Genomic DNA, 144,179 nt, shown 5'->3' on the forward strand with positions numbered 1-144,179 from the left:
TTTGAAGAGGGTTTGGTCCAAGTAAGTCAATTCAGTTGGAAAGCTGTTTGGATTATTTGTTTTCAATAAAAATGTTTCTTATCTGTCTCAAGACTTTCCACATAAAAGCAAGTCAAAAGATTTAAATAAACAAATGGGGATGAAAACCCCAGAGACCACTTTGTCCCCCAGTCATGTCCCAAAGAAAATCTTGAATTGGCCATTGTATTTTACTTCCTGGTTTTCAAAAACCAAAGGACTATCTTCAAAGTGAAGCTGTGGGGAGCCATGTGGGTGTTTTTGGAAAAGTCACATATTGTTAAACACTGAGCAGGAGGACTGTCTTCTGTTTGACCCATTGTCAACAATGTGGGCTATGAGATTTGCTAGATGAAAATGTGTTTGCTGCTTCCCCCTATTGATGCTCTACAGTCATTTCTGCATGAAGCTCGACTCAGATTTTTAGCTCTCTTAATACACAATCTTTCAATGATTCAGTGTTAGTTATCTCTTTTCATATACATGTATTTTTTTCTGTCTTTGATGAAATGGTATTTTCATACACATGTATCTGCCCTGAGTTTATCTTCTAAAAAAAATTAAGCTGATCAGTTTTTTTCATTTTCTTGTTAATCTCTGCCCACTTTCCTGAGTAATTGTCTATTTGCTTTTCAAATAGCTTTCATCTATTTGCTGTGCCGTTACTTGTGGCACTTTAGCACTCCAAATTTTATCATTTTTTAGTGAACGCTAGCCTTTGAAGACCTGGTGCTTCCTCTATGGCAGACCAGAGCCCTCGCAGCTCTGTATGGGTTACACAGCGTCAGCAGCTCTGGTGGATGGCATTCAGGGTGGTCAAGAGGAGCTGTTTAAAGACTTCAGGAAAGCCTTGCAATACCAACTGAAAGGCCAATGAAAGGTGGATAAAATTCAGTGAGGATAACTACAAATCTATGCACTTGGGAGAAAGCAAACCTATGCTTGTATAAATAGCGATGGGGTTCCTGCTGGCTATGCCTACCCTGCTAACATCTTGCAGTTAAACTGGATAGTTCTGCTGAAATAAAATCGCAGTAAAAAGCCCCGGACGTTACGAATTCACAAGAAAGAACTGGGAGTAGGGAAGAAAATGGCGCCCTGCTACCGCCGGCGGCGGCCCGCTCCCTCACGGGCCTCCGCTCTCCGCGCCAGCCCTGCAGGTGCCAAAAGCCGGGCTGGGGGCCTTGGAGGGGCCTTGAAAGGACCTTGAACGTGCCGTCCCGCCATGATGGGCCCCAGCCGCCCGCCGCCGCCCGCCCCGCCGCGGGGCGCAGGCGCCGTTGGCCGTTGCCATGGCAGGCGGCCCGACGCGCGGGGCCGGCGGCGGCGGAGGATGAGGCTGAGGCGGCTGCTGCTGCGCTACTACCCGCCGGGTGCGGAGCGGGGCGGGGGGGGGCGAGCCGGTGCCCTGCCCAGGGCCTTGGCAGCGGTGGGGCCGGGCCGGGCCTGGGGCTGCCGCTGGGCGCCCCTGAGAGGGATGCGCGGCGGGGGCGCTCCGGTGGCGGCGGTTCCCCGCGCCCCTGCCGTGGCTAGGGTGGGGGAAGGCGGGCAGGCCGCGCACCGGCCGCTGGGGTGGCTGGAGGTGCGGGTGTTTCGGCGCTGCGGTTGGTTGAGAGACTCGCAGCTCATCGCCGATCGGGCTGTAATTAACGAGTTATCATTGCAAAATCAGGGCGGTCTGGTTTGCATGACAGTAAGGAGTTCGAAAGCGATGGTAGTTGGTACCAAAAAACATGTATGTGTTATGAAAAGGCCTGTTAGCAAAAAGTTGGCACGTTTCTTATTTTTTCTTTCTCTGTTTTGTGAGTTTTCTGAGCAGAACCGTGGTTTGAAAAGCTCTGCTGCTGAGCTGTCTTCATCATGAACTCGGGAGACTTTAATGCGTTTTCAGAAGTGAAACAAGATGGAGATGGCCAGCTCAGGGAGTGTAGTGTGATAACAGATCTTTCTTTCAAATGGAAAACTTTTCCTATGGACTTGGTAAAATGCAAAATGACATAAAAATTCATCTAAGTTGCCCTTTGCCACAGAAAACCAATGAGCAGCAGGACTCTTAACAACTGCTTCAAAACAGGAAGCAATGCGGTTAAACATTTTAATACTTCGGCTCAGCAGAAGGCACAAAAGTGCCAGAGCATACCTAGAAATGGGAAGTCTCTTACAATTTTATGTACATTAGTGCACACAGGCCTTTGAGAACACTGAAATAAATGTAACAGGTTTTGTAAAACATGTTTTCCAGGCTTCTTGGAACACCAAACTACAGCAGGTATCTTCAGGACAGCTTCTTTGAAAACAGACCTGATGAAATCATGCAAAAAGTTTTTTTGGGGAAAAAAGAACTTGTTCATTTCCAGAACAGAAAATGGCTCATAAAGAATAACACTTAATGCATTTTATCATATAAACACATTCAGAGTTATTTGTCACCCTGCTAACTCTTAGCAAGAACAGCTAACATCCTTCTAGTTCCAAGAACTGGAAGTAGGTCTGCTGAAGTTAGTAGAGTGATAAAAGTGGAAGTATTCCTGCCTACAGTGCATGTTATGAAATCCTGGACATTTAATTAAGACTCTTATTAAATTTTTCTTTTTTAAAGGAATTATTTTGGAATATGTACAAGACAGTGAGCCAAAGACCAGATCTATAGATCTACTTGATCTTAGACCTGAGTAAGTATGGTAATATTTCAGTTAACGGCACTCTGCTGTTTTATAGCACGCTCATGGGCAACTGTATTTGACTGTTTTAAACATAATTGAGGTCAGCTATGTCTTTGTTCAATAAAACACACACACAGAGAAAAGCAAATAACGTAGTCAAGTCATTTTCCTACTATTTTAAATACAGAATTTTGGATTCCAGCTGGTCATTACCATCGTGCTTCTCTGTTTAGAGTTGAAGCCTCTTTTTGCTTATGGAGTTAGGATTATCAAGATGCCTCTACAAAGCCAGCCGAAATACACAGTGCTTAATGTAATGCTGTGATGAATGACAGTTAGTTCTTAGGTCCTGTAATAGTATTTCTGGTCTTCAGAATGCTTTCAAAAAGTGGGTCTAACTCAATCTCCAGTTACATTGGTTTAAATCCCTGGAAATAACAACTAGTCATCAGTTCATGTCTCTTGTTAATTAATTAATCCTCATAACAACCATAAGCAAGGTGGTGTAAAGTAAGCAAGTAAGTGATTTCCTCTCATATGTTTGTGTGGAAAACCTAAGTATCTGCCTTTGTTGCAAGTAATGGAAATTTTCTGCTTTCTTCTGCTTCAAACTTAATTGCAGTTGGCTTTTTTGAAAGAACAAGTATGAGTGCATAACCTGATTGTCTAGTCTCCTGCAGATGATGAAAGAAATTGCAGGAGCTTGGTATACCTAAAAATCCGGGATTGGCCTAACTGAAGAATTAAAGCTACAATGTATTTCAAAGTCAAGTTTAGATTTAAGTTTGATAGGATATCTTTAAGTGAGATAGAAGGCAGAGGTCACTTCATGAGGAAGCAAATGAGACTTGCTACGTGTAGGACTATACTCAGTCACATCTGCCTCTAGCTTTCAGACAGTTAGAAGGCACCAGTCTGAAACTCGTGTGTGTATTCCTTGTGAGGAATAGGCCAAATTTGTTCTGATGAGAATGTCGATGTAACAAGTTGCTATGCGGAATTAGCTTTAATGCTGCTATGTATAATTTATTCACCAGTGCTTGAAAGGTTATTTGACTGGCTATTTTGTGCATTCAGTGACAGATACAATGGCATGTCACAGAGTCAGAGAATTGTTTAGGTTGGAAGGGACTTCTTGAGACCACCTAAAGCAGGGTCAACTAGAGCAGGTTGACCAGGACTGCGTGTAGTTGGGTTCTGAATATCTTCTGGATGGAGACTCCACAACCTCTCTGTGAAACCTATTCTAGTGTTTGACCACCCTCACAGCAAAAAAGTATATTTTTGTGTTCAGATTGAATTTCCTAGTTGTTTTTGTTGTTTTTATTTGTACTCATTGGCTTTTGTCCTCTCAGTGAGTAGTACTGAGAAAAGTGTGGTACCCTCTACTTCATTCCCTCCCATTAGCTATTTGTACACATAAAAAGTATGGAACACTTCACAAATTTGAATTTCACATCTAGTGGATTTATTCACAGAACTTTTTGTCTGGCATCAAACACCATGGAAGGATTATCAAGTTTTATTCAGCTCTCAAACTGTTTCTTCAGTTTTCCTCCAGCTAATGTCTCCCTTTAAACACCCAAAAGAAAAAACAAAGAGAAATCTGAGAGCCTTAATATGATTCTGATCATAGTAGTCAGCCTATGAGCTCTACTCTGCCAGCTCTGGCAGGAAAAGCTTCAGAAATATAAAAAAAATTCCATTAAATAAAGTTGCCAAAATCCATGGAATTCATTAGGCAGAAGGGCATGAAGTAATATGATTGTCTTAATACCAACATTGATATGGAAGAGATCTTGCATGTGGCACAAAAGTAGCAGACAATGTAGGCTGCACATACAAGGAAAAATCCAAATTTAAAAATTATTTGTTTTTGTCTACCTGGAACTTCCCAGCTTAGTCGTCTGGGTAAAACCTAAGAAGTCACTTTGTGAAAACCCTAAGTTTTCTGGCGTTACTGAACAGCAATATAAACATTGAGAATACTAATTTATGGGATTGTTAGTGGCTCCCATTTAGAGGACTGATACAGAAAATCCCTTTTAGACTGCAATCATTTACATACTAACAGAAATGTTAGGTTTTCTTGCCAAGACTCATTTTAAGTGTATGTTGGTGCTTTGACTGCCAGGTACTGTCAACCCTGTTTCTCATGGATGGCTAGGAATCAGCAGTTTATCTGATGGCTAGGATGATGGATATCTGATGGAAAGATGATCCAATTCAAAGATGAGCTGTGAACTACTTCCTGGGGGCTTCATGGACATCAGCAGACTGCAGACCACATTTTAGAAGTTATTACCACAACTAAGAGTTACAGGAACAAGCATAGATGTGTGAAGCCACAGACAGAGATAATTTTAACACTTTTCATACATAATTTAACTTGTTGCTTCTTCAGGGGCAATTCATTTGGAATTTATGAAATTCCACTTTAATTTAGATATTCATTCCAAAACTATCAGTTTTGGATACACATCTCCCATGTCTGACCCTCTGTGGAAACCCTTGTGAAAGGTAAATTTGTTATCAGGCAAATTAAATCTTACTGAACAACTTTAGTAAGAGAAGGAAGTACACAAACCAAGGAAGATTTATCCATATTTCTTTAAGCCTTTAGAGAATGAGGACATAAATGCATATCATTTAATTGTGTACTTCAGTTTCTCTGCAAGTAAATAATATTCTTAGTTTTGTATTTGTAATTATTGCCAGAGGATGAAATCTAGTGGGTTTGAGTTTTCAGGTTTTTAATTTTTTTTTCCTTCATAATTAGCACAGATGCCATAGCCTTAGTAGATGAAATTCAAAAAGGAGAACCTCTCATCACTTCGTGCAAGGAGCAGGTCATACATTTAGTACGAAGATTGCAAGAGAAGCTAGGGGAAAAAGAGGATCACAAGTTCTATCTGTCTAAGGTCAGAGGCGTCTTTAAGATAATTTTGGGTGTTTTGCGGGGGTTTCAGTTGTGGTGTTGTATGTTTTTACTTCTGCATATTGTGCCTGAGAGCAGAATTTGGTCTTTTATAACCAATTTCTTGGCTCTTTTCAATCATCTCTGCACTGTTTAGAGTGACTGAGTCTTGCTGGGTTATGTCTGGCAGGAATTCCCCAAAAGGCTGGGAGGTGTAACTCTTCCTAGACACTGTTTGCACAGGTTTATGTACAAAGGTATGTTGCAGATGGAGAGAAATAATACTCTTATTTGTCAAATAAGACTCTATGGACCAGCAACATCCATAGTTACGTTAAAACAAAACCTGTAAATAGACCCCAAGTAAATTAGCTGTTGGGAAAGGCCTAAAATATTTTCATACCCTTGTCTACTTGTTCATCATTTTGTGAAAATTCTGGGGGGTTTATATATTCTGCTACATACAGTACTACGAGTTGTAATTACTTTCTGCTATTGCTATCATGTTTGAATATTGATAGTTTGATCTTCAGCTTACAGACAGCACTTTAAAAATTTATTTTAAATGAGTCAGCTTTTTAAGAACAATGATTAAAGAGACCTTTCAGAGCTTCAAATCAAGGATTCAGGCTGTCAGAAGAGAATAGGTTTAATTGTATTTAATCGTGGAAATAAGAATACAATTACTTCCAGAGATTTCATGTTGCGATAGGAAATAATTAAGTGTTATGTCTTTATTGTGTCAGCAGATGGCAACGTGTAGCTGTTAAAAATTGCTGGTCAGTGCTCTGTTACTGTTACCTGAATTTTAGAGAGAAAAGGGAGAAGTTTTGTGTTGGTTTGTTTGGCTAAAAAAAAGCCCTTGCATGGTGATAGATATACCTTGGATTCTTTTGACCAATAGTACACATCTGGGTGAATTCTGCAGAGATTTGTGTATTTAACCTTGAAAACAGAGCTATGTAATAAGGCATCTTAAATTTGAAAACTTCCTGTTATCTTTTAAGGTGTGCTCTCAACTGAGATAATGCCTTGCTTTTCACAAGTTTTTAAAATTGTTTGTTCATCACAGAGACTGACAAATCATCAAATGCTTATTCAAATTTCAGTGTAACCAATGCATTTGTTCTTTATTGGGTATAGTGCCACATTTGATCTGTATTTGGAAATACTAGAAGCAGGCAAATCCCATCAGTGCTGGCTTATATCCTTCAATGAAGGGTAGTTAGAAATACGTGAAAAGAATTTGTCTTATATTTCAGTTCCATTTAAGGCTTGTAAATAAAACATGAGTATTAGGTTCTTCTGAGATACTAATAAAGTACAAGAGGTGGATAGGAATGAGAATTCCTGCCCCCCCCCCCCAAATGTTCCATGTGTTTGTGGGGTTTGTAAATGAATATTTTTTCCTTTTGCACTGGAGCATAATCTTAAATGACTGTATAAACCCATTTTTTTGTTATTTCCAGTAATTGTGGTGATGGTGGTGTGTTAGGCACCCTGCAGAGAAACAAGCTTTGTAATAGTTTCTCAGGTTTTGAACCATTACGTAGTAACGGTATGGTGTAGCAATTTGTAGATTTTTGTCTTAGGGACTGCTTTAGCAGATTTTGCAGAACTGGAGTACATTATTTTAATATTGCATTAGGGTTTTATTATTGCATCATTTGCACAAGCAATTCTTGCTGGCTTGGAGTTCTGTGGATGAAGCAACAGCAGCACTGGGCTTTGGAAGAACAGAATTAGTCCCGTGATCTGACACTGAACATAAACCCATCTCATTTTCCTCCCTTTTTTTTTATAATTGTTAAGTAGGTTTGTTGTTCAGAGCTGCCTGCATGGAGCCCTAAAAATGTCATGGATCGAATTTCCATAAATTTCCATAATTATCCATTCTCATATGCAGATATTTGTATACTGTGGCTGTTTTAAAAAAAAACAAAGTATTTTTTTTTCATTTCCACATCTTGATTGCCCATTCTCACTGCTGTAGCTGAAAGTACAACTCATCTTACCTTCTCTAGAGAACAGAATTTTCTGTTTCTTTAATATAAAATGTTTTCTGTTTCTCTCCCTCCCTCTCAGTCCTTCACTTGACCATTGCTGTTTCCATTGTGATCAGTCCCTACTCTTCTGAGCAGATCTTTGACCCACTTTTGTTATCTTTTTAGAGACAGGTGGCTGAGAGAGCTACAGATAAGAACAAAAAGTTGAAACTCTGGTAATACATCAGTTATTAAATGACATTGCTCATAAAGCATTTCTTCTTCATTCTTACACTACAGAGAAGACCTAGTGGAACACTGCTGTATTTTTATCATCTGTTTACTTCACTGTCAGCAATTGCTGTGGTTTCCCAGGTTATGATTTTGTTATGCTTCAGACTTGAGCAGAAGCCAGCTTCTAATAGGTGAAAGCTGTTCAAATACGAACCCTCTTATGCAGTAGCCAGTTTATTCAAACATGAACCAGATTGTGTTTTTTTGGTCATTTTCAAAGTCTCATGGCATGCTGAACTGTATTGGCAGTATCTGAAACCATTTTCACCTATATTTAATAAACCTTAATGTATGTATTATTATAGCTACAAGATTATCTACATGAAATGTATATACTGTCTGATTAAAGGACCTTAGAAGCAATGTTTGAAAAACAATGACCTCCACAACCTGCACTATACAGGCAGATACCAAATTTGACATTCTTTCTTTGAATTTTGTTTTGATAAATATCTTTGTGATGGGTCTGCATGCCGTTTTTTGTCATGGCCTCATAGGATGTAGATGTAGCTTATTTCTGTTCTTTCTGTTTTTTAAAACAAAATCATATACTAGTTGAAAGCATCCCGTAACCTAAAGGACTCAAAATACTCAATTAAGCTGGATCTCTTGATTCACCATATAAGGCTTAATGTTAGTTGGAATTTCTTTCTTCAGTGATCTCACCAGGCATGGTCTCCTCACTCATTTGTTTTTGCCCTTTCAGCTCTGGTCTAGGGTCACTTTGCTGGTCTCAGAGGAGGTAGAGAAAAAGGAATCATAGGGAAAAGACAGTTCATTCAAGTAAAACCTAAATTTGAAATAAATGCTATATAGTATCTGCAGCGATAACCTGCTAAAGCATGGGGGATTTTGTAATTGCTAATTTGACAGGAGGAGGAGAAAATATTAACCTATTGAGAATTTTGAGTAATTGTTTTGGGTTTTTTTATCTGTATCAAATGTTATTTTCTTCTTTCTCTCCCTGCTTCTGTTTCAGGTACTTAGAGCACATATATTGCCACTGACCAACGTAGCATTTAACAAATCTGGTTCCCGGTAAGTTGTTTTCAAAGTCAAAATAGGTAATCACTAATTTTATATTTGTAAATTACATTGTAAGGGAATCTCAGTGCTCTTACCTTGCTGCAAAATGAATTCAGCTGTGCTGCCTATAAGCAGCTTCAAGCATGACTGGGGGTTAGATTTCAGGTCTCCATGGGAGAACCAATAGGAGATGCAAAAATGTAGCGGGTGAGATTCAATTTATGTAATTTTTTTCTTCCAAGGTGATAGTTTGTTGGCAATTACTGTACTTTAGAAGGAAGCACCTTTATGGCAATAAAGTGAATATTACTAAAAGCTAAATGAGTCTTTCACATGAATTCATTTAGGAGTTTCATGTAGTGGAATTACATGTTAATTGATTTCACTGTAGGCATGTGTCTGATCATTTTTTCCTTCATGTCTTGAAAGCAGCAGCTTGCTTCCTAGTTGAAATACATTAAAGATTAGAAACAAGTGTTTTTAATGAGTAATCTTAAAAAAAAAAAGAGGAAGTTCTATGGTAATTTACATTTTTGAAAAAAATAAGAGATTCAGGGTCTGAGACAGTGCTAACTGAAATCTGTGGAAACAACTCATTAGACTATGTTCCAGGACCAGTAAGGTATTTACTGTATTCAGAAATGAATTTCTTGTTGCTTTAGCTTTATCACTGGAAGCTATGATAGAACATGCAAAGTATGGGATACTGCATCAGGAGAAGAGCTACGTACACTGGAGGGACATGGAAACGTTGTCTATGCAATAGCATTCAATAATCCCTATGGGTAAATATATTTTCTCTGAGATGCTTCTTAATTGTTAATCATGTTATTTTGCAAATACAGAACTGTCACTTTAACATAAAACAGGCTATTTCAAATTGAAAGAATTCAAATTCTGAATTTGTAAAGTTCAACTGCAACTAATCACCATGGGATGACACTGTATATTATTTGCATAAGAGGTACATTCAAACATGTTTTCTGCTATAATTTTTAAAAATTAATTTTAGAAATTCAAAGCATAAATTTCATTAGATATTCAGTGTCTTGAAAAATATGTATATGAGTCAGTTTAATATATTTAAACACAGATTTCTTTCAATAATATCTGCATGATCAGATTTTGTTCTGAACATTAATCATTCTTTTCTGCCTCCATGTAATTAATTGTATATGATGTGAAATATAAATACTTAGGACAGATTGTGTTGCTTCAGTTAAGGAGAAAGAACATTTCTGTCATAATGAAAGTGGATTTGCCCATTTGGTGTTACTCACTTGTTATTGTTTAGAACGATTTACAAGTGTCACTGTCATTGAGTAATTTTTACAAGATCCACAGGGTGCTGCTGTATGAATGTCAAATATGAACTTACGCATCTGTTTTCTGCAATACCTGCTCTAGGTTAGAATTGCTACCTGTTAGGTGAAGGGAATTACATGTTAGCTATTGAAGTTTCACTGTTAGTTTCTTCCTGAGAAAGCTGTTGTGAGTAAACCATTTTGCTTCTCTGGAAAATAAGAGAAATTAATTCCTGTTTTCATACTGAATCACATCACTTCTTTCACTGTCAGATGTCCTGTTTATCAATTAAGTGATACATAGTTAACATCAGGAAATAAATATTAAAGACTTTTTCTTATGCTATTTGGAGCATCATCATTTCCTTCTAAATGAAAAGACTTTATCCAACCTAGAACCCACTCTGACAATATCTGATAGTATTCTTTACTTTTTAAAAGCACTTAATCAAATTCTTTTATATACGTTGAAGAAATTAATGTATGGCAAAAACCTGTGCAAAGATCAATAGAGTGTAACATGAAAGCAGAGAAGCAATATATAGCAAATAAAAACCTTGTGAGAACCTTGAGCTACTTCTACCGTAAAAGTTCAGTAAAAAAAGAACTTTTTTGGTTAATCTTTAAGTTTTGATACAGTGTCCTTTGCTGCATTTTCTGGGTACCTCACTTCAGTCTTGCTTTAACTGCAGTTGGTCACAACTCTTCCACTGACTTCAGTGGGAGTGGAATTTGACCTCTGAAATTTGGGTAAGCTGCTTTTGGAAAGAGTTTATTTATCAAACAGATGCTATCTGATGAAATGACATAACTTTTAAATACAACTGGAAGTACAACAGATAACCTCATCCCTTATGTAGGTTAGTCATCAGTTATGAACACTTCTGTGCACGGTGCTGCCTTCAGAAACTAATTATTTGTGCTAATTTTTTCCCCTTAACATAACTTCTGTTTGTGAAATCCTGCTCCAGGATCTTGTAGTGTGGCAGAATGCACCAAAATGCATGCCAGCTTTGACAACTGGGTATCATTTCTGTGAGTTCTGCTATCTTGGAAGTCAGTTTCTTTTTAAATAAAAATGACAGGATTTTTTTCTCTTTAGTGACAAGATAGCCACTGGATCTTTTGATAAAACCTGCAAACTGTGGAGTACAGAAACAGGAAAATGTTATCATACTTTCAGAGGACATAGTGCAGAAATAGTGAGTACTGATGGATGTTTCTTATTCCTTTGTGTTTCCTCACACCACCATTGATGGCCGTGGGTGCCAAGTCCCCGTGACAATGGAAGGGGCAGCTATTCTGCTGCATCTATTCACACATTCAGATATTGTGAACATTTCTGCAGTGCAAGAAAGATGTTCTGACAGTTCTTAAGAAATGGAATAAACCATTGTATACAGTTTGAAATGGTATTTTTATTTTTCACTTGTTCCGATTTCCCTTGTGTACTAAATGTTAAAACATCTTTGAAAAATACCATAGCAGTTGGAATTTTCAATTTGTAGCACATATTTATTCCTTGATTTATTTACATATCTCATTTTTTCCTAGATAACTTGCATTGCCTCTCATATTTGTAGAACTAAATGCACAAGAACATCATTACTTGTATTGCTGTCTTTTACACTAAGGCCTGTACTTCACATACAGGACCAATTGGAGCTATAGCAGAAATCATAAGTCATGAACAATTCTGTGCTAATAGATAGGCACAGTGGCTCAGAGGAATTTCTGAAATTTTAAGTGTGTTAACTAGGTATATGTGGGATGCTGAAATGTCAAAGGTAATATGAAACGAAACCAGTGTAAGCTTAAAAATGGTTGGTTTCCTTTCCAATGCACTAGGACCCCTATTAGCAATAGCAAATATCTTGATGCACCATGTCACCTGATTTAAAAGATCAGGGCAAATCTAAATGCAGAATGTATTTTTAAACAAAAATAGCTATATAGTCATTATGCAATAAAGCATTTCTGGAAATTGTTTCTGGAAACAATTGGAATTTAATCTGTAGATTGTGAGGCCTATAACTAGTGTGAGAAAATGGTGATTTAGCTTGGTAGTAGGTGAGGTTGGTTTCAGTGAGTTTTTGATTCTCTGGACACTTTGAAACTGTTATCCCTTACAATGGAGAACATGTTTGCTTATTGAGACAGGTTGCAGTGATTTTGCTTCCACAAATCAGATAGGTAAGTACTGGAAGGCCTCTCAATTTCTGCTGACTTCTGTAGGGGTTAGATTAGACCCAAAGTGTTATGAGTTGTGCTAACGAATAATTAGTAGAAGATAATAGCCAGCAGAAAATAATTTGTTAACTGTGCCAGTTAACTATGTGCTGTTAGTGAATCAACGTACTGCTTCTGCTTTGATTTTCATGAAAACTTTATGAACTACTTGTGACAGAAATGAAGCACCTAAATAGTGAATTTTAATTCAGACTTCAGAAAACAATGTGGGAAACCTTCCAGTAAGTCTTTTTAATGTATTGCTACTGCAGAGCCGCCAACTAGTCTGTTTGATTTGAGTAGTCATCCAGAGCTATGGGATAAGGGTTTATTGCTCTTTTAGTGAGCTGTTGGAAGAACTCTGCAATTTCTCTGTATGCCATAAAATATTAAGTCAGGCTTTTGTCTTGTTTAAAAATATTAATCCTGACTTGGGTTTTTTTTGAGAAAATGTGTATCATTACTCTCCAAACTTTTTCCATCCAACGTTTCTTGCTACAGGTATGTTTATCGTTTAATCTTCAGAGCACATTGGTGGCAACTGGGAGCTTGGATACCACTGCCAAATTATGGGATGTAGAGAAGGGAGAAGAAATAGTCACTTTAAGCGTATGTTTGCTTGCCTCATGTTTTTAAAGGTGTTGGCTGCTTTCTTAGTTTTCTAACTGAGATAAAAGTATTTCCTAAATAGTTTCCAAACTTGTAGAGTTTCTTTTACCAGGGGGTCCCACAGTGACTGCAGTTAAAAAGCAGATGAAGAGAACTTGAAGGGAATGACAAAGCTATGGTGTTCTGTAAGAAGTCCTATTTATCAAGACAGATTTTCTCATTTCAGTGGCATTATTGCTATAGGTTAGAATGCCTTCCATTGCTCATTAAAACATGTTGTTATACTGTCAATTATGACCTTGTCTGCATTAACATAAAGTAACTCTGAGAACATTAATGTCAGATGCTACATCTGTATGAATCTTTTTTCCTGTGGACATCAGCAGAGGACAGCCACCCAGTTACCTCTAGGTTGTGATGTCTCTTTGGTCTACATGGCTTGCTGGGATTCCACAGGTTCAGATTGGTCTCTGCTGTTTCAATTCATTTCTCTTACATAAATTGTAAATAACAGGTAGTGCATAGCCTTGCTTTGGTGTGTGTGGCCTACAGAGTGAGTGAGGCATTTTCTCTTCCTTGACTTTCCCTTCCTTAGAGCCCTGATCAGAGCAAAGAGCAATGGAATGTGTCAACCTTTAGCTTATAAGTATGCTTTCATTTATTTTTCCAACTCTCTCCACCACCATCAATGACAAACTGTACTATAGTTTACTGTAAATAAATTATCTTATTTCAGTATGTATTGTTGAAAAAATGTGATTCTGTTTAAATCAAGTATGGAAAATACGTACTGATGATATCACTGGACAGTTGCTCACTGCTTAAGTGATGTGCCTGACTCTTTGCAGTTGTTGGAATATTGACTATTCCACAGTCCAGTAGATCTTTCTGTCAAAATTTTGATATACTGGACAACAAAGTAAATAATATATTGAAGGGCTATAGAAGGATTGTGCTGCTGAAAAAAAGCTACATGTTAAACTACATTATTAGAAAAGTCATAATTTGCATCCTCGTACCTCTTTTTTAAAATTCTCTCAGGGGCATTCAGCAGAAATCATCGCATTGTCTTTCAACACCACTGGAGACAGGATTATCACGGGCTCCTTTGACCATACAGTAGCAGTGTGGGATGTTGGCACTCGCAGGTACTAAAGTACTAATAAATATAATTTTGCATTACATGTTTTAGTGACAAATGAAAGACTCAACATTGAGGTACAAATTACAGACCCTGTATTTTTGCTTCATTTAGAGTATGCATTCCTTCATTTTATCATTTGTTCCTCCCGTTCCCTATGTTCTGCTGAAAAGGAATGCTGCTTCTTAAATGCTTTTGTATATGTTTTTTGTTCTAAATTTCCATCTGATGAGGCAGACAATGGACAGATCTTGTGTTTGTTACTGATGAATTCTCCAAACAGGAAAATAATTCATCAACATAGCAACTAATGGTTTGGAAGGTGTTTAGAGTTTCTAGATGGATCAGACTCTTTAGGTAGAAAGAAAGTGTATTTTATGTTGTAGTAAATTAGTCTGGCCACATTGTGTTTAAAAACTATACAAGGACTATTTTCCTTGTCACAATCCTTTATATCAGGATAAATTTATAAAAAGGAGAAAATTTGGCCACTGACTGCAAAGAACAAAATGTCTTGATTATGATGCCAGCAAATAATAACGTAGTAGCTAAATATGAACTTGTTGTATTATCCTGACAAATCCACCTGTTTTTTCAACTGGAAACTCAGTATAAGTAGAATAATGAAATGATTGCCCTGATTACTGGCAAAGTAATTTGTGAAGATAATGATTCTAATATGTTTTCTGAGGTCATGCCTTTTTTCTTCTTGTGAGAGCAAGGGGAATATCTCTAAAATTTATATATAAAAGGAAAGTGTGTGTACAGTGATATCTTGGGATAATAAACAATGTGTATCACCTAAAAATGAAAGTGATTATGTGATTTAAAAAATAATGTACACATAGTGCATCATTTAAGGCTTGCTCCAAAGCTTTGAGCTTATTCAACACTGGCAGTTTAATGTGTGGCAGGTAAATATTTAGGAGGTACTCAACGAATTGGACCTTTGTATTCAACTTCACTCAGCCTGCAAATATTTTTGTTTGAAAACACCTGCTGCTTCCAGCTTCTTGTGTGAGACTGCAGTGAAGTCAAAGCCTTGGGATATTCATGTTGCATTCTCTTCTCCTAAGAAATGAATGTGGACTTCACCTCGGGGTCTGTAGCAGGAAGTGGAATATGAAGGAGAAAATTCTTGTTTAAACACTGGCAGCTCTGGTGATGAGCTAGTGGGCAATATAATGGTGCCAGGCTAGCATTAAGGCTTTTAGATGGCAGTTGGACATGTATACATTTAGTAATAATGAAAAGTTGAGGTCGGAAAGACTGTGAGCAAATCATACTTTGCTGTATACAGATTCAGATAGATTTGTAAAGATCTTGTAGGTGAGGTTGTATGTGCCTGTCTTTCACCATATGCAATACATCAGAAACACTGCTTTCCAAATCTGAGTTTGAACTTGACGTTTGTTTTAGTGTTGCTGGCTGACTCTGAGTGTCTCTTCCTCAGTTGTATTCTGGGTGGGTATCCAGAATTGTTCTGAGGGAAGTTTATGTAGGGACAAGAAATCTCAAGGAGGTTCAAGATTTTCTTCATAAAATTAAAAAAATCAAACAAACAAAAAAGTGTATTACATCCCTTGTAATACAGGTCTGTATTTCATCAGTATTTTCTCCATGGCAGATACAGTCATCTATAGTTCAGCTGGAGGTGTCTTCAGGGCTTCATTTACAAATTAACAGCCTGTAAAACTGAGGTCAGGAGTGGTAGACACCCGAATGCTGAGAGACAGACGGTTTCTTCTTATTTGCAATTATGGTGCAAATATTAGAGCATCCATATATTCAATTTCACTGAAAACTGAAGGCTAAAGAAGTATTATCATGACTGAAGCTGATTTTTTGGGTGATTTTTTTTTCTTTAATAATTTTAATGGAAAATTTTGATGGCATTTGACAAGCCTGTTTTCTGGGTTCTTTCTAATTGTGTGTCTGATAGATGGTGGTTTCTGTGATATGTTCCATATGTTGCTATTTATTCTGCTTATTGACTGGATATTTACATTGAAGCTTGAAACCTGAACTGCCTTTTTGAAATTTGGAAATGAAAACTTTTACATTTTAAATTAACAATATTTTCATTATTAGGTATTCTGGGTATTAGGTATTACAATAACAGCAGTCTTGTTGGCCAGATACTATGTTCACAAAATTAAGAAGTTTTCCGCTGTTGTTTTCTGCTTGTTGATTTTTGGTTTTATTGTAAAAAGGTCTGGACAATTACAGCAGTGCAATTGTTAGAAAGTAAAAGGAGTAATTCTGTAAAATGACATGAGTATTTTCAAATCTCATTTGAGATGTTTCAAAAACCCCCAAAATATCAAGTTTTTGTTGTCATAAACAGAAAATTTAGGTGCTCAGAAGATTTGCTTTGCTGTTCATTTAGCATATATATTAATACAACTACCGTTATATATCTTATGCAATGAATAAAAACATTTCAGTCAAACTCATTTTTTTCTAGTTGTTAGTTTATCCATTAGTTAAAGCAGTTTTTTTATTAATGGTACAGTGATATTAATTAGCATTGTGATAATAACTGGGTTTACTAATCCTTTTATATGTATATAAAATTAATCTTCTTTAGGGTTCATTTCTTTATAGGCCATTAATTCACAGGAAGCAATAATGGCTAATTGTACCCTCTGTATTCTGCTAAAGCTGAAGAATTTAATGGAACTAGTGTTTCCAGTCTTGTGCTGCAAGAAGTTTAGGATTAATGCAGATTAGAAATCATATTTCAGTTTGGCCATTATTTGCCTATTACTTGGGAACACGTACATATTAAGTATCCGATCAAGTTCCATTTAATCTTTGGTGGATTTTATAAAAGGTTTAGATTATATGGAGTTTTAAAGATCTACTGTTTACTGTTCGCTGAAGTAGGATAATGGGAGAGTAATGTGGAAAAACTTGCTGTATGTGCCTTGCATGTAGATGAATAAAAGGAGTCTGTCTCTGGCACTGGAAGGTCAACACATTTCACTGGAAATACATTCACTAAAATATTTTTGAAAGAGAAGAGAGGGCTTTTCCATTTTATTCCTTACTGCCTGTCTGTGTCAAAGATAAAAAAAGGAATTGATGTAGTACCAGAATCCTAAATGACCTGTACCACTCCATTTAATTGCTTTAATGGATAAAATGTGAAGACTTGACACCTCAGAGATACCATTTTTTAAATTTCCTTATAATTTATATTCATGTATAAAAATCCGCACTAAAAATTTGATTTTTTTTTTTTTTTGGTAGGGTGTTACATACTTTAATAGGTCACCGAGGAGAGATTAGTAGTGCACAGTTCAGCTGGGACTGTTCTCTCATAGTCACTGGATCAATGGACAAAACATGCAAGGTAAGAAAGTTGAATATGTAGTGAATACAGCTACTTGATATATCCATATATATATTTTGTAAATGGAAGAACATTATTTTAAACTAGTATTCACTGAAGAATTTACAAGTAAATACAAAACCTATAAGCTTAATAATTTCAGTGAAGTCCAGTTAAATAACAATATATATTTTAAGGCTTGTTCAATCAATACACTGGAGAAAAAAATAGGACTTCATTAAAGTGACTAAACAGTGACTTTTTACTGATTTATATCCAGTTTTCATGTTAATGCATTGTCAGACATCAGAAAGAGCCTATATACGTTGCTTTATGGATCAACTAGATACCTACCAAGTAAACTAGTCAAAATAAGCAAAAAAAATTTACTTTTATTTATCTATGCAGCTGTGGAATGCTATGACTGGGACACATATAGCAACTTTAACAGGTCACAGTGATGAAGTACTGGATGTCTGCTTTGATTATGCTGGCCAGCGTATTGCAACTGCTTCTGCTGATGGTAAGTTAAGTGACTGGGACTGCTATAAGAATTGCAATAGTAGCGTAAAACACCTTTGTCCTTTTCCTTTGGTTTTGCTTTGAATGTAGCTTGATGCAAGAGGAGTATCATGACCCAAAACTATAGATCAAGCAATGTTTGTTGCAGTACAGAAAGTTTGGCATTAAATTTCAGAAGTTTTCCCCAGTGAAAATTTTCTTGTTTTTCACACTTTAAACAACTCAACACGTCTTTCCCCTTTAGCTTCAAAATTGCAGGGTAATATCTCACTTGTGGCTGAAAAGGCTTAAATGTTTAGGTAAATAGTTTTTGAATGAATTTGAATGAGTTTTATTTGGGTGGCTCAAATTTAGGCTTAAATGAAAAAGGTAGTTGGAATTTTAATGGTGCATTTGCTACTAGGCTTTCCATATGTACAGCAAGAGAATACACAATAAAGAGGTAGTGAAAGAAGCAATTTTGCTTTGTTATTGGTGTACAGCAGTTTTGTATGCTTATTATTTCTTTAGGAATTGCATAATAATAAATAAATAGGTTTTTGTATTTGTCTGTACAGTGTTATATTATAGTGCATACTGACGATACCATATTATTTTTACATACTTAAGTGTTTTGATTTCCATTTTCAGAGACAGGATACTAGACTGGATGAGGGCACTCTGTATCTGATTTGTTGTAGCTGCTAAATTACAACATAAGACAGTGTAAAATTTTTCCTGAAATCAATAGCTTATTAAATATAATTAATAGCTTATTAAATAGAATGAATAGCTGAACTGTAATGAAAGCTTTCAGAATATATTGTACATACATCCTAAATTTACAGACTTCAGTAATCCATCTGTATGTGGACATTTGCATTCACATGTTAATTTTCTAGCAGAAACCATTAAGAATTCAACCTTTTCCAACCAAATTACAGATCCTTTTTGACATACTTTGTCCTTGGGGGAAACTGTGTTAAGATTGTTTTTCTATTTCAAAATCAAACCTGAGGATGAGGTCATACCAACCTTATCAAAATGTTCTTACTGAAATGCATGCTTAAGGATAACAATCACAAAAGGCTCCTAATCTACAACAGGATCAGCAAGAGTCTATGATGCAAGAACAAAAAAGTGCATTGCAAAGCTGGAGGGGCATGGAGGTGAAATTTCAAAGGTAAGTTTGTTTGTGGTTTGCACCTTTTCTTATTTGATTAGTGACATTCAATCCATCAGTTATTCCATGACACGGGAATACTGTTAAAGAATGTGGTGGTAAAATCATTAATATTTAAGACTGAGAGGTCTGGCTAAGAAGTTGTCTTTACTAAAGGAACATTCATTTCAAGTAAAAGCTATTTGTAAATGTTATTTATACAAAATACACATACAAAATACAAATACAAAAATGTATTTTTAAAAGCTTAGCGCCCTACTTCTGAGCTAAGATAGTATTGTGTGTGCTAGTCCTATAGGCTTCAAGAGTCATCTTTCCATATTGTCATGTCATTTACTATTTGATTCTTTAGAACTGAATTCAGTTGCGGTCAGCAAGCTACTTAAGAAGTCCATCCCTCCCAGGGATCAGTACCTGGCTTTGTTAACATTGAAATGACTGTGTTTCCTTACCCCTGTCCTTTTTCTGAAACAGTATATAGGCTGGCTCTCCACTACTGCTTGGCAGAGAACAAGGGGAGCAGAGAGAGAGATGCTGTCCAAATATTTGCCCGCTATGATCATAGTTAATAGAGCTTCTGTCTGACCTGTCCTAAATTGCATTTGTGTTATGCCCTTGGGGCCCCAGATTCTCTGAAAGAATAAGCATGAGTTTTTTTAGTCTTTTGATGGCATCTTAAAGCTATTGCATCTGAGGCTTTTACTATCACCCTTATTCCTTGCTTCTACAAGATCTGCTCCTCTTTGCTTTTTTTCATTTCTCTGCACACCCAATTTATGGAACGGAACAGAAAAAACATATTTCTGTGGCAAAATACACGGAGAGTCTTATTTTCAGAAGTGTGTAAGGGACTTGCAAGTATAAAGCCTGTTTCAAAAATCACTTTGTCATGAGGAGTGTGCTCGTGTACTTGGCTGGAAGACTTGTCTGGCTCAATTTTGCATGCCGAAGTTCAGTTCCAAATGCATTTAGTTACTTCCCAAACTGTACATATTTTTAAAACTTTGATATTTGACTGTTGCAACTTTTCATTATTCTTTCAACTGGATAGTTTTCACTTTACTTAGGTTAGTATGCTAAGTCTGTGCTGCTTTTGTTTGATGTATTTTGTAATTGAAATGTTAATATTTTGAAACTGGAGTGGTTCTTAGTGAACAAAACTCACATGCTTTGATTGGATTGATTTGGCAATTATAATCACTCCACTGAGAGCATATTAATTTCAGAAGGGCTAGTCTTTCCTTGCTTAATATAGTTACTGCAATATTTCACGCTCAGTGTCGATGCACTGAGGAATGCAGTCTGAACACGTGCTGACACGTGGGTGGGTTAGGGACAGCTTCCAGCAGGGTCCATAGTGCTGGCATGATTTCTTTGCTGGAAGTGAGAATCTGCTCATCTGGGAACATGTTGAAAAGTCAGTCTATTTCTGCAGATGTTCTGTGTAGCTGTGATCCTTTGGGAAGATTATTACTTGGAAATTGGATTTCTGAGGAACAGGCATTTTGCCCTTAGTAATTAAGCAACTTTGCATTATATAATAAACCTGGATTGTCCAGTTAGTGCTAGGAAAATATACATGATTATCTGGAAATACATGCAATTTTGACAATGAATGTTAACAAATATGAAGACAAAATGAGTTGCCTTCAGTGGAAGTTTTTCTATTACAGAGACGTATGTTATTTCATGTAGAACTCTATAAAATATGTATAAATTTGGAATTATTGGAATAATAGTAATAACATTTCAATAAAGTTGACTCTAGGGGAGTGCTACCCCTAATTTTAGCTGAAAAGCTGAATGCAACAGTTGCTGGCTTCTGTTCTCATGTTTTAATCACTAGATATGCTTCCTTTTCTAGGCATATTGGCTTGCTAATTAATATAACTCTTTTCTATATTTTTTTAAAGGTATGTTTCAACCCTAAAGGCAATCGTATACTAACAGCCAGCTCTGATAAAACAGCTCGACTCTGGGATGCTGCTACCGGACAGTGCCTTCAGATATTAGAGGGTCATACTGATGAGATATTCTCCTGTGCTTTCAATTACAAAGGCAATATAATCATTACAGGTAACTAATATATTCAGGTTTTTTCTCCTTTTATTTTTGAGACACACTTGAAATCTTGTTATGGTAAAAAAAAATAAGAGTTGGAAAAGTTTCCTGGGACCATGTCTGAAATGCAAGTACCAGCAGTGACTTAAAATACAGTCAAAAAAAGCTAAAACCTCACTTTTGTGAATATGACCATGAACAAATTTGTGTAAAGGCATGGGAATACCCTAACATCTCTATATGGGCATATACTGGCACCAGACCAGTGACTAAGCCATTTTTTCACAATGCATTGAAGTGAGGGAGGTCTGGATGAGCAAAAGGCAGGAGCACACCTTGTGTGTATTTGGCACTGAACTCTGTTTAGGTTCCCTTCATTTCAGGCAAAAAGTTGTGGGAGTGGGAAAAGACGCGAACAGAGTATTTTTGATCGCCTCGATCTTTTGACTGAATTACCAAAATATGGGAGGCAGGATGCTCTCAGCTAAAACTGTTGCTCTAGGTCCTACAGACTGTTGCTAGTCATGGACAGAAAAATAGTTGTCTGGCTTCTCAGCATTCTGGGTAGATTGTTAATGTAGGTGTTAACAAAAATGGCTAAATTGTGTGATACGGCTAAATTATTCCTTCACAATGTGTGTTTATTACTAGGAAGCAAGGATAACTCCTGTAGAATATGGCACTGACTGAAGAGAAGGAAAGATCCAGTTTGGTATATGCCTACTTGGCACTGACTGAAGAGAAGGAAAGATGCGGTTTGGTATTTGCCTACTTTGTGAATTTCATAGTCAATAAACTCAGTCTTTCAAACCTGTTTTCTCTCACCCTCTTTGTTCGCCTTCAGCTTTACTGAAGTAGAAAAGTTACCTAGATTTTGATAGATTTGACTTTGCTGATGTCTGGTAGATATGGAATCACAAATCAGTAAATGTTGGGAAGGACCTCCTGGAGATCATCTAGTACAACACCCCTGCCCAAAGCACTGTCAGCCAAGCAGGCTGCCCAGGACCGGCATGGCTTTGAGTATCTCCGAGGACAGAGACTCCAGAGTTTCTCTGGGAAACATGCTTAGTGTCTGATCAGTGTCACAGTAAAAAAGTTGCATTTTTCCCCTTGTGTTTAAATGGAATGTTTTCTTCTCTTTCAATTTATGCATGTTGCCTCTTCACTGGGTACAACCAAGAAGACTCTGGCTCTGTTATCTTAGTCACCTGGGAGAAATCATGATTAGTGTGAATGAATCCAGTAGGATGGCTCCATTTTGTTGTGTGTAATTTTTAACTTGTAACCCTTGTAATAAAATACCCACAGCGTTATAATACTCTCAGGTGTGAAAGGGGTGTTGTTATGCACTTGTTCTGGGAACTTTTATTGTAATTTTTTTGTTGTGTGATAAAGTATCAAGTTAAAATGCCAGTTTCACTAATTGTAATACAATGTTCCACTTGGTATTTCTAGAGAAAACCAGCAGCCATTTGTGAACTGCACTGCTATTAACTATTGCATGCATGCTGTAGTTAAACTCCCACTCGCCCCCTTTTTGTATTTGCCCCCATTTTTCCATTCATTCCTTTCCTTTCTGCTGAGCCCTCATTCTCCTATTTTCACCTGAGGTAAAAAATTATGGTGGTGACTCCAATTCTGAATCCCGGTCCAGATATTGTGGCCAGCATGAAGAAACTCAATGCACCAAAGATTTGGAGCCAAGGATCATGACATAAACTGAGAAGTGGATGAGGAACTCCTGCAAGTTATTTACCACTCTACAATGAGCTCTTGCCCAGGTTTACCTCTCACCAGCAATCGCTAACAGGTTTCAGCATTGTTCATAAGAAGCTCTCCCTGCTTCTTAGCAGAGTACCTGAAGCTGCAGTTGCTCTTTGCAGGGGAGCAGTGGAAGAGTGGAGCCGACTAGTCTTTTCCAGCAGCCTTGGAAGAAGGATGAAGCAGTGAAGCGGGTAGGATTGAAGTATGTGTGTTGACTGAGAGAAAAAAAAGGAAGAAAGGAAATGTGCAGCAGAGAATGAACTTGGAGGTATGTTGCTTATGTTTACATCTCTGGGTGGTTATGGACTTCTAAATGTTGTTAAATCTAGTAGGAAGTTACTAATGCTGATGTGTTCTGACTGTCTCTGAGTGTTTGCCAGCATTCTTGTGTGTAAATGAAGAAAAAAAAGTGCCTGTGATTACTTGGCGAATATCCTCATTGTTTCAAGTAGTATAATTTTGTGGGAAAACTAAGAAATGTGATGCAGATCGCTTAAAATTAAACCTTTACCAGTAGGTAAAGTGGCTGCTATGAATATTACTGTAATGCTTATGGTGTTCCCTTTTCTCTTGTGCAAAGAGTTACGATATCAAAAATGTATCTCAGTAATCTGGAATTGAAAGGGGCAGGAAGGGCAATGTAGTTCTGTGTTACTTCAAAATAGCCTGGTGTCCTCAGGTCGGATTGCACTGCAGCTGTACTCACAGGTGTGTATTTCCAGCTGACAAAAATGGAGGAAAATTGGTGTGATGAAATGTGTACGGATACTGCTACGTACTTAAAACCTGAAATGTTATTTTCTGTGTAACCACCACAAAGGAAAAAAATCATTTGGACTGTGGTTAGGTAGTAGATTTTTTTTTTTCCTTAATCTTTCAGGTTGGGTTACTTTTTGTTGCCTTTTCCATTATGACTTTTATATTATACTAGTGATTCAATGAATCAAACATCTGTAGTAGCTTTTGGCTTTGAGCTGTTATCCTATTTTTTGTAAAATTGTGAGTTGAGGTTTCATAGACTAAGCATTGGACTGGGAGGCCATCTGGGCTCTATTTCTGACTCCCTAGATCCACTCAGTAAGTAGAATTGCTTTTCAAGCTAAGTTAGCCAGGTTTCCTGCTCAAATGTGAAATACTTTCACATCTGGTGTGACTCAGGACTGCTGAAAAGTGTGCTGAATTGGCGCATTGTAAGAACTTCTGTAGTACGTAAGGTACCATCATACGAATGCTTTGATATTAGGTTCTCTGCACCTTGGTTTCCCCATATGTAGATTTAATAAATTATACAGATATATGTTAAGAGTGCATTGAATAGACGTATCCTCCTGAAACCATTCTGTGTCCCTGGTAGCAGCTTGATCCCTTTCTCTAATGCCACTTCAGACCCTGCAACCAAAATCAGCGCGTGCGTGCGTGTGCTCTAGCTCTGTTGTCTGGTGCCTCTTTAATCTTATTAAAAAAACATTGGCTGCTACATACCTTGCACTCTCCAAGCTGCTATTTTAATCACTGGGTGGCTGGAGTGGGATGCGGCTTTCAACATTAGCCTGAAATGCTGGCAACCAGGAGTCCCTGTGCCCAGACTGACCAGGATTACTTCGGGAGATGCCCAAGGTGTGCCTTAGCAAGGGCTGTCACAGTGGAAATCATATTTGCTGTATTGTTTCTGTCCTCTAGACCACTGAATCCTTCCATATATAACTCTGTAAATGTACAAGTTTGTTTTTCAAGGAAAATAGCCCTTAGCCTGTATCATGTGACTTCCCCAGGACAGAACACAAATTTTACAAGAGAAAGATGAGGAAGGATTTCCATGTAAACACAGAATTTGTACTTGAGACTCTTGATGTATGCTGTTTCTATCTCCTGAGATTCAAATTGTTTTCTGAATAGGAATGCTCATACCCACTCATGTTTTAAAAGTGGCATTTTGTGAGAATTTCTTTTTCGGCTCCTTCCATGTGATCACTTGCATTTTCTGGGTAGTTTGTGAAAAGATTTGAAACATATCCTGCTTGATAGTATTTTCTAGTTTGCTCCACTTTATTGTCTAATTTTCAGCTGAAGCTGGGAGGGGGGCACAGTATCCACAGTATCAGCCAGACCTGCCTTTACTTCAAATTGTTTTAATTAGTTTGATAGCCCAGCTGATTCGGTTTAACTGTCTGTCCTGCTAAATGCTGTACAGCCGCAAGTTGCTTTCTGAAGGCCTGTTCCTTGTAATGACTGGCTTTACACAAGGTTTGAAAAATTGAAGTAGTGGCATTATAAGCTTATATTTAGTGCAGGCTTAGGAATGGTTCTGCCTTGAATTAAAATTCTTAAATTTGCTAGTATGGACTTGCTTTCCTTCTCAGCTGGAATTTGTTTTATTAAGTAGCTCACGTGGCTTCTCTATTTCAATGGAGTGGTGGGTATTTTTCCTGTCATTTTGGAAGTCGGAGTGCAGGATTCATGGTGGCATTCCTACGCTTGCCTGTCATGCAGTTCTGCATGAAACTGGACAAGAGAAACAGCAAAATCGGCCTCTCCGGAAAAGTTACCTGCTGAATTTAACAAGATAACTGTAAACAGGTGACCACTTTTATCACAGACCACAATAAAATGGTTAATTTACTTGAAGATACTGAAAATCTCCAGTGTTATGACAAAATTGAGGTATAGTTTTTCAGCTGCTGCTTATCCTAACATTTAAAGTGCCCTAAACAAATCCAAACTAAAAATGAAGTTTTAAAATACTTATTTTTCGATAGGTAATTCTCCTGTTTGAATTAATATATCTATAGGCCTCATTCTGCTTGTCATTAGGTGGGTGGTAGAGTCAACAACCGGATAGCGGGCACCTTCCCCCAAAGGCTTCTCGCAGAGTTGAAGGTGGGCGGGGCTGCCCTGACTGGGACCAGTGACACCCTGACTGGGACCAGTGCTGCAGCAGGTGCCAAGGTAAACGTGCCTGCTGCTCCCATGGGTGGCCTCTGGTGGCCAGGGCATCTCCTGAGGCTCACGGGGTTTGTCTGTGGTGCATCTCGTTCAAGCACTTAACCAGCTCCCACTTGAACCTGTGTACAAGTTTTGCATCCTCTCCTTTGATAACATGTTGTCGCTTTTTGCTTGCTTTGAATCCGGCTCCTGTGAGTTTCATTTGTTGAGTCCTGGTTTGTATTGGGAAAGATAGTGAGCAGCCGTCCCCAACATGCCCTCATGGTATTAACAACCTCCATCATGCTTGTGTATACAGAGGGGCCGAACTGCTTATCGTTTACTCTGATTTTCACCTGAAATTGTGTATAGTATGAAGTTCTCATTTATGTGTATTTAAGATTGACTTTCTTTCAGCCTTTTTTAATGGTGTACAAGTCCTGTTCTGATTTACTCAGCGAAGTGTTGGTTTCCTTTTCTGTTTAGCAGTAGAAAGACCTTTATACTTAGGCAGTAGGGCAGTAAATATGTGTGCAAAATTACACAAGCAGAAGAAACTCCAGAGCTTCTGTCTCCCCACCCCCTGCACGCTTTTGCAAGTACTGAAAGCAGCTACAGAGAACACTTACAAGAGATTTGGTGTGTTGAGGGTTTTTCTGGCAATGAATATGTAATTTATTTTACTGTGATACTAAGAATGTTATGATTAGCCTTGTATCACTTGAATGAATCATGGAACCTGAGTAAAGCCGTAGCTTTGGAAATGAGGTAAGACCTGGAGCTTGCTCTGACTTGTTCTGGTCAGGGCCATGAGTCAGGCTTTTTATCCAGAAGCAGAGCTTTGAGAAGCTGCAGGGATGGCAGGCAAGTATTATTTAATAGGTTAAAAAACCCACAGCACATTCATGAACTTCTGAAGACGGCAAAGAGGACACACATTATAACATAAATTTATTTCTGAATAAATTGCAACATTAAGAACTACTGTACAGAGAAACTGCATCACACTGTTACAACTCCGTCATGGTATTTGTGCTTTGTAGGATAAGTAAACGTTTATTCTATCACAGCAAAAAATTTATACGGACAACTAACTGTATTTGGTTTAAAAATAAATACACTTTCCCATTTATGAACTTAAACAAAGCACTTTAAGTCTGTAGTACTTGGTGCTTGTTATTAACTTCCAGCCTCAGAAACGCTGAGCATTCAGAATTGCCGCTCATGTTAGCGGGAGCTATGGATGTTCAGCAATTCTTAGCAGCAGGCCCAGTGACTGCACAGTTATGTTCAGTGTACGCAATAAATTGACCCTTACCTTGACAGTAAAGTCACCTTCACTGTTTCGTATGTTCTGCACAGTAGATGGAGAATTACTCGTGTTAATGTTCCACGTTAGATTTTGATTCGCTAACAATTTGCATTTCATAACAAATGAGTGATGCAATCATGCAAGTTTAGGAATGGTTTTAAAGATAAAATTGAGAATATGGCTCTTTTTCATAAATTATTTAAAACTACTTCAAAATTTTCAAAAATATTTAGTGCAAAAGGATAGGTTTTTTTTTTTTTCCCAAGAAATATTACAGAAGCATATATTGTTATATGGAAAATAAAACATCTCTTGAATATTGGAAAAAGCAGGCAGATTTTCTATTATGCTATTTGGGTAGGGAGAGATGAAAAATAAGTATTTTCAAAGAAACAAACTGCAGAAGAGCTGTGATGTGATAAGTTGTATTTACCTTTAAGTTCAAAACCAATCTCTTTGGCAGAGTCAAGAGAATGTATCATTAAGTACATGATACTAACAGATCATCTCAACAAGACAATACCATAGTATATCTTATCAAACAGTTATATAAATGTTATAGTAACGTGAGCTATCGCATACAGTCCAAACACTTATATCCAAAATGAACAAGTATGCCGAAATTTTAACAATCATTCTGCTTTCTTGTAAGCTATAAAAATTAACATTAAGATTTTGATGATAAGATGGTTCTTATTTCAGATATGCATTTCTTCGCCTTATTAGTGATTTGATTAAAATGAAAACAGTATTTTTTTTTTTCCCCACTGCTTTTAACTGATATGTAGCATGTTACATAGGGCTTGAAATAGAAGCACTTTACGTAACAATTGTACTATCATTACTCCCTCTTACCAGGTAGGGACACTGAGGCACGGAGGTGAAATGACTTGCCTATCGTGGCAGGTCTGTGATGCGACAGGGCTCAGGACCCGCGGCCCTGACTGGCAGAGCTGTGTTCAGGGCTGTGCCAGGTGTAGCTATACTGAACTGCGCTGCCTCCAAGTGAAAAGGAATAATTTATTTTTTTTTATTTTTTTGTTTTAAGGGGAGTAACTGAGAGTCTAGATTTTACTTCCTTGAGAGCACAACAGGAATCGGGAACTGCTATGGAAGAAAAATTATCACGTGGAAAGAAACTGTGTTTTCAGCAGCTTCTCGCTGTGTTGTCTAACTGCAAAGGTGCTAAGCGTTCAGAAGTTTTTAACCCTTAGCAGACTATGGGGAGTTAAAAACAATTTGTTATAGGGACATGGGTGTGTCTAGGCATCCTGGAACATACGCTGGTTCTAATAGTTAAACTGTACAAATATTGGTGTTTTAAAACTGAACGTTGGTGTACTATCCCATTTTAGCTGATTGATTTAATTGAACTGATGAAGATGGAACACATTAGATAATTAAGCCTTTACTGTGTAGTCCATTAATTCAGAAGGCTAAAAATCCATCCCCTCCTAGTACAGTACATCCTATGGCACAATATGTCAAGAGTCTCTTGTGATACAGAAAGATACGATACACCTTGGTTTCACTGCTCCTGGTTCAGTTGTGGAACGCACGTGTGCTGATTCTGTAGAGTTTGTATACTGTTGCTCGTTTTATTCGGTGTTGTTTGGAAATCACAGCATTACACAAGCCACTGTTTATTTAAACTGGAATAAAACAAAAATTCTGAACAGGTGAACTTTCTTAACCCAGTTCGAGCAGCCAGTCGAACAGGCTCGGTGTCATCTCTCTGCCTTCCTCGCTGAGCTTGCAGTACTGCACCACGGCATGAAAAATATCCCCCACTTTCCAGCACTTCCGTTGAACTAATTGCACAACATCCAAAAACTAAACAAAAAACCAAAACAGAACATGCTTAGGATTTGGTTAACGTTTTGCTAAGGTTTTGTTAAATGAATACACCCAGGGTGCTATAAGAACATCCTTGGTAGATGCACTACTATATGAGGGAGAGGACACAATTCACCGTGCAGAAACGTAAAGGTTCTTTCTATTTATAAAACTTCATTTCTGAAGTTCCATAGCTCTGCAAAGACTGGTCAGGTCTCGTGACATTTTCTAAATTAGCTGCTGTCATCAACTATTTTTTATTTATTGCAATGAAAGTAAGAACAGTGAAAGTGAGCTTGATAAAGGATCACAGCTTTGTTATCGACAGCTCACTGTCAGCATAAATGGAAGTGTGACCATCCATTTTAAAGAAAATATAGCTCCTCGTTACTATTAGCTATATTTTAATTTATATTTTCTGTATTTCCACATACACATCCCATAGTATTTTAAATATTCACGTAGTACTGGCGAGAGGGAATTCTGGGTAAATTGTCACATGAAGACATTTATTACAGTTGTGGTTGAATCACAGAGAGTATCTATATTTGATCTTGTTTTAACCTTTGGTTTATCCGGAAGTTAAATATATGTTCTTAAGCAGCTGTAAAAAATCCTGAATTTTGTCCACTTTATACTTAATAATGGGCTCACAGTGTCATACATCTGGTCCCATCTTTTTCTGCAGCACATAAATGAAAATCAAAGCTTTTCATTTCTTTGAGTTTCACAATCAATATCTAATTAGCTTGCTGCTCCTACGTTTCCAGTTTTAAACCACACAAGAAAATATTGTATGTCTCTAGTTAGTGTAGCTGTTTGCTATTTACATGCTGAAGCCTAAACTTTTAATATGTATTTTAATGATATTTAATAGGCACGCGATTTCCAAGAGCACTGTTGTAGGCAGGATGTGCTTCATTATTCTCTAGTGTATTTTTGCAATTGAATTAACTGTTTGCCAAAGCACATGGGTAAAGCTGACAGCTGTTTCTTTAATTAGATGCAATTTGGACCGCTGCTGCTGAATGCATTTTAAATTATGTTTATGATTCCCAAATGCATGTACTCAAGAAAATCAAACAATATCTCCGCTACTTAAAACGATCTTCCCATAAAAGACCAAAATACTGATTTGTAATACTTTTTTCGTTAATTGATTTGAAAACCATGACACTTTGGTAAGCCTTAAGGCTTGAGCTGTTCTTGGTGATCTTGGAAATGGGGCTGTTTTGGTCATTCCTGAAATACTGTGGGTGGCATTTGGTGGTATGTACAGTGGAGCACCAACTACTCATTCAGGAACAGAAACGGTTTGTGCTTCTTGTGACCATGTTTGACTTCAGTGCTGCTCTTGGTGCTCTGGCTTGGACTAATAGCTCAGAAGGTTTCACAGTTCTGGTAGTCTGATCCTGTCTGCCTCTCCCTGAAAGTAGACTTTGCTTTCAAAATGGTGGCTGGCAGAGGCAAAGCTATGCCTGGGCTAGGAGTGCTGCCACACACAGCACTTTTTTATTGCTAAGCCAGGGGAGGTGCTTCATAATTTCCATGCAATGATGCAAAATATTTCAATCAGTCTAATTTTCCAAGTAGCAGATGTGTGATAGCAAATATGAGTCCACTGGAAAACACTGGTTGGTCACTGCCTGGACTAGAGCTGTCTCTCAGGGTAGTAATAACATAAGGGTACGTCTACACAGACGGGTCTGTTTAGTCTCATTATGTCGGACAGTGCACCTGAGCCAACAGGTTATTGCTGCTCTGCAGTGAAGTCACTTCTGTACATTTGGGCGGTGGGCAGCAGTCCTCTCCTGCCAGCATGACGTGACTATAAAGCCAACGCATCTGTCCACGGCAGATCTCACCTAAATGCACAGGAGGGGTCAGGACCCTGTGGCACCCAGTGGTAGCCCCAGCTCTAACTTTATGAACAGCCAGGCGCAAGGTCCGACCTGCCTGAGGCTGCCCTAATCAGTGCAGCAGGCAAGCCAGAACCTGCGTAAGGGCTAAAAAATTTCAAAGCTGGAAATCTTAAATCCAACTTTTACCTCGCGTCATAGTCAGCTTTTACTGTCAGCGAGTAGAACTTTGTGTGATGTCCACATGCATGAGATACTTACTTTTTGAGCTACCTGCATAAACGCCATGTAAGCTATCTGTCTGCAACCCTTCCAATGCAGCCACGTACAGGACGCTGAATTCTGCCTTGGGCACTGATGCTTAATGACCACTAATATGGAAAAGCAAACTGATTCATCAAAGCATATTATAGAGGCTTTGGAGAAGGTCTCATGGTGATACTGTTTCTTGTGCCATAGACAACCTACTAAATATTTCACGTACATTAAATTCTGACATGTTTAACCCTCTCCTCCCTTTCTTAATACACACTAGCATTGCCATCTTGCTGTAATGATGTTTTTGCATCTGCTTTTAAGCTCAGTAACATATAAATCATAACTGCTAATGTGATTAAAGTGACTTAATAGTACGCCCAATTCTGTAAATACTACCTTTTCAATTCTGTTTTCCTGAGATTTCTTAAAGTAGATGGTTGGAATTCCAAGTTCAGAAGCAGCTATCCACTGCAGGGTGGCTCGCAGCTCTGCATCGGGGCACTCTGGTTCCAGATCAAAGTTTATCACCAGTAGGTCCTTTTGACAAGCAGCTGTTCCCACTGAAAGCCCAGCAGTACTTTCTGGAAAAATATTCTCAACAGTTACTGTGCAATTACTTGTGTTAACTTCAAATGTGTGTTTTACTTGATATGGTTCAACTTACCTTCTGTATTTTCTGTCTGTTCTTTAAGGAAAACCTTTTCTTCTACTAATTCACTTAGAAACAAACAACAACAAAGCTTATTAGTGATATTTAGGAACAGTCTACAACATTGCTTCATGATGGATAAACTTCTCCCTCAATGTAAGACCTAGAAAACTGCAAGAAAAAAGTTACACAGGATGAAAGAATATAATAGTGAATATATTTATGTAATCTGTTACTCAGGAAAAGGTATGGGAATTCCTTTAATAGGATGAAATACTTGAACTGGTTGCACTGTGCATTACAGTTCACCAGGATCTGTTTATCTCTACAGTTTACATAGTGACAAGCAAATGACGTTATGGTAAGACACAGCAAGTCTCATAACCTGGGTGGAAATACTGAACTTCCACTGTCTGCCTTTTTCAGTGCTATTCTCCCCAGCTGAATCTTTTTAAGTCTTGCTTTCTAGTTTTATCTTTCATCGTTAAACACAATCATAACTATCAATGACATCAGCTACTTCTAGTTTTAAATAGATTAGCTGTTTGGATAAACAATTTCTGTTTACACCTTGCAAAAATTCCCAAAGGTCTTAGTTTCTTAGGTACAATCTCTTTCTTAAACTACAGGAAACAAACTCCAGGCATGCGGTCGCTGCTTCAGCTTCCATTTCTGAACACAGCAGCCGTGTTCATGTGCTTGTGGCAGGAGAGTGCAAATTCACTATTGATGTTGCAGCTGATACACTTGTTCCATCGCTCCCAGAGGGACAGCACTGACAGCACACGCTTCCAGGCGGTCCCATTCTGCGCTCAGTCAGGGGAAATGCTGCAAGCGTTAGGCTTGTTCTGGCATGGGAGGATGCTACTCTTTACCACCCTCACTCACAGGATTTCAGAATCTCCCCCAAGGCTTTAAAGAATTAAGATTATTTATACTTGCGTAGTGGTTATTGCAAGATGTGAGAGGAAAGAAGAAAATGGCAGCATGCATCATATAGTTGTTCATGACTTAGAACACAGGTGCTTAAAAACTTCCTTCCCATCAGATTTTTTTCCAGTTTTCTGTTTGAATAGCAGATGTACTTTGTGCCTTGACTTTGACTTGTGGAAGTGCAAACTTCTCACGCCTGTTGGCTAACACCTGAGAATAGCCCCTGAAAGCTAACGAGGGGAGGCAGAAATTTATCCCTTTGGTCCTCAGACATATAAGGGAGAGTGGTCATCTTTAGGAATGCCTGCAGAGGGTATTGCTGCCTACTGTGACGATGGGAGTATTTTAACGAGGTTAGTCTCTGAATTGGCAGCACAGAGAGAATCCGTGTACTTCTACAGAAATGTGAATGCCCAGATTTCTTACAAAAAAAGAGCCTCTCAAAAGCAAGACAGTTTAGTACAGTCCGGTAACAAGCTGTGAAGATGTTCTGATATCACCAACTTCACAAAGTTTACATTCCAAGTGTATAGACTGTGATACAGCCTATACGCTTCTGCAGCGGCCATGCCCTGACTGCATTGGGACATTCACCGTCTGGCAGGTTATACCAGGTTGCAGGGTACCAGAATCTTTAGGCAGGTGCTTGCACATCTCTTGATAATTTAATTGATGCTCATTAGAAACATGCCCCAAAACAAAAGGCAAGATGTACTTTCGGCCAAATTATTATTATTATTATTGGGAAGAATGCTATTGTATTTTTTCTCTTTGACTTTAATTGATCCTTATCTGACTTGATTTGGTATTACAGTAGAGTTTTGATAAGATTTGAATTTATTTGGAGAATAAAGTTACCACAATGGGAAACTAATACTGCAGAAAACTTTTAGGCAGAGCGATTGGTGGATCCATCCACTTGAGAGATCCACCTGGGTGGGCTTTCCTGTGATCTTTCGCTGTCCAGTGTTATCACTCTGCACAGACACCTGCTTGTGTTTTTTTACCTGAAACTAAGGGCAAGCTCAGCAGCAGCTGCAAAGCAAGGCTTGGCACATTTTAGATGGCATAAACAATTTGCAGTTAAAATTGGACTAAACATCAAGTCTCACTTCGGTGACTACTTACTTAATCATAGGAGAAGATGGCACGTTCTCCTGATAAATTTCCAGGTCCACAATGCCAAGACTGCTAGTTGTACTGCTGTTGCCATTGCTGACAAAGCAAAAGTTTAAATATTAGTGCCAAGCTGCACTGAACGTGTCTCCATACATCTTTTTGAAATTTATTTATGTACAAAGCAAAGTGAGGAGGCTGCCCCCTGTTACGCAGAGTTCCACATGACCGATTGTGCTCAGCAATTGGTTCCCAGAATGAAGCACCCTAATCTGCTCAAAATAACGAGGCTTTTATTAAAATAGTTCTAGATGGAGCATGTCTCAAGTGATGATGTAAACTGGAGAGGAAAAACAAAAAAAGTGGACTATCTTCTTGTGAGTGGCTTATGCAACAAAGATTTGGCCTCAGACAAAACCCAGTCTGCATAAGTCCTTGAAAAGACGGATGATCAGGCACAGAGATGTCCTGGAAAAAACCTGCAGAGATTCAGCTACCTCTGAACATGGTAACTTAGAGCAAGGCATTTGGTTGCCCATCATACTACTTACCTGTTCGGTGACTCCACGCCTGTAACCTGCAGCAGTGTCCGTGTATTACATCACATCCCAGATACTATCTGGGATCTGATGGAACCCACAGGTACAGTGGTGACCCCTTATGTTTCTGACTACTCTGAAAGACTGAGATTTTAATTAAAGCCAGAGGTCATTGGGACCAGTAGTATGTAGAAGTACTCTCTTTGGCTTCTTCACAAGAATGAAGTATTACATCTGAGAATATTTAGAAAAAATAGTACCAGTTCACTTTATAACATCATCATAAATTTGACAGTGAATGTTTACGTAGATATTGCAATGGTCTCATGAGCAAGTTGTGAATTTGCTGGCTGCAAGTCAATGAGCACAAACAAGTTCTGTATGGCGAGTCAACTTGAACCACTTAATTTTTATAGGAAAAGCAACTAATAGAATTTTTTTCTTACATTATTAGAAGGATTGATTAGACAGTTCCTTTCCCCATCGGCTTTTTCTGAGTCAGTGTCAGCACGCCATGCATTCAGACTTGCTGTAGCAATTTCTGTTTCAATGCAGAGCCAAAAGGCACAACACATTAGCTCTGAGACCAAGGACTTTGTTAAAGGTTGATACCATAATAATGGGATGAATGTTCACCCACACTGACAGACTAGTTTTGTTCAGTATTTTTTCAGCTAGCCAACAGTGCTCTCTGACAGAGACTTCTTCTCTTTCCTGCTTTACTACCGTACTGTCTTCCCTCCTTTTTGTCTTAATACCCAAGAGAAAGTTGTGATTACTTGGCAATGTTTTAAAATCTAATCTAAAAGCACGTGAAGAAAAAAACCCTTGCTCATCTTGAAGTCATGAAAGGGCTGAAGTCAAACTAACATAACTTTATATAAACTCGAACGGCTAGGTAACTTTTTTAAATACGTGTCCTGACTTGAATAGCAATAAAAAGCCGCGCATTGCAATGGGAGCTCTGGAGTTTACACCTACGCAAGGGAACTTGGTCACCCTCCGTTAATCTGCTCCCCTGTGCCAGTCTAAGCAGATCAGGGCTCTGTCTCTGCTCTCAGTGCACAGATACCTGGTGGGAAGAGCAGTCTCATCCATCTCTGCTAAGGAGATGCCAAGAAAACCATTATGCAAATAAATCAAAGGAAAGACCATACCAATTAGCTTGTCCAATGGCCCTTTCATTGTAGGACTGAGGCACTTGAGTGGTGCCAGGAAGATTTTTCTTTGTCTGAATCTAGCTGCTCAACAACAACAAAAAGACCTGGCTGAGAACTAGAATGTGGCTAACTTTACCCCCCCCTTTTTAAAAAATAAAGAAATTAACGTTGTCATTAGGCTTCCTTTACAGATTCTGAATAAATCTCAAGTGGTTGACCCTCATTCCTGGTGCATGGTAGTCAAGTCGTTGACTTGTCCGAGTAGACCGTATTGTATACTGAGAGGAGACAATAAGGGTACCTCAGGGATCGCTCGCTGAGTTGTAAGTAGCTACTTGTGTCATCAGGATTGTCCTCATCGTTAGCTAGCTGGGACCAGCTGCCAGTGCTTTCTTCACTGCTGCTGAGATGGTTTGGAAATTCTTCAGCTGTTTTTGTCTCTCCCATGATTTCAGCATCGGGTCTGCTCTGAGGGCTGTTGCTAGTAAGGTGATAAGGAAGGCACATTGATATTGTAATTAGACAAATAAAACAGTGCCACCGGTTTTCAAGCAATGCTGCTCATTAGAGTCAACCAAGCTGCAAAATTATACAGATGCAGGGGACTGGACAAGTGCATAATTTATACACGAAGCCCAGCTGAGCATACTGAGGTGCTCTTAAAAAAGGATCTTATGACGGCTATAACCAAACACAAAACAAAGTAAGCCTTATGCTGAAATATGCAGAGAAAAGCTTTAACTTGTACAAAAAGATTTTACATGAACAAAGCGAATGCTGACTGCATAGGCCTGTTGCTTAATGCACTTCAGGCATGTGGTATTATGGTTACATGGTTAGTGCAGAATGATGGTGTTTCTTGGAAATATATATTGGTGCTAAATCCCTGTCCCAGTAATGGATGAATACATTTCTTGCCAGGGTTTTCTACCCTGTTGGCCCTGTAGATCCAAAAGAGGTCTGGAAGTAAAAGTAGGAAAGTATTGTGGGTTCTGAATCACTACGGACTGTTAGCCCTCTGCGTTCCTTAGGACCCTTGCTGCTTAGGTTGGGGAATGATGAAGAATTCTTTTTCTAGGTAGGAGCGCAGCAGGTAGTCAGAAACCAGACTGAATATGGAGCCCAGAGGGAGTTTAGAAAATACAGGGTTAAAGGAAAAATGCTTTATAATTCTGCATACTGAACATGTCACACACACAAATATGCATAGAGACACACGCTTCCACAAATGGACACACAAATGAAAAGTGAAAACTTCATTTATGGTCACTTTTCAGAGCCAAACGGGAGTGTGTGAGTTACTGTAGGGCTTTTGATACGCAGGCAGAAAAGTATATAATACCCCACCCCCTTTTTTTTTTTTTTTGGATGACAAGAAAGAATTAGTTACATATCACTGCAGTACCAGAATAAAAATTAAAGCAAAACTATAGTTCTGTTATATTTACTGGATGGTCTGCGTTTGCAACGTTGTGATTAAAACAGTGTCATGTGTACTGGCAGCCTTCTGCAGGATCCCACTGGAGAAGTTCTCGCCTTCAGACTTTTATCTACAGTCATGGCTGGGGCATCCTGTCTTCAGTTAGAGCAAGGGATCACTCCCAAAATTCTATTGCTCCCAAGTAATTAATTTGGTTAAGAATATACTGAGGCAGTATCGTTGTGGATATCTCCTTTTGCCATGTTCTGACTCTCAGGATGGCTGAGAAGTTGCTGCATTAATGCGGGATGCTAGAGGGAGAGGAGCCTGCTGCACGGGGGGAGCAGGACGTGTTTGCCTGAGGACCTCTGCTCTGCCAGGCGCTCAGCATCTGCCAGCTGGCTGCGCCTGTCATCCCTGACCCCTCAGGTGCCAAACTCACAATCTGTAGTAACATGAAGGCCCTGAGCAGCCGAGTCGCAGGGCAGTGGTGTTATTCAGGTTTTTAATACAGGAGAGGTAACACCTAATACGTGGTCCCAAATACGAGAGGTTTTTGTGGGTGCTGTTTCTTGGCGTGTTGGGGTTTGTTTGATTTGTTATGCAATTACATATCAGACCAGCGATGCTGTGCACTGACAGCTCCCTACTCCTGAACAGCCAGTTGGAATGGTTTCTGTGTAACTGACAGGACTGGGCCTATTGCACTGCCTACATACAAGAAAAAACTTTTTTTTTTTTTTTTTCTTTTTCTTGCTGAAGACCTATTCCCCAGGCCTGCATGGGCATGGCTTTTTTATTTTTATTTTTCCCCTGTAACTGACTGTATGTTTGCTTGAATGTTTTGCCTTGAGTCCTATGTGCCTGTATCTACACTCGCAAGTAATTTCATTGGGTAGCAGTGGATCAAAGCAATTGGTGCTGATGCTTTTACATCTACATTATATATATTTTTAGGTTCTTACTTCAGCCTAGACTTGGTCCAGACAGCTGTGCTGCAAATGGCTCACATCCATGTGAAGAACCACTGGAAGCTTTGCTTTCCCTGTTGGGGTACAAGCACATCTGGTACCCACTTGTATGGCTTCTAGTTGAGATCCCTTTAAAAGAAATTTGTATCGCACGCTGCAAACGGAGCTGATGTGTGGAAATGGAGACGGGCTGATTCAGAACTGCACTGCATCGCTGACCCAAAATGCTCGTGTAGGTGTAGCCTCTGGTCACTAATCCTGCCCTGTCAATCCTATTGCTTTAAACCTCCCATAGCCACTTCTGGAACTCTGCTTCAAAGGCAAAGTTGTTATTAAAGGGCTCGTAAACTGCCAAAATAACTTCATTTTCAAACAGTCAAGATTCTAAATAGGTAGGTTTCTGAATGTATCTTATTTAAAGCAGGTTGCCTTTGAAGAAAAAGGAAGGTTAGTGGGGGAAAGTATGAAAGAACAGCAACACCAATAATTATTCACCTAATTGCTACCATACACAGGAAAGTATATGCTTTCTCACTTCAAGCAGAGCTTTGTCACTGCTCAGAATAAAATCAGCTACAAAATAGTTTCTAACACTAGCACCTGCACTCTTTCTAGCACTCTGAGATAATGGGGTGCTGCAATGCTCCACTCGTCTGGCAATTTACATACCATTAAAGTAACAGATAAGATGAAGAGAAAGAGCCTTGCTCTTAACCTCCTAGCATCCACAGCAGTCCTATGCCTTTGCACTGCACTCTCACACTGGGTTTACACCTTGCCTTAACCAAAGCAAGTTGCAGATTTCTCAACAAAAAGAGTACAGCTGTAAGGAGAGGCTGCTAAGCTGTGGTATAAACTCTATGAAATTAAAAGAAAATTAATTTTTATTCTTTATCTAAATTCTATCAGAGAAGTCTTGAAAAATAGGAGGTAAGGGGTGCTTTTAATTAATATTTTATTTCCTCCACTAAGGAATTTTTATTACTTGTAGCTCCAGACTCTAAACTCAAAACTGAACTTCAAGCTCTTGGAAGCCTGATCTGAATTCCAGGTACACAAAGCACAGCAGAGAACTACAGGTCAAATTCTGCTATCTTCTGTTTTACAGTAGCACAGATTTTTATTTATTTATTTTTCAGTTGAGGTATCAGCCAGTGCTAAATGAAAGCTCAAACTTTTCCCATCTTTCCTGTCTCAACTATGGAAGACTGAAATATCTGTAGAGAGAAAACTTGTCTGTGCAGCATTAGGCGTGAATCTTAGACCCATAGCATCATCGTAGTCAATGTAAGCGTGCACCAGAAATCGGTGCTGTGAGGGATGACTGGGTGATTTGATGCCATTAGAAACCTGTAGTCAGAACTTAACCTGTTTATTTCATTAAAAGTGCTTCTCTCTTTACCTTCTTTTATTGAAGTAATTTTTACCGGGAAATTGACACAAACACCAAAGCAATGTGCTGATTTGTTATTTTATTACTTACCTATTTGGTAGGGCACTGGAAACTGTGTTTTTCCCATCAAAAGCTTCTGGAGGTTTTTCTTTGCTTTGGTGCTCCTTTCCAGCAGGGCCACATGAAGTTAAGGACTCGGAATCTTTATCTGGCTCATCTCGTTGATCGGTTTCTATCTGAATTAAAGGCACTTCCCTGTGCTGACCTGCAGGGAGGTATCCAGGGCTCTTCATCTGCTCTTTTGTCTCATCCAGACTTACTCCATCCCTTTTGGGTTTTGACCGAATTTGAGTTGCGCTTTGGGGATGTTTGCTTTCCAGCACATGTTCTCGGCTTGTATAATCGAGGGAATCCTGCTGGACAACAATTAAATTTTTACCGCTTTCAACAATATTTGCAGCCAGTCTGTTTGCATATTGCTCCACATGTGGTGGGGAATCACTATGAAACTGGTCTGCCTCGGCAGCATCTACTTCATCTGCTATGATTTTGTTCTTGCGCATCAGGGATTCGATCGAACTTGCCCACGTCTCGTGAATCAACATATCTGTGATCTGGTCAGTCTTGCACCTCTGGTACAGGCATGAGTCAGACTTGCAAAGACCTGAAGAAGCCACGGTACTGACTGGCTGTACACTTAAGGAATCTTGGCGATGGTGAGCAAATCCGTCTAATGAATTTGCTTTAACTGGGACATTAACTGTTAGCCTAGAGCCTGATGATCTGCTGTCAGGCATGGATGATTGCCTAAAGCAAAAAGGTGGTCGTAGAGCGGGTGGTAGCAAACTGCCACACCAGTCCTTTGAATTCCGAGGGGAAGATACATTATCTTTATTTTCCTTTTCTATTTCTCTTAGCATATACCTATAAAATTCTTCTGTTATGCTTTCTGTGCTGGACTGTTTGGATGGGCAACTTGGTCTTACATTAAGATGACCATTTTTCTTGGCTACTTGTTGCAAAGCAGAAGTTAAGATGTTGTTTGCATTTTTTCCTGCATAGTAATCCAGTAATAAATCAAAACCTCTTCCTTCACTTTCCATCTGGTTCACCATAAATCTTGAAAATTCATCAGTAATGCTTTCACAACTAGACTGCTTTGAGACAGAACTTGTCTGGCTCACAGGCTGACCAAAGGTGTTCATTAGGCCTAGAGTATTGAAAGAGGCTTTGGAATCGGAGTCCTCCTCTGGTATGCTCTCGCAGCTTGAGGCCTTGGCTCGGCTCCATCTTTCACAGTGCAGCCTGTTCCTGGGGTGGTTTGGACCTTGCCAGATACTATCCACCATGGAGAGTTCGGTGAGGTTCATGATCTTGGCAGCCACTTCGTTTGCAAAGATATTGACCGAGTCTGGTGTATCCTCAAGGTTTATAGATTCATCTACTACCCGATTCATCAACCTTTCCTTTAGTTCAGGGTGCTCATCTGTTTTTCTTTTGATCTCACTAAGTCTAGGTGCCCTGTGCTTCCGAACAACCGAACCATTAGCGTGGGTCTCCTTTTTCCTTTTCATGGTTCTGCATGACAGACTCTGGGTCACCAGATACTCACTGCCTCTCTTCCACGCGCAGAACCAGGGCTGCTTTCCGTTTGAGTTTTCAAGACAAATGGCAGCGATTTCTGTTGCCATAGAGACAACTGTTTCTGCCAATTCCTCTGCAAAATCTGTTATACAGTATTTGTCCCTTGCATGTTTCACCTGCAGCACAGGCTGTGAAGGAAGCAAGACATGATTTCCCAGTAACGACAAGCTAACCTGGACATCGCTGTTCAGCACAGCATCACACTTATGCTTGGCCTGGTTTTCTGCATTCAGGGTGGCACTGGAAGACAGCTGTTCTTGAACACCATGGCTGCATTCGTTGTTTGCAAAGGTATTTTCTTTGCCTGAAAATGATCTGTAGTCTTTCTTCTTCTGATGATTGTTACTCTGATTTGGGGATTTGTAACAGTCTCGTGCGGTTCTTTTCAGGTATCTCTTCTTGGGAGATGTTTTTGCCACAAGTGTGTTATGCCCTGTAGCTTTGCTTGTTGGTACTGAATTCAGTGTGGCACTTTCCTTGCTGTTTACGTCTTTCATAGTACTTCTCCTAGTGTTTGTGACATTTCCAAGATCTTTGCTAGCACTAGTGCTGTAGCATGTACCAAATGGCTTAACAGCAGGCTGATCGAGGCGGCTGTGTGAAGTTTCACATGCTGTTGCCTGTGTTGACCATCCTTCTGTTCTTGTTACTTTCTCTGCTTTTGTGCCCTCGGAAAAGAGAGGAGAACATTCTTCAACTTGTCTTATGTCGTTCATCTTCTTACAAGTGAAATATATTACGTTAAAAAGCAACTTGTTTGCAGTCTCCATGAAAACGTCTTGTGTACTTGAGCCATTTCCTGAATGGGAGTGTAGCTGTCTCTTCTTCCTAACCTCTTCCATAGAATGCCGTAGAATAACATTGGATAAGTTTTGTGCGAGTTCATCCCTGATTACTTCATCAGTGTGTGGAATCCGTGGCCTTGCTGCTGTTTCAATAATTTTTCCATTTATGGATTCCATAAAATGACCTACATTCTTGTATGTGTTGGGTTTTGTCAAAATTATTGATGCCTCTTTGAGAAGTGCCTCCGCAATGCTATCGTTTAGCTTCTCCATGCTGCTTCCTATAGCTACGCTACAGTGAAGAGTAATGGCTGCAGAAGTCTGGGCAGCAGACAGAAGTCCACTCGAAGCTGCAGGGTACTTCTCCTCCTTCGTTTCCCCCAAACCACAGACAGCTACAGCACTTGCTACCTGAGTCATGCCACACAGCGCAGATGGAAATGAATAATCTGTGGCAGCACAGTCATCAAGTAGCTGTGAAGGTGCTGGGTGCAGCTCTTCGTTATCAGCTGCTCTGCTTTTAGGGTCTGGGGCTTCCGGATCCCGCCTGAATTTCTCTGCAGCCTGGGGACTGGAAATGGTTCCGATAACAGTGGCTGCACAAGCTAGAGCCACTTCCAGTGCACTCTGGCCGTGTCCGTTTGAATGTTCCTCCTCAAAGTGATCTGAAACTTCAGCAGAACTTTCTGATTCGGTCCAGTGGCACAGGCTGGGGAAGGCAGACCCTGGCCAGTCGGGTATGTTCTCAGAACTGTCTGGACTTTGGACTATGACGATCTTTGGGAGTTCATTCCACGACCGGGAACCAGATACATCTTCTGACTTACAGGAGCTTCCTACAGAGACACTGACTGCAGCCTCCTCACTGAAAGTGGGTTGAGACTGTGACAGTCTAATGAATGCATCTTGTAGAACAGATTCTGCTAAATTTGTGGCATACTGACCTGTAGTTGCCCGCTCATTTTGTGAGGGAGGATCCATCTGTCGGATACCTGCGCCGTCCTCTCCGTCTGCCTTACTGTTGTGTTTCACTGTTGGGTCACACAGAGGCCCCAGCTCCTCTTTAGCCATTTTGGTTGAAGACTCCTCTTCCAACATGTGCAGTAAGCAGGAATTTTCAACGACAGTAGTCAAATCAGTAGCACTAAAGGATGAAGTAGCTCTTGCAGCTAATTCCTTCTGCCACAGTATTTCCTGGTCTGACTTATCCTCAGGTTGTAGGATGCCATTTTCAGCCACAACATTCACAGCTTCAGAGGCTCTAGTAGCTGCATTGTCGTTATTAATGCAGTTCCCTTCAGGAATGAATGGCAACCTGGCTTTTCTGTAGTGGAGATTTTCAAATCCCTTGCCTTTACTTTTTTTGACATCTGAAGATGCTTCTGAAACACTTAATTTTTCATGACCTATTGAAAGAAAAAACAGAAATTAGTTTTTGCAGAGTACCCATAACTTTAAAAAGAAAACGGCTGTGCAACTGTGCAACACATCACTGCTCTGTAAAACTACTGCACAACCATCCATCCTTGTCTTTGAACAACCATGTAAAAATACGAATGGCTGCCTATTGTCTAAATTACAAATAAATATATGCATGAATTATCATCAAGTGCAATTTCTGTTCACATTGCCATGGCAGTTTTGCAGGATGAACGACAGCAGAATTATGCTCAGCCCCATTGTTCTCACCAGTTTTATATTCATCAGTCTCGTTGTCATCCTCGAGGTGCTCTGATGCTGTGAGGAAATCTTCTTCTATTGAGGACACTGAGCAGTTTGTGTCATCCTCGGGCTTTAAGATACGAGCTTCTATCTGCAGCTGTCTCTCCTGAACAAGCTCAAGTCCAATCAGAAACTTGTTTATTTCAAAAATGATGCAGCTTGCGCTGTTTTTCCTGTCCCCCCTTGCACACTGAACCAAGCAGACATCTGCCAGCCAAGGACACTAAAGGAGAAAAGAATCTCAAATAGTTATTTAAGTAAAAAAAAAAAAAAAATTCAAAAAACCCCAAACAACTTATTTTAAGCTTCCCTCTCTAAATACCTCAGGAATATTCTGTTGCAGAGAAGCAATACAAGTTGTCATTAGGTGTTTGTAATGCAGTGTGCAGTTACTGTATGCTAAAATAAGACTGCTTGGACCGACAGCTTTTGTTGTACCAGGTTTTAGTAGAACCCAGCGGTATCATAAGGGCATCTTTATTTTGTTGAAATTACCAAGCTGTTTGCTTTCAATCAAGTTCCTGTTCTAATGACAGAGACTTATCTTCGTGTATCCGTGTCAGAGCCAGCCATCTGACATACTGTTATTAATAACCTCACACCACCCGGCGTTACCTGTCTCTCGAGGGAATTGTTTGTGGGCACGAATTCCTTTTCAGGATAATTTCTGTTGCAATGCTTGTTTGAAGGTAGCCCTGCAAGGACTGGCTGGCGAGATTGTGAGGAGCAGGTCACCTTTAAATGCTTCTACAGACTGCTTTAAAGTAGTGCTGTGTTTTGTTTCTTTGCCCTTCTTCCCCTTGTACCTATTTTTGCCCAAAGCCCCATTATTTCAGACCAGTGTAACTTCCCACTCGAAATGGGGCTCCACTGTGCACCGTGCTGAGCTTTTATATAAAACTGTCTTACCCAGAGAAGCTGTACAATTAAGTTGAAAGTTGGACAGAAACCGAGAGAAAGGAACTCCTTTTATCCTCATTTTATTGATATTAAAACTGCTGGGTATTTATACAACCACAGAGCTAAGTTGGTATCTCTGCAGGGGACTGTGTTTGTGGTATGGATGCGCTCTGAAGCCAAGCCAAGCTTTGCAGCTTGTGATCTTGTGCTTTAACTCCAGGGCCCCAGGAAGGAGCCAGCTTGAGCGGAACCTGCTCTGGGTTAAGGCAGTCGATTTTAAGCTCTGCAGAAGATGCCCCAGACCCCCTGTGCATTTGCACAGTATCTAGCATAATGCAACCCCATCCTAGACCTTTTGAGTGTGAATGCAAAGCGAATATCTAGTAATAAAGGCAATGGGATGAGTATTATGTTGGAATAGCACATTTCATTAGTGTGGTCCTCCTTTCCACCTAAAAATGTGTCTGAACAGAAAACCAGGTAAATTAGAGTGTTAAAAGTAAACCAGAAAAGATACATTTTTTGAACTAGCTGCAGATAAACTGTTGCTGACTCAGACTTGAACATACACCATATTGTGAAAAACGTTATCAAAACCAGATGCAGCCCTAGGTCAAACATTCCCCTGCTGTTTCTCCAGCCCACTGTTTGCAGGGCTGTACTTGTGAAAAGGGCTGAGGGGGAACGGAATAAAAATCCTTGTATGAAAACTATGCGAGGCTCCTTACTAATGATATTCTCTGGAAAGTCAAAGAAACCTAAGGATGACCACAGCATGTGCTCTACCTGGTCAATAAATCTCACCCAGTCTCAATGCAAAGCTTTACTCATAAAGCAGAAATTCAGCATGGTTCTCTTTGCCTCTTGCCTGCACCCTCTTTGAGAAGGCTGCCAGTCTCACTGGCCACAGTTGTTCGGTGATGGGCATTACTGGGGTACCTGAGCCATCTTGTTGAGTCCCCGAAACACCCTTGTGTGCTTTGCAGTGCTGCTGCCCCGGGAAATGGGGTCTGGAGCTCCATTGCTCCTGCCACAGGCTTGTACTCTTATTTTTTAAAATTTTTCTGAAGTCAGCCATTAGTCACAAGTGGCAAGAAAGCTCAATAGCCAGGCAATTTCTCGAAAGATCAGCTTATTGGTATAACATAAAATTCAATGATATTTGCAATACAGCTGTTCCAGGGCCTGCTTCGTAAAAACTTCATACACAAGTTTTTTTGGGTTTTTGTTGTTTTTTTTTTTTTGGGGGGGGGGGAACTTTCTGCCTTTTTTTTTGTTTTTTGGCAGCAGATAAAACTGGAGATACCTGTCTACATTTTAAGTTTGCTGAGACAGTTTTGGACTCCAGGATAACTTGCAGTTTTAATGAAGTTGTTCCCAATTTATGCTTGGCCAAATGAAATCTGAATCAGGCAGAAAAATACTAAAGCATTTTTCGTTCTCTTTTTCTTTACACAGAAATGAACAGGCATAAAGTATGACAACAATGGAAAGGAAGAAAAAGCTTTTTATTACAATAAGGAGTTAAGCTTCTGAAACTTGTATATTAAAATGCCTTTAAGCAAATGTTATTGTTTGCTTCCTTCCTCTATGCGGTGCCAGTAAGGGGAATTCTTGGCCTCCAGATCACAGATAGGGAACATTTCATTGGCAATAATGGCAGTGAAGGAGTTAGCATGAGAACTTTGCCTTTAGCTCCTTCTAAATGTTAAGTTTTAATTAATGCATTAATTACTTTTTAAGTTGACACAAGCTAAATGGTGTATCAGCTCTGATATGGTTAATGTAGCTTGGCGTTTTCCATTGTCATGTTACAGAAGCCTCTAGGATCTTCAGGTACTAGCGTTAGCTCTTTTCCAAGGTGCACACGTGGGAGAAGATGGATTGGGAGTAAAAGTGGGAAATAACAAGCCTTCACTTGAAAGGGAGTCTGCAGGAGCTGCCCTGATCTAGCTATATGAATGGAAATAGTGTTACATCTTTCCTCTCTCCCCTCTGTGCTACCCTTCTGACTCCTGCTACTCTTGAAATCTGGGCTTATGGATCACGTCTGCCAGCAGTGTTTGCTTTCCCTTGAAGGATCAGCCACTAATATGGCTTAAAGCACTACCAGCTGCAATCCAGACATGCACTGTATCAAGAGGGAATAGCAGGATCTCGGCCCTATCTTTGTGCCACCACCCCCCCCCCCCCCCCACACACACACACTTAGTAGAGTTTTATCAGACAGATTTACTTTTTGTGTTTGTGTTTGCAGATTCCCACTCATCTCTTAAACTGGTGCAAGGTCTGGGCTTTCAGCTTCCTTTCTTCCACTTTTCCAATTCCATCCTTCGCAGGTGTGATGTGATTTTAAAGATTTGATTCCTACCTGGATTTGATTAAATTTGATTCCTACCTGGGGAACTTCATAATCGGCCTGAAGGTTTCCTGATGCTAATCCACTCAGCAGGACTATTTCATTTTCCTTTGGTGGCTGTACGTTCATTGAACTGATGAGTTTGGGGAGATTTGGAGAGATGCTGATCAACCTCTGTAGTATGAAAGATAGATTTTGCTCTCAGGTAATGAAATCTGAGTTGCACAGTTACATTCATAAGTAGCAAAATGAAATAACACTTACAGGCAGCCCTTTAGAAAGCTTACTTGAACGGATTGATTAAAAATAGAGCTGCCAGCATTCAAATGCATGTTCTTTCTTTTGAGCCACCAGACAATGGGAACAGTATAAATTTCTGCACAAGTGTCCAGCAGGACAATCTGTCATCCCTTACATTGTCATATGCTAAGCAGCTCGATTGTATCTGTTCATCTAAATGCTTGCCCTTCCGATTACAAGCGAGTTCCTAAGAGACTGAGAACCCTGTGCTTGTTATTGTCTAAACCAAAAACGATGCACTAAGTATGGTAATGAGCACAGGGCCAATCTTCCCGTTTCTCTCCAGGCGTATGACAGGCAAGAAACCGAAGGGAAAGTTAGCTGGAAACAGCTGATCAAATTGATGCAACGCTAAAGCTGGAATAATGGAAGTCTTTAATACACAGATGAAATATGCATTTCTTTGCTGTTCCACTGAATACCCTCATGACCTTTCATTTGTAATGATACAATCATTTTCAGTCTGTTATGTATTTGCTAGAGGCAAAAGTGGTAATAGTCAATTGGTGATGCTGTGTAACAGAGGAGATTAGTATGGTGACACTGCTAGGCATCCCCAGTGTGTGCAGGAGGCATCTGCGCTCATTTGTGTACAAAGGCCAGACCAAAAGGACAACACCTACCCTGCGAGCGCTTGCAATCCTTTTCTACCAGGGATCTCTGTGTGCTTGCTTTGTGAACAGGGAATCGAGGATGACCCCTTACAGAGTGAGTAAATGCCACCTCGATTTTATGCACTAACCCAGCCCATCAAATGGTAAAGCCATTAGGGGAATGCAGATCTGGGGCACCTAGCCTTATGCCTTATTTACTATGCAATTCAACGATACTTCACTTTTGCTTTTTAATCTTCAAAAAATAAGCTTGTGGTACTATTATTTTTCCTCAGACTGAATTAGATACCATAAAACTTTCTGGCTTAGCAAATCTAATTCAATTTTGGGAAACAATTCACTTTTCAGTAGACTGATCTTCAGATGAAGCTAAGTATTTATGTTTGACATAACTAAATTTGGTGCTTCAATTCAGTTTGACATTTCAGTATAGTACAAAAAAGTTCTCGTCATTTTCTTTTTTCAAATTATAACCTTTCTATTCTCACACACATTTCTTTACGTATCTCTATTTTTCTACTGCCTAAATTGCCACATTTTATCAGATTTCTTAGGTAGGAAATCATGGCATTTTGTACACCTTTTACTTCAGTTCCTTACCTTTTGTTCAGAATAAAAAATGAAAAGTCCAGAAAGATTATTATTTTTTGCCACGAAGGTTTAACAGGTAATGCAACATCCTAACTACCAATTAGTAAACAGTTACATATTTCATATGAACAACAGCTATGCTGACATCTTTAAAATTCTTCTATGGTAATGCTTTCACCACATCATGTTGTACAGAGCCCACCCCGCTCACGCTGCACGCTGTACACAGAAACTGCGATGTGCGAGTTTCCTCTTAGGGAAGAATGCACAGCACCTGTGCTAGCTACGCTGAGAGCTAAGGAGCATCATCTTCCAGCCACGGCTCGTACACCCGTTGGGTCTGCACCAGAGGGTACCTGGCTGAAATGCAGCCAAGCCCTGCAGCCTCTGTTGGGGGTCCCCCCACCTGCCTGGTGGGCAGTGCTAGCGGGGGGCAGGGCGGGCAGTGCTATCCAGGGGTAGTGTGGGCAGTGCCAGCTGGGGGGGACAATGAGGGCAGTGCCAGCCGGGGGCAATGCGGGTAGTGCTTTCAAAGGTGATTTGTGCTTGCGAGGGAGTAAAATCATCTCCAGGCATCGTAAAGGGCAGCTGTATAAAGTTCAGGCAAGTTGGCTTCTACAGATATCCAGCTCTAAGACTGAGGGAAAAAAACTTTTGCTATTTCCTTATGATTTCCTATAGCTTTTGTTCCTTAATAAAGACTTTAAACAACAATAAAACCTTATTAGAAACCCACCAGTGCTTCTGTGGATTCAGTAAAGCTAAAGCTCTCAGTCTGTTCTGCACAGTTAACCTGCTGATTCAACAGATAAAACATTTTGCTGCAAGAAGTGTATTTATTTTTGACATTTGAATTTTCATGGATACAGGATGCAGAAAACAGCACAGAAAACCAGTTCCTGCTAATAAATAACTTGCAGGAGGCAAAAAGGTCCCAGCATTTAGCCCGTGAGCTAAAAGTAGTTTCAGCAAACCATAACGCTTTACTGAGGAACACCCTGGATACTCTCGGGAGATCCTACCTTTGGTCACCTACCACATATCGCTGCGTCAGTCGTAGGCACCAAGCAAGGATGATGAAAATGAACTGATAAAGGAAGATATAAACTCAAAAGTGACACTAGCTCATATCTTTAAAATATGACTTCCTCAGATCTGAGGGCTTTTTGGAATGGTATGTAATTTAAACAGCATATCACGATGTAGTTTGTATTAGTGTTTGTAAAATAACTGAGGTGGTTTTTTTTTCTTTTAAATCCCTTTTTTCTACCCTCCAAACTTTCAGTTAAAGAGGTAAAACATACCTTTAGTTCTGTTTTATCTAGACCACTATTCAAGACCACAAAATCAATCTGGAACTTGACTAAAACCGGTTAGCCAAACAAGACCTAAATGAGTAGAAATTCTTAAAGGCTTTCTGGCAGGAGAAAAAAGTGACATCAGAAATTATTTTTATGTAGTATTATAGCAAAATGAAAAATGGGACATATGATAAATCTGTGTTCACTTCTCTGGTAAGACTGAAGGCTAAGCAAGAAGTCCACTCACATGGTCATGGCTGTGAATTCACAAGCTGCAACAATCGGATATTTCTGGGATGGGAGTAAGAAAAGCTGTAATATATGGCCTGGTGTTGAGATAATTTCAGATTCCTGATGTATTGCACTCTGTAAGGGTTAAAAACCTAGGGCCGGCTTTGATTTTTCTGTAGAATTTTGTCCTGGGTTTGTATTGGAGAGTCCTGGCTACCTGAGTAGACCTGCTGTGCATGCAATTAAGACCTAAATTGTTACCTGTTTCACTTGCTCATAGCTGCAGTTGTCTCTGTTTGCATCTAAATTCACAAAACAAACCTGTAATAGGAAAGAAAAAGAAACAGTAGCTTAGAAAGTCGTATTCGAATGGCAGCAACCCTTTTAAAGTCAATATGTGTTCCATTTCTAGTCTTGTAGCTGAATCTGGGAAGCCTTTTCCCAGTACAAGAAAGGTATAAAGGTCAGCAAAGAGAACAGCAGGGTAGATGTTAAGAAAGGAGAAAAAAGGAACAAAAGTAAGAATCATGACTTTATCTGCTCTGACAATTAGCTCATCTGATGAATGGGCAAATGTTGCAAGAAACTGTAATACAGAGGGTATTGGAAAAGTTACAGGGAATGATAAAAATGCATTTGATTGTACATCAGATAAACTCTTCATGTCTCATTTTTCCGATGATTTCTTCTTCTCAGGCATTTGTTGCCAAATGTTTCATAAGTGCAATTGTGACTTGCTTTTAGAGTTTTCTCCACATCACGTAACTATTGTAGTATTTATCTTAATTTCCCAAACTTATGAAATAGAAGTTTAAGACTTTATGGAAATAATTTTTTTTAATCTTGGTTCATGAGCCAATATTCAAGTTTTCAGCAGTGCTAACCGGGCACTCCAATAGGTGGCAGAATAGTTTATTACCTAGTAAGTTTGCCTTTAAAAGTAAAAAAAAAAAAAAAAAAAAAAAAAAAGAGAAAAAAAGAAAAAAAAAGTTTTACTTTTAAAAAGTTAAAATTACTACTTTTAATGATAAAATTATTTTGCCCCTTCTTGGATCATTATGAGTTTCAGCAACCATTTAATGGTAGATTGACTTAAACAGAAATTTCAGATCTAAAGACCATTTCATTTCTGAAGAATTTTATTTTGTTTACATGACTGGAAGGCCATTTTCTAATTGTCAGGAATAAGAAAATCCGTACTCCAGCTTTATTTCTGCATTAGAAGCAGGGACTCCAAAGCTAGGCTGACTGTCCTACTTCTGAGCACTGTGGATAATATTTAGAAGTCTGTGAGAGTTTAGTGTTGTCTTGATTTAAACCAAAACCTGGCACAGATTCAGGGCTGAGCTGAGCCAATACGTGATTCCAAATACACTGAAGGTCCAGAATTTACCTTTGAAGAGCTGAGTGGTTTTGTTTTTAATTTCTTTTCCAGTAAACAGCAAATGCTTCTTTCCCTACTTCTGTGTTAATTTCCCCTAGAAAAATAAAATGCTCTAAATTATCCCCTTCACAATATTCTTGTTAGGCATCCAAGCTCCTGTTGGATGCCTGCTTTTACCCTAAGACAACAGTGATTTCGGTTTATATATGCACATACCATATGTACAGATTATGACCATCTGCAGTAACAGCCAGCACGGCAGATGGAAAGATCCAGCCAGACCTCCCATTGTAAACCAAAAGAACCCCAGTGAAAAAGCAAGCTTTTTGCCCTTTAAATAGTTTAATGGCACCTTTATATGAACTTAAAAACACATTGTCCAACATTTTTACAATTATCGGAAAAAAATATTTCTTTGCTTGACAATGTCAACAAGCAGGACATGCCACTGTCATATGCATTTTGTGGCTGGCTAACTTTTAAGACATAGTTATAAAAATTTCTGAGCTATGAAGTATTGCAAATACCCTCTAGCAACATAATGTGGGAGTTACGTAATGTCCTAACCATGTTACAGTTAATTATACAGACAAAAATTTGTCTTGCTTTCCACTGGGGTTTTACGTATAGGCATTTTGCGTAGCAGCAATGGGTAGTTATTACAAAGGATTAGAAAATTAGGCTCTTGATTGGCACGTGTACCTGCCCAGCACCCGCAGTGATATGTGCTCGTGAGTCTGCAGGTGCACAGCGGTGCGTTTGCTCAGGGGACCATTGCTTTGGTGATCAGGGTGGGAGTGCTGGAAGGTACGGGGCCAGTTTCTGGTCCTCTCAAGCATGTTCACTACTGAAGGCAGGGCCGTTCTTAAGAGCTTTGTTTCCAAGCCCCCATGCCAGAGCGGTAAGGTCTAGTATTGCGCTGCATTCAGTGTGAAAGCTTTGTGAAAAAGCTGTGTGGGGGCAGTCATGTCGCACGTGCATTCCAGCCAAACACTCAGCTCTCTGGTAAACCTTGTTCTGTCATTTGCTACCTACATGTTGGTACAATGGTGCATGCCTTTGCTGTGCTATACACCGCACTCCCACCAGTGACACTCAGTACCATCCTAAAGGTATGCCCTCTCTGAGCAGCCCAAAAATCACCATCTCTGTTTCATGTGGCATGGATGGTGTGTAACTTAGTGATGCCTCACTAGAAGAAATAATAGTACAAGCAGGAATATCTACTATTTAAAGTCATATTCTCTTTGTTTCATCTTTTTTAGAAGATTTTTTTAATCTTCTAAACCCCATTGAACTTATAAGATACATCTTTATATGTATATACATTTTATATATATATGTATTACAAGTCCTTCTAAGGACCCAAAGAACTTATATTATAAAACCTATGGCGATACTATATCCAGTTTCCAAATACACTTTTCAAATTCCATTGACATTGATTTATCCACCACCAATGCAGGCTCTTAGTGTTTTCCTGTTCTGTGGATTTTGCAGTTTTAATTATAGACAATTTTAAAACAAAAATAGTTTTGCACTGGTGAAAGACACTGAAGAATTAATTTACTCTTTCCGTTTCGCTGTTTGCTTTGAGATTAGCTGTGCTTTGAGCAGGAGGTGGGATGAGATGGTTACTGTAATCATAAATCAACTCTACAGCTCCATCCTTGCAGGCTCTGCACTACTTTACCTTCCAGGGAGTTCACTGTGAGGATATTTTTCTTGGGGATACTTCACTAGAGGTGCTCAGAAAGATCCATCTGAAAACTCTCTCACTGTTTTCTGCTTACATGATACAAAATTTAAGCTCTCATTAGCTTGCATTGCTTGATGAACTAGTAATCATCAGACACCTCCGTCAAAACAAGGTAAAACACTATATAGTTCATAAACTGTAGGAGGGAAATATTGCACAGGTTATGAAGAAAAAGCCAAATTCAGGCCAGCATTTGTTAACCTCAATTTAATTCCGACTTTCCCCCCTTGGACCAGATGAAGGTTAATTTAAGTAGAACCTAGCCTTGTCCTAATCGTAGTATCTTTAAATATCGGTTGTTTCCCATACACTTCTCCTTTACATCTTACATCCTTGTCTTCCTAAAAACATTTTTTCTTTTCCAAAATGTGTCTGCTCTCCACTCATATGGAGTTACTGTCAGCTACTGTCTGGAAACCACGCAGAAATGCCAAGATACTGCCTGTTTTGCTGACTTAGGAAATAATTATTTTGGGGGCAGAAAGCAACTAAAATTAAATGGTGTTATGTAATACAAAAAGTTTAAAGGCCACCACCCAAATTCTGTCTTTACACAGTCAGACAATCACCCACAACTTTAGGTTCAGTAGTGTTTCCAGTGTAGAAATCCCGTTTACTCAAATGAGAACAATCTGCTCCCTTTGATGAACATGTACCACTGCACTCCAAGCTAGAATCTCAGTAGCGGCGGAAAGCTGTTTGCTACATAACCAGGAACCATTTAATACACAACCATGTTGCAAATAGCAACTCTTCTACTATGTGCATTCTTGTACAGGAGTAACATGAATCTATTTCTGACCCCCAAGCCTCTCTTTATAACATTCTCCAAGGATTTCTACTACTCTAGTACCAGGCAGATTATCATCACTAACTTGATGAACTTTGATCGCAAAGAAGTCTGCTTTCCAGACTCATCTAAAAAACAAATAGGAGAAACTTTTTTTTTTTCTTCCCTATTTTGCATGGTAATTTCTGTGGCTGGGAAGATGTGTATAGAATAAATTCTCTAGATCAGCAGTTTCCAGTCCTGAAATCTACTGTGTAGTCAGTGTAGAAATTACAGACACCTCAGTGTCCACTATCTGCAAATTAAGACTAGTACTTCTTAAAAGAGCTACATGTTAAGAAATAACTTGTTTACAAAGCACTTAAGGATATAATGTACTATACACACAATACATTTTACTCATTGACAGATGGCCTTAGGGAACTGCTAAAAGCATAATACTGTTCTCTCACTTTGGAAGAGTAAAGCAACTTTTTTTTTTTTTTTTTTTTTTTTTTTTTTTTAAGAGTACTGATGCTGGCAAGCAGCTGAATGACAAGCAAAGAAATACATTATTGTCTACAGTTTCCATATTTTTGGGGCTATGACTGTGCAGTTAAAGACAGTATCAAATGCCACCATGGGGGCAGGACAACTTCAGATGGCACCTGCACCCGTGCAGCTGATCCTGCCCAGCCTTGGCCCAGGTGCCACCAGCAGACAGGGTCTGGTGCCAGCACCTCAGCACCAGCTAAGCTTCTGTGGATGCATTTGAACCTGCAGGGGAACTGTGCAGAGCTCACTGCAACCTCTGCTGTCCTGGCTGGTATGTCAGTATGTAAATGCTGTCTGGAGACTGAGTTTATAGGGTCTTTACATCCCAGGTCTATGCTTTCTCCATCCTCTCATTCATCTCTCTGCCTTCTGTCACACCATCAAGTCTACTTAGACATGCAAGGTGCTGATTCAGACAGCCCAGGAGGGAGTTAGAGGAAATAACTGGTTTGGGACTGCACTCCAACCTGCCCATAAAACCCACCCTTAATTTCCTACAAACAGATGTGAAGATGACAATTAGTCCCAGGAGAGATTGCAGGAGAAAATAATTCAGAGCAGCCAGTTCCTGGGTGCAAAGGAAAAACATAGTTTAAATGCCTGAGCCTGAGGCCGTGCGGGATGTATCCGTGTTCTGTCCAACAGTGGTTCTGTCAACAAAAACAGCTGAAGCACTGATGAGGATGCTGTCCTCACCGGCAAAGAGCTGCAGCAGCAACTCTGTTTCCACAGCGGGAGAGGCAAGTTCAGACTGTGCTGTTCCTGGCACTTGAAGCTTTCCCCAGCGACACGCCGACATTATCTTGTTCGCTCTGAGTGTCTGTTGCTGCCAGGAGCCGGGCGGTGGGAGCGGGCAGGCAGCTATGGCAGGGCGCTCCGCTGGCTCCTCCGTCCTGGGTTTGGTGATGCAGGCATGAAGCTCTCACGATGTGACTTTTAAATCAGTATGTCTCGGACTGTGCTTCCTTGTCTCTTCCCTTGCCCCTCGTGCCCAATGTGACTATCACGCATCTTACATTAAAGCAGTGATGTTGTAATTATTTGGCATTAGCCTTTGAGAAATGAAAGGCTTGGCATTTATTTCCACATTCTTTCCCCTCTCTGTTTTGGGCAGGTATTCTTTGCTGTCAGAACGTGTGTTGTTTCTTGTACGCTATTAGGGTGCTGAACACCTCATCCACTTTTTAAATGTAGAACTGTGAAGCTACAGTTTGTGAAGAGGGCTGTGAAATTTTACAGCATCTATGATTACTATGACAGTTGTTTTAAAGGATTTAATGGAGTGTCTGACCTCATTTATTTCTGCTCTCAGCAATAACTCTGTAATGGGATGGCAGTTTTGGAATTCTGAGCCTTATTCTCATCCTAATTTCATCTGTGCAAAAGTAGAAAAACAATTCAGTTGTTCTAAACTTTTATTAGACCAATGTCAGAGTCTCCTGGCTTTAGAAAGATAGTTTAGATCACTGTAATTTCCCCATAGCACAATAACCAAATACAGCAACTCCAAGGCATCACTCACTGGAATGGTGTCTGTTTCACAGAAACAGCCGTGTGTCATGCTCCCTTAGGAGCTGAAGTCAGCAAAATCCCTAGGAAAAAATATTGGTTTCCTCCCTGCATCTGAGACAAAGCAAACTAACCCACAGAAAATATCAAAGGAGTGGCACTGTGCCATAGTTTGTCTGTTTTCTGTGAGTTTTCTGTGAGCTTTGTCTCATTGGCCAGCAACATTCACATATTTTTCACTTATATTAGGATGGTGTACAATGCGTTTTCCAGCAGGTTCTAGCAGTGTAGCCACTGTTTTTTCAGTCTGTATGACAAGACCATTTGTTTTGATGGTTATCAAAATGCTGATCTGCAAAGCTGATATCAAAAAGGACATTGCATTTATTTTCACTTGAATTATTTATGCTAATGTGAAGGCTAAGAACTCTTGGACTTCGTGTGAGAAAGATCTATATATATCTCTCCTGTCTGTAAGGACCCCTAATTACTGACCTCTTTGTTCTTTAAACTTGCAGTTTGTTGAGTCTTGTAATCTCAATAGAGTTAAGTACCATTTTGTGTTGGTTTTTTTTTAAGAAAGACAAAAAAAAATTGCTGTAAAATGATGACTTCTGAGTAAATGTTCTGAGATGTTACATGAGATTACCCTTTAGCTAATAATTAAACAAACTGCCTTAAAATTTTGGAGATCCTAGGAATGCTTTTAGGATCTAGGTTTGGTAGGACTTGTGTGAAATTAGGATGCTTGTGTGAATTCTTTGGGAAGATTGTGGCTTTGGTCATTTCACTGCAATTATTTACAAAAAGAAAACTTTCATAACTGACACCTGAGGCCAGTATGTCTGTGCCTCTCAAGACAATTTGTACAATATAATTCTGATTCATGTGCTGACAAGCCGCTATCAGGTTTTCACTGTGACTCAGGCTCCAAAGAGTTGAAGTCACTCGACACTGCAGCTTCAGAAATTTGAGGTCTCGGGCAAATTAATTGTATTTGATGCGAATCTTGTTATCGATAACTCCATAACTGCCTCAATGACTACGCACATTGGGTGCAAAGCTTACTTCACAGAAATGACTCTGCATCCATCAAAGCCAAAAGCAATATCCAGCCTAATCTTTCTACCCTTTGCTTGTCTCTCATTACCATTAAATAGTTTGTTTCTCTGTCACCATTTTAATTTACATCATGGGATCAAAAGTAGTTCTTGCTGCAGAACAAGTAGAAAGTATTACTGCTTGTGCAAGACTACAAAGTTAATGTACATTTCTATAAAACCTTATGCACCTGCGTTAGTCACCTTAAATCACTTTTTTTCCTAGGCCTTATGCTTATTTATCTTCCTTCTTTCTGTACCCATTTAAATGTCAAGTAGAATCTCAGAGGACCAGATAATATAACTGTGACAGTTAACAAAGCTGAGAAATCTGATTTCAAGGCCAGTCTGAATAAAACAATGATAAATATAAAACAATAAACCATAACTGATACCATCATTTAGCTTTGTTCAAGTCAATCTTTTCTTTTCTATTTCCTGTATTTGAAGATTGTTGGTATGGAAAAATTATGGTTCTATCAGACCACTGCAGGCAGGGGAGGTTATTTTCAAGGACGACTTGTTCTTCCTGTGCAAAATAACAAGTATGACCCTGAGTCCTGTCTGTGGGTTGCACAGAAGCCAGCCCTCCTTTCTCCTTTCCTGCATCATTTGATGCACGCTGGTGCCTGCTACGCAAATATCAGCACAGTCTAGAACAATATGCCAGTGACCAGGCTGCTCCAGAAAGACAAAGATAAAACTTTCTAAAACTGTACTTCCAAATTTTAGACACTTCCAGGGAAAAAGATTTCATAGAAATTGTTGAAACTTCCAGTTGTCAAAATGCCATGAAGTTTTTAACTGCTGTGGTTAACTACAGGCCAGACTCTGCTAAATAACTGCACCAAAGAATATAAAATATGTAATGGTTTGGAAAAACGAGCTATTTAACAATGAAACTGAGGTGAAAGACTGACTCCCTGCAGCCCTAAATTTCAATTATTTTGGCAGTGTCTGCCCGGGCCAGTCTTGTTAAGCCAAGAAATGTAACTGCCTGGGGTCTACAAAGCCAAACAGATGCAGTCTTTAATCTTACAAGCAGCCGAAGCAGGGAATTATTGCTATGTTGGATATATGGAGAAGAGAACATTGATGGTGCATTAATAAAGGAATGTTCAGATTTCTGGGACAGTGGAGTATTTGCCTACTACTTTAACACAGAGGTAGTTTCATTTGGTACAGTGTTGCTCTAAACTACTACAAGAATCAATTATTTTTCCCAAAGACATTTCTATGTCATGTAAAATGAAAAAAAGGAGATTAAAAAGTTATAAGTACTTAAATCCACTCTGTTTATCTATGCATGTCAAACAGTTCTATGGTGCTCTACAGGCATTTCCAGTACTTGAGAAAGATGAGGAAGTAAATGCTGCTAAACCTAATTTAAAAATGTAAATGATTTTGCTAAACAAAGATGTCAAGTGAAAACATTCCATAGCAGTGACTATGACAGAATGATTGGACCCAAGTTCCACCTGCTCTGGGTCTCTCGGGTGTATGAATGAGCAGGTATTGCCAAAGCATATCAACTGGATAGCAAGAGTAAATTGTGTCTCATACAACCAGATACAAGCTGTTAGATCAGAAGCAATATCTGAAATAGTGTATTTTTTTAAAACTGATGTAGTTAGCTATTTCTCCCTTGCCTCTACTACTCAATAATGTTTATCACTTCATTATGATACCCAACATGTTCCCCCCCCCCCCCCCCCCCACTTTTGTGGTATAATTTTAGTGTGCATAATAGTTTAGACTATGTTTCTCATTTTCATAATGTCTTTCACCCAGTGGGGCAGGTCTGCTAAGTATTGGTGTCCCCTGGGCTCAGGTGCCTTCATTCTGGGCTACGGTGGGGGCACAAGGAACGGGGAGGTGGTACTTCACAGGGCGGCAGACAAAATCAGCAGCTCCACGGTTGCCACATCTCCTGAACCATGTCTCCTGATAAATCTCTACTTAAAGCCTTTTTTGGAGCGGATTTCAGGACTGAATCCAGTAGATCAGAAACTATTGTCTCTGGATTAGAAACAGACCTCTCTGCTGCACTGCTTAGTGAGATCCTTCTGTTGTAAAGCCCACCATTCTGTAAGCTCTCTCTGCTTTTGAGAAAATGAGGTAGGCACCAAGGAAGGAAACACACAGGTTTGATGACAGGGTTTGACTGAGCTCAGCTGTATGATAAATATGCATCAATGTACATATTCAGAATAAAAATCAGGTTTGTAAAATGTAAGTGATCAGGATAGCGCCCTAAACTCTTCCTTCTCCCCACCAAGACCATCCTGGCCCCAGTGCTGCTTCTTTCTTCCTGGGTCATAATGTTAAATTTTTAAACCAAGACTATCTGAAACAGAATGCTCCATCCTTCCCTTACAGCACTTGCATTCAGGGCACAAAAGATCCAGCTACAGCTGAGCAATGTAACAAGCAACAGAAATTACCACCTCATAGTGGTTACAGCCTGGTGACTGTTTTTAGCTCCACACACTTTATTTTCATCTAACAGAGACATCCTATAGAAATCTCTAGATTAAGTTAAAATACAAATAAAAAAATCCACTTATTCTGTGACTGAACCAGTTTGTTCTTTAGAGACTTTTCCCACATAAAACAAAGTCTTAGCAACTAGCTAGTGGTTTCCACTGCAATTCAGAAGTTAACATACCCTGTTCTAAAGATTGTGTTCACAACACATGGCATAGCCTCTAAATTCAGCAATTCATAGTCTCTAAATACAGCCTTAAATCTAATAACTTACATTAGTTCAGTTACACAAAGGCCAATGAAGATAAGACACAAACTACTAGGAAAACATTAACAAGAAAGCAGAAACCCAGAAATGTCAGTGCCAGGCTTGTCAGCGTGGATTAGCCCCGAACAGCAGTGATGCCCTCTGCTTTGTGTGTCCCCTCCTAACCCTACGCTTCAAACAAAAGGCTAATTGCCCAACTTCACCAGCTCAGTCTTTCACTGTGGCCTTTGCTCCTGCTAGAACCTGTGGCTCACCAATCTCTCTTTTCATCATTTCCGTGTAAAGTTCTGTAACAAAGATAACATATGGTTGCCAAAAGCTTCAGTCGTTTTAAATTAAACCTTTAGGGGCTGACCTCTGTTCCTGCTGAAGGAGACTGGCGTAGCATCTGCCTGCTCATGTATACTTTACAAATTCCTGGGCAGCTCTGCCCCAGCTGTTAGACAGGTTATAAATAGGTACCGCTCTGAAATAGCAAGATGACTTGAAAAAGAAAACACATTACACGTCCACATGCTTATGAAGTGATCTGGAAAACAGGTGATTGATGATTGGCTGTGTGAGTGCTGGCATCAGAAAAGCCTGCTTACCTACACGTTAATGTTTCAAGGTTAACTTTTCAGATCTTGAGGTGTAAGCTCTGACTGATGCTTTCCCATCAGCAGAGTGTTTATGACGGTGTGGCTTTGCCTTGTTCCACTGTTGCATAAGCAAGGTTTGAGGTCACACTCAGCTGGTGCACTCACAGTTTCCCAGTTTCATCTATATTCATGAAATCATTAGGTACTTTCACCTCTGGGACCTCTGGCCTAGTGTCAAATTAGATATCTCCCAGTAAATCTGAAAGTGACTACCGATTGTCACACCGAGACCTCGACCACGTGTACTCACAAGCTATGTCTTAACTGGAAATGGAGATGCAATCTGGTAGCTTTGTGTGGCACATCAAGCATGTCAGCTACTAGATCCTGCAAACCGCAGAGAAGCCACAGGAAGAACACTGGCGGGGCAGAAGCACCAGTTCCTCCTCCTCCCACTGTCAGCACTGGTGGCAACACAGTCTGTCTCCTTATCAAAGCTACCCACCCTCCAGCCTTCTTTTTCCTTCTCACCTGCCTCCCACAGACCATCAGGGCTTAAAATTTGGCTAGAAAAAAATCTGAAGCCCCATGCTCAGCTGCTGCTGCTGGAGGCAGTGGCTGTGGCAGGCTGTTGGACTTGTCTCCATCAAGGCATGGGACTCCTCTTTCTATTTCGGCCTCTCGGAGCCACCGGGGGAGGCTCGGTAGCCAAACGTGTCCCTGAAAGGAGTGAGCGTGTAGGTCCGTCTTCTTTTGCATAAGTAGGGCTTTTGGTGCTGCCCTCGCTTTCTCTCTGCCTATTTTTAGAGGACTGCTTTGTGTTAGCACCCATGGAAAAAAAAAGGCGTCTTCTATGATACCACCATCTCTGATCCCACAAATTTTTTGAAAATGAAATCATGAATCACCATGCCTACCATGTTGCAGAATGTGCTGTTCAGTCACCTTAAAAAGATTCTTCAAGTCAGTTAATTTGACATCTTAAATATATGCTCTCAAAACCCTAAATGCCACTGCATAATTAGAAAGCCTTAATTGAACTCTGAAATTTCCTTTTTTACCCCACTTTTCCTTTATTTGCTCGCCCCTCAGCTTGAATTTGCTCTTTGATTGCTCTCAGTTGAGCCTGAAATTATTTGTGTTGATAAACAGGCAACCAGAAACCATAGCCATGCTTCTTTATGGAGGCTGTAATCCTAGGTATTCTCTTGATCCTTAAAAAAATATTTAATCAAACTGATTTAAATCTAATTCAACTAGTTTGTCAAACAATTTTTATACACATGAATCCACAAAATGGCTTTGCGACAATGTTTTGCCTAATTACATGTAGTTTTGGACAGGTTTCGGTCTTGCCCTAGTTGAAGTCTGATCTATTGATTTCCAGAATCCAGTAGGAAATAGTAAAGATAAAAAATTTCCTCTCACAGAGTTATTTAAGCAGCATTCAGGGAAAAAATAGGGAGGGAGGGCGAGGTGGTGCAGATCTGGTAGGACTTATCTTACCCAAATACACTGTTTAAGAAGCAAGCTGGGAAATTCTTTAAGGTGTTCATAATACATAAAGTGATTTTAACCAGAAAACCTCATTTTGGTGGATTTGATACCAATTCTTCCCAAATACTTAGAAAGATTACTTAGCAAAACAGTACCTTTAGATTCTAAGTAGAGGTTACTTAGAAAAACTACCCACCTTTGCATGCCATCAGTTAAAAAAAAGAGTGGAATATCTCAGTCAAACATCTTCTGCTGGAATCTGGAGGTGGCCACCGCATCATAATTATTGAAACCATCCCTAATCCCTGCATGTCGGGCAGAAGCACCCATGCTTCTGCACACTCACCCATTCTCACAAGCTCTGTATTCCCAGAGCCAGACTACACAGCTGCTGAAATCATGGATGTTTTTCTTCTAAGTTAAATAGTGGCAGACAGAAATAAAGATTTTTCTGTCCATGAGTCAGTTGGGTTATTAGCTTTATCATTACCATTTTTAGGCTCTGCAGCTTAGAAAGACGAGTTGTTCATTCCACGTATTTGTATATGTGGCTGGAGAAAAAATATCTGAATAAAACTTTTGAGGGGTTTAGAACAAACCCCTTAAAGCAAGAATGTCTTAGCTTTCAGTTTCTCATATATGAAATGATGAAGCTGGAAATTAAAAAGATTTTCTGGTCTGAACCTTCTTGTTCCCCCTAGACGAGCTTCTCCCAGGACAACATCTGCTTTCTTCACAGCCTTATTAAACCTGTAGGTCCAGAGCAGTGATGGAAACCGGTCTGTGAGGCTCCCTGGCGTGCTTTCTGTGGCATCATCCCTGCACTGGGCTTGTAATGCAGAAAGGGGTCTAGAAGGTCCTACAGTGATGATGAAAGTCAGGGCTTTTGTAGCTCCCAGTTTCTTTGCAGAGGAACAAAGAGATGAGAAATCCTGGTATCCAGTTGTGGACTGGATTGCGTCTTTTTGGAAAAGGAGCTAGAAACCCCAGCCTAAGCCAGTTTCCTGCAATACTACCAGGAGTGGAGTTTTAGGTAATTTCAGTAACAGTGTGAGGCATGGTTCCTGATTGTTCTCTAACTTACACTGATGCTTTGAGAAGGTAAATGCCTCTACAAAACAGGAACCCCTATCCCTGCTTTTGCTTACCCCTGGTAACTTTTTCTTAGTGTGTCTAGGAAAAAAAACCAACTATATGTAAACACTGTAATAGTAAAATGGATGTCGTATGGACAGCTGTAGTGGATCTTTCAGTTCAAAAGGCACATGAACATACACTTTGTCTATACAAGGTCCTGAGTTCTGGAGAAGAAAACACCTATGGCAAAACACTTGACTGCAATTAGGTGCAACTTACAGTGGAAGTTAGAGTTCATGCTCTGAATGCAAAGAGCACAAAGCTGTGCAGAACTTCCAACCCTAGTATGTTCTTGAATTGTCACGCCATCATCAGGCATGTGTGTTTATCTGGGGAATGAAATAACTGCTCATTTTACTTAACAGAAGCGCTAATGCTGCAGCCAGAAGCAGACTGAGCTGGAACAGAGGCAGTCAGACAAGCTGCCTGGAGGCAGACAGTCTTTGCACTCACTCAGGCCCACTCACAAATTTCTCAGCTATTTATAAAGATATACCTGTGAAGTCACACCCCCTCTAATGAAGACGACATGAGGATTATCTGAAGCAGGAGTCTGTGCGTGGCTTTCTTGTGCATCCAGTTTAATAATGCCTAATGTGTGATCTTCATTCATCTTCCTTCTGGTTTGATACTGTGCGTCTATGAAATGTCTTCATGCAGAGCAGTGAGGTTTGTGACACCTACATTATAAAGCATGTAGAGGAAAAGACACTTCCCCATGGTTTCTGGGAGAGAGAGATCCCAACTGTTCACAAACTACCAGCTGAAATTTGTTCAGTGTCAGGTAATATTCTAGAAAGTGTTTGCCCACCTTTTGTTGCTGCATTATTATATTTTTTGTCTGTTTTCTGTCATTACTATTATTTAGCCTCCCATTGCTCCACTGCTGAGTAGCTTTGGGAACCAGGTGGGATTTTGTTTCCTGCCTTGCCATTGAATTGGTGGGCTGTCCTGGGATGCGAGAACCTAACTGGCTACTTCCCAAGCGTTTCCCTTCCCTGCACATAGAGATAAAAGCCTACTGAAGAAGGGTGTGTTACAAGGATTGACGTCTCAGTTTTGAGGACATCAGAGATATTTCACAAAAATTAAGGAAACCGAAAATTACCAGTTGTTACTTCTATGTCATAGTTACTTGCTTTTAGATTACAATTTCCTTTCCCCCACTATTTAAATTTTGGTGACTTATTTTCCTTGCCCTTGGCTCCCATCGCTACTTTTTGGAGTCATTAACAGTTATAACTAGTATGCATAATTTAACTTTTTGGTAGATAGGAGACTGGGAATGGTATAAGAAATGTAGCTCTCCTCTACACACAGTAGAATTCAATCCTTTATATTTCAATGCTTAAAGAGGATCTTGAGTTGGTGGTCTTATATGACGTGTTTGGAATAGCCTGACTCAGAATAAAAAAAGTATCTTCTGGAAGACAGAGCTAATTATCCATTAACATTTGGATGCAATGCTTGTCTTACATTAATTTCCATGCTTGCCAAAATGATTCTGGCAGAGGAACCAGCTGTGAAACGTAGAAATAAAAATACTGGTTTGGAAGTACTAGATATGCCACGTAGCTGCCTGGAAAAGGATGCACATGAATGGAAGTGTGAGACAGCAGTATTACGCAGGCGGGAGAATTTACAAGTGATACGAAGCAGCTCAGGCACACCTTCTGCACTGTAATCTAAATAACAAAAAAGACTTCATGACAGGTATCCCTCAGCTATACAGTGGTACCTGCCTTATCTCACCAAAGTGAGATCAGGCTACTGCAAACCATCAAAAAATCCATCCTTGTCAAAGCAGGGCCATTGCACTCACAGCTTCTCTGTCCAGAACTTCAACAGGACGCAGGGCAGGTTGGGGAAACATCAACTTGAAGCCATGTCTGGGCCTTCCTTCTGTTGTACAGTCCTTCGCATGATTAAAGAGTGACAATTTCCCTCTCTAGCTTTGAATGGAGAAAGTATTTTCCCACTTCTTGTCCTGTATTTTCATTAGGATGGCCACAAAAATCACATTACTCCTTTCAGATTCTATGTAAGAATCTCTGCCGTGAGCTGCACAACTGCTGTCTAAGATGCAGACAAGATTTTCAACTGCTCTCCTTGCAAGCCCTAATGGAGCATTTCCAGAAGCCGACAACCCAGTATATACTACCTTCAGTGAGTCACCCAAGTTCACTAAATAAGGTCCTGATGTGATTTTCCTGTGTCTCCCCAACCCAGCCACAATTCTTTTTTAGGTACACATTGTACGTTGTCAGAAGGCTGAGTTATACTGCTCTGCCTCCAGCATTTTTAGCAACTATGTACCTGGAATTTAGTCACAATTACTCTTCAGAAGTGCGTATTTCAAATGAATTGGTGGATATATGGGTCTTGATATTTTAGAGACTATCCTTATTTTAATGGCTGGACCGCACTGATGAATCAACCCAAGTCATCTCTTCATAATCCATTGCTTCAAAAACAGCTGTGAATATTTTCTTCCCATTAAGGTTTATTCCTCTGGGTTTGATGCAATTAATTGTCACTTATGACTTAAAGAAAATATGCCAATAAATATTTATGCCACATGCACCATCTGCTTTCTCTGGTGCCCTGTATACTTAATGTTTAACAAATTTCTGTAAGCCTCACCCCGCAATTTATGTTAAAGGGAGCCCGTGGTTATAACGGCAGCACGCGGTCACAGATGCCCACTCTGGAGGCAGCACAAGAATCCTATTTTTTGATAAAGCAGACCGTGGAGGCACCGAGGATATGGCAGTGTGAAATGCTGAAGGGGACACAGCTGCAATACCATGCTTGATCCTCCCGGTGTTTATTTATAGCTTTGTCAGAGTAAGGCTAAGCATCCGGTTCTCTTTAATACAGATAGGAAAACACTGGTGTGTGAGAGTATCACAGAGGGTCCAGAAAGAAGACAGCAGATCTAGACAAATAATTAAAGAGTGTCTAAGTCTGAAGTTACAAGAGAAGAAAACCTACTGTCAATCTTCCTCACCCCAAAATTCATGAAATGGCTTTTGGCTGCTGTATAAAATACGTGCGTGATACTGAAAATGTGGAAAACCAACCCTTTAAGGGCATATTTACTTTCTGCCTTGACATTAGCTCATATGTGAAGATAGGTTTTTTCAGAGCTAAGTATGTATAAGAGCAAAAAGAGAAACATATTGTACAGATGATACAAGCAATCCTTTCAGTAGTCTTTTAAACTAGTGCTCAGCCTTCCCGCACCACACTCCATCAGGCACAGAGTAACTGGTGAAGAGGAGGGTTTCTAATTTCTCTGTGCAAGCAAGAGAGAGGCTCTCTGGAAGGTACAGTTCCTTACCACAGCAGCACGAAACACCCACGCATGCCTGAGGAAGGATGAAGGACTAAGACTCAATGCCACAATTTAGCCTGCAGCTGTTGATTCCGGCTCCTTGTCAGGATATAATTAAGGTATCGTCTGGCTGAATGGGAAGACAGGACTTAAAACTAAAAATACCTCTAGTAATTATGGCTTAGATCTGGAAAGAATGGATGGATTTTGATTTCTGAAAAAGACAATGCTGTTCTTGAAGATAGCTGAGTAATTAATGACTGAAAGGCAAAGTAAACACGCTTGTAATCCCCTGTCTATGTAACGTACTGCTGAGGCTGTGCATGCAGCCTCATGAGGGAGGACAAACATCTTAGTATGTAGGTCTGTCTGTCTATTTTACGCAAACAAATAGGGCTTTGCTATGTTTCTTAGGAAATTTAAATCTTCATTCAAACACTATAAAACAAATCGGTTGTTTCAGCTCTGTGGTCACTATTCAGGAACACATGTATGGTTTTGCTTTAAAAATCCCAATAAACAAACAAACAAAAAAACCTTCTTTGGGATCCAGGATTGCCCTTCCATCCATGGCTGTATAAATTGCCTTGTTGACTATACCAAGAAGAAGAAACAGCCTCCTTTTCTGAACTCCTGTAAGCCTAGATCCCCACTCTTCAGTAATGGCACGCTTTCATTCTTTGGAGACTCCGGAGAACTTAGTGGAGACAGGCGCCCCAGTTAAAAGATACAAAATCCCAGTCCCAGGGCTTAAGATTTCAACACCCTGACCAGCATCCACTGTATTGTTAGCAAGTTACCTGGAAGGAATTCCGGTATCAAAGACTGATGTAAAATATAAATCTGTACGTTTGTATCTAAACTTCTAAAGATATGTAGCATCAAACCTCTAAAAAGACTTGAGTGAAGAAATGAATGAAAACTACTCATAATCTACTTTAATGCAGTCGAAAGCTGTTCTCTTTTTCCTCCTCACAATATACCTTGCCAAACATTTTCTCTTTCTGCATATGTTATCATTTGTTTGAATTAATTTGTGGGAGCTGTTTCCTGGATGTTTGTGTTCCATCGCTTGAGTGAGCATTGGAATTTGAAGAATTGGCCAGAAAAATGAATTTCTTGATTTCATAGTTACTTTTTTCTCTGAATCAACTTACTACATGTTTGTACAAATGCCAAGGCAGTAAAAAAGATGAAGTAGGGGCTGGGGGAAGAGCTGAGACCGCAAAAGTCCTGATCTGACCAGCGCAAATTAACGCGTAATGTCATCCTTCACTTCCTCCTGAACCTGTTTAAAAGCTCATGGCTAAACTGCAGTGATACTGGTAGTGCTCAGGTACCTGCTTAGGACAGCGAAGCTATGCAGCAGCAAGGTAAGTGGCCAGTTCTGGAAATTCAGCTGCTATGATGGCAAGATGACATTCTTCATTCTCTCAGTAAACTGAAAGATCATAGCCAGCATGATCCATAATTCCATCACCTTTTTGCTTTCTTAACAATCTGTTTTATTTCTCACCAAGGCAACAGCCTTGCCACCCTTCACTAATACAACCGTATCTTCCTTTCCTTGAGATGTTACTGTCTGTCTCGCAGACTGGGTATGTTCTCCTGTACTCAACTAACAACCCCAAGCTGCAATTCTTCCTCCACCTGTGCTGTGGATGGAGTAGGGTTCTTCTGCCACCACCAGCGCTCATCAGACCGCTTAGAGGAAAAGTGCAAATGGCACGGGGTCAGACAAAAGCAGCCAACACTTAAACGAGAGGGTATTTTAACAAGACTGAATGTGACTGAAGTTTGGGCTGCCGTCCTTCCCCCTTCCCTCTGGCCATGCGTTCCTGCTGCTCCCTTGGGCTGGATCTAACCAACATACAGCTGCATCTGTCTATGCATATAGCCTACCTTATACGCACACTTGTATGGAGTATTCTGGTGTGAGCATTCATGCTGTTACAGAGCAGGAGTGCTTGCAAGCAGAAAAGTTGCTGGACTATTTCAAGAATGTTTCAAATCTGTGAGCCCTTTAATGAAACTGTTCTCTCACCCATCTGCCTGGAAAGTCAGATTTTTTTTCAGTTATGAGGAAACACAAAATGAGCTTTAGAGCCCTTGACACATCCTGGTTCTTTAAAATGTGGTATCTTGTTATGCTAAAATAAGAAATGAGCAGGTTTTTATTGCTTTGTTTTAAATGAAAAGCAGAGATCTTTTACCTACCCTATCTATCACTGCCATTTAATGGTGTAAATTTTGTGTTTCTACTTCTCCAGAATAATGGACAAGAAGTCTGCAGCATTTCTGCCAAAGTCTGGGAATCCCATTACCCCTCACACAGAAGCACACTGCTTGGGAAGGGAGGGGAAGGGTGTATTTTCCTAGATCAGTGGTTCTCAAGTGCAATTTGAGCCTTGTTACACTGTATGGATCGGGCAGGCCTGTTTCCCAGCCTCCATGGTGGGACAGGGTGGTTGTGTGAAGAGGAAGAGGGGATGATGCCACATTCAGGGGGTGGGGCGGGGAGGATTACTGGAGTCTGGGTTTTGAGACAAAATCTTTCTCAATGCAAATGTAATTTTTAATTGCTTTTCCATCTGTTGCTGGTCTAGAGTATGGAGTCCAGAGAATTTCTGGAAAATTTACTGCTATGATTTATGCATCATGAGGTACATGAATACCATATGTCTTGCAGGACTAAATACCATCTTCTTCTTTTGGTTTTGTTTTGTGTCCTCCTTTTTATTAATTAATTCTTTTCATTAAGAATTCCTAAAAGACAATTAAGATACATCTTCAGCAGCATCACAATACTACTTTAATCATGCTTGTGCTTACTGCACAGGCATTGAAAAGAAAAAATGTCAAATCTTAGGAAATGCTAAGAATCATAAATTACTTTCCTGTCTGCAAGATTAAGACTTTGCACTTTAGGAGAGTCCAATGCTAGAAGAAACTATAAATCATCTAATTAAGGAAGGAATTAAATTTCTTAACTTGTACTAACATAAGCCAACCACAAATGTTCAGCACTGGTAATTAAATAATCTAGATCTTTGGAGGGAAAGTTAGAAGCAAAGTATCTATCAGTTTTTTCTTTTTAAATAAGGTTTGCTTAAAAGTGTGTCCAAAGCAGGGAACATTTGATGTAGGTCCAGAGAATGACAGTTGACAATAATGGAGTGCACAAAGTTGTATATAATTATGTGAAACTATGTTTATTTTATGAGGTCTCTCCATGGGGTAATCTCACATTACCAATATTTTAATTACATTTATAAGTCACTATGTGCAGCTTATGAATGATTATGTCTCATAAATCCATGTATTTTATTATATTAGGTGGATTTAGATTAAGTTCTCATTCAGTGGAAACAAACATAACAAAACTTTCATACATAAACTGACTTTAAAATTTATACTATCTAATTATAATATTTGCATGAAACAACGTATTCTAATTTGCAGCAGTAAACTGCTGCTAAACAGTATCATTGTTAATTGAACTAAGTTTAGTTTAATGTTTAGAAATTACTCAAATATTCTCTGAAGAGGAAAAAAACATAACATAGATGTAGAAGATGTTCTTTGAGGGAGTTTAACTTTTTTAGCCGACAGCATGGCAAAATCAGATAGACTCGACTTAAGGAGGGTAGCACACTTCAGCCCAGGGATGTTTTAAAGAGAGATGGCAGGATGTTTTATTCCAATACAGAAATGAAAACAAACAGCATTTCTACCTAGGATTTACCTGCACTCTCTCCCACTGTGCCTTCACTTCAAGCACACAGAGATCTCTTTCAGCTGCCCCTTCCTGACCAGTCTCCATGGGAAGTCTCCCTAGAAAGCCTAGGACAGTTAGCCCTGTCCCCCTGGACTCAATCCCAGTCTATCTAATCTGATTTCTGAAATGTAAACACAGAGAGCTGGACAAAAATAGTATGTACAGAAAGTAGAAAAGCAAAGTTAGGACAAGGCAATCTTTCAAACTGTTCACATCAGACCCATTATACACAGAACACATCTTTCCATAGACAACTCACCGACATCCCGCTAAGCTGGCATAAAACAAGGAGAACAGACACCACATCTCACTCTTACTTCTCCCTGTTATTTCTACTGTTTATCCTTGCGGATGACTAGAAACACTGGATTAAATATGGACACACTAGCATTTCTTCTATTATGGTGAGGTACCAGAATATGGTTTTTTTTCAGAGCTCAGGAGCTGTCCAACATAAGCAAACAAGAAATACTGTTCCTCTAACATGATTTCTTATTTTCGTATCATAATGGCTATATTTTCATTAACCAATTTGCAAATGAATAGAGAATTACATGTAGCAAAATGCCCATTCTGCTTAAAAAAAGTTATCTCTTTGAAAAAAGTAGTCTGCTATAACTGAATTAAATATTTAGTGTTTTAATAAATCAATGTTAGTATACTTGGTGAGCATATGTAGGACTGCCATCAGCTTATTTTCACTTCTACTAACTGTGCTAATCTGTAATGGGACATAATGAAGATAATATTTATGAAAGCTATGTTCATATGGTCTTGTTGCATTTATAGTTACAGTAAGATTAGACTCCTTATAACTAAACATAAACTCTTCCAAATGAAAACCGAACACTATAGCTACATGTATTACCAGCTATCTTTGGGAAAGGCAGCTGTTAATGATACAGTACACTGGAGATTTCTTTTTTCCTTCTGCAAACCTAACGACAACTTTCAGAGGCAGTTTGAGTCTCTGACACCATAGGTAACAGCAATTCATAAAATCTTTCACATGAACAAGAAGATAGAACATATTTTCTGCTAAGGGCAGTCTGGTTTGCTTGCTAATTGAGAAGCTGGGGAAACCACTCCATGTTCATATCCTTCTTCCTCCCTCATTCCTGCAGCTTCTGCTCGTTTATCATTGGAAAGGACTCTGAATGAAATGCTTTGCAGGTTCTGAGCATGATACTGACCTAATGCTTAATCCTTGCACAGCGGTTAAGTATCCCCTGGTCCCTGGTTATGTACTGTGCGCAGCCAAATGAACGACCCATGTATCTAAGGTGGGGAGAGCAATTCTGAAAAAATCATCTATGTGCTTACGCTCTGATCCACACATGAAATCTGATGGTTAATGTCAAAGTTTTCTAGTTTACTGCATGTCTTTACATCAGTTGTGCAACTTTTTAGGCATGCAGATTAAAATTCTGTACTGTACTACCACTGAGAATAAATTAACTAGGAATATGAACAAAACTTCAGTTCTGCTCGTAACAGTTTATGAGTAACTATTTAACAGTATCTCAAAAATATAATTTCCAGGGACTGATCAAGAAATAAGCTTCCAGGTTATCAAATACCTTTTCTCTTGATGTGAACACTAATGTTCCAAAATAATATTTAACTTCTTAGCTTCCAAGTTAATGCTCTCTCTATATGATACATTTTATTGTACATTCCACTTCAATCTCATTAATGCAAAATTCTTTTAATAGAATCTCTTTTCTTCAATAGTGATAACTGTAAATTGCAGAATAAACTAGGTACTAACATTTTGCTTTGAAGACCGTGAAACTGTGTGTGTGTGCGTGTGGTTGGCACTGTGTTCAGAAAGCCATACAGGGAAAGCTGACTGTCCTATATGCACACTATGCAAGCAGCAGGTGATGGGAGAAGGTGACTTGGCAGGCCTTGTGTCAAAGCACAGCCTAATATTCCTCCCATGTAAGAAAGGGCTCAGTCATGGTCTTGTAGTTTAGGATGGCACGAGGAGCTGTGGGGCAGTTCTGTCCCCTGGAAGCCTCACTGAGCGCCTTTGCCCACCCTCTGCCTACAAGCAGAAGTATACCATCACTTACTATAGTAACACAAGCTGTTTTCTTGGGAAAGAGCTTTGTATAGTCATTTCTTTGACAAAGAGGGGATTAAAAGAAAATTATCACCTTGTGTGACTTTGTCAGGGAAAGTTGTGGGCATTCATCACATGTGAGATTTAGGTCTGTGACTTGCTGAAGCCCCTTATCTCAGAACTTCTTTTTGGGATTGTAATAAAAAGTAATTTCAGTATTTCTGCTTCTTCCCTCAGATCTGCAGAATGGTAAGAGTGATGCTTATTCTCCCTACAAGGTGACTGACCAGGGCTAGATGAAACCTGACCTGTGCTTCCAAGAGGACAAGTGTGTATCAAGCAGCTATATTGGGTATTTTTAAATCAAATCTGAGTATAGTCTTGCTTTAACAAGCCATCTTTTCTCAGTAGTTCCATCCTAACAGAGACAGATATAATTTCCTATAAGATTCAAAGAAACACAAAGAATAAAGTCATAGCTCAACATATCAAAAAGCAAGTCATAATTCATTTTTATATTATTATTTGGACTCATAATTTCCTCTGAGAAAATAAACCTTTTCTTATGATATGAAATACTAAACAGTAAAACCAAGTGACTGTGGTCCATGTTTTTTGCACTAAAAGCAATCCTTTCCTATATCAAACAAGAAGGATACCACTAACCACCTGCCTGATGACCCCATTCTGCTTAAGAATGTATTCAAGATATGGTTCAAGTGACAGCATTCCAGCTGCAATTGAACAATGATTGTACTTCATAACACTGTGACCCTTTTGTTTGGGAGAACACATGCGGAACGATCCAAGAACAGGAAGCTGCTGTCTGGTTTTGGTAGTCTCGGAAATAAGTACCACTGAACATTACTCCTTAATGTCCCCTTCCTTGTGTCACCCGGCATCATTCAAAACAGACACAGGAGTCTGTTTAGTTTCTCACTTTATAACCTGTATGGTTCCTTACTAGCACACGCTGATTAGGTTGTATATTTTGCTCATTCTTTCTTGTGGAAACTGATAGTCCCATGGACGGTGTGACAGTGAACTGAGCTGTAAAACCTTTGGCCATATTCCTATGTTTTAACTGCTGTAATTGCACTGTTGTATCACTCGTGCTGTTCTCAAGCATGCTGCATCACCCCCAGGCAAAGATACAAAGCCTCCAGTCATCACCACCATGGGATGGAGATTCAGCTTCTTGACGGCAGGTGCCTGGGTTCATCAGCTAGAGCTGAAATGTCCATGTCCTCGAGGGAATCCCCCAGCAGGCTCCATGAGAGCCTCAGCTGGGCTTTAGGTGGTGTGCAGCAAAAGCAGTGCTGGAAACCTTTCGCCTGAATTAAAACTGCTCTCTTCTACAGTTTTTGTTGGCTTACGGAGGCCAAGGAGTAGTAATCAAATGGGATTCTGAGTAAGGATCTGCTCTCCTGAGCCCTTCATCAAATAAAAAATAATTACAATCATAGCAATGAACTTCTACCCAGTTTCATGTAGACAGTATGTAAAGCAACATAACAACTCCTATTTCTTCATGTACGCTCTTAATCAAAAGCTGTTATAACCCACAATAGTGAGATTGAAATTTCATTTCAAATGTAAAATAATTCTGTTTGAGTTCTTTAGCAGCTTCTCCTCATCTAATACGGAAAGAGTTTTCTCTCTAATTGTGTATCTCTATGCCTTCAGGAACATTGAGCAGCTTTTTAAACATCTGCTCTTTCCAACCTGCCTCTTAACAAGTTATGATTTGGAATAATTTTATCTTTGGCTTATTTTTCTTTCCTGTCAGTTGCAGACAATGAACATAAGAAAATACAGAGGGCCACAAAGTCTGAAGGCCAAATGTGGGGAAACATCTGCAGTAATCTTAATAATGTGCTCTGTATAGAAATCTGTGTGCATTTTTGCTTTGTATGTTAGCTTTTACCAGAAAGATGGAAATTACAGAAACTATAGACAGACTGCTATAATTTCAGTATCAGTTAGTCACTGACTTGTTTTAATTTAACACGTACTGTGGCTGGCCCCACACCCTGCACAAATAACTCTCAGTGGACTTTTCCCCAGAGGAGATTACAGCAAGTACTTACTGAGGCACAGTTGCTTTCTGACTTGTCCTCCAGAAAGCCAATTTGGCATGGCGTCCTCTGATTCTGCAGCCAGTATTCTGTTGATTCTAGCAGACTGTTACTGCAGAGAATCTGTTAAAATAGTTAAAAAGTTAAAATAATTAAAAAAGTACTCAGTCCTATTGTGCTTTGGGGGCCTGAACTCTATTGTTGTAACTCAAAGGAAATCTTGCCTACAAAATTTGGCGGGGGGGCACCACTGGCACCACTGTTCCTTTTGGACCTGTCCAGTTAATGCACCTTAAATCAAGTGATTTATATATCCCCTAAAGTATTAGCCTATTTTCTTTCAGAACTGGAAGTCCTTGGAGATACTTGAAGGAGATGCTTAAGCCCAAAATTTTTATTGGAGAATATTGCTAGGAGTTTTGTTCTGTGTTAAAGTGATGAACATAGATTGTGGGAAAACTAATTATTTGATTATACCAGAGTGCACAAACTTGCAGCCTTTATGATTTACTGTATCTCTCACCACAACAGATCAGTACTATTCCTTCTGCCAGCAGCCTCATTTCTGAGACCACTTAGGCTACAAACTCTTTCTTCTTAAACACAGTTTTCTGCTTTCTGAGAAGCTAAACTACTTATGACCTGCTGTAATGAGTACTGAGCACAGTCAGTACCCTGAGACCAAAACTTTGTGTTTAATCTTTCTGTGTTGACTTAGCCTACAGCCTGTGCCACAAGCTTTGCTCAAACAAAACCAAAATGGGGCTACAGATATCCAGACTATAAAGAGCTAAAGCCAGTTTTGCAAGTCTGATGCTTAGATTGACCTGAATTAACGCACTTGCTGCCTCTGTACTAATATTCTCCCATGAAAAAGAGGGACCCTTAGTATTTTTAAACCAGCTAGGTAACAGCAGGAAGAGAATAGCTGCAACAACGATGCTGCTACTTACAGAAAATTTTGCACGTCGTCGTCGTCTTCCCCAGGCAGCAATGTTAACAAGTATGTTTGTGAAATGGGCGTATGTTTGTACTTGTTTGTACTTCTCGCAGTTCTTGCATTACATGGAAATAGGCTGTACTCTAGCTCTTTAGCCTTTTATTTTAATAGTGATATTTTAAAATATAAATTTGTTGCTCTACCTGGAAAATGATCTACCCTGAGTACTTTACTGCATGTTTTGCATTGACACACCTTTGCCCTACTTCAGGAACACTTGATCTGTAAGCCTACATCACTTCCCTATGAGGAGAAGTGAGAAGAGCTCCTGAGGCATCTTCACTTCTCAGGGAAGATGAATGACTGCAGAAAGCTGATCTGGACAGCTGACACAATTTTCTAATACTCAGGGGCAATCCAGCAGTAAGCTTATTAACGCCCACAGCCTAACACCCACTCTTAATTTTTATCTTTCTGGCACAAAGCCAGTTAGCTAGTTAATGCTGCACTGCCTGTATTATTCTATATTGATGTCTGAATAAAAGTCAGCAGAGGGTGGATGAGGAGGTAATGGGGAACACCACAGCCTATGTTTGGCTGGCCTCAGAGCCCTTCGTCAGTGCCCTCCACAAGGGCTGTGCACCTCTGTGGGCATTGTTCTTCAGTACTCCAGCCCTGCTGTGGGATTTCTTTCAAAGAGCTTCTGAATATAGATTTAGGGTTCACAAAATACTCAGAAAAAGCACTGTGCCCAAAGACTGTTCTGAGAATGACAAAGGCTCACGAATGCTTCACATCAACACCAGTCTCTTCTTGGAGGCTGCTAGCTAATCTTGTTTCCCAGTTGAATTACTCTGCCCTCAATACATTTTATAACCTCCTGTCTCAGTGCAAAAAGATTCCTGCCACCATAACTAACTCTGAGACTAGATTGGGAAAATAATATATTTCATATCCCACAGAAACAATTTCCTGTTAGTGTTATAAATCGCTCTTTTTTATTATTATTATTTTAAGAAATATTTTCAAATGTGGAAATACTGAACCATTTTAAACTAGTTGGTACAATCTAGAATCAAGCATTTTTCCCCTCTTTTTCAAAAATTACCATCCTCTGAGGCTTTTACAAAGACGTAAAGAATAGAACTTATATGTACATTCACACACACACATATATTATGTATGATTTCAGATTTCATCTGATTCTGGATCTTGTCACCCTCAAGGACTGAAGTTCTAATTACCTGTTAAGACATAATTCTGCATACATAGGAAACAGTTTTCTTTAGCTTAAATAGCTTTTGCTGTAACAAGCAGTAATTTCCTTAAAAATCACAGTAAATTTGCCTTTCAGCTTTAATCACTGTATATCTTTCTTTCCCAAATCTCAGTCAGCTCCTGAGAAACTGTAGTGGGCAGAAATCATCATGCAGAAAGAAGCTTCAGAAATCCTTGGTACTACTCTTCGTCTCATGAGGACTTGGTGTGCACACCCAGCATTTCAGATCAGCTAGATCATAGCAGATGTATATTGTAAATGGTAAACCCATGACAAGAGCTGGGCAGTCCAAACTTCACCTATTTCTCCTCCTATGGGATGTTCAATGACCCTTGGTAGTTCTACCTTTCTTTCAGAGGATGCATTTATCAGGAAGCAAATACTGGTAAAGCACCAGCAGAAAAAAAAATAACTCTCCTGAACAAATGTTTCGATCAGGTCAGGTCATAGTTGCCAAGCTGGGGTCACTCCAGGATGGTTTATAAGTTGCAAGGCTTTGTAGTACATTTAATTTTTGTATGCAGCTTTTCATAATAGACTTTGAAGTCAAGGACAGCATGTGATTTTTAAGTAACTTCAAGGAGATAAACAACAACAGTAGGATGATGTTTTCCCTGGGCCAGATTATGGTCTCATGTGTGCATAAGTAGTTCTGCACATGCACTGGAGAACACAGCCAGAAATGTGAAGAAGGGTGCAACAGACATAACATTTCAAGGCTGGAGAATATAATTTACAGCATTTTGGATTTGAAGAAGACAGGGGACAAAACCAAAACCAGATATACTTGAGTCCATGCAGCAGAAGCTGGTGGAGGTTGGCAATCTAAGGAATATAGGTCAGTCCAAAGTCATCTGAAAAGCCTCTGGAAATTACTCATGAAAGATAGCTCTGTGGGAAAGGGAGGTGTACAGGGATATGTGGGAGGCCTCCTTGCATGGGGTCTCGTTCTACACATACCTAAATATGCGTAGAAAAAGTGTTCAGGAGATGGGAAGTGACATTTGAGTAAAGGGTGGCAGGAACAAGGTGTAAACTTTGGATAAGTTTATGAACCTACCTTATAAAATGCAACTTTCTGCATTAGGAACATTACAGACATGTTATTGCTCAGAACCTTCCCATTAGTGCTTCTTTGGAGGAAGGGTAATTTGGGCCACCCTGCAATGCTGACTGCACACACCTGCTATGCAAAAATGAACTTTGGGGCATATTTCTTTGGTAACAGACAGTAATATTATCACGGTCAAAGACAAACATACGATAAGAGTGAATGTAATACTGCTTAGAGCATCTCAATATTGTAAGGCAATTCTCCTCGTTAACTAGGGGCATGTGTTTATATAAAGTGGGAGTTTGGATATATATCAAGACTTTCTAGGATATTCATGCTTTTAAAGGAATATACTGAAGTCCTTAAAGCAAACTAATGTATGACTGCGATGATCAAAACTGTATAAGCTTGAAGGAGCTGGCCTAAATTAACAGGGCTAATTAATTAATCAAATGCAATGTGAGAACTGGTATTCTTCAGAGATGTAATTCTACTAGTACATTCAGATTGTAATTTTTGCATTTAAGCATATTTTTAAAATACAATGAGCTGGTCTATATGAAAGGATAAGAAACCTAAGCCTCTACTATTTCAGCTGTCAGTCAGCATCCTTCTATTCTATAGCCTGCACTTTTCAGGCAAACATTATAACTTGCCAAAATTTCCTCCTCTCTTGTACTTCTCTTCATTCTTACCTAATTGAGGCAAGTTCCGGGCCAATCCCACCGACATACATTGTTAGCAGTTTTGCTGAATTCAGCGAGGATGCTTCTGATTTGCAATGATACAACTGAAAGCAGAACTTGGTTCATTGACCATACTTCTATGTACCAGCTGCACACACTATACTGCTGGGTATCTGCTTCAGAGCAGGATCATCACACTCAGAAAATAATTCAGGATGAATCTGCATCATGTGCTAAATGTGAAATCAGCAGTAATTCAAGGTTCTAAAAAAAAAAGTTTTCCACTCTCATCTAGAGACTCAGCCGTCAGCATTACTCAGTGTGTTGTGAATCAATGAACTAAATCAGCCTCTAGCAGAGTGTGGATTAGAAAAGTCACTCTTTCCCAGAGGAAAATATTGCATATGAGTTTAGTGTAACAGCTTCCTGCTCCCTGATTTAGATCATAAGACATTAAAATACAGTAAATATCTATAGCTGAGACAACATTAAAAAGGCTCTGCTCCACAAATGAAACATCTGCGTCTTCATGGCTGATCATCTTAATTGCTTTGGTTAATTACTACTCATCAAAAAAGATATGAAAGTGGGACATACCAAATAAGATGAGATATCGAGGGGCACATCTTCCACATTTGTTCAGATCGTTCTGTGTAGTAACAGGCCACATTTCATATGGCTCCCGACAGGAGCCATTCATGCCAGCTACAATTACTCAAACCTGCAAGTCAACTGTTTAAACTGTTCCCTTGCAGCAGGAGCCCATAGTGTTCCACTCCACCACCAATTACACATCTAACTTAAAAATCACTGTAACACAAGCTAAATTAAAGGTAATGGACTATTTTTGGTAATTCTTTATCCTTTTCCCCCCACAAAAAAAGAATGGTAATACATTCTGTGACAATGCTGTAAAGCCCAAAATATCCTGCTGTTTGTCAGAAGTGTTGGCAGAAGTGAATCACTTCTTTCAGTGTGCCGACAATCATAAAATTTACTCGTGTTACAGTGAAAAGTTCAGATGTAAGGGATCAGACAGGTGAAGCAGCTCTAAATCATGTGGTAAAGGCTAGCCTTTAAAAGGGAGTGGTGCTTCGAAGGTGACCAAGCTGGGAGCATTTGTAAACACAGTGGTGGCACTTCTCAGTGCTGTGCCACTTGTCCTTCAGTATATAAAATAGACGACTCTGAGATTAAACAAAAAATTAAGCTGTTCTCCTGCACAATGGCTTTTCTGTCTATTTCTGCCTCTGTGAAGATTCCAACTACAGTCGGCAGCATTTGTTAAAAATCAGGTATTGTTCTGCAAATAAACAAACCCTTTGGTCAAATGAAATATTGATACTTGGTCTTTTAGCCATGTTGGCGTGAGCTGGAGAAGCCCAGCTGCAGCTTACACATCACTCTGTTGAGCTCTTTTTTTATATAATTGATTTTACATTTAACAAAATTTCCATAGGCAGACAAAGCTCCCTCCCCAGAGCCACAGTACAGTTTTCAGGATGAGGAAAATAAATCTTCTACATTTTTTATCTTTCTCTCTCTGTGCTTATGTGTATAAATATATATTGTTGTTGTATCGGGGGGAAAAAAACGAACAAAAGGAAAGCATTATTATTACTAGTGGAAGGAAAAGGAAAAACAGTAAGAATTATGGGAAGACTGAATGAACTGTGAAATTTTATAACATTTCTGTGTTAGGACAAAAGTTTTCTTATCAGCTCTAGAATTACGCCTGTGGGAGACAGTAGAGCTCTGAGGGTTATTGCAAAGTGAGAGATGAAAGATGGCCTGCCCTCCTCAACGCGTCTTTGGCAGTGCCCCCTTCCTCAGGCTGCCCTGCCGTAACCTGGCCCTGGGGAGGAGGAATAAAAGGAAGCATCCATGGCCTTCACCTGTGTATTCTCAGTTGTACCAAAATTACCTACATGCATAAAATAATGTCAGTCATATCTGACTTCTCCTAATGACATACATGCACACACAGGCACTGCTTTTTTTCCCCCTGCCACATCCTCTAAATTAAATAACTATGTATAAACCCATTTTGAGGCAACAAACCTAGCAATGGTCAAAGCTGTACTACCTTCTGGGTTGCTGAAACCCTTCCAGTCAGATATTAGGGAAGGCAGAAAAGCTTTTCATGAAGGACCCTCCATCGTATTGACCTGAGAGAAGCAAAGCTCTAGACCCTCAGGCTAGGTCCCAGAAATTTGCCACCTATTGAAGAGCAGTCCTGAAAGTATTTACACTACGCACAGCTTTTATTTCATATTGTCAGATAATGAAGAAAAATAGAAATGTTTATCTCCCATATATGCATAATGTATTTTGGGACAGACAAGTATAGACCAGGCAGACAAAATTGCAAGGCACGATAACAGCACCCAAAATTTATTTCTCTGTATCAGTCCTTTTCTTTTTTAGGTATCAGTTATATTTTGTATTCCCCAATAAAGACAAAAGCTAAAAAGCAAAGCTATAACCTGGGATATATCTGTCTTTGAAAATAACATAAACTTAGAAGTTACCTTCTTACATGCTGTGACAGAGCTTCCCAAACTGCTTGCCAAACTGTCTGTGCTGCTGCCCTGGTGCTCTGGAACTTCAGGCATCAGTGGAGATTCAAAGTTGCTGAAGAACAGAAAAGAAACAAATGCCCAAAAACCTTTCCAGTGACTCAGCCACACGGATACCTCAAATGATACCAACATACAGTTCAGTAAAGTGATGTAACTTAGGTTACAAGAAGCTGTCTATACTCTCCTTGCTGACGTTAGTAGTCTATTTATTACCTGATTTTCCCTTTTTGGATACAAAATAGCAGACCAATGTCTTCTGAAGACTACAAGATAGCATATAGCTGCCTATTATCATATCTGCCCCTTTTCAATGACACTGTAAAAAGTGGTCCTAGCTTGTTTTCATAAGCAGGCAGCTTGGAGCAGAAAATTAAATACTTGCTGCATTAATTCAGCTTGACAGACAAAATAATTTTTTGCTATATTTTCACCTGCCTGGATAGAAGTAAAGGGGTAGTGATTAAAATGTAAAAAACATGATGGGGAGCAGTTGAATTAATTCTGTAATTTAGATGGAATATCTTGATACGTTGTAGGTTTGGAGCAAAGGTAAGTCATGCAAGTACAATGTTTTGTGAGTCAGTTGTACAAAACAAAACTATATTTACTTTGGGACTGTGCAGATGTGAAATACAAAACCATAAAAATAAGCTTCCACAGTCAAGTTATTTGCTTGCACAGCTGGTACTACTCCTCACACTTTTCTTTTGGAACAGTTTAGGCCACTCGTGTAAGGTGTCCATCCATACAACAGATCAAACTGTCACAGCTCAAGCTTCTCTGCCTGGACATGATGTGATAGCAATTAAAGACCATCCAGTGCAAAAGGGCTATTTCTCCAGAAACATACTAGGGAAAGAGCATCCTACGTGACCAAGTTCTGCTTCCCAAATTGGGTCTCTAGAGTGCTCTTCGTTTATTGCAAGTCAGCTATGAGAAGACGTGGAACACGTTGTGCTGGATCATAACAGGCGACCAGGTTACTGTGCCTTAACAAATAATCTTTCATCAATTGTGATAACAGACCATGTGCCATTTCCTGGTATGCTCAATTAAAAACTAAAATGCATTTTCGTAAGTTGCCCTCACTGGAGTTTAAACCGGTATGTTAAAAGGACACTACTTTCATTTTTTGCCTAAATCCACACTCAAACATCAGTAAATCTACCTTTCTCTCAAAGATTCATGTATGTATATTTCACTTGATACTGCTTAGGACCAGTTATGAATATACCCACTTTCACTTGACAAGTAACTGTCAATAAGAATTTTGCTGATATGTGTGGTGCTACTCTGTAATTATTTTAGAAAAGTGTATGTGCTGGAATTAGAAGAGTGAATGAAAAATATAAAACTAACTTAGCACTTATTAATTGCTAACTGGGGGGAAGCTTCCTGAGCTGCAGGGAAGGACTGAATACAGATGCACGAGTGAGATCAGTAGGTTAACTGAGTTCACTTGCTAAGTGTGGTACTACTTAATACTCTAAGATACTAGCACCATTTATATCTAGAAAGGAGACTTTTCTCTGTTTACAAAATTCTGCTCCATTGCTCGGATTATATACATAAACAGTAACTCTTTACTATTCTTTATTCTTTAAGAGGTTGAGGGACATTAAACATATGAAGTCATTCTGGTTTTACATTTTCATTAAAATAAGAACCTCATATTCAGAGGGTCAAATATTGTATAAGTTAAGTGCCCTCCTTGGTAAGCCCACATTTAGATGCAGCTTCTGTACTAGGTAACACTCGGTACTCCCAGCAGCAGCGGTGCACTGCCTCTTTTTATAGGATGCATCGCTTCTGCAATCTAATAGTAAATCACAAATGAAGTCTGACCTGCAGGTTGAAGTACTAGGCCCGTTGTTTTCTCCTGCTCTTCACTGAGAGGAAGAGTGAGTGACTTTGCCACCGCTTTGCCCTCAGGGAGCTGACATACTGATAATGACTATACTCTGAGTTACATTGTGTGCAGGGAGCTGAAATTCTAGTGCACAAAGTGTCACTGAATCTAGAAGCAACAAATGTGATAGCGTGGCCACTAACTGAAGGCCTTTGGGGACCTTAATTAAACAATATAAATAAAATAGTACATTAAAGCATAGCTGGAAAATATAGTTGAGGAGTCACATTCTGGAGTATTAACAAATTTGTGCTCTCTCTGGATGATGCTCCAGTAAGGGGTTACGCATTACATGTTCCATACTTTATGTGTATAAAGCTGCCTTCCTAGTCATGTGGCAATCAAAAAATCTGTTAAATATCCTTAATTGTTTAAAATCTGTGTTCTTTCCAAAATAAACCCATTTTTGATTTGTAACGCTTGTTTAAAGTATGTGATGAGGGACATAAATGTAGAACGCCATTAAATGTTTTGAACAAGAAAAGGCTTCATCTCAGGCTGAAGTTTAGACAGGCAACAACAACTGCTTTTGGTGTTACTGAAATCTGGTAATCCTAAATTCTCTTGTTAGCTATCCCAGTCATCAGAGCTGTATGTCACATCCAGCTGATTACTCAGAGCACAAGGTAAAATCAGCAACTGCGTTTCACAGGACAAGGGACAACACATTTACGAGTATCTGTAACACTTTCAGAGCTTCTTTCTTATCTTAGGGTTCCTGTTTCCTGTACTGTTAACTGTAGAGCAGAACCCTTACTCTCACGCTGCAGTGCATCTCTAGAGTTGTGCCAGTCATGAAATCCAGGCTCCCACTGTCTGCAAACCAGATTCATGCAGTCGGGGTTCAGAGTGACTGAAAAGCAGAGTGATTTTAACAACGAAATGCTAAATTATGAGACCTAAATCCAGAAACAGTTTTAGACTCCACAGCCTTTTCCTCAGTGAGTTTATGGGTATACAATTTCTAAAAAAAAGTATAGAGAAACATACCCCTACACTTTGGCCACCACTGATGGTCAGCTACATACCTCTAGGTATCACACAAAGTAGATATGTAGCAGTACACACTAACTGATGGAAAAATGAGCACCTAGCTGAGCTTCTTCAGGCTGGGCATCCAATGTCACAAACCTGAGTCTTCCCTAATTCAGGGAGGTGCAGCGTACGAGGCTCTGTCTAGATAGCTTCAGATTCACGGGTCTTTCTTTTAACAGGGAACACGGGTTTGGGCTTTCAACATTTCTTTTTTCAATTATCTCATCTCTCAGTTAGATCAAAGTTTCCTCTTTTTCTTTATCCTGTGGCCACCTTTTCTAAGCTGGGATTTTCAACACCTGTGTGATTTCTTAAGAGACCCTCCTCAGGCCATACAGCTCTGCCACCTTCACTCTAGTAAAGCTAGTAAAGATAAACCTGCTTTTCATTAACTCCCCAGGGAAAAACTATTCTGTCTTTGAGAAGCTGCCTGCTCTCATTAGTACCTCAACAGCAGGAAGCTGAAAGAAGCTGCTGCAGAGATGTAGCCACCTCATCATCAAATGATACCTCTGCATTCACGTACTATACTCATTAGTTCACTTTAAGAGTTTACACAAAGCACTAGTCTTTCAAGGCATCTGGCACAGATGAGAGCCTTTTTACTATGACATAAAGCAAGCTGTTGAAAGTTTCAGGTCCTAATTCTCACCTTTGCTTGGCTCCCCTTGTTTATTATGTGTTGGAGAATGCTCATCTGACTTAGATGTGTGCATCTAATTTAGAGCTGTCATGGAAGGCCACAGGCATAACAAGGGAATTCTGTCAAAGGATGGCTCATTTGGGGATTTTTCCTTTGGTGTGAGAGATCCTAATTTACCATTCAGCTTTTGAAACAGAAGCTGGGAACCTGGACCTTCCATCTTAAGAAGTATGCCATTTTCACTTTAATATTTCCATTAACAGAAGAGTCTCCACAGTCACTTATTTGCCACCAGGTGCTTTCTTACTGTTTCATAATTTATGACTGATACTTTTTTCCTACAAAGCTAAATGCTATCACAAAGAATGCAAACAAATGTCTTGGAAATTAGAAAACTGTAGTAAAATAGCTATGAGGTTTATGGGACTAACTATAGTAACAATACATCCTTTATTGTTGACAAAAATGCAAAACAATTGCTTCTATTTTCATACATTGAATAATTCAAAAATACTGACCTTGATGACTCAAGACTTAATAAAAAAACCACAGCTGCTCCTAAAAATAATTATCTTCTTTGCAGATGTGGCAGATGGTGCTACATCAACTGAGAAGAGGTAATTTAAAGAATTCCCCAGGTTATCATTAAAGAAAATTAATCTTGTGAAACAATATCAGAAACTTCTATTTCCTACCATCTTGAATGAGCATAACCAGCTTCCAAAAACTTGCTGTTCAATAATCATTCCTAAGAAGCAATTTCAATAAATAATAAATGACCATTATATGTATATTCCGAATCGATGCTATTATAGCCTAGTGCTTTTCATCTTTCCATTATGACTCCTAATCTCAGTGTTTTGAACATACAAAACATACTGATCCATGAAAAAGATAATTTTGATGAAGGAAGCAAAATGAACAAACACAGTGAGATTTCTCAGTGCAATTAACCCTAAGCTATAGTCGGCTACATTTCTAATGTTTTGCTAACATTTGTACTGAACACCATGAAGAACAAAAAAAGGAATGAATTGTATTTTGAAACAGAAATATGAGACAAGTGAAAGCATGGCAAATTACGCTAGCATATCCTTACTTTTACACTCACAAATAAACCCCAAAGCTATTCAGAAACTGAGGAAGGCAGCTAGCTTAATCCAGACCTTAAGCAAACAGCAGTTTTGAAAGGCATGCGGTACTCAAACAGCATCCCTTAACTTCAAAGCCTTTCCAAAGTGGACAGACTAGGCACACTCTTTCCTCATGCTACGTTTCAGATTTTTACAATTTTTAAATTTACCTTTACATGTAAAGAGGTCAATAAAGTCACTAGCAGTAAAATCTTTAGATGTAACAGTGTCAAAGTTACTATTTTAATCCATATGATTGGTTTTTATTCAGTCTGGACCATGTGTATACTTCAATCAGGGCACAGATGGTTAGTCAAACAGACACTCTATAAATACCTCAAACAAATGTCTTTCTGATTTTGTTATGGATTTGGAACCCATGTGCAGAATATAATCACTGGCAATATCAGGGTCAGATCTTCTAAGGTGTTCATAGACTTGGTTCAGTCTTCTTTGGCTGCTGTTGACTTCACTGGGAACAGAAAATACTGAATACTTCCCATCGTTATCAGACCTGAGTGTCTATATGCAGTCAAGCAGGTACAGGATTGGGCTGCTAGTTTTACAGACCAGTGTACTAAAAAGAGTAGAAGTTAAAGTGCTTTGTATTCAGATTGCTCATTTCATAATGTCACTGGGGTACTCTTGATTTAAGTTTCATTTTTATTGGTGATACATCTGCAAAAAGACCAGGTCTTTAGATCTGTGCCAATGAAAAACGGGAGCAGAGAAAAGACAACTCATACTATGGTACGCCACACAATAAAAAAGACTTTTCCTTCCATGTTCACAGACCTCTGAATCTCCATTATTCTGCTCCAAATTTTTTAAAAACAAACAAATATAGAAGCCTTTGGAAATATTAACAATGATCAGCCTTCTTTCAAGACATGTTTTAAAAATATAAAAGAACTGATGACTTTTACTGAAGAGTCAACGTAAACCAAACTAACTAAATTTTATATGATTTACTTAGAAATATTCGTTCCTTCCTTTACTGATTTAATTCTTAAAGGAAAAATAACAAGGTTTTATGCACAAGCCTGACAACCTTCTCCACGTTCAATAATTATGGCAGGTTTACTCAGATAAAAGAGTAGACAATCAAATCAAAGAGTTGACAATCAGGAGCTGAATGACAGATGATTGGGTTGCTTGGTGGTTTTGGGGTTTTTTTCTTCTTTCTTTTCTTTTATTTGTTATGGTTAACGTATTTCAGCAGTTTACTGACAGAGAGCCAACCCAATATAAACTGGGTGCTTGCATACAGCTGATAGTGATCTTGCCTTTTTCCCAGCTATCCCTGGATTTGACATAACTTTAGGACAATTCCAGGTGGACCTTTTTTGTGCTGGTAGAATGGCTACTTACTAAAGAAACCTTCTAGAAAGGACAGGCTTGGACCTTGGTCAGAAGAGGCTACAGAAAAAGCACACGAGGAACCATGAGTTCTCTTCCTGCATAAAGCAATGAAAGAAAACACCTCGAACGCTACATAGGATGCAGCATTTGTAGCAGACTCTTTAAAAAGCTCCTGATTTGGAGGATTTTTAGAAGGTATAAGAAGCCCTGGATCAACAGCTAGCGACCAGACAAGGTCTGATGAGGAAGAATGACTGAACCTGGGAAAGATTAAGGAACAGACCTTTAAATTCAGGGAGGGCTAAAGAACTGCACTTTAAGAGAGATGGGCTGAAAGCCAGCCAAGACTGCTTTTCTGCCCTAAAAGCAAGGAGCCCATCCTCAGCTCTGGAATGCCAGCTAGGGGGGGAGCTGAGGCACTCTTGAGGGTTTGATTGCAAGAAAGGTAAGAAATCTTGTTAAAAGAAGGATTCTTCAATCTAATTAGTCAGTCTGTATGTAACTTAAGTGGGTAGTGCTGATTGGGAAGATGATTTTAGAGAGATACAGACTGAATTCACTATTTTCAGGCACAGGCATTACAGAAACAACACAATAAAGTCGTTTCATTTCCCCTACAGCAAAGCAGCCGGTTTGCAGCTATTTAAGCCTACTAAGTCATCAAGAAGCAACACAAAATCAGAAATATTCTTAAAAAGATGTCCCACTAAAATTTCCTTGTTCAGTTAGCGTGTGTAGGTGTGCCGTACAATAGCACTTGTCCTTGTGCTGTAGGAAGGAGGATAAAGAAGAAACACTTGTTTATCCTCTCAAACAGGAATGTTCATGACTGTGTATTCATTAAACAACTTATATTACTACTGCATTTTTGATGGCAATGCCTATTCTTAATATAGATTACATTGTTAGTGCAGCACAGTGTAATATTCCAAGGGTGTCATGCTATCTGTTCTTACTTCTTTTAAAGATAATGGAAAAAACATTGTGATGCAGCTGGAATCTGGTGGAATTTGGTCTGAATTAAATGCATAATAAATGTGCAAGCAGCTCCCACTGATTTCAACTAGAAATGGAAATTCTCAGCACTTTTCAAGATGAAGTCAAAGATGTTGCAAATTAGGCTTTCGTGCCATAAACCACGGAGTAATTCTTAAAAAGTCTGTTTTAAATGTTTCTTGTATCTAACAAACAGCTCATGTTCCCTGACTGCTGCTCACCCTTTTGCTATGTACAAACTGTCAGGTGGGCATTTCAGAAGAACCAGTGGAACGTGACATAGGAAGAAACTGGTGATTTCATGTGGAGGATGTTAATCTTGACTAGTTCAAGTAATTTTTTGGCATCTTGTTTATATTTTATAGCCAAACTTCACAGTTGAGCTTCTCAACCAGCTTTTTGCCACTGGCTGATGCAGTGAGTTTCTGATTCTGAGCATTAGAGCAACCAGAGTCAAATACTGATAAAACAGACCTCAAAGCCCAGCACATGCAATCAAGTACTTCACTGACAACTTTTTTTAAAAGCTACCATTTAAAGATCTCAAATCTACTCTATAAAATATTTTCATTAATTAAATTCAAAACAGATACTAAGTATTTCTGAAAGGAAATGTGACAAAGATGTTCATAACTTAAAAGTAAATGCATATGTCATGATTTTATTTGAGTAGAAAATGCATGTAGCTAATCAAAACTTGTTAGCTGTTCCAGTGTTTTCCTTGTTAGATTGATTACAAATCAAATAGACTGTAAAAGTGTAATTGAAATGTGGCAGGTACTCTGGATTATGCGCATGACAGGAAGGTGAACGTTGCTTTCATGTTTTGAATGGCATATTCCTAATGTTTGGCAGACTTTCTGGAATATTTTGTACCAACTTTCCTCAGATATAATAAATCTGGCTTTGGAAATTTGAGATTAACAGAGGGCTGACATGTCCCCAGGTATTTAAGGGAGAAGTCTGGGAGTTTCCTATTGTTGCAGAATCATTTCCAGCTATTTTAAAAAAGATAAAGGGCCATGCTGTTAGTGAAAAGGGACTGGTGGTACTGGAAACCAAGTTCTTCAACACAGACTCTGAATTATAGAACACTTTGAGAACTTGGGGGAAAAAAACCCCAAACTATATGTATGACCAGCTGAGAGGCCATAGTATCATGCTGTACAGTGTTACAAATCATGAGATCCTACAATTGACTTCACTATAGCGTAGTTGAAGATGCAGTTAATGTTTCTGAATACTGAAGAAAATGATAACAAAATATTTATTCCAAATGCCTGAAGACTCCCCAGCCACCAGTAAGCCACAGAACTAATCAGTGAAGCATGATAACCTCTTTTTATTTTTCCTTTTTTTTTTATTTTTTTCTTTTTGGGGGGGGCATTTCTGAGATACAAGTCAATCCAAGTAGAGGGATAAAGAACAGGCTGAAGTGATTCTCTTACTGGGAATCTGTGTGGCATGCAACTAGCTGAACTGGTGTTATGCCACGTCTTCTATAAGACAGGGACAGTGCTAGTGCAGAACGATCCTTCCTACCACCAAATAACCACACTAGCCTGTGTGGTTGTTCTAATTAATGAAGGAGGGAGCATTTTAAGTTAAATGGTCAGGTTACCCTAATCCTCAACATAATGGTCACTTGCAGATATTTTGGCAAGCCACCAAAGACATTTTGATCTTGTGTCTGGCAGAACAGAAGATCTGAGCAGGTACTATGAACCTACCCCCCTGAATTCTTCGCTTTTGCCCACTCCAGATAGAACCAAGACTTTGCTGCTGTGAGCAAAGCCAGCAGCTTTGGTAGATATTCTTCCATGGATGTCTACTCTTCTTCTGCAGTTCTCAGAAATTACATTACCCAATTGTAAAATAATTTCTACGGCTGTAAGAATGAAGGCAGTTCATAGTCTGTTGTCATTCATTTCCCCAGACAGGCAGCCTGACCAACACATCTGTAGTCTAAAAAATGACTGGTCAAAACTACTGTATGTAGCTGTGATGTTGGTCCTTACTAAACTCAATTTGATTACGGTAAATATTTTACTTTAACAGTATCTGAAGTACGTTCAAAAGTACCTATCTAGTAAATGTATTATTCCTTTGACTCCATTCTGGTTTCCAGACCTTTTTAGCTGAAAGAAAGCCAAATTGGTTTAGATTCCTGCTAATTTTTCCCAATGTTGTTTAGCATTATAATAGTGTTCACAAACCACTATGTTTTTACCTGAACTAATGATACCAGAAAAGTAAAACAATAGTCTTAAAGTAAGTGTCTTCATCTAAAATATTCACAGAAATTTCCTATTCTCTTTAATCCAGTATTGTTTCTATGACCACCTGCAGTTATTTCACAAACTATCTAGTTAAAATGTCAGGGTACATTCTGAAGTTATTTTAATGACAAAGAATACATTCTGTCACTGCTTATTCACAACAAATCTTATTTTAACATAATTTACATGCCTGAAATATTCTTGAACAATTCTGGTTTGCTACTAATGTTCCAAAGGAACACAGATCTTCTCAATTTTGATGCTAAGTTAATATGTCAATAAATAACAATCTGTGATAACGTATAGAAAACAAAGTCTCGAAGCCCATTTGTTTCAAAGTATGTTTTTTTTAAAAAGCATAACAACATTGCCAGAGACGTGAATAAAATTAAGCTGCCTCAGATTACCTTGGCTTTTAATATGATAAAACATGCTTTTGTATAATTCTATCAAGATACTACAAATATTGTCTTTGGCTTAACTTGCTTGAATTTTGAAAGTTTTTTTCCATGGACTGTAATGTGATTAACAGGATTGTGTGATAGGTATAAAGGCAACTTTCTCAATTTTTTCCTTGCTTATACCATCATAAGGAAAGCATGAGATTTCAGTCCAAGAAGTTATGGTTGAGGTTTTCTTGGCAACATGAATCCTTCTTCTTTCTGCCCCCTAAAATCTACTGCCTTTTTAACTATACATAAGGAACATAGGACATTATCTCTGAGAATCTAAAGGTGACTCAGATCAGTAAGTTATTAACTTAATCTAAATTTTTTCCTTGGGGTCACAATGTAAATAAACTGCAGAGTTTCTTCAGCCACTGCTTTGCAATGAACTTCAGAATAACTATGAAACTGTTGTGACACGTGGGCTTGAAATGCTTGCTCTCGCTGGGATGCACAAGGTCCAGCAGGACTATCTGCATCATCAGCTGAGCTCAGGTTAAGCTCTCAGATAACCTTATCGTTGCCTGCAGTGTGATTACGTGAGTAGTTGCTAAATTAGTATCCTTGCATTTACACCTAATGCAAAAATATTGACCAGGCTATGTGTAGACATGGATTTTCAGTTATCCACTTGAAAATCAAGAGGCGATTTGGTTGCAGAGAATCTGAGAGGGATAAAATTGCTCTTTGATGCTGCTTGCTGTTTTTCGTGCTTGGTCCTTGCAGATGCAAGTGTTTCTGTTGGATGTTAGTTCAGATACAGACAAGTTCACTTGCACCGCGGTCACAGATCCTACAGTAACTTCAGTGCAGCTGACCATTTAGTTAGATCAGACTTTACAAATGGAAAGGACATCTAAATCGACCACCTGTATCACAGCCATTACCTTGTTCAGGCTCCTTTTTTAAAAGTAAAAATAAGAAGGCAGCATGAACTTTTGTATTTTGTAATGCATCCAAAAGTGCCCAATGACCATAACTCACAGTATGAAGGAAGCTGAAGGTGCTCACTGTCTCTGGGACAGGGATGTCACCCTGATTCAGCAGAGCCCAGCAGCAGCCATGCTCTTCCTATTAACTTTATTAACAGCTGAGGTTGCCTCGTTTCATGTCTTTGATGTGTTTGCATTTTACTCTGATCAGCACTGCAATGTTGAAGTTCTTTTGATTCAAAGGAACAAAAAATAAAAAGAGGCATGCACTTCAGGTTTTGCAAACTTACTATTGTTTTATTGAGGGATTGCTGTAACAACTTCAGCTGGGGAAAGATGCAGTATAATAGAGAGGTCTAGTTCTTTGGATCCAAAAGCAATCCATGCCAAACCAAACCTGATTCTATGGCTTCTCTTTTTGTTTTTAATTACTAGATTTGGATGATTATTTTAAATGTATTATTTGTTTATTGTCTGCCTCTATTTTTTTCAGTAGTTAATTATTTTTCTAATACCTAATACCTTATACCTTAACAGCCATGCCTTCTGAATCAGAAAATCATCTGTTGTACTCAGCAAATATGTGCTGTTCCATTATGTACATTATTGATTTCCATAACCTTAGAAATATGGCCGTACTTCTAAAAGTATCAAAACTTTGTAGTTGGTGACTATACTAGTATTTAAATGACATCATGCAAACCACTCTTACAGTTCACATATGCTACTTACTTTTAAGAATGTGAATACCGTGACCATTGGATTTCACTGAATTCATGGCATATATTATGCTTAGGGCTGAATTTACTGGCAGGTACAATGCAACCATTTAACTAAGCTCAACTAAGCTCCTTAGTAGCCATGCTATTACTTCTGTATTTTTACATATTCAAGAAAATTACTTTTCTAGTTGAGGGGAGGGTCTTATTCCAGAATATGTGTGAGGATGATGAGTTTTTCATTTCAATATCACAGCACACAAATCTTTTCCTTTTAAAAGTAAATGAGCTGTTCATTTTTATTGGATGTCTACAATGGTAATACACGTTTTTCACTGAGAGGGAAGACATCGCCTTGACAACATAGAAGAGAAGCAATCTATAAGCACGTTTTTGAGCTGTTACCCTGCTGATTTGATCTCTTCCCTTTTCATATTGAAATAGGAAAGACAGTTACAAATGACTCTTGGGTGGAAAAGAATTCGGACTTAATTTAAACACAGTTCTGAAAACTAAGAGACGTGTAGTCTTTCTTCCTTTAATATTCTGAAGAGCCACTGCATGTAATGAACAGCTCCGCTGCTGGTGGAGATGTGCTGTGCCTGGTGTAGGAAATTATGGTAACTATGCAATCTCACAAGGACCACCTCAGTTTTTCATTGCTGAAAGAAAATACAAGAACAGCCCTTTGGGATATTCTAAGTAAGCTGTGCCGGAACTACAGTACCCAAGTATTTTAAGATTACCGCACAGATGAGCACTGCAGCCCCCTCGGCCTGCTGAACGCTCTTGCTTCTACAACAGTTCTGTCTGGCTGCTGAACGCTTACATTCAAGCTTTCTGGACTTACCTAGCTCATGCACCCTGTGCTGCCACTCCAGCAGGAAAACTAACCACCATGCAAGAAAAAAACATACAAATCTAACTGGCTACATAGTCACCACTAAGTAATTAGTTCTATACAATATCCTACCACACCAGCATCTGGTGTATCTGTGGGAGAGCCGATCATCATCAGCCAATTATCCAGGTCTAGGCTTCCTAACTGCTGTGCATCTTTCTGTTTAAAAAGTTTGAACTGTAACACAAAGATGTCTTAGTTCAATGAAATCCAGGTTTTCAGCAATTCATAAATCAAAGCTTTCCCAGAAGAGAAAAAACTACCGTAATACGCGGAAGCTGGTTATTGCAAGTCCATGTAGCCAACTCAGAGCACAGAGGGTAGGTCCCAGTCTTAAAAGTGACCACTCAGGGTTATACAGGACTTGTTGACCAGTTCTGAATTTGAGTAGCTGGGAAATGTGCATGGCAGCATCAGATTCTGTGTTAGGATTTTTTTTTAAAAAAGTCCTTTTTCTTTCAGCTGTGTACTGAATTGAATCAAGATCTAGGAAGCAAACTTTTTTATGTAGCGGTTAAGAATAATTAGCTATGTAATAAATTGTGATGCCACAACCAAGAGAAAACATAGCTTTGATTAAAAACCCCACCGACTACCTATTATGTGTCATGGGTATTGGTGATACTTGATAATAATCAGGCAAGTCTTGAAGTGAAGATAATGAATGAGGGAATCTAAAGAGATTAACAAAAATAATCCAAGGTTGACAAGACTAAAAAAGAAGGTTTAAAATTCGTACTGGGCACCAAAAAAATCCCAGCAGTCCTAGTATTAATCTGCACATACTAAATTTGTGCTTGCTATTAGAAGAAAAACAGAAATATCCAGTGTAATTGTTCCCTGTTTCCAGTAAAGTGAGTGGAAGGGAAGGTGTACTGTACATACAGGCTGAAGCACTAACTAATCCACTGATACGCCAAGAGGTGGTAAAAAATAAAAAGGAAACAGTCCCCCCAAATTTCTGACACCGAGCTCCTGCTGCCTGTGAAGTGTTCCAAAGGCACTGTCCCTGCCAGGGCCAGGCAGGCTCCTCAGGGAGCACCGCCAGCACCAGGCAGCAGCCTGCACAGTGCGCAGGGGCAGTGGGTGCTGCTGCCGCACATCAGCCAGTCAGTTGGCAGGTAAAGCTATTGTTTGATGCAAAAGTTTAATTCATTTTGCTTCTTCTGAGAGAAAACTGAAACTGCCTTTTCCACTTCTGGGGGAATGCTCAAAACTACTCTTAGTGCTTGTTTTCCTGGTCCTTCATGTTGAAGCTGTTTCCCCATTGTTAAATAACTCAATACCGTCTCCGACAGGCAGCTGCAGCATTCCAGCTGAGCCTGAACGAGTGTAAGGTAGAGGAGTGTACATGGAGGGACTGCTGCTGGGATCCCCATGATCCCAGGTTGGTATCCTCACTGGAGCGAGCTCTCCCAGCCTCTCCTATCAGGCTGTTCCTGCTCCTTAGCACACAAGACACTCTGCTGCCTGAACGTGGAACTTACTGTTCTGATTCCTGGCTGTTCAGGTGCCAACCATGGCTTAAAATACTGTTCTTTAGAAGGTGCTCCAATTTACAATGTGCATAGACCCAAGTTGTTAGGGAATGGCAAGCTGCATGAAGAAGTGACCCGAAGCAGGTTTTAGTGCTTGGGTTCATTGCCCACAGTGCAGACAAAGGCTCCCACCCCCAACCATCCCTCCCTCCCACTCACTCACTCAGGGTACAGCGAAACAAACTACATTAACAAGAAAGAGTAATTTACAGAGGGCTGAGTAAGGAGATGGCAAAACACTGCTAACCTAATGGGTGTGCTTATAATGATCACTGGAAGGAGTGATTCCATCATAGCCTAAATCATATACAAAATGAACAACACAGCAGCAAATTATAGACATATCAAACTGTCACTGCTACTTGTTAGGGTTTCTCAAGTCAATCTCAGGGAAGGGTGTTTGAAGGAGGAGAGGACTGAATGCTGAAGAAGAAGGGTGGGTACATATTGGCAGAACTGTGAACAGAGTGACTGACATTATTACAGGCACTGCAGTCAGAAAAGGGAGAAGTGACGTATGGGAGTAGAGCAGGAACCAAAAGAGGAGATTAATTGGTGTTTTCCGGAAAAGAAGCGTGGAGTTTACATGGGAGGCTAAGGTAGCCTGGATTAGAGAATTCAAAACAGATAAGTGGCAAAATAAAGGAAGAAGTGGAGATGCATGTCTGGAAATAAACCATAGCTTTTTCACTGTAGGGTGTACCAGGTTAGTGAAACAAAGCATGGAAATGACACAGTTCGTTTCTTTATTACTTCTGTAAGTCTACCTCCTCCTGTCACCCACAGTTCCACTCATCAACAGATCAGATTCCTCATCCACAGACTTATGACTTTTGACAATTTTAAGTTCCTTCTGGTTTTAGCTGAGTTTTTTCTCCCCTGACCTCACTGAGTGAAAACATCTCTGAGAATGGTTGCTTATGTTTGACAACATAGGTTAGCCAGGTTAATGAACTGTTTAAAGTAATTCCCCATGAAAACGGGATGCAGCATGTCATTTCAAGAATTCCCACCAATTCCCATCAAACTGACATTGTAAGAAGGTAGTGAATGTCCAAAATGATCACATAGCATTAGATAAATTTTCTGGCTACTGCACTCCAAACATCTGGTAAATTAAACTGCTAATCTGCAAATGAAAAGCATACCCAACAAGTATTAAACTGATACTGGCTCTGCACAAGTGCAGAAAAACAAATTTTATCCTCATATGTGACACTAGCTACTTAGTAATGCATGCAGTTGTCTTGATAATGAAAGTTTTGATATTACACTCTTGTTCAGGAGGTTTCTTCATTTGCTCTCTCTTATTTAAATGAGATTTGTAATAGATTTGTTTCTCTTTCACAGAGGTAGAAAAATATAAACAAATTCTTACTACTGATTCCTGTTGGTTCATGTGCTGCTGTTCTGGTTTTGTTTGGTTTTTTTGTTTGGTTTTTTTGTTTGTTTGTTTGTTTTTTATTCATAATTTCTTCAAAGAAACTGTTATCTTTAGCTTAGTCCCATGACTGTTGAACTTCATAATTTGCGCCTTTGCCTGCAATTTTGTCTCCTTAAAGGATGAAAGTTTTATTTTACTCATTGCTGAAAGCATCTCAGTACAAAGCCACCAAATCTGTTTTCTCTGTTATACAGGATCTGGCCTGCTTTGCTGGACCAAAACAGCAGCTGCCAGCTGAAGTCTGTGACATTAGTGTTACTGCATTAAGTTACCAACGGCAATGAGTGCGTGCCACATGCCTACTGTCTGTAAGAGAGGTCTGATACAGCCACAGCTTTGGGATCTCTTCTTAGCTTCAAATAACTGACCTCTTTGTGCCTGTGGTCAGCCCTAGCATATTCATCAAATGTAAAAAATTCTGGGTTTCCAACAGGACCCTGTAAACCCAGAAGGGCCCCTCTTAGCCATTCTCTGTGCTCTACGTGCCCAAGTATTCTGCCATGCCAGGTATTACTGAGATACAGCAAAGACACTTCATTTTGCATTGGTGACACAAAACCTTTCACAATACATGGAGAGTAAATTTCTCAGAAATAACCAGACATTCTTTGGGCTTGTCTTTTCACTGTTTAAAATATACAGCCTGCAACTTCTCATCTCTTTTGGGTGGATATACATTTTAATTCTTTTGAACTACTGTTCAGTCTAATGTTGCTTCTAAGCTCCAGCACTGTTTCTAATTCTGAATAACACTTACTGTCCCTCCTTTTCTTTCTAGTATTCACCCAAAAGGTGTGTTGAAAACATGTGCCAGTCTAAAAGCCATGTCTGAAGACTCTTATTTGTCAGCTAAGGCTACTTGTAGATATACAGGGTTGGCCAAGAATTGCATATGTGTATAGGTTTAGTTTCATAAGCTTAAGCAGAGAAACTGCAGTTTTACCAAAAAGGGTGCTTGTATCTCCTTTGACATCTGTGCAAGAGCACCCCAGTCACTGGCTTACGTAGGGGACAGAAGCACAAAAGTTCCTGTCTCATAGCTAAAAAATTCAAGTATTTGTCTTCCTGCCTCTCACCTGAACAGGCAAAGTGCAAGGTGGTATATTTCAGCCCTTAGTGTGGTTTTGTTTCTCCACCATATAAAAACCCCCAATAAATCACTACAGACCACAGTTCCAGCTTCCCAGCTGCGATGTGTACCAAAAATGCCTTTTAGCTGCTTGAAGCAAGAGACAGCTACCAGTTCCGTGCAGTCCTCCGTACCTGCTCACCTGATCCCCAGGATAAGCGTTCACGGCAAGAAGCTACTGCCAGAAACGTTAATTGCTCTGTGGATGCCCAAAGGCCACCAGCCTGCCCTGCTGTGCTCCACAGCGGCTGCAGGCATCCAGACCCGGGGCTTATACTTTTGCCTTCAGATAAGAAAGCCAAAGCAAGCGAATTAACGTGCGCCCTGAGTTTAGGCTGAACTCGGGCAGTGACTGTAGTGTGCGACAGGAGAGTCAGCAAGGTGGGCAGAGCTGTGACCTTGGTTTAGTAAGCTGTCTGTAGGTGGTGAGTAAGATCAGGTGTGAATAGCCACAGAAACAGGCCAATGCCCAAAGTGATTCTGTAGGAAAGACGCAAAATGCTACTTGATTTATACAAGTTTGACAGCAAAAATTTTCTTTGGTCTGTAAAGCAAACTCCTAAATGCTGACATATGTTCTTTGTATTTCTTGACAGCTGATGTAACTAGTCCCCAGTTAAAGTTGCCCAAATACTGTATGGTGGCATGATGAGCTGAAGGTGTATGAGGACAATCTATCTGTCCCATGGCTTCCCAGGTGTGCCTTTTCCCCAGGGTTTCCTGGTGAAGACAGGAATGGCCTGAATAAATTATTCGCTGTGCTGGTCACCTTCTTTCCTGGAGTCCTCTGACCTTTATTAGACAGAAAGTATGAAGCTTCCATAGTTGTTCAGCAAAGAAAGGGTTACCTTGATTAACAAATAACAAGCAGCTGTCAACATACCAGCTGCAGGAGATAAAAGAGATGAAAGAGAGAACTGTAGTTCTTGGTGCAAGGAAGTCTGACTTGCTTAACCTACAGCAAGAACTTCTCTCGCTCTTCAGTATGAAGAAAGAGGTATGTATGTTGCTCCCAGGAGCAAGATAAGTCTTGGCCTTGCTGCAGAAATAGATGATGTTTTCTGGGTAAGAGACCTAGCTGAGGTGAAGAGATGACCAGATGGCAGAGCTCTGGAGTGGGTTAAGTCTGGTTTCCTCGGTTTTATATAGTGATGAAAAGCCTAGCAACAATTCTGTGGAGTTGGAAGGTGGCGGTATGCATATGAGGAGGTAAATGCGTAACAGTAAAAGTGAGACCATAAGCAAGGAAAGCAGCAGCTTGTCTAACTTAGCATCTTTTAGACTTCTTTTTGGAATACCTGTTTTATCCTGACCCAGGTTACTGGGGTCAGGATTACATGCTACCCAATTTTTCTTGTAGAGCGTGAAATATAGGTCTATAGATAACCTGAAAGTCCCTCTTGCTTTCAGATTGTGGCTTCCAATAAAATACTAAAGTTTGTACAATCACCTTGGTATTCAGTGTGTAAGAGTTCCATGTGAAATTACTAGCCATGACTAACAACAACAACAAAAAAGTTAAATCCTTCCTATTTCACCCTGAAATAGCAAGGGAAAAATCAGGAAGGGCTCTTTCCAGATCACTCAATTCAGATCAAAGTGCAAAAACATTATTAAGCTTTGGTCAGTAAGAGTTTATTGACATTGAACACTATTCAGTCAGCTCTGAGGGGTTACTTTAAAGCTTTTTGTTTCCTTCAAGCAAATCAAAGCAATTTCTCCTGCAAGTAATTACCACCCACTTCAGTTGTCCCTCCCTCCTCGAACCAGTTCCTCTTGAGTATTCAGGTAGAGATACATCGTTTCACTACCTTCCTCTTAAGGCCGTTTCCTCTGAACTTTATTTCTATCATTTTTATCACCCATCTCTCATTGGGACATGGCACTGGAAGAGATTACACCAAAAATGAGTTGTAATAATTTACAATGTATGCTTTTTATCTCTGATAGTCTGTATGATACTTAAATGGTACAATTTCTATAATACTTCTGTCTGCCTGCTATCATCAAAATTCAATTTGCTTGTGATTGTTGAAAATTAGGCTTAACCACATCTTGTGAGGCTACTCATATCTGTGCATCACTTTCCACCTTGACGGAAGTTTTGCTCTAATCTGTTGTTCCGAAGCACCAAAAAGACATTTGGTGGAGCTGGGGTAATACATGTACGGGGATTTTTAAGGTTTCTTATGCATTGTGAAAGAATCTGATTTACTAGGTAGTGCATGTGCGTCTAAATGATTTAAGCACAATATCCTAAAGGTATTCTATTGTGCACTAAACAACTTACCGACGCTAGTGTATTTAAGATGCTACGGTATGAAAACCAGCTGTTACAGCCAAATTAAATGCCAAAATCTTTTTTTTTTTTCTTTCCCCCCCTAATGTAAGGAAAGCCCTTCAATGCCTCCTTTTTCGGAGTAAAGCCGTGGCGGCTGAGCACCTCCTGGCAGGTAGCAGCGCCCCGCCAGCCCCTCCGCGGCTGAGGGGGGACGCGCGGTGCCCGGCCCGGCCGCTCCCCGGTCCCCCGGCCCGGCAGCCCCCCGCCTTCCCCGCGGCCGCGCTCCCCCGCGGGCACCGCAGAAGCGAAGCGCGGCGCCTCCGCGCCCGCCCCGCCGCCCTGTCCCCGCTCCGCCGTGACCGCCCTGGGGCGCGGGGACCCCTTCGCCGCCGGCAACCGCCTCCCGCGCCGCGGTAAGCCCGGCCGGGGGTCCTCGGCACCGGGGCGGCGGGCGCCCAGCGCGGCTCCTCAGCGGGAGGGGAGCGGCGGGCGCCCAGAGCCGTTACTCACCGGGCAGGCGGCGGGGACCCGCGGGCGCCCGGCGCGGCTCCTCACCGGGCAGGGAGCGGGGCAGCCGTTCCCACCGGCGGCGGCAGCCCCGAGCGACGCGGCGCAGCCCCGAGCGCGCAGGCGGCGGCGCGCGGGGAGGGGAGGGGCGGGGGCGCGGGCCCTACCTGGCGGCGGGCGGGGGGCGGCCGGGCGCGGCGGGCGGGGGGCGGCCGGGCATGGCGGGCGCGGCGGCGGCGACGGACCCCTCCGCTCCGGCCGCCTCGGAGCGGCGAGAGCGCGGCTGCGGCGCGGCGCCTCCCGGCCCTGCCCTCCGCCTCACTCCTCCCCTGCCCGCCGCGGCCGCCTCCCCGTCCCTCCCTCACGGCCGGGCGCCGCGGTGGCGGCGGGCAGGGGTGCGCTCCGCCCGGGGCGGGCTGCGCTGGGGCAGCGGTTGCCCAAGGCGGCGCGGTGCCCGGGACCCGTCGCACCTGCGGAGCGCTGTCCGGCAGCGGGTGCCCGGCCGGAGCATGGCGGGCGGGCTGGTCTCCGCTTCGCTGAGGGCGGCGGCGGCGGCCCCGCGGTCCCGGCCGCCCGGGGAAGTTGCTGGCGGTGCCGGCTGGTGGTGGGGAACCGGGGCAGCGAGGGGCTGGGCGGCTCCAGCAAGAAGCGGGCGATCGCTGCTGACTCCTCGTTATGAATGTCATGATGCTAGAGCCCCAGCCCCGTCAGCCATGTGATTTAAATGGCGCGGGGGGGTCGCTCGTGCTGTTTTAGATGCAAGACTCGAGAATTTAGAATAGGAGCCTACTTAGTTAGCTATAGCTTACGTCTTGTGTTGAGCTGCTTTAAACTATTTCATTGTGTTATTTGCAGCACTTTTTTTTTCTTTCTTTCTTTCTTGAAAATACTAAATGTCTCATGGCTTGTCTTTGTCGTGTTTGCACACCCACGTCTGAGAGTCTGTGCAGTACAAATTATTAGGATTGGCCTCTAGTCATGGAGAGGTGGGATTAAAAGCGTTTGAGTTGCAGGTGATGCACAGTGCAAATGTTAAGTTATGGGTGAGCCCTGAGCTGGAGCATGCACAGGGCCTGCTGGGCTCAGCAGGAGTCCTTTGGCTCAGGTGTGAAATCTGCGGGGCTGGAGACAGCCTGTCATCACCTGGTCGTTGCTGGTGAGATTCCACTTTCGCTGAGATTTGTTTTCAATATATTTATGAACTAGGTCAGAGCCCAGCCCAAGGTCTGCTCTCTCCAGTTAGGTTACCGGTATTTTACTTGTGTTAGTTGCACAGCAAATGCTGTGCTCGACAGGAGGATTCAGCAGTAAAACCATGGCAAGAACTTGGATGTATCCACAAATACTGCTGGAAGCTTGTCTGGTGTATGGTGAGCCCTATTCTTTAGTCATTGCTGTGTTCCGAGTTGAGTGAATTCACAGACAAAAAGGGCAGGTGGCAAGGGCAGCTTAATCCACGCTTTTACAACCATCTTCTGCAATAAAGTTTCTGTTGCTTTCCTTTATATGCGTCATCCCTGTGTCTTTCCTACGCTTTGCTATTCCCCTTAGTTGGCACAACATTATGAAGTTTAGTGAGTTTTGGAAGGGCCCGGGGCATGTGGAGGGAATTATCTTATATATTAAATCAGGTTTTGTTCTCAGTTTCAATTTACAGTGTGGACGTTTCTTAAACCAACTTTGTAGTCAGAAGCATGGTATCATTTTAACTCCTGAACCAATGTTTGTTATCATTATGAAAGGCTACCTTTCGGTTTGATTTTTGCTTAACCAAGAGGAGAAAGTTTCTTGTTGATTTTTAAATACCTTTTAAGGCTTTGTGCTAAGGGTATGGATTATTCCTGCTGTTGTAGCAGTCATCTGTCAACTTGTGAAGTGATAAATAAGAGATGGTAAGGCTGATAGCTACATCATGGTGGTTGAGGATAAATGGGAATCAGAGCCATGGGAAGTGTAGAAGCTGAGAAAACTAAGAGACAGCAGCCTCTTAGGGGAGCACTTGAAATATGCTAGCCTAAAGACAGCTCATCTAACAACGTAGACACCTGAAGAATCTTTCCAGGCTCTGAGTGAGAGAGAAGTCCTGAAATCCAGAGGCAGACAAACCAGACCTTACCTGCTTAAATGCAAGCCTGGATTAGCAATGAAACTGCTTGTCTGCATGAAATATTACCCGTTCTGTTTAATACTTGAATGTCAGCCCCTCTGACATGACTCTTTCAGCATGGTGCCATGCCTTTCTTATACTCCTCCAATGCTCTTGCATCCCTCTGTTCCTGGAAAGAGGCTGTAATGCCCTTTCCTCGTGCTCAGTTCTCACTGTGCATGTTCTGTGTTTGGGGATCACTCAGACTCCCAGGTCTGTTGCGTCCCTCAGCCCTGTTGACTCTGTTTCTCATCAGCTCTTCTCTAATAGACACCATTGCCCTACCCATGCAGTGCTTAGTTTCTTCTATCAGTTTTCACTTGATCAATACACTTCATTTATCTTCTTTAATTCGTTTTAACATGACTTTGCATCAGATCTCCACTCTTGTATTTTAAGTATCCTATTTTCTTTTCCTTGTCACGGCATTCCCTTTCTGATAAATTCAGTCCTGTTGCCACTGAGCTTCTAATCATTCACATGTTCTTCCTCCTTCACTAGCTTGTCTGTTCCTCCTTCACTGTCATCATTTTAGCCTTTTTTTGGTCACTGTCAATGCTCAAGCATTTCTTCTGCCTAAATATTTACTGTTGCCTCAGACTGAGTACACATGTGACTCTACCAAGGAGTCTCTTAGATTGCATTTAGGCTACTAATTAAAGCTGGTCAAGGCCTGTTTGCTGGCCCCATGGGCAGAGAGTAGGGCATGGCTCACATCTAAACTGCCATAGTTTCTAAAGCAGTGTGACCTCATTGAGACTGGGGTGGTTTTTTCTGAACAGAAAATGCTAACAATTAAGGAGTACAACTGATCATGGAGCTGTTCCTGACTCTGACACGCTTATCCCTGTAATATTGTATTCTGCTTATCTTTGTCATAGATTTTGGAGAAGAGACTTAGACATTACCTATAGATGCTCTGTTTGACTGTCTCACGCCATCTCCCATCCTTAACTCTGCTGTTACCCTCCTTTTCCTAGCAGGATGCAATTCTTTTTCTCTGTATCTTTTCTACCTTACTTCTTTTGCACCTGTTAGCTTTTTTGTTTTCTTTACTTTGCCCTCAGCTATTTTGCTTTAAGTCCTTTAACTCTATAGATATGGTTTTCACATTGCTGTTTCTGGGTTTCAGAGCAGCTTTTTTGGTATGTTGAGGTGCTTTGCTTCTGTTGTGAAGGCAGAGGACAGAGACACCTTCAGCTAGGGACAGTTCAGAGCGAGGAAATGACTGTTTTCTGTCAGTGATGTTTGCATTCCAGAAGTTCATAACAGGTTTTCCACACACTAATTTCAGATTGTCTGCTCTTGTGAGTTGTCAGGGGGAAGAGCTCTTTGACAGCAAAAGAGAGGAGGAAAGGTTTTTCTCTCGTTATTTGTTGCTCGGTCTTGCCTTTACGTTTGGTTTTTGTTCCCTGACGTGATAGGGCTCTGAACCATTGTTTTTCCATCACAGACATTGCCACTCATCCATCCCTTACTCCAGCAGATAGCACTGAGATTATACACGTACTGGTTCTTGCTTTTATTATCCTCACATCCTTATAGTTGATGCAAAGCCCTCTGATTCTCATCTTGTAATTTAATTTGTTCTCTCTCTCTCTTTTTTTTTTTTTTTTTTGCATTAGCAACTCTTTATTGTTCATCATCCTGCAAAAATTCCACAAACCTGTCTTGTACAGACATGGGCTCTTCTATTGCAGCTTCTCACTATCGCAGAGCCCCTCTTGGAGCCAGCCATTGTGACTTGAGCTCTTCACAATTTACCAGGAACTTCATTTCAGGTAGCCCTTTGCTGAAAGCTTATAGTCTTTATTTCTGAGGGGAATACACAAGTGTGCTTAGTGCTGTTGTTCTTATTCCTTGACAATATGGGCACATAGCCTAAAAAATCTATTCTTTTTCCTGGAACCTAACTTGACAGAAGAGAACTGATTACTGTCACACACTGACTTATTTCAGAGCTGTCACCAGGAGTATATTTTTCCCTCAGTTTTCAGATGTGAATTGGCAACAGGAAGGGAATAATGCGGTATTTTAGTTAGCTGTCTGTCTTTTACATGTCAGCCTAGGATACTGTTCCCATGCTGGATAACAGAAAGTCACAGCCAGAGAATACAATATTCTTCTATTTTAAGGATACAGACTATTCCAGTTGATTGCCTTAAGATTTTGCTGGTTTAGACTTTTATAAATATTCAAGGAGCTTCTTAAAAATAATTAATCAGCCTTTCTGTTGGGAAGATAGGCAGAATAAACTGCTGCAGAGTTGTTAGTTTGAGCTGACAGAAAGTGAAACAATAGCACCAAAGAGCTAACTGTCACATGACAAAATGTCAATCATTCCTGAAAAGTCAGAGGGATCCAAACTTACACTAAGACTGTGGTTTGGCTCCAGCCATTCTTGGAGATATTGAAAACCTCTCTGGACATGGTCTTTTACGACCTACCTTGGCTGGCCCTACTGAACAGGGGGATTGGGCTAAGTGATCTCAAGAGATCCCTTTTCAACATAAGTGGTTCTGTGCTTTGTGTGATTCTGTGGCTTTGAAGTTGTATTCACCTGCAGTAAAAAACCTGCCCTCAAAAACTGTGCTTATGCATGACTTGGTTTGTCCCAAGAAATCTGTCCAGCCTGTACTTAGTCTTTAACTGGATAGTATTTTCAGCAATAGATCAATGTTGTAAGAGGCTGGGGAAAACTGTGTTTTGCTTTTCATTTCCCTTTGCTTTTCCTATGAGCTGCTTTTTACGAAACACACCTAGCTGGAAATACGAAGGTGCAAAGCTTAGCATGTGTTGTGTGTTTACAAAAGCAGGATCTAAAGAGCTCTCAACATCTCAGCATTTTCTGGACAGAGGCGTAACATTTCTAGAATAAGTATGATATTGCCAAACCCCCAACACAGGGACCACCTCCCTCACATTATAAAAAATGTCATCCAGTTAGGACAACCAAGTCCTAATCGTAATAGAGGCCTTTGGGTGCTAGTGTTAATCAAACAATATCTTTGGGGCACCTCTATTTATCCTCTTTGCCTGTGTTTGCTGTGCAGCTGTGTGGGCACACGAGTTACTGTCCTGATGGATGTGTAATTTATTCCCTTACAACTAAAGTACCTCCTTTTCCCAATGAAGGTAAAAGGGGCGCTGCATGGTTTTTGTGTAGATATTTTGAAAAGTTTTTTAAAATAGAGATCATCTAACACAGTTTGTGTTTGTCTACTAGATGTTTGTTTACTGAAATGGATATTACAGTTTGCTGTATTACTGTGCAGTTGATTATCATACATAGTTTATTACCTCATGTGCTATCAGGTTGCCATTACCTACATATGCTATCATGAGCCATTTAGTTCTTCTTAGGTCAAAACTAATGCACTCAACTCCTATTCAGAATTCAGCTGTAAGCTGATAATAATAACCAGCTGGTAGGTAATGAGCCATCATCTGTAGCATTAACTGAAATCTTTTAGGCATCTAAAGGTGATGATGCATATAGAGTAGACAGAAGGGGACACATTCACAAATGCACTCTTTATCTATACTGTCCTGGGTTTTTGGATAAAGATGAAAAATGCTTTTGGCTTCCCCCTGTTCTCTGAGTATCCAAATTTGATGTCGCATGAGCTTTGAGAATATATTGTACAACTGCTGTATGCTCAGTCTTGTCCCTTCCTACAACTCCAGAGGTCATTCACAGTGCTGGTACTTAAAAGCTGTATCTATCTGGGTCAGCTTTGTTTCGAGACTACATATAGAATTTTAAAATTCTTCAGAATAATTATTGAAAATTCTGGAATTCTGAGTCTTCCTGAAAATCACTGGAATTAAACTATTTTCAGAAGTTTTATCTTAATTCTAGCTGTGACCCTCCAATGTAGTGTTTCCCTCAGGCTTCGTATTTTTGGCTGTTCTCTTGGGTGAAATTTTCAAGTGCTGGGAGCTATTAGTTTTTAAATAGGAATTGTATTTTGTATGTCTCTAGAAGAACAGGTCAAGACAAAAGACATACTAAAAAGGCCTTGTAGCAGCTGTGAATAAGAGGTATCCCTTTTTTCTCATATGGACAGGCAAGCAGAAAACAAGAAAAATTGGAAGTCAGAAAAAGAGGCTCATAAAGGAAATTCAAAGACCTATGAAAATGATAATGCAGAAAATCTGATTCCATAGGGTTCTCTGCAGAACCCCATAGCTATAGCTGCAATTTCTAAGATGGCTGTTGAGGCATTACAATCGAATAGGTGGTGAGAACATACAATGAAAATGTGAAGGAAAACGATTTACTACTTTGGTAGATTTTTTTTCATGTCAGCATGCACCCACTGCTGTGTGTTAACTTTCTGGGTGGATTATATATTCATGAGATACAACGTGAGAAATTGCTCATATTTGAATGAATGACAGGATATACTGACAATGAAATGCAGGTGTATGAAAAGAGCAGGGCAGCTACTACAAAGTTTAAAAAAAAATATTCTTGACTGTAAACTGTTCTTCAGACTCATTTTGGACATTGCTGGCTGAACTCTCAAGAAAATAACAAAAAGCTAGCAGCCTTCATGCAAGCCACAAGGACTTAAATAAATGTGAAAACACTGACCTTTCTTGGTTTCGATACTTTCGGCTGCTAAATTACCGTGCACAGTTGTTTAAATAGCTGCAGGAGGGGAGATTGTAAATAGATGCCTATGGTCATGTACAAAATCCTATGGAGTCAAAATTCTGTTTCAAAATTACTATGGAATCAATTTGCATCACCATAGTAGCTAATGGTATTTCCAGAATCATAAACACCAGTTGTTAAATTGAAATGTGTATTTCCACTGTAACAGGTACAGCTGAACCACAGGCATGAAAGCCTCTCTGCACAGTCCTTTGAATGTAGTTCAAATCTACCCTGTTTTCGGAGGAAATATAAATAACACACTCCCTGCACCAGTAATCCTCTATATTTTCTAAGGAAGCTTGTATAATTGCCAGTTACAGGATAACTTTCTGAGATATCCATGAGAACCAGGATTGCATCAAAGCCTAAACTTGCAAGAGGTTAAACACTTTTTAAACGCAAATTTGCTTGGAAGGCAACCTAGGAATAAGATGCATGTATGACTTTAACAATAAGGCACACTTTGGGAAGGTTTCAAGAAGGCAAAGGCAATTTCGTTTATAGCTCTGAACAGAAGTTTAGCCTTATAGCAGCCTTCCAGTACCTAGAGGGTGCTTATAAGAAAGATGGAGACAGGCATTTTAGTAGGGTCTGCAGTGATAAGACAAGGGGGAATGGCTGTAAGCTGGAAGAGGGTAGATTGAGGTTAGATGTTAGGAAGAATTTCTTTAGTGTGACAGTGTTGTAGCACTGGCACAGGTCGCCCAGAGCAGCTGTGGGTGCCCCATCCCTGGCAGTGCCCAAGGCCAGGCTGGACGGGGCTTGGAGCAACCTGGTCTAGTGGAAGGTGCCCCTGCCCATGGCAGGGGGGCTGGGAATGGATGATCTTTAGGTCCCTTCCAACCTAAACCATTCTGTGGTTTTATGATCCAAATCTGGGGAGAAGGGGGGAAGTGCTTAGAGCTTGATAAGGTCCTAAAATAATTTTCTGTTTTATGAAGAAAAATCAAAATTAAGGTCTCGTAACTGCATGTGAAGGCAAGACATTTAATTTCAAAAATTTCTGCTTTTGAATATATGCTTTTTGACTTCTGTCAGTGAATTTGCACTTCAGCGTTTTAAGTTATTTATATTTTCATATAGGAAACAGTAATAAAACTGAGGCAAGGCACATGTATGTATCTGACCTCTAATTGCTAAACGCAGAATTAGCTGCAGCCCGAGAGATGCTTCATTTGAAGATATAATTGAAGACTTATCTAGGGGATGGTATATTATAGAAATGAGTGGTTCATGTGGACACTCAAAGTAACTTCACTTGAATTGGATGAACTAATGATTGGAAGAGGGGTGGGTGAAATAAAGTTTGTCTTTTCAGAAAAAAAATTGAAATACCGTATTACACACACAGCCACACCTCTTTTTGGTAAAGGGGAAGAGAAGGACACAAAGGGAAATGGTAAATCGTTATTTTTGTCTGTAGAAAGTTTTGGGCTGTAATAAATTCAGAGTACTTTTGGAATGCTAGTTCTAACTGACAGAAGTCTTGATCAAGTTGTATGTTGTGAATTTTTGGAGGACAAAGGAATAAGATACAAAAGAGGATAAAATCAGAACGCTTCTGGCATGACTAGTAAATCTGCAGCAAATATTTAATGAGTCCCAGTTTGATGATGGTTTAGGTTCTTTCAGGTCTTTTTTTTTTCTTTTTTTTTTTTTTCTTTTTCCCTTCTCCTTTTGTTTTCTCCTGAATTTTCATTTATGGTTATGTTAAGGCATTATCAAGGTCTGCTGTCCTGGCAGATGACTGTACTTAGTGATTCTCAGTCTCAAGAAATTTGGTTTAGGTGAAGGAGTGGAAGTCTAAGAACAGTTGATCACTGGAATTAGTTATTGTGGGATCTGTGACTTTTCTATCACAGGATGTACTTGAGGGAGGATGGGAAGCCATCAGTAAGGAATGAGCTTGGCATTACATTGATGTTACAATATTGACAGGATGACTTCTTAGGTTTTTTCCAATACCATTTCTATATTGAAAGTGAGAAAATCTGTAATGATTTTGTTTGGTTTGGGAAAAAAACAACCAATCACCAGCCAACACCCCAAATGCAACTATATTAGTATAATAAGAGAAGGAGTCATACTTTAATGACCTCTCCTATGAGATTATCTTCCCACACTGCTGTAAATGCTGAGTTTGGCTCTGACGTTGGGTTAGTATATAGTGAACTAACAGGAAAGAAGGATTAGGTCCTTACCGTGTAGTAAACGTTGGTCCAGATAAGTAATGTCATGAAACTTTCATTCTAGCAAAAGGATCTGTGCTACTGAACTATTAAATTATACAAATACAATGCTGATAATATTTTAAATCTAAGATCAATAGATTCTGATGTGAAAATCATGAGATGGGAGTAAATATAGTGTTTTCTGCTGTAAACTATAGTTCACCTTTTAGTGGTATAGTAAAATGTCATTTGCAAGGTATGTGATTTGATACAGAAAACTATTCTGCAAAGCTTTAAGCATTTACAGATTATTTTTTTTTTTGGCTTTAGGGTGTATTTGTATGTGAATTTTTGCAGCACTTAACTGTTTATATCTTGAAAAATGAAGTGAACTTGAAATGAAAATTCATTACTTGGCCTCATAGGCTCATGACTGTAGGCTCAAGAAGACAACATAAAAATAGAACCGTTATTTGAATAAAAAGCATAATTAGCTTGGGAGCATGGAGTGGAGTACAAGATTGTACTTTCCCAGGTAGGTTTTGATCCCTTTGTGGTATTTTTGTACCACATTGACTGTCAAAATCTTTTCCATACAGTGGCATAACTTCAGCAGGGAAAGGGGTTTTTGCCATCTTGGGCTGTCTGGGATGACTCTAGCATTTCCTTGACAGATCGTTTATATGGCTATGAACCTTCTGAAGGATACTAGAGCCAGGTCTTTCATTTTTGGATTACTGTTCTAATCAGCAGGCTATAATATATTTAAGGATCACACTCATTTGAAGGGCTTCATTCACTAGCTATGTAGCTGAGTGAGCAGCTTCTTCCGCGTCCTCTGTCAGAGAAGCATGAGCAGTGCATAAATAGATCAGGGCAGGAGCTGAACGTGGAACTAGTCTTAATGGGTGGTTGGCTCCTGCAGAATTGCAGGGCTTTCGATCTCACTTCTGGATGTATACACATTGATTTTCCTTGGACTCTCTCCAGGCTGTCTGGGGAGGATTTTGCCTGGATGGGTTCATCATTTGTCTGATGTTTCTGTATGCTCAACAAGAACTGCTGTACTGAGCTTCCCCTGGGCTGCTGCCTGCTGGAAACCCCTGGTACTCCTACAGTGTGCATGCTGAGAAATGGTACAGTGTGTGGAAACATTTAGTTTATCAAAAATGTACTACACAGTGGCTCAGTACATGTGGAGTATGTTTAATTTGTGGCAATGTTAGATGTACAGCGTATGCCAAGAGTACATGCATGGCACATGAACAGTATGTCTAGTTCTCACTGGAAGGGTTGTATTTCTGCTGCCTGCAGCAAGAAATTCCAGCTGGAAGCATGGCAAGCCTCATCTAGCTCTCAGCTCCCACAGGTTACCAAGAAAAAATGTATTGATGCAGGCCCTTTTGTTTCAGGAAAGACAACTGCAGGATTTATGGCTATTATTTAGCCTTGGTTTTGTTTTTGAAGTGGTAACGTTAACAATAGCAGAATTCATCCTTTGGCTTATGAGTAAAGTCCTTCTTATTGCTGAAGATACTGTTACCAATTTTTCACTGACTCCTAGTACCTGCATACTGGTTGTCTGTGCAAAGTAATTATTGCATCCTGGGAGCCTCTCTAAAACTCTCTTAATCCATTGGATTAGATTCTGCTCACAGTTGCACCAATGCATTTCTAAAGAGCTGTGACCAGGTGATAGCATCTTTGGCCCTAACCATAAAGAAACTGTTACAGAATTGGCAAAATGACTGTTGCTTAGAGGTGAGAAAAATCTGCTTTGTATGAAATATTGTTTCGCAAGAGCTAATGCTTTTTGGTTGTTGTCCAGAAGTAATTTTTATCTTTAGTATAGAACGAATAGTTCTTTGAAAATGAACACAATGTTTAACGTCAAAGACATCCAACAGGAAATTAATTTCTGAGGTTTAACTCATATTTGTAAGCTATTCATTTAGATTAATTTATGTGAAATTCAAGAATCCACTTTCTTGTGTTTTAAGAATACAGGAATGCTAATACCACTGCTATTCTTTCTGATACAAATGTAAAAATGTGGTGAGTCTGCATTAGCAGATCCTGGTTAGTGTTTTTAGTTGCTGTAGAAGGGGATCTGTCGCAGTTTTGGAGAGGCTAGTTTGCTCTAGTATGAACAAACCAAGTAAGGCAAAGAACTGGAGAAAGCCATTGTAAATGCTGGGGGTTTTATTGGTTGTATTCAAAATAGAGATTTTGAAGTAGAAGTGAAATTGGTTATATGAGAAAGCAGCTATTCAAATTAATGAAATGGAGGTCTGAAAGACAAAGCTCTTGGAAGTCCTCAAGAAATTCTAGCTACTGATAATCAAAATCTGTGTAACTTTTTATCTAATGTCATTAGGTGGTGGATTTTTCTTGGTGTACGGGGTTTTCTTTGATTGGGTGTTTTTTTCTGTTGGGTGGTTTTTTGTTTGTTGTTTGTTTTGGGGTTTTTGTTGGGTTTTGGTTTTTGTGTTGTGGTTTGTGGTTTTTTTGTTGGTTGGTGTGGTTTTGGGTTTTTTTTTGAGCTCTTTGGGGCCAGCAGCCTCCTGAACAGTGTGAATAACATCACAGACTCAGACTGCACTTGCTGCACTGCATGTCTTTTGAGAAGGCAGTGTGTCTAATTTCCTACTGTACAGCTACTTCTTTTATACACTTCTAGCACTTCTGCTGTCTTTGAAATATAGATAGGTCTGTCAGTAAGTGATAGTCTCTAGAGACTCATCAACAGAGTAGCCATGTCATTAAATTTTAATCAGGCCACAGTAATTCAGTGACAATAAAAATGTGTGTTAAGGTAAGAATAAGCTTTAGGTCTGAAAAAATGGAGACTGGCTCTGTATGGGGCTACAGACAATATGAAGATTATTACTAAGAAGTTTATTCTTGCGTGTTGCTATTCTGATGGTGAAAGTACGTAACAATATGGCAAAGGGTCTTATGGCAAAGACTTCTTACAAGGACTAGATTTCATGGTGTCTGCCACTAACCTTTCAAATTTCCAAAGCTGAGCTGAATTTATTTTCAAGTAGATGAGCGATGGCTAGTTAAATGTTTTATTTTAGAGCAGGAAGAACTTGAGCTTAGATTACTTAAAAAAAGAAGAAGAAAAAAAGACATTAATTAGTATTTATTTTTGAAATGAAAATACTATATCTAGGGAAAAGTAGTTTGCAGAATTAACAGAAATCAATACCACAAATGATAATAGAATGAATTTGTAAAAATACCCGTCATGCACATCTCATTTTAAGTCTATTAAAATCAGGAAGAGATTTTGTTGTTCTTTAAGAATTAGCTTAAACTTAAAATGTGGCAGTGTTGCTGCTTACTGAAGTTTGTAACAGGTTACTGCATAATTCATTTGAAAATGTTGATAAAATTTAAAAAACACTGCAAAAGTCCACATTATTCCAGTTTTAATGGCTCAGAAGTTGTGTAAAGATCCTACACAAACCCACAAATTTCTACCATGCTCACATTTTGCATTGAGTAGTTATCACATGTAGCTTTGGCTTTTAACCAATGTGCCTCATGACTTTTTCTAAATTTCCTTATTACATTTTCAGTGGGCAAGATTTTTCAGAAGCAGTCAGCATTATCCACATTCTCCATAGTGACTGTCATACTGCCCCAGTGGGATTTTTAGTTCAGCTGTCAGTCAGTAATTGATAATTCAGTAATCTTAAAGACTGTCCCATCTTTCTCTTTCTCCACACATTTTTCATTGCCATTCTGTCATATATGCTCTTCTGATCATCTAAAAGCATGACAAATACTGTGCCATTTCCAATGCTTTTTGCAGAGGGAAGTTGGACTTTAATTATAACTTTCTGAATCGGAATTGCCAGCTGGTTTGGAATCTGGAAAAGGCTTTATTCTATGCAAGCCATTTTGTAGGCACAGAAGACTAATTTTGGTCCTCTGCAGGATTAATGTTTTTCTTATTCTTCATAAATTACACCTCTTCTCTCTTTGGAATGCATTTCCTTTACCATAAAATGGTTCTGCGTATGTGTACATGCTCTGTATCTGTACAAGGGTACAGTGCATGCATAATAAATGTAACTCTCCAAATTTTGAATTTATTCCTTAAGTGCTCTGTGTGCCGGCAAATGTTTTGCACCGTGCATTTGCCCTAGGAAAGAGGAGTGGTTTGTTATTTTTGTGTTGGAGGAGACAGACATTACCAATGTAATTAATCCAGTCTACATCTTTCTTTCTGAGTGCTCTCAAGATGTCCTCTGAAAAGAGAGCAGATAGCAAACAGGCTCCTTTTGCATTGACTTCTCATTGCTTTCTAAACCCATCCATGGACCAGCTATGTTCTGGGCTTGGTTGTGTGTCCATAGACATGCTAAGGATGATTTTAGACTTTTTGTGCTTGGTCATCATGCCACCTGCTGGGGATATTTTGGCCAAAGTCAAAGCACCTTGTAGCTCCTGACCTTAAGTACCATGTATAATTTTTGAGTTTTTAATTGTTATGATGTTGCCTGAAAATTTTGCAGTAACTTCTCAACTTCCAGAAGCTCTCAGAGGCATCTCTACAGTTTTTCCAAATGCATCTGTTGCTGGGGGTGGCTGAGCAGGGCCAGAGCGCTGATACAATGCCTTTTCCTTTCTATTAATTTTTAGTGCTGTTCACAGCTCCTGCTAGAGAGCTGGCATATACAACAGGACAGAGCCCCTCGTTGACCTTTGCACCTTTTTGGCTTGCCAAAATGTATATACTTCAGAAATCAGTGGACTACTTCACTGTGCTTTTACAGGGACCCAGATTTCAAATCAATATTGATTACTGATTAGAGAGGGAAATGCAAGAAGCCTAGATAGGATTGTAATAAGTACAGCGTGACTAGGGACCTGAATGCAGGCTGGAAGGCTGGGGCTAGGCAGATCCCTGATCTCTCAGACGGAAGGTCCTCTCCTCCTCTCACTGAAGTCAATGGCAGTTTCTTTGGTTTCTGTTCAAATTGAGTGTACCTCCTGCTTTCCGATTCCTAAAATTTGTAGCCAATTTTAAACTTAAAATTTCCTGCCAAACACACCAGACATTTCACTCATGCAGCCCTCTGACATCTGCCGTGTGAATAGCTCAGCATATTTCTGGATGCAATTCAGACAACCTGAATACACACCAAGCAGCTCAAACCTCTAGCGCAGCAGCAGTGGAACCCCAGTAGGAGCAGGCTTAGATTGGTATTTGAGGGTCAAGTTTTCTTATTTAGTGCTTTTTCCTTTCTTTTATTCTTTTTTAAGCATCTATTTGATCAGCCTTCAGCAAGATACAAAGCACGTATCGATCTCATAAATAATTTCTTTAATGTAGTCCTTGCATTTTATTACAAAAAAAGTCAATGTGGAATACAGTAGAGTCATACAAAACCAGCTTTATTAAACTGAGTTAGTAGTTTAGTAATTTTAATTAAAACTTGATAAAATTAGACCTACTCTGATGGGGTTTTTACCCCCCATGGCTCTCAATTACAGGTTCTTAAACTTTAGGGAAAGGCTAAGGCAATGGTAAGTGTATTGTCTTGCTTCTCTGAGTGATTTAGTTATGTGTTTTATGCCACACTGAATAGATATCCTTTAGGTTGAGCTTTATATATACATACAATAAAATACTTGGAACAGACCACAAGAGTATGCATTTACACACTGCTCCATGGTACAGGCTCAGATTTCTTTATTGTCAGTCTTCCAAGCTGAAATCCACGCAACCTTTCCCCTGTTCTTGATATAAAGCTGAACGCTGAGTAACGTTACCAGGCCCTGTGCTTATAAGGATTCTGTTGTTGAATCCACTTTAATGTCCAGTCTTGCTGTCTCTGACACCAATGGTAGAGCTGTCTTGAATTTCCCTAGCACAATTTGAGTCTTATAATTAAATACTGGATATATTAGAGTGCTTTATGAAATTTTTGGGACAACCATACTATTTATACTTCATAGGCTGCATTTAAACACGTGAGGGAGGGGAGAGTAGGTGTCATTTTGGTTCCTTCAAGCAATATTTAAAAATGCATATTAATATGGGGTGCTTAATCTGAAGGTCACACATTAGTATCTGTAAGTTTCTGGAAAAAATATAATTATTTTAATATATACATGCATATATACTATCTGATATCTTGTATAATTATCTTCAAATCCAACATCTGTGCAATGACTTTATCATACTTGTTGGAACAATTTTTTTTTTCAGTTTGGTTGTAGTCTAGTGACCTTGTTTCTCAGTAGAACAACAAAATGTTTTGTGTGTTGCCTAAACTCTTCTGTCAAGTGTGAGGTATCAAAAGTTTGCAAATCCTTGTGATGAGGGGCTCTCACTACATGTTTGTGCACATAATTATGGTAAAGGGTGAGATACTAGTGAAAGCATGTTTGGGTTTTTTTCATCAAAAGGACAACCACAGAGGGGAAAAAGGAAGTCCCCCTTACACCTAGAATATAAGTCAATTGCTTCAATCAGTGTTTCATTAGGAATGGTGCTATCGTAATCTAATTTTTAAATAATGTTCCTCATGGGAGAATTTGCACATTACTTAATTATGTTTTCTCCAGGAACAACCCTATTCTCATTATTTCAACATGTTGTACAAATGCTTTAAAAGACTCAAGTGATGTGGTCATAATTCTTAGTCCTGTCAGGTTAGATTGACTTTCCCAGTGACTAGCATTTGGGAAGGGTATCTGCAAGCCTGGTCAGTATGGTTATCCTGGTGTCAGGAAAGGTATTCTGAAGGATTAGTGTATCTTTATATGTGGAATTATCCAGGAATGAATGCAAACCTCTAAGTCACTTATTAAAGCAGTTGAATCGGTTGTTTCATGGTTTCTGTTTCTAATTCAGTTGATTCCTAAATTATTATTTTTTTTGTTATTTTCACCTAAAGATTTGGTTCTTTTTCCTTTCAAATGTGGCCATGAGTTTAAACTGAGATGTCATTTCCTTTTATAAAGTAACTCTGAAAATTTCTGCTGTTCTGCTTTAATAGTCATTTAAAGCTTGTTAGGACACTCACATTAAATGTCTCTAAAGTCTTTATCAATTGGCTTTTATTCATTCTTGTAGGTAGACTTCAAAATAATTGTTTTGGCATATTTCTTTACAATCATGATATACAGGAAAATGGCAATAACAGAACTTTTGTATTACAGATTCTTTCATTCAGTAACCTTGTTTTCAGTTTTGCATAATGTATATGTAACACCACACAACTACACAGGTGCCTAGATCCTGCTTTCAGTGAACTAAAAAGTAGTGTGACATTCCTGATCCCACTGGCATGTGTGACATGAGAGCTCAGCTATGTGTGCAGCACTGGAATTTTGGTTCGAAGTTTGGTTTACATGTTTGTGGTGTGTTGTAGTTCTGTTTGTTTTTTGGGGGTGTGCATATGGTTGGTTTGTTTTATTTCTTATTTAAAAAATCTGAAGGCAAGCTCTGCTTTCATCCTTGATTTCTGGTTGATTTAATGGAAAACATTGGAATAAGCGTAAGACTCAAACTAAGGTTTATACTGTTCAGATGAGGTTGATCTGTGATTGAAATACAAAGGCTACTGATGCCATGTGATTTAGAGGGAACTTCTCCCTGGCTTGTATGAACAAGGGCAGGTCACATGGACCTCTTAAACTTGATTGAGTTCTGTTTTGTATGAAGTATGGTGTTTTGCAAGGTTTTCACATCTACTTTCAGTTCTCAACATCTCCAAATCCTTCTTAAGCTAAGGAGTAAAAACCCCAGAAATAATAATAATAAGGAAAGAATAAAATTAATTTATCTTTGGGACATCAGCTATATAGTCCTTAAGTTTTAGAAAAAAATAGACTTGCTTTACAGTTTTAATGGTGCTTTGGGCACAGCTTTTGAGCTGGTCACCAGAAGCAATCTCCAAATGTTCTCATTCTTTCGGAGTCATGAAGCTGTTTTTCTTGTCAGAAAACACTTGCTAAGAAGCAGATTCTAGAGAAAGAAATAAAATTATTGTGTGGGTCTATAACATACTATAAGTACAACTAAATTACACCATTTATCAAAAGCTCATTTAATATTAGTCAGATTATGAAGCTAGTTACACTGAAAATTGAACTCAAGAATGTTGCATTTTTTCTGAAGTGATAATTCCTTTTTTCTTCATTTTTCTATGTTGAGATCTTAGAGCCAGCTCAACGTATTGCATACTTATAATCCATTAATTATAGGGAAAAGTGTTTACTGTTTCACAAAGTTAGTTACATAAAAGTTTATTGCTGTAGAAGCCAAATTGTTACTTTTACTGCAAACTAAAATTCAAACAAATATTCATTATCTGAATGTTCATCTGTAAATACAGTTCAGTTAGATGTGAAGATCTTTCAGAATGAGGAAATGTTTTGGATAAGTTCTAAACACATAGAACAATCCATTGAAATTCTTAGAATGTGATGCTTTTCAGAGGGAAAAAGAACAGATGAGAGAACTAGAGGGGGAGTATAAGCAGACCGCAATATAGAGAGAAACAGATGGGGTGACTATAAACACGCTAAGATTATGGGTATGAAATGTACAGTAGAAGAACCATGTTTATATGTAGGCATGTATGTGACCAGTCTCCTCAAATTCTCCATATTTGATGCTTTAACCTCTAAAATCAGAGTGGTGTACAGAAGGGAGCAGGTTGATGTGTAGCAGTCTGCATTGCTATACAGAGAATCGGAGGATAGTTCAGGCTGGAAGGAACTTCAGAAGGCCATGTAGTCACACCAAAGCCCAAGGTATCTGAACTGCTGCTGTTTTATCAGTCTGTACTGTGGTTTAAATGTTGCTGTGCCATAAAATTCTACAAAATAGGTCTCTGAAAAACCATGAAAGATAATCCTCTTTTCTGAAAGTAATGTCAACTATACTTAAACAACCATCAGGAGCAGTTTGTCCAATGTGTTCTTCAAAATTCTCACTGCTAGACATTTCCGTAACTGCTGCAGGTAATCTATTCCTGCACTTTAGAGCATTAGATAGGTAATGCACTTCAGCATTATAGCAGTTTAAGATGTCTTTGTACCACAATTCAGAAGCACAGAGTACTTACCGAATTAAAACAGCAGGAGACAAGCAGACATAACTTCATTTATCTAACCACCAAGTTCAAGATACTATCTTACTTCTGTACTCCCAGACAGGTAAATTCTGCATTTATGCTGTGCTTTGAACAGTCTATTGTCATAGTAGTCACAAGAGTATTTATTTTAGGATGTTCCAGCTAGAAACATTTAAATTGAGCTTAATTAAGAGAGACTAAAAAAAAAAAATCATAATAAAAGGATTGATCTGAAAATAGAGTTTATTCTTGGATAATTATGAAGCTACATTAATTCAAGGACTTTTAGAAGAAGAATTGAGTGGAATTGTGTGAAGTATTTGCTTGGATTGTGATACAAGTGCTGTTATACTTGTGAAAGTTAGGTAACCATCAGCTGAAGTAGTTCATACGGCCCTGAAAACAGCTAGTCCGTGCAATTTATATTAGGCCAGAATGACAGAAGGCAAAGGTTGCTGAATAATAGCAAAACTGGGAGAATATCTGCATGGGGGTGTGGATTTGGGGAATACAAGTGCAGAATTCAGTCCATTAACCCCTGTGTAAATAAGCCCCTCCAGGCTTTTTAGAACTGCAGAGTAGTAGTTCAGCTAACACCAGCTTTTTGATGAAGGAAGGTTGCTCTATTACACTGAAAAATGCCATCCGATTTCTACAGAGTGGCAGCATAATGATGTCAGCAATGCTGCAAAAGCCTCTGTGTGAAGGTCTCATCTTCGGTCCTTGTTGCTGCTAGGGGTTATCGTGACTTACTACTTTAATGATGATGTAGGCAAAACTATGCACCACTAGATTATCTATTATCACTGTCACAGCCCAACCCTCTCTGCTGCTAACATAAAATGGAATTATAAGCATAAAAAAAAAAAAGAGAAATCAAATCACATTGCCCACCGAGTGACTCAATTGTATTTTCTGTATATTAGATGTGATGACATGATAAAATACCATAATTACTGGGCAGTCTAAGAGCAATCACTAGCAATTTATTTGATCGTTCTTTCTTTAAACTCCATCTTTATTTCCAATCTGCACAAGAACGGGTATTTGTCTGCCTAAATTTGCTTGGATTTTATGTTTGCCAGCTTGTCTCCTAGTCTGCCTAGGAGAGATGAAAACACCTTCAGAGGATTTTTGAGTAGGTGTTGAACTCTGAGTCACTGTCTGGGAGAGCCTACTGAAGCCTTTTTTTCCTTGTTTTGTTGGGCAAGCTGCCTCCTTTACGTAACAGTGGAAAGTTAGGTGGAGTGACTTTCCCCCATGATGTGATGTAATCCCTCTGGATGTAAGTGACAAACTTCTCACCACGTTTCTCCTTTCCTCCTCATTGTTCTTGGGACTAGGGTATGTATGCAAGGAGCAAAGTCAGGACACACCAGCTTTGGGGAATAATAAAAAATATAAGATACAAACCAGAACGCCATTAGATGTCCTCTGGGGCCTGTCTACTTTGGGCCTTCTTTAAATCTCTGGAGCTTCACAAATAGACATATTGCTTGTTTTTATGGCTTACAATCACTTGAGAGAGAACAGCATGGAAATAACTGTATAAAGAGAATTTTAAGTTTTGTTTTGTTTTGTTTTTTTTATAAGAACTATATCCCAAGGTCCTGCCTCCAACACATTCAAAAACAAATGTCTAGGATAGAGCATGGGAACAGGACAAACCTATGACCAACATATTCTAATCCTTTCCCCAGCTCCAAGTATTTTCGATACAGAAACATCTTGAGGTAATATGGTGTCTATATAATCAGTAACTGCTGACAGATAACTCTTCCAAGAATTTGTCCAGTTTCTTTAATCCATATAAATTTTCACTGTCATATGGCAAAGAGATTCACAGCCCTACTACTTTTGTATGAAAAAAGAACCCTTTTTGTTTGGGATGTTTGGTTCTTACTAGCTTCATTTGAGGCCACGTGCTTCTTGCACTCGAGGTGGTGAATGGGCCATCTCACTGTACTATCTCTATGCCATTCAGAATTCTGAAGGTCTGTCTTATATGTCTGTTGTTTGCTTTTCCAGATTTCAAAGTCTTGGACATTTGTGACAGGCACTTTTCTGTCTTTTAAACAACCTTGTTTCCTCTTTTGTGAATTTTGTCTAGCCCTGCTTTCTAAGAGGAGGCCAGAACTGCCCACAGTATGTCCCGCTGCCTCCCTCACCTCTTTTACCCTGTTCAATATATTTCAGTGTTCATTTACATGACATTTTCCAAAAGTTTAATATTTGTGCAAAATTGGAATGGCATAAAGCATATGCACAAACATGCTGTTATTCCAAATTTCAGGTTCCTGTTCTAAAGCCTGGGAGCACTGAAGTTTGGCAAAGGAAAGTTCACCAGGATTGTCTTGAGGGGGATATGTACTTTGTTGTTGATGTTTTGTTTTTTAATAGATATTACACGTTTCATCTTACGAAAAACCTCAAGAACAGTTGAAGTAGAAAATGGAAAATTTCAGCTATGTGCAGAGTCTAGCAAATGTCTGTGTAGCTGAATGGAGGTTGTGGATTGAAATGCACTACCAGAGGGACTTAATTTGCTGCTCTGAAACGGAGCTGCACGTAGAGAGGAGCTGCCAAATACAGGCCTCCTGCATACTTTGTCTAACTTTTTGGCTGCTGTCTTTTTCATTCAGCGGGTGAGGAAGCTGGTGACAGGGGTTCCTATGCTCTTCCTCTTTCATCATGTTTCTGCAATGCAGTTTGAATTTGCTACAACACATGTGCTTTTTATAGGAATGATAATCACTCTCCTATGACCTCATGCAAATCAATCCTGAACCTGGATACTCTTTGTGCTTTTGCTGTGTTTGAAGCGTACTGCAGTGAAGTGATATATCAGCTTATTTTCCTGTAGTAAAACCCCTTCTGGACTGAATTTACAGGGTTCCTATGCAAACTGCTGCAGAAGTGTAAATCCTATTAGGGGATTTCTGAAGCCCAACTGAAATGCTGACAAAAAGATGGGTCGGTTCAACTAATCAGCTTTTTATATGCATTAACATTTAATTCTGGAGAGATGACCTAGAATGGGCAGCTGCCTGCAGCATCCATAGGACAGCAAGGACCAAAGCTGTGGAGAGTGTTCTTGCAGGAGTGTGGCGTTATGTTTGGCAGGCAAGCTGCCCGTTCGTGTCTCATGGTGATGGGCCTGAGAGATGAGCACAATGACTTCACAGTTCAGTTACACTCATGTATCTTGCTTTATCCTGTGATTAGACTGAACAGGCGCCTCCCAAAGGATTTTATCCAGTGATCTTTCTGCAGAGGGTCTATGTGAAAAATACCTAATACTTGACAGATGTGTAGCTGCTGTCCTGATTGTAACATAATTGCGGCACAAAGCATGCAGCAGCTACTATGTTCACGTGACTAGTTTTATCATAAGATGGCTACAAGCATTTTAATTGCTCTGTCGATCAGACCTTCACTGGTGATATAGCAGAGGCCCTGACTGGGCACGTTTTGATGCTAATTAGCTGTGTTAAAGCCAACTTCATTGAAGCCAGAACAACCGCTGTTTGGAATGCATGTGTTTGTGCAGAGCTGAGACTCAAGTGATTAAATAACTACAGGTTTCTCTCCCAATTTTACTCCACTGGCTTCCCAGGCTACTGCCTATGAATTTGAATAGTCATTTATTAGATCACAGTGGCTATACAAGCTGCAGAAATGCAAGTGTACACTTGTAAAAAAACCCATGACCCTGTGATTTTCTAAATGGGAGTGCTAAGGGTTAACGAAAAAGGGCTGTTTCCTAGAAGCAGTAGGTGATGTGCAACAATATCAGGCAAGTCCTTAGCAGCAGTTCCCAGGTGCTTAGAGTTGGTCTTGTGCCTGCAATGATGTGGCTCAGAAAAGCAGGAGCTACTGCTGCTAGTGTTGAGATGTCAGGAAGAAAATTTGAGTATACAGAGGATTTGTTGGATTGTTATTTGTGTAGCAGTGAGAAGGTACTGGATTTTCATATCCTGGGTCTTTGCCCTTTTATTTAGGCCAATGTCAAACCCCAAAGGAAGGATGAATGAGACAAAAAGGTAGCAAATCCCGGTCAATAACAGAGTATGTGTGGGCTTTTTGGTTTCTCTTCTTTTTTTTGAGGGGTGGTGGTGGTAAGGAGATGGAATGATGTATCAAGTGTTTATATATAGTGCTGTTAGTCATTTATATAATTGCGTTGACTCACTATTTTTGATGCACTGAGTTTTCCTTCCAAATGCATGAAGATGGAGAGGATTAAGGTATACAATGTGGCACCCAAAAAGAAATTCCAGTGAGTGAGGTGTAGTGAAGAGTGGCTCTGTAGAGCTCACTGGTCTTGGGAGAAGTGGGGAGCTGTGCCAAACCCAATTTTATGTGATATTTACATCATAGTTACTAGTGTTGGCACAGACCACTTTAAACTAGTCCTGTGAGCAGAAGGAAAAATGGGTTTATATTGCAGGCTAAATCTAGTTGTAGCTGAGGTTAACAATCTGCTGCTTTAACACCATGAATGTCAGTCGTGTTAGTCAAATACATATCTGGGGTGCATGTGCATTTCCAATGGGTTAGTGATGCCAAAGTCTAAAAAGGACGTTTGTGCAGAAGTACCATTTCATTCTTCATTCCTCATATGCCTATATGATCTGTTGTTCCAAATAATAGGATGCCATTGCACATCTGTTAATGTCTGAGCTATCCCATAAAAACATTTACATCTAAAAAGGAGTACTATCAGGGATACCTACTTCTCCTTTTGAACTCACAGTTTATATTTTGTTACTTTACACTGAAAAGTTGTATTAAGCATGGACACAAACGTGATTTTTTTTTTTTTTTTTAACTGAAAATGTTGCAGATGCAAATTCTCACATATGTGGAGTTTTCTGTATGTTCAGTGGCAGATGAAGACATAATTCTTTAAGTGGTCATCTTGTCCTTTAAGTCAGACAATGCACAGGTAAATATAGACCAAGAAAAGAAATCTAGTAAAACATTTGACTTTATAACACAAAAGCTATGTAGGAGGACAGTAAGGTTACAAACTTAGCAGTCAAAGACAGTAGAACCAAACAAAAAAGTTACTTTGTGCTTTTAGTCTTCTGCTTGTGGCTTCCTCATTTCAGTCCGTGCTTCCTTTCAGCCTCTCATCCTGGCTCTTGCCCCACCTGCCAGTCTGCTTTCCTTGCCATATTGCCTGGGTGAGAGGAGCAGAAGCATTGAAACCGGGGAACGAGAGAATGTTTCTGCTTGCATTTCTGTGCCTATTGCCTCAAGAGCCTAGGCTGGAGCTGCTCAGTGCCAGGAGGCTAAGCATTCGTGAACCGCATGGGAACAGCTAAGTAGCATTTTTCATAGAAATGGTGAAAAATAAGTTCCTGATGACAAAGAACACTCACACATAGCAAGCTGCTGAAGAAAATAGTTGTGGAGTGAATTCCGTTCCTGGGGCAAAAGAGAAGTTTCTACAATTGCTACTTTTTACAAATGACTGAAGTACTTCTGATACAATGTCCCCAAAAAAGTCCCAGTAAAAATTGCCATTGTGAGAAAGATAATGTGGGAAATCTTCAGCTCCATTTCTTGAGATATGACAAAGTTCTAAAATTGCCTGATACCTCCATTATAACAGTTATACATTATAATGCTAGACACTATAACATTACTTGTAGGCAGCATTGCTTGCTCTGATTATTTTCATTTACATCCCTCTGTTACATTTTAGCTCGTGGGCTTTCCCGAAGTTTTTCAGCTGCATGAATAGCCCCTTTTCACCCAGTCCCAGGCTGCCTGTTTTTTTTCTGTTAAAATTGTCTCTACTGGTGGAAATCTCTACAACTTTGCAGTTTGCTGCATGGCTCTGAGCATCTTGTGTGGTATAGTACTACAAATAAGACCTTAGAATAGATGCTTATTGGGAGCTATTTTTTTATTGGTATTTACTGATTTGCTTATAATCAAGAATTTGGCATTAGAAAATGAATGTAGTTATGCTCTGTATTTTTGGGAGGAAGTTAAGAACACAGATTTCTCTGTACATATGACTCTATATCAAACTATTTGTTGGAAGAGAGCAAGGTTTGTTTGCTAACATTCTCATGACCAAAAAGATAAAAATAACCAATATGTGACAGTGTAGAGTCTTGTTTTGTTTGTTTTTAGTGGCAAGCTGTTGTTTCTGGCGAGTTAAACTACCCTATGAACCTTCCTCTGGGTAACTGTTGGAGTTTGCTGTGTTTGTGACATGAAGAGCAGTACAAGATAATGAAACTCTTCAAGTGGAAAGGATCTCTCCCATTTTTGATATATGGTCATCCACACTAACAAGTTAATTGAATTATTTTCATACTAGTTCTGTTGGAAAGGACCTGCAATAAAATTGCCAAAACCAAATTTCAGCATTAGCTACTTCAAGGATTAAAACTACTCATCTAAGTAAACAAGATTGTGTAAACAACTAGGAGTAAAAAAAAAAATTTTCTTTTTATATTCACCTCTAGATTTTTGCTTTATTTTTCCCTCTGTCATGAATATTACAGTGTTTTTTGTTTTTAATAAAAGGTAAGGTTCTTAATTAATGCCTCATGTCAGAAGCTGAGCCTTTCAGAAACAAACCAAATAGTGTAAAACTTGAAGCAGAGTAGAGAATAAGCAACACTTTCTTGACATTGCAAGAAGTGTTTATTAAACAGCTCCATCAATATCATGCTTTCAGCCTTGCTCTATGTTCCTGAATTACCGGTAGGTTTAACAGCTTGAGTTTTTAGAAGTTTAGCTGTAATGTGTGTTTACCTTTCATAGAAATAGAACAATCTTGCTTGTATAAAATGACTGAAATATGAATTAAAGATTGCAAGATCAGATATGAAGGAAACAAAGGTGTTTTAGCAAAGGTCCCTTTTTTCCTTGTGTTCCCTCCATTTGAGGCTTGCCTCTAAGTGTGGAATTCTATTCTATCACATGACAACTCAAATCCAAATCTTTATCTTTAGATAACTGGCCTCCTTGTCAGAATACCTTAATACACAGTATAGATTTTGCTGTTTAGGTTGGTTTTACAGAGATCCCAATTCTGTCAGGCCAAGCTCTAGCCTCCTCCAGCTTTATGAAACATTTCCAGAGGAAATGTTGAAATAGAAAATTCCATGTCACTGTTGCTTACACCATTACCTGCTCCTAGTCTTTGGCCATAAATTAACTCAGTACTTTTATATATTTGGATATATCTTCTGTGATCCTGTTCTGAATTCTTGACCTGACTGACATGTTCATAGTCTCTTCGGGAGTGTAAACAGATTCAGACCCAGCCTCTGCTATAGCCAAGAGTAAGTTCCTTATAAACGGCCAAACTGAGAACAGCTGCATATCTCTTCAAAACAAAACAGGACAGTGAATAGTATGATGACTTTTTTTTTTTTTTTTTTTTTTTCTGTTTAAACAAGAAAACAAGAGCCTGAGAGCTGCATGAGTCTAAGCTATAGCAAACTGGTCTACCCTACCAATGAGGCAGCAGGAGGAGGGTAGGACAGAAGTTGCAAATAGGTTTTGTTTGCTGAGGACTGTTGAAGCTGCCTGACTCTGACAGTACTAGCACACGTTGTTAACTATTTTTTAATGTTCCTGTGGCACCCAAATTAAAAAACACTTTAAAATCACTCCAGCAGTGTTCAGCTCTTAATGTCATTCTAGTGTGGTGCTTCTCATAATGGTAAAGAGCATGGGGCCAAGTGAGTGCAAAGCTCCAGCTGGGATCACATCACCTGGAGAGTCAGAATCTCTACTTCTTGTTTGTCTCAACCCCAGTGCTAAACTCCCTTTACCACTCCCCTAGTTATTTCTTACAGTTGGCATGTGGCATTATTACAAGAATCAAGGCTTGCTTTTGGCAAACAAAACCAGCCCCCCCCTCCCTCACCCTCCAACATTAAGGTGCGTGAAACATGCTTCGCATGTTCACCTTACTTGCAGACCACTCTGATGGCTACCCTACTCTGAAGTGTTTTCCTGGCATGGATGAATAATAAATGGTGTTTCAGAACAGGATTTAATTAAAATTATTTGTTTCAGAGCCTCCTGCTGGCTGGAGTTCTGTAGTGCTAAAGATGGACTAATTACTTTAAGAGCTTTTGGATCTAGTGGAAGAAACCCATGGTTTGCAGTCAGGGATAGATCTGATCCGTGTTATGTTAGAGTATGTTTTAAAAATGAATGGACAGAAGCTACAGTGTGCTTACTAACAGGAAAAAACTAAACTGTCCTATTTACCATTTTTGCAGAAGTATGTATATGTCAGTTTATTTTCTCAGCATTTTCTAGTAGGAATAACTACTTAAAATTAATATGATCTATTTCTCACCTGAAGTGGGGTGTGTGTGTGTGATGTTTTTGTTGTTTTGGGTTTTTTTTAACCACTTATTTTTATGTAAGCAGGGCTTAAATATTTGCATGTCCTTTCCCTCCATGCCCCACATCCTCTTCCCAAAATATCCTACCCTCATTAGTAAAGACTCATGACATGTAACAGGATATATCTGCAAGTGCATATATGTAGGGGGTGTCAAGTTAATTTGCAAAGCCTTAAGTTTCCTTCCCAGTGGTGGGGCTGTAAACTGTGTATTCCCTGCTTTGCCCCATGGCTTTGCTTCAGGGATCTGAAGAGTGATCCCATATTCCCAGTTCCCTGGGACAGACTGAGTTCCCAGCAGCTTCCCCATCACCTGGGGCTGCATCCACCCCTGCATATAAAAGGTGTGCGCATGATCCCTTTGGGTCTGTGTGGTGGGCCAGGCTGAAGGGCTGTGCTCCTCTTGGAAGGAAAAAAATAACCTGTGGTTGTTCAGCCGGGAAAGCGCACGTTCATCAGAATATAGCATAGTCATTGCAAAGTTTATTTATAGGCTCATAATAAAAATTCATCTATTAAAAATGCAAAAAAAGACGTGGGAAATAGTTGTTACCAGATTAACTCTTTACTGAATGTTTTGAGACCAATGCTTGTCCAGTTTTCAAAATGAGTTGGGCAAAAATAAATCTGTTGTAGAAGAGCTTCCCTTCTGTGTCCTTGGACCTGTGGCAGCAGAAAACTGGTTGTGCAGAGACCAAACTGGCCAAACGATTGCTGGGGATGTTACAGCAGCAAGGGCTGTGTGTGGCACTGGGCCTTCGTAGCACGGGTCCCGGCCCTCAGCCGCCTCGGTGAGGGGTCCCTGAGGGCCCTGGGCGCGGTGGTGGCAGAGCCCGGGTGTGGCGGTGAGGAGCCCCTCGGCCACCCCTCAGCTCCTCGCACGTGCCGCCCTGGGCCTGAGGCTTGAGCACAACCTGTGCTGGTGGTCCCCGAGGCTGAGCCTTATAAATCCTCCGAATTTATAAGTTTATTTCTAGAATAAGTCTTTCTCTTACCTACAAGTGAGTCCCTGCCGGTGTCCTTTTTTTTAAAAAAAATACATATTTATTTTAAAAACCTAGCCTACAGTTGCCTACCCAGTTTCACTGGAAACTTAGGATGAAACATGCGTTCCCTGTCGCAAACAAATTTGGTGTGTGGGTGAAAGGCATTATTTATATAAATTATTCCCTCCCTTAATTACAAAGGGAAAAAATAATGTGTGTTTCTTTTGTAAACAATCAAGAGCAAAAATACATAAGATAACATTGTCAAGAAAGGCTTAAAATCTGTGGCAACGTGGATGAACATAGTGCCAGAAAGGGCACTGAAATGCCTTTCATTAAGGAAATGTTAATTCTTTGCTTTTCTCCTTTATTGTATAAAACTTGCAAATAGCAGGCAGTTCTGTCCTGGTAAGGAAGCAGCTGTGATGAGCTTCTTGGCAGCGAATGTGACTGCAGAGCCCACAAACGGGTAACATCATGGCACACAGCTAAAGGACTTAAAGCTCTAAACTACGGGCCAGAGTAAAGAAAGCCTGCTGATGACTGCAGCTTGTGTAAAACTTCTCTCATGTAATTTCAAGTGTCAGGAAGGCAGATTACCAATGTTGCTGTGAGGTGCAACTGCTTTTCTGCTTCAAAAGACCCCAGAGATCCTCAAATATCTCCTGGCAGGTGGCAATAATGAGCTGATGACATAAAGCTAACTTTGAAAAATCTGAGCACGATCCAGATGTGTTGTGGACTCCATTCCCTTAAAGCTTAAGGGAGATTTTAATCTCTCATATTGGCCCCCTCATCAGTGAATATATTTATTGGAAGCCTTACGTGTAAAGGCAGAAGTTACCTGGTATGGGTCATACTCTAAAACATCCCTCGAGCCCATCAGCCGCCAGCCTCCATGCTGTGGCAAGTGCTGCTGTAGAATGTTGATGGTTTTAGATCTATGAAATATTGTCTTCCCTTAGGATATGGTTCTTAAATGTGTTGGAGCCTTATCAGAGGAAATAATCTTAAAGACAAAATAGTTCTGTCTTGTTGGTTTGTTTTTTGTTTTTAATGGGTGGGTTTGGCACAAAATTACATCATTTTACAGCCTCAGAAGAGCTCAATAGGCAGCCTTTAATTTTTTTAATGCAATTTTGTTGCTGTTGCTGTGGTAGTTGAATCTGTTGTGCTCCATACAGAGAGCAATACTACACTTATCCAAAGTATGCCCCCAAGCTAGCTCTTGCATCAATGTCAGTTAGGGATTTCAGACCTGACTTCTTGTTCAGTGTTTGGTCTGGAACTATTTTATGAAAAAATAGCTTTCCTACTCCTTCTGCATTCACCTATGAGACCCCTTGGTCCCTTATTCCTCTTTATGCAGGGAATAATTCTTTAATAGAGACATTTATGACTTTTCATTACTGTAAATGATAGACCTGTCTCTGTGTTCAGAGTACATCTCAGCCGAAATGTTCCCAGTTAACCACCCTAAGAATACCTACCCTTTAAACTCTGTCTAGATAAAAAGACAATTTCTCTGGTTTGATGCAGACCACGGTTTTCATGAAACAAGCAAATTATATAACACAATTACCTAGATGTTTTTCTTCCCATTTGTTACTTATTTGGGGGCAGCGTCTCAGACAATGTTTGTCACACTTGTGTTCAGTTCTGATCACACACTTGCTAGGTACATAGGATGATCTTCAACAAGCAAGTGAAGTGGAGGTCAGATAGACTGAAGATTACTCATGTTCTTTAGCAAGACACCACTTCAGCAGAGCCTCTAGTAATGGATCAGTATGTGAGAACATGTCACTAAAAAAAGGTTCATCCTGCAAAACCCCCACATCTTTTATCAGAAGTTGGACAGCTATAGATTGAGGAAATAGCTACAGTGATAGGGATGTGTGACCCCTAACACAATGGAAGAAATAACTTTAGTACAAAGCTCTCTGGCTTTATGCAATGCATGATGGTAAGATTAAGACACATGTTGGTGCTTTATCATATGAGAATTGGGTTTTGGCATGCACTAGAGAAATGGGATTAGCTGCACCAAAAAGAAACCTAGGTAAAAAATTAGCCCAACTTTTTATGCTTTGTTGGTCTAAAAAGATTTTAATATATTCAAAGGGAAGTACTATTAGAAGAGCAGAAGAGGAGTCCTGGGGACAAGAATCTCTTACCCACAGGCTAAAGCCACGGTCTTGGGCCATCCTGGCAAGATGGGAAGGTATCTAGGTGCAGAACTCTTCATGGCAGTCAGGCATCCCATATTTTTGCTTCTTTGACCAGATGTGGTCAGCTTGGTTCCTCTGTCAGAAAGCCTGCTAAGTGCATAAAGAGCACTCTGACACTAAATAGAGGAAGTGTTTTAAAGGATCTGACAAGCAGGCTTGGAGAGATTAATTCAAACACGTACCTCTCTTCTCGGAGTGATAGCGTGATGAGAAGAGACTAAGAGAATATATTCAGTGCTTTTTCTCTAGAAGCAGATGTAAGGTCCTGATATGGAAGCTGGCTTGTGTGACTTGAGGAGGAGGACCTGTGTTTTACCATGCTTCTCTTGATCTTTCTATTCCAGTCTTTCACTCTTAAGAATGCGGTGCAGAGGGAGGTGACCTGCTTGCTATGCTAGCCTGTTTCTTTTTTTTTTCTTTTTTTTTTTTTAAAAGCTGTGTCAGAAAGGAAGTGATAAGTTTAGCCTATAGCTGCTGTTGAGTCATCATTAAGAATCACTTGCTTTGCTGTATTAAAAGTTCAATTTTGTTCCTAATTTAATTGATTTAATTTACACATTGACTTCTGGTTTAACTACACTTACAGGTGCATCTTAGTATCTCTCTGTGCCTAATGGCTTCAGGAGAATTTACACAGTTCTTGTTACATCTTCAAAGAAACAAGATGCTACAAGTTGATTTAAATGAAAATATTAATGCACTAAAGAGCTGCCTGTGCAGAATTTGCTGTGACTTCTGTAATCCATGTATCTATTTTTTCATACAGAGAATTTCACCTACTCATACTTCATTTATCAGCATATTCAATACAATCCTCAAAGGCTATAGTACTTGGATTTTTGGTTTTGAGCATGAGTTGTGTTTCTGCTATTACTTGGAAATAAGCCTCTACATAATTTCTTTAAATTTCTTTCTGTCAGAATCACATGTATAATTTTAAAGGAACAAGCCCACAGGGCTTCCAGATTTTGTCAATGTGCAGCAAGTAATTTCATGAGCAATGTCTTTAATATCAAATCTCTCATCTGGTATTTTAATATTCTCAAATTTTGCTATGAGACAATAAAATTTCTGACAAGAGTGGTTACATCTTGGGCATTAGTACAGAAAAAGACAGGTTGGATTTTCTGCTGTATATTGTCTGTTATTCCCAGCTCAAGAAGGGTTATAACATGCTTTGTAAGATCACCTAGGAACTTACTCTTTTATTTCAAGTGCAATTTTTAATTCATAAAAACATTAAAAAAGCACACCTCTTCCATAAATGCATCTGACATTGTGGTGAGTTTCTGCAAGAGGTACTTTTCTGAATCTGTCTCTGTAGTAGAGAAAGAGAGAATCCAAAGGGATACCATCCATCACACTTGCATGATAAAGATGTATACCTACCTGATTTTAAGCATCCAGTTTGCAAAATGTACTCTAATTCATGCAGAAAGCTAGTTATAGAGCCATTGGTAGAAACTTACGGGTTCCCTGGGTCATGTCTTACCACCATCAAAACAAACAAAAAGTAGTGCTGCTCTGATATCTTTGCAAAATGTTATAGTGAGGACTAATACCTTATTTGAGCAGGGTAAGGTAAAAAAGTTTCAAAAGACATTGGCATGCAGGAATCTAAGCCAAAATGTGGGAGAGAGTTGTAAACAAAAGAATGTTTTGATTTAATTGGTATCACAGGAAAAGTCAGGTAGAAATGCTGCACACGACTACATATGTCTGGGACACTAATGCTTCGGACCTTCCTACAATGATCTTGCACATACAAAATAAACCTTATTAACATGTTTAATATTTCTGAGACCAAGTCTACCTTTTTGGCACTTGTAATATTAATAAAGAAGACTATCTTTTATACCTTGACAATAGTATTGTTATAGAAGGTTCCTTCTGTTCTTCCATTTTCCTACAATATTTGAGGAACTTGAGCTGCCCAGCTGGTCTCTCTGCAGTGATCAGTATGAAGGTGTACATATCTGTCTTTCCTGTTAGTTTCTCCAGTGTACTGGACTGCAGCAGCCTTGTTCCTTGATGTGGGGCAGATGGCATGGAGGAGGTTGGAGTATTATTTTTTCTGCAAAGACAGACATGGCTTCAGTTACGTGTAACACAACAGGCTCTTCCTATACTAGATCATGTGCATCCAGCCACCAGTCATTTCCTATACTGATGTTCCAGTCAAGGGCCCATTCTAGTCCTTAAGAACAAAACAGGTCATGTATAATTGTATTTATGTTTTCAGTCTGTTAACTCCCTTGTATTCTGTGTTGCAGGAAGGAGTGTTAAAAGTTGCACAAAAATGGGTTCCATAACTGTCAACTTTATGATGGCTAGCTCTTTCACACCGCTCTTTTCTTCTCAACAAAGGAAAGCAATTACCCTGAGTAACACATGAAAATTGGCAGGAGTTACAGATGGCACTGTCAAATAACCAAAGAAAAAGTGATGTCCCATCTACTGTGATTTGTCTGGCAGAACTTAGGATGCTTCTGTCATTTCCCTGACACTATGCTATACTTAGCCATGGCACATGGACAAGACTTATCATTTAGATAAGAGCCAAAATGAACACAGAAAGCAGAGCCACAGTAGATTTATTAGTTTGGATTGAATTCAGAAGAAAAACTGCTGTTGAGAGTTTTGATATTCACTTTATGTGATTCTGCACTTGCTGTAAACTATAGAAGTTTGACCCAACAAAGATGTTTCTGGTTTTTTAAAAGATATTGTTCTCTGAAGTTAAATTGCAGTATCTCTCTGCATACCTTGTACATGACTCACCTATGCTGGTTATAAAATGATATATAACTGTGGCATCAACCTTATTTCATTCTTGTTTTTAAAAAAATACGTAAACAAATAGAGCAACCACAGCAATCTGTATCGTTAGATGCACAGAGTCAATTCCCCAGCTTCTAGCCTTTTAAAGTTCTATGCTATGTTCTGTACAGCAGACATATGTTATTTAGAAGTGTGTTGCCTTTTCATGTATAATTGGGTTTACATCATGTTTATTCTCAGCAGGTTTTTCTCTGATCTATACATTACTCTGAAATCACTTCAAGGTGACTTGCATGGTGCCCTAAACCTTCAATAATTAAAAAACAAAACAAAAAACCAACACCAAACTGAGAGTAAAGTGAAAATTCTGTTCACATTTACACTGGAATATATCCAGTATGTGTCAATGGAGAGAACAGTTGAAAAGACTTGAGAAGATGCAGGGTAACAGTTTTGGGAAAGGAAACAGAAATAGGAGAGCCCAGGATATAGGCTGTTAACACAGATCCACCCCTTATTACTTGGATCCCGAGCAGTCCAAGCAACCTTGGGCAAACTCACTTGTTCTCTGTGTCTTTTTCTGCTTCCCCTCTGTGCTCTCTATATGTCAAGACTGGTCAGCTGGATGCCACCACAGTCAGAGGCCCATGTGGCGTCACTGCCACTCAGCTGGAAGCAGTGGGGAAGGAGCTCTGTGTGTCCTGCAGACAGCTCTGCTACTGCAAAGCTCTTTCTCAATACCTGTCTGACCAGAGGGGAAGGGATATGGGAATGTCCTAGAAAACCAGTTTGTTTAACACGAACCCTAGCAGTGTGTCTTTGACATGCAGGGTTTGGCCACGTGTTTGTGACCTTAGCAAGATCTGTTACAAAGTACCTTTATGATCTGCACCCAGGACATTGCCAGCTATTTCAGATGCTTTGATTTGGAGAGTAAATTCACAAGAACCGTCTGTATCTTCAGAGACATCCTTCAGAAAATTAAGTAGGTTGCAAACCCTTCTCTGTATATATAATTGGCTGGGGAAAATGGCTTGGAGAGGAAATGGTTTGCTCAGTAGTGGAATATGCTGAATTACCTTCTTGCATGTTGTTTCTTCCTTTCCTGTTTTAAATGGTTTCTTGGCATTGACTCAATGACTACTGCTCTCTTAAGAGGTACTGCTCAGACCTTGGATGCTTCTCTTGTAAGATCTATATACTTAAAAGGAGTAAGTCACTTTAAATGTTACCAGAGGCTTTCCTGGGTACTAGCCTTTTTATGCTGCCCTGCCATTGTGGTGGTGGTGGTGAATTCCATTGGCGTGAGGGCCCTGGGGTTGTACCGAGTCAGCGTGGTGGGGTGGTGCATCTTGTCCGTGTCTGTATCCCATCATAAGGAGGAGGCAGCCATTGCTGGCTTGCAGCAGCTTTGTAGGAACTTACAAATGATGTACATTAGTAGTTCTGATGTGGGGTGAAAAGGGGACTAGTGCTCACCTATGTAAAGAAGCAATTAAAAGTTTCTGCGCTTTCCCATTCAAGTGTATGCACCACAGTGGTAACTGGTATTTTTCTGTTCTCCAAAGGGCATTGTTTCTTTTCTCCAAAGAACTTGCAAATGTCTTAATATCTTCCTTACTCTTTAATTTGTTCTTAAGTTTGTAAAATACTAACTTCCTAGAGCTAAAACTTAGTATATACCAGTAGGTTTGATCATAATAAAGATGGGGCCTTGGAAAAAATTGTGTAGTTTGGATGGAATTAAGTCGCTGTAGTTCAATACTGAAAACAATAAAGGGAGTAAGTATGTAATGGGAAATAGCTTGAGAGCACATAATTAGTAGGAACAAATGTAAAATGATGAGGGCATAAATCCAAACACTCCAAGAAAATAGAAATAAGGAATAAATCAAGGAACTCTCTCTCTAGCTGACACTACCACTTTTTCTACTGCACTCTAAAGGGTGATGAACATAGTAAGAGGCTAATGTGGGGATGTATCTTTCTTTAGAGTGCTCTCACTGGAGTCAAAGTGAGAAGCGATATGTATATTAAAAGGAAGAATTTGCTCCAGAATTCTCAAACTTAGGTTCATTAAAATGTATCAATGCAACCAAAATAAATGAGACAACTAAAATAAATGACCAGACTTCTAGAACAACTTCTGAAATCTGCATTTCTCCTATATAAAAGCAAGCATACCCATTCAAAAATTAGAAACCTAACTAAACTGGGGCTGGGGGGCGGTGACACAACACATGAAATGGAGTTTTGCTATTACTCTTCAGGAAAACTGCCACTCTGGATCTTGGGAGGGGAGGGATAGGGAGGATTTCCTGCTGAGAATTAAAGGTATTATGTGAAGAAGAACTAAATGCAAATTGTTCAGTTTGTTTCTAGTTCCCTGCATGGACGTGATGAGCCCATATGTAGGTAGATGACAGGGGAGATAGAAGAGGCATCTATGAGAGGGAAGGCTGCCTGGCTACCTGTCATGCCTGCCTCTGCTCTGGTACATGTCTAGACAAATGAATGAGTCCTTTAGAGTTTATGTTTTTTAGACTGTTCTGCTAGAAAGCTTTTGCACTGGCTTTTGTAGTCTGAAGAGAGAAATATGAAAATCTGTGTGCATTCAGGTAGAGAGGAAACACTGATTAGGAATTAACATTTATTTTCCGTGTGATAAATAGCAGTCAGCAGGCAAAAGTTGTCAGTAAGGTTTTGGCAGGACGTGGATTTGGCTAGAAAGGCTCTCAAGTCTAGCCTGTGAATATTGTTTCAGCCATGTGCTTGGTAGCAACAATGATATGACACTAAATCTCTTATTACTCTTCGGAGTTGATGAGTTTAACAAAGGGGGGTGGCATCAGCTCCTACTGGTATAGTCTAAATTCAGTCCCATCTTGCTGGCAAATTTGCCAGTTCCACTTAGTGTGTTGGGGCATACGACTAGGTAATTTAATCTTAAAAATGGATAGCATATGAACCTAAAAGGTTATGGTGTTGCCTAATTAAAAGCCGCTGCCTGTAAAGCTTTGCTGCAAGCAAGAACTATTCCCCTCACTGAAAAACTTCGATACTATTATCTTCCCTCGTTCCTTAGGAAGGGGTTATTTTTTCCAGAATATAATAGCACTTCAAGAAAATTACAGAAAACTACAGATGCAATTTTACTGCATCAGACCAATAGTCTGTTTAGTCTTCCTTTGTCTTCAGCTATGGAAGTAGTGAATAATGTAAAAGCAGGACAAGTGCAGAGTGGTCTATTCCCTTAGCCTATGGAAATCTGCAGTCAAAGCACTACCGAGGCTGAAGACTGCATGAATTGTGTTAATGTCCATCAATAGACCTATTGCCTACAAAATCGTTTCATTCCTATCTGAACTTGCTTATTTTTCTGATCACTCCAGTGTCCTGTGGCAAAATAATCAATGAAGTATGTAAAAATATTTATTCTTCTATGATTTTAAGAGTAGCACTAAATAACATGACTTGGGTAACTGTGGTGTTCTGAGAAATCACTTCCCATTCATCTTCTCCACGTTGATAGAGATGCATGAAATGTGCATACTCCATCTTTATTGTCAGGTTTTGATTCCAAAAAGGCCTTTTCTATTTAATCTCTATTTTTAGAAAATCATCCTTTGTTGCCCTTTTCTGTTGTGTGTTACAAAGTGAGGTCACTAAAATTATACTCATAATTTAAAATGTGGGTACCCAAAGAATTTATATAAAAGCATAACGATGTTTCATGTTTTGTTCTCTGTTCTTTTCCTAACAATTTCTAGCATCTTATTTACATTTAAACCGCTGGGCATTTAAAGTATATTTCTATCAAAGTAACTGTTTTTGAGCAATATCAGAGATGCTTCATTACTTTTTGAGTAGTAACATATGATTTGAAGCACATAATTTTGTACTCATGTTTTTCCCATGCGTAGTTTTTTCATTTATCGATGATGAATTTTATCCACCCTCTAATTATTCATTCAGCATTGTCATGTCTTTCTGGAATGCTTCTGGGTTTGTCATGGTCTTTTTTACTGTGAATAATTTATCATCATCAAGCGAATTGTTTATTCTTATCATTTGCTTCCTATCCTTTCGCAAATTATTAATCTGCCAGGGGATATTCCTTCTTATCCAATGGCAGCTTATTTTCCTTGAAGGTCATCGAGGGACTTTTCTAAATGAGCTTCTTTTAGAAAATCTAGGACTCTCTGTGGCTGGACTGCACTAGCTTACTTGCAGCTTCACAAACTTAATAAATTTGAGATTTGGCTTTTATTGAAAAAAAAGAAAAGTTGACTCACTTTCCCTTCCACCATATTTGTCAAAGTGCCTAGTAAATCTTTTTACTTGCAACCTGTCTTCTCAAGTTAAAACCCCTTTTCTAGGCTTGTAGTTGCTTGAATCAACCTTACCACCATTCATTCATCTGATATAGAGGCTGATTTAAGCAATAGGGCTTTATAGTGTACCTAATAAATGGGCAATTTAATGAACAAATTCTTTTTAAACTCGTGGTTATATACTATTTGGTGTGTTCAGCTGGTGATTTGGCTCTTATTAATTTATTTGATTTCAATAAGTAAAAGCTTTCTACAGACATTGGAGATTTTAATAGATCCTTAGACGTGTCTCTGAGAAGAAATGCTCAGGTTGTGAGAAGGTACCCTCAGCTCTTCCTGCATTGTGAACATCACACATAGATAACATTGAGCTTTTAGGCTATGGTCAAAGGTTAACTTCACTATTTTTCCTGTGCTTCAAGCACTATCTAGCACGGATCCTGATTTTTATGCCTTTAGAAAGTTGTTTCTTTAAAATCTGTAGCTGGCTTTGGTAGTTACTCATTCAACTTTCAGAGTTTTTGCTTTTTTTAGTATTTTCTTAAGGATATCAACTATAAGCTCAGCCAAGAATCACCCCTTTTGTTTGTTTTGAAGCTAGTTCTTACTAGCTTGTTTGATGTGCCCTGCTTCTTGTATTCAAAAGAGAACAAATAGTTCCATCCTCTCCAGGTGATGGAAAGTCAGGTGTTATCTATTTTTCTTGAGTGTTTTCAGCTTGCGTTCCATTAAAAATATATATAATAAATATATATATAGCGCCATGTTTAAGAAAATGCTTCTAGTAAGTATATTTTACATATTTCTTTCTTGGTTGTGCCCATTGAAGTGACATAAATTTATTGTAATCCTTCATTTAGAACTTGTCTGTTACTAAAGTACTACTATATAGTAAGAAATCTCCTCTTGCTTCAGATAACTACCAAAGTTTTTCCGTGATAATTTTAAACTTATCGTAGTTAGAATTTTCAAAGCAAATTTCACACTAATATTGGAGTGTTTTTAAACTGCCAGTTAGAATCTGAGATTGTAAAGGTACTATTTTCAAAATAACTGTTGAAAGGAAAAGAAGAAATGTAGGTTATTTCAACAGGAAAGTAACACATGCTGTTCTTCAAGAGATGTGCCAGCAAATGTTTTATTTGCTTGGTGATTCTCATGCTGTTTTGTACCTGAAGTTAGTACTTACACATTTCCTTCTTCTCCCAGTCCACTATTTCCTTTGCTCCAGTTACTTTTTCCTTATTAAAGTTGGCACCACTTCCAATATCTATTAGTTTCATATCTCTTCCTGTAAATTGCCTTTCAGCTGATCAGTTATAGGTTAGTGTGGGGGTGATGCTCAGACTGAGGCAAGAAGCATCCGCACGAGTGAATGCCATTGATTTTTGTAGCTTCTGGCTACATAGAGACTAACTGCTCCCTCCTTCCAACTCTGTTGCTTTTGTTTCACTTTTTTTCTCAAGGCTAACTTCATTGTGCAAAACTGGAGCATGTTTTACAAGGAATTGCATTTCTGCCTTCTGTGTTCTATGGGCTAGCTTTAGTAGCAAAGGGTGGATGTTCACTAGGGTATTTTTCATTAAATGTATCTTTGTTGGCTCTTTTCCTCCTTTTTGTCTTTAGAAATCTTGCCTTCATTGATGACATTTAAATAAGACATGTATTTATGAAATATGCAATCTACTTTCAAATACTTGAGAGGAGAAAGAAAAGGAAAATAAAAATAATTAAATGTTTATTAATTGCTTCCTCGGCTATAAGTAACACTATTTTTTTTAAACAAATATGAGCAAAACTGCAGCTGAGTTCTTTCTCATTTTTTCTCTCCCTTTGCAATGCAATACGGAATATACTTAGCTATAGCCAGCTGACAAGCTGCCATATCAGTAATGTGGAGGCAGAGTACTACTGGACACGTGTAAAGCAGGATTAAATCCACTGAGTATGTATTTATATATAGTAATAAGCAAGGCACAGTCCAATCCACAGTAGGAGGTGAATTATGGATCTTGAAGCTTTGGCCATATAGACAACATAAATGAGACAAAACTACTATAAAAGCTCTTCAAACACTAGAATAGTCCCTCTGCGATCTGTGCTTAAAGTAACGTATATGTTAATATTACCCCAAAGAAACTTCAAGATGAAGCACAGATTTTGCTTAGAAATATAAGGCAAAATATTTAAGGAGGCCAGCAGGAAAGTCAGAAAAGAAACATGCAATGGCTATTGGCTCACAGAAATGCATAAATAAATTAAACAGTTTTAGGGGCACAATTAAGATGTTTCTGGAAAAAGCAAAATAGTGTTTTAGCTATTACTTTATTAATATATAGTTACTTGTCTTAAAATTACTGGTATGAACTACAGACTGAGTTTACTGGAAAAAAATGGGGAAGAAGTGGAACACAGCTCTACTCTGTTAATGGAAGTTTGAAATTTAGTAGTAGAATATTGCAGATATGCATATGTGACTCTTGGTTCAATGCTCATTTTGCTTGTAACCAAACACCTGACATAGGTACCATCACAAAATTGGAATCCCCTTTATTCATAATATTTGGCAGCTAATTCCACTGACATTTCATTGTTTTACATAGAAGTTTAGGATGCTGCTATATTGTACCCCTGAATTGTTATCTTCAAAAAAGAATTAACAATAGTACCCAGATGCTGTATCCACTGAACCGCTGAACAGCATAATAGTGCTGAATTTATCTAAAATGCCATGTTAAAGTGGTAAACGTAATTTGTTTTCAACATGCCAGTTTCAGTTTCTTCACTACTTGAGGAAAAAAAAACACCAAACAACCAAAAAAAAAACCAAAAAAAAAACCCCACAAAAAAACAAACCAGAAACCAGAAAAGCCATCTTTCCAGGTTTTGGAATGTATTAAAAAAATCACCCACACCCCCACACTTTATTCACAAACCTTAAGTAATCAAAATCCTTTCCTTGACAACGTATCCTGCTGCTCAGTGTGGGCTGAGAGTACATCAGCTAATAACATGGAAGAAGTTCCATTTGAAGGGGAGGCTTTGGCACACGTCCTTTATTTCCACACTTCATTAACTCACCTTTCAGGGAAGAAACAGTTTGTCTCTTGCAACAAGAGCTTTGTTTCATCCAGCCTACGATGAAGATTCACAATTCAGTCACCAAAATGCAATTGGGGGGGGGGGGGGGGATCACATATCACTTCAATAAACTGTTCGTGTAGAACAGGCTCAGAGTGGTTAGATAAGTCATAGAAGAAACTTCTGAAGACAGAAGTAAGGCGAGTTACCTAGGCCAGTACTGAGTGACTGAGAACTGGGAACTTTTTATTAAGTTAATATGAAACGTTTTTACGTAAAGTGTACTTTACTTGATATTGGCTGCACAAATAATTTAGCTGTAAAAGAAGATGGAGATGCTTAGAATAGTAAGTTTGACAAGCCTGACTGTGCTCATGAAAGAGTACGTGTACGCAGTCTAAAAGTCGTATGATCAGAAAAAGGATCCTAGTGCCAGCGTTATTAGAAGTTACTGAAACAGAATAACAACCTTAGCTTTCTTTGCCAATAAAATATGGCTAATACTAGCAGCACCAAGTAAACCATCAAGTCCCCTGTGCCTATTAGTCAAATTTATTTTGTATAACGACAATATCTGATTACCAGCCCAAGTACTTGAGAAGTGCCTCTGTGTGTGTGTGCTCAGTCTGGCTATGGACTGCCAGACAAGTCAAGTCAGGTTGTTTGGGTTTTGTTCTTAATTGAATGAAGCACTTGTGTAAATAACTGCAGTGAAAGTCCATTTCAGAGTCTTCCAAGCAGAACCAGGAAATATACTTTGTTACTTTTTCTTGTTTCAGCACAGGAGCTAGACATAAAATGTCTGAAATCACAGCAAACTCATTTATGTTTATCAATATTTAAAAACAATCTTTCCTGTTTTCTATTTCTTATGTTTTGTTAAAGATTTTCTGTTGTTGCTAGCTGTGCAGCTGAAGAGGAGTTAATGAGAAAGGTTAATCTGCATCAGAAGTCTGGGGGGAAAAGAGATACTGCAAAAATAGTCCTAAACATGATGTTAAAAATGTATCTGTGTAGTTTGTGCCCTAAAAAAAAATTGGTAGAAGGAATTCTGCCTTTTTTTTTTTTTTTTTTTTTTTTTTTTTGTCTGGCATATGCAGGCTTTGATTTCCTATATATATATGATTCATATACATTTGGTTTTCACTTCAGTGAGTCTGCAGATGGGCTTCACTTGCTAAGCATGGCTTCAGGAAGGAGCAGCCAGGCGCTGGTGCTCCCCTAGAGCGTTAGAGGTGGGCAAGAGAGAAGTGGCGTGTCCTGCGAGGCAGAGGCTCCATGCCCCTCTCCTGCCCATGGGGTAGGAGGGCTGCTGTGGCAAAAGCAGAGCAAATCATCCCACCTCTGTTCCAGATGGTTGTTCCAAAAGAGCAGGACTTTTTGCTTTGGTCAGTTTGGATTTAATACAGACGTCAAAGAATCAGTTAAGATTTCCCTGGTATGGAGAGAGGAAAATATAGTTTTTAACATTTTCCTGTTGGCTGCAGTTTGGCTCCCTGTATTGTTTCAGCGTAGCTGTGACTATTAGTATTTTATTCCTTCCATCTGCCCCTCGGAGCTCCACAGCCCATCTGGATTTAGGCAGGAACACAGCGCAGGGAGACAGACTTTTGGCCCCAGGTCTGTCAAAGAGGACTCGGAGACAGATAAGCAGAAGCTGTTCAAGTATCACTAATGTGCTGAAACCTGTATTTGCGTCCTAGCTTGCCCCCACTTCATGCAGTTTCTGTTCTCCAGTTGCCTGTTCACCTCTCTCCTGGGGTCTTAGTCCCCCATTCGTGGCCAGGGCCAGGGCCGGGTCAGCCCATGCGCTGCCTTGGGGCTCACTTTTCCTCACACTGCACATGTGGGGACACCTCTGCAGAGGAGGACAGGAGGACTGACCTCCTGCCTGTGAGCAACTAACTGGATCTTCCTCTCAATTAACTTAAAATGTTAGAGAAAAGTTTACTGTTCAGCATTCCAGAATACCTACCCTGAGATGAAGGCCAGCACAGAAATGATGTATGCTTTCTTTATGAGTGAAAAAAATATAATTTACTATGCTTATTACTCTCATACACAAACATTAAACTGGGAATTGCTTCACTGCAAAGTGAAAAAAGTAGTGAAACATTAGAAACACTCCAATTACAGCCTATACAGTTATTTGTATTTAAGTCTCTAAGGTCTTTTGGGATTGTGGTTTTGCAATAAAGAATAACTAGCATATTTTGCTGTCAACTTTGCCTTTTTTAAAATGTGGGAAAATACTGTGCATTTTTGCATTAAACAAAGTTGGTTTTCCTCTTCCATGGTAATAGAATTAAGAGTCATGACCTTCTGTTGCCTAACTTTACTGCTTGGACTCTCAGATAGTATTCTAGTAGCTGCTCGAGGATAATACTTCTAAGTATACTGTGTGTTTGTGTTAATTTAAGGCTGGAAAGGAGTTTGTGGGTTGTTTGTTTTTTTTTTAAAAAAAAAAGTAATGTGTGTAAACCCATACATTTTTATGTCATTCAGTGCTTTCAGTTAAGAGAACTTGAACATGCTCATCACCTCACAGGATTGTAGCCAATATTCCCCAGCTACATGGATATCTCTCATTGTCCATATTTTCTATTGGAGGAAAGCTAACTGGCACTAAAAAAATTAAAAAAGCTAAACCTTACTATGGAAATGAAGTTATGGTATAGTTCTTATATAATTTATAAGAAATATCTTATACTATACCAGTACTCTAGAAATAATTCTATTTTTTTTTGGCTACCAGTATTCTGTAGAATTATATATATTTTTTGGCCAAGGGGAAACAAAATCCTTTAAAGAAGCAACTGTATGTCATGAATAACATGGTAAATATGTAGTCCAAACACGCAAGCTCAATTATTCACTGAAACAGCTTTGTTGCCAAATACAAGCAAATTCTACAGAATTTGGTCTCAAGACTAGTGGCAAAAGCTGAGACTCTTGTGTATTGGTCATACAATATTGGCATATTTTGAATTATTTAGCCATAAGCCAGGTGGAACATTTCTAAATGGATTTTGTGACCTGAGAATTGAATGCTCCTGTTAGCCTTTTCTCACTAAAATTGTCAGAAGTCACATCTTGCCCATGACTTTCTGGGTAGGCACTATGCTTCCCACAGAGCTGAAGTGCTTATCCATGTAGGTAACACAGAATGCAGCAGGGAAGCTTTATATTGACGTTTAATGGATACAGTGTATTGATATCCACTCTTAAATAGAGGAAGATACGACAGAAACTTCCTACAGTGGCTTAAAACTTCAGAGGTTTTCAGAGTCCTTATATATGCAGTTACATTGCAACTTGAAGGAGGAAAGAATTTATAAGATCAATTTAATTATCAATTAATCTATTTAAATACTAATATAATGGTATTAATATTAATGCAATATACTTATTTTTCTAACAACCTGTTTCCACAGCACACGCTTTGCTCACAAACTGGACTGGAAGGAGCTATGTGAGATTGCTGAGAGTTCTTTCTGGTGAAGGTTTGCCTCTGTGCAGCACAGTGTGCTGTTTGCAGACAGTCCAGCTTTTAAACAAAAATTAAATGTGGTGGCTGAGAAACTGTGCTTTGAATGTGAAACTAACAGAAATGGCATCAACAGTTTGATTATACCAAAAAGGGAGCTATGTGAAGTGATGTCCTTTTGTGCCCGGTTTGCTGTGGAATCTTTAGTACTCTTGGTCCTGTAGGTCAAGCCTCTAGGGGTGAAGTTTATTTGACGCGCAGACAACACTGCTTTCTTGGTTGGGAATCCTACTGAGCACACACTGCTCATGTAGCAGGTGTCCTGGTAGGGCAGGTGTGCCTGTGTGACTTTGATACACATGGCTGTCTGCAAGGGCTGATTGCAATCGTTGCTTTTTTAATTTTATTTGGGTGATTGTATTTTCAAGAATGACATAATTCTTGAAGTCTTGCCTTTTTTTCTCCTGCAGCTAGCTGTGAGAAGAATACTTGAGTTGTAAACAGAGCAAATGTGATATGAAATTCAGCAAGAGAAAATAAACAAACTTGATAATGTGCTTCTGCATTAGGCATTATTTTCTGACTGTGTGGTTCAGCTCTGAACCTTTACTCACTAAGGTCATTAGTAGTGCTGTTAGTGACTGCAGTAGGACTAGTAACAAGTCCTCAAAGAGGGAAAATTAAAACAAATACCACTGACTCAACAAGTAATTGAAGCTTTTGTAAGCTGAGAATTCTAGAAAATTGCTTCTCTGTTGTATCCTTTCAAAAGCTTGAATTGTATTTTTTTGCCCCTCCGGTGATTTTATGGTTTTCCATTTGGAAAACTTTGACTCTTTTCTTTC

General features: G+C 39.5%; 2 protein-coding genes across 7 annotated transcripts; one reads left to right on the forward strand and one right to left on the reverse strand.

Moving 5' to 3' along the window:
- Nucleotides 1–1,305: 1,305 nt before the first annotated feature.
- DAW1 (dynein assembly factor with WD repeats 1) lies at nucleotides 1,306–22,679 on the forward strand. Of its 4 annotated transcripts, XM_055817607.1 has the most exons (13): nucleotides 1,306–1,391; nucleotides 2,618–2,690; nucleotides 5,461–5,602; nucleotides 8,857–8,915; nucleotides 9,566–9,688; nucleotides 11,310–11,409; nucleotides 12,938–13,045; nucleotides 14,087–14,193; nucleotides 17,442–17,544; nucleotides 17,932–18,046; nucleotides 19,131–19,207; nucleotides 21,121–21,283; nucleotides 21,920–22,679. In XM_055817607.1, the coding sequence occupies exons 1-13, from the start codon at nucleotides 1,352–1,354 to the stop codon at nucleotides 21,952–21,954; spliced, it is 1,245 nt and encodes a 414-aa protein (XP_055673582.1). In that variant the 5' UTR covers nucleotides 1,306–1,351; the 3' UTR covers nucleotides 21,955–22,679. The 4 variants fall into 4 exon arrangements, with proteins under 4 accessions (XP_055673582.1, XP_055673583.1, XP_055673584.1 ...); XM_055817608.1 differs by lacking the exon at nucleotides 12,938–13,045; XM_055817609.1 differs by lacking the exon at nucleotides 9,566–9,688.
- Nucleotides 22,680–26,891: 4,212 nt separating this feature from the next.
- Nucleotides 26,892–100,575, reverse strand: SPHKAP (SPHK1 interactor, AKAP domain containing). 3 transcript variants are annotated; one of them, XM_055817508.1, is made up of 12 exons: nucleotides 100,120–100,574; nucleotides 80,648–80,750; nucleotides 74,170–74,280; nucleotides 50,112–50,171; nucleotides 46,853–46,987; nucleotides 43,522–43,777; nucleotides 39,494–43,238; nucleotides 35,921–36,100; nucleotides 33,933–34,019; nucleotides 31,887–31,939; nucleotides 31,619–31,803; nucleotides 26,892–29,102 (listed from the first exon to the last, which is right to left on the reverse strand). In XM_055817508.1, exons 1-12 carry the CDS (start codon nucleotides 100,170–100,172, stop codon nucleotides 28,959–28,961), a joined length of 5,112 nt encoding a protein of 1,703 aa, XP_055673483.1. In that variant the 5' UTR covers nucleotides 100,173–100,574; the 3' UTR covers nucleotides 26,892–28,958. The 3 variants fall into 3 exon arrangements, with proteins under 3 accessions (XP_055673483.1, XP_055673484.1, XP_055673485.1); XM_055817509.1 differs by lacking the exon at nucleotides 100,120–100,574 and adding an exon at nucleotides 99,956–100,093; XM_055817510.1 differs by lacking the exon at nucleotides 33,933–34,019 and having other exon boundaries at nucleotides 100,120–100,575.
- Between the last annotated feature and the right edge of the window lie 43,604 nt (nucleotides 100,576–144,179).

Source organism: Falco peregrinus, chromosome 12, assembly GCF_023634155.1.
Source record: "Falco peregrinus isolate bFalPer1 chromosome 12, bFalPer1.pri, whole genome shotgun sequence".
Classification (NCBI taxonomy): Eukaryota; Metazoa; Chordata; class Aves; order Falconiformes; family Falconidae; genus Falco; species Falco peregrinus.

Coding starts and splice junctions, on each gene's coding strand:
- SPHKAP (XM_055817508.1), bottom strand. CDS start 100,172: ATGCCCGGCCGCCCCCCGCCCGCCGCGCCCGGCCGCCCCCCGCCCGCC. Junction 80,751..100,119: donor CGCCCCCCGCCCGCCGCCAG/GTAGGGCCCGCG, acceptor TCTGTTCTTCAG/CAACTTTGAATCTCCACTGA. Junction 43,239..43,521: donor GACTGATGAATATAAAACTG/GTGAGAACAATG, acceptor TTCTTTCAATAG/GTCATGAAAAATTAAGTGTT.
- DAW1 (XM_055817607.1), top strand. CDS start 1,352: ATGAGGCTGAGGCGGCTGCTGCTGCGCTACTACCCGCCGG. Junction 8,916..9,565: donor TTTAACAAATCTGGTTCCCG/GTAAGTTGTTTT, acceptor TTGTTGCTTTAG/CTTTATCACTGGAAGCTATG. Junction 11,410..12,937: donor GAGGACATAGTGCAGAAATA/GTGAGTACTGAT, acceptor TTCTTGCTACAG/GTATGTTTATCGTTTAATCT.